The sequence below is a fragment of the Perca fluviatilis genome, chromosome 16, assembly GCF_010015445.1.
Source record: "Perca fluviatilis chromosome 16, GENO_Pfluv_1.0, whole genome shotgun sequence".
NCBI classification, from domain to species: domain Eukaryota; kingdom Metazoa; phylum Chordata; class Actinopteri; order Perciformes; family Percidae; genus Perca; species Perca fluviatilis.
Window position 1 is genome coordinate 8,676,335 of NC_053127.1, and position 116,373 is coordinate 8,792,707.

Genomic DNA, 116,373 nt, shown 5'->3' on the forward strand with positions numbered 1-116,373 from the left:
GTATTTATTAAAAGGTACATCTGCATCGACAGTAACAGTGTTTAAAAACGTAAAACCTAAATCTATCTAGTCAATCCTGTCAGATTTATTTTTCAGTGAAGTAACATGGATTCAGTGCCTGGAGTGAAGAGAGGTAGTTTGGCACAAACAAACGCATCTCAGGATTTATAGAGGAGATCAAGATCACAGATTCTTTTCACAGGCATGAAGTTGAAGAATTGGCTTTGGTTTCGTCAGCAAGTTAAGAGTAGTCATCCTAATCAGATACGGACCTGCTAATTACATCAGCGTTGGCAATCACAATCAAAAAAGGCCGTCCATGGGAGGACTCTGGGAATGCTTGCAATGACAAAGAGTATGAAACAAGAACACAAGGGTCTGCACTAACTACATTAAGACATTTACTAAGTCACCCTTTAAGTGCAGAAACACATTCACTTACAGGGTCTGAGAGCCAATTAAAAAAATAATTTAAAATGCAAACGTCTCATAACTTTACATTTACACTGCAGAGTTGTGTACCTTATCTGAATCAACTGTGCATTTCACCCTATTCAGACTCATTCAGATAACGTACTCAAATATTCTCGAACATACAAACCAGTGAGCGCTCCACGTAAAAAAATAAATGTTTGAGCCAAGGCTCCATGTCTTTGCCGGACTCAACTTTCTCCTTAAGACGAACCAATGGGAGGGTCTACATACTGTAAAAGGAAAAGAGAACTTTGGATATGCTTTTGTTCAGAATCAAACTATTCAATTGTCTTGTCTCTCTCTCTTCAAGTATAGTACATTGTTATGGATTCTGTCTCCTCACTGCTACATTCCCTCACTGGGTCATGTAGTCATCCAGGCAGCATTAACTCAGCAAGCTGGTTTGCTCTTTCTAGCTCCTCTGCAAACACAATGTTTTGGGCCAGCTCAACCCACTGGAGGAGGGGAAGGAATCGGAGGGCTTGGCGGCCAGGTTGGGGGCGGGGGGGGTGTTGGGTTTACAACAGAGCAATGTTAGCCAGATTAACCATAGCAGCAACAGCAGCAACAGCTGAAGTCCTCTGAAAGTGGTGCTGGACACAAGTAGCAGGTTACTTCTTCCTGTTGTGTTGCCGCCGCGCCTGCAGCCTCTGACGAGCTCCAGATGGCTTTGATCCGGCTCCGATAGAGAAGGAGGGAGTCGCTGGAGACCCTGATGATAAAAACAGTGTGATTAATGTCATTTCTGAGGACTGACATAACATTTCTTTCTACTTCTAACATTTTCACATACATATCTATAGTTGACTGCTTTAAAAAGGGCTGCACCCAAAATTTCCAAGTGACTACCTGAAACAAACAGTCAGTCTCTGGGTTAGGGTTAAGGGGGGCATCTTGCTGCTCTGCTCACTTTTCTACAGATCACTCTTCTTCTTATTAACATTGCAGTTTGGTAACTAAGATAATGCTAGGTGTATAAACTAAGGCCGGTTACACACTGGATGCGTTGCGCGAGCGTGTCAGTTGCGTGGCGTGTCCGTTTTTATTTCGGCTCCCATGTTAACAGGTTAGAGCTTACACACTGCCTGCGTGACACGCACATCTCAGGCGCAGCTCGAGCCGTGCCGAAAACGCGTTTATGCTAGAAATAGAACCGACGCCTATTTTTCATACGACACGCAAGCGTGTTGAAAGTGTTTCCAGGCAAAATAAAAAATAAGAAAAGATGTTTATATGTCATTTAGACACAAATACATATTAATAAATGACATGTTGATGTTTGAAAGGCTCTATGTTTTGATATAAATGCAGATATAAATAAAAAAAATAAAAAATAGATTTTCTAATATCACACCCGTCAATACAGAACAAAATATTCTACAGCCTATTTTGCCGTCAATACTGCCGACATCTTTGCTGTAATCAAATCAGTATATATTTATGTTTAAACATACATGTGTCCAGACAAGGCTAGCAGCAGCAGCGCTGCATCAGACACGTTTCTGGTGTGTAAAAGACCAAAAAATCCACGCAACAGAAACTTAGACTGTGCATGCTGCGTTTCTCTGCGTACAATGGTGGAAAAAAGCAATGCTGTAACTCAACATGAGGTTCAAATTGAAGGCCCTTCGACTTGTAATTAGAATCATTGCAGTTTAGGGATCAAGCATGGGGGAGAGACACAAGAATGAGGGTCCAAAACCACAGTAACAAATGTTAGGATAACATGCAGGAGCAACAGCCCCAAAAATGTTTCCTTCTTCAAATGTATGCTCTTTTCCTCAACCAAATCGGTTTAGCCCACTTTAATAGCGCCAAGCTGTGGCTACGTTCGTTTCCACTGCGGCCTCACAGCAATAGATAACCCCACAGAGTTGCCCGCTGTAAACCTGTGACGGTGTCATGCCCGAATACTGCGTCTTGTGTTAATCCCAGATGTGGCTGTGCAGGGGACAAGAGAGAAAGATCTTTTTTTTTTCTAGTTCTTGGTCTTGTCCTTCTATAAACGCTGTGGTTTGGAGTTTACTTTTAATTCTATGTTCCTGTTCAACACCGGCCTTAATTCACCGTTGTGGATTGTTTTCAGCTGTGCAGGGGCTGTGTCAAGTTACAAACATGCATTTCCAGCAGCCGTGGCATCACATTTCCACCGGAGAACCAGCAGGACGTTATGATAGTGAAGAAGTTATAGATTGCAGGGAGAAATAGTACAAGTACAGTGTGCAGCTTTTCATCCAACTGCTACTACTACTCATCAACTTTTACCTTGCTGTCCAATGCTGTGGAAAAGAAAAACACTCAGCATGGCCTGAATAGTTGTGGTCGCTTAGGGATCAGCTGGGCTCAAGTACCTACCCCTATCAAATAAAAAAAAAATCAACATTATGACCTACCAAACGGAACAGCGTTGAAGCCTTGGGCTGGAGTTCCAGGACTTCCAAAGGGAATTGGACCTGCGGCAGCAGCACTCTGGCCGAAGGATGGGGTAGACGTCCCTGCAGAGAAAGCAAAACACAACTTGATCAAACCAAGGAAAAAAAAACAAAAAAAAACAAACCGGGATAAACCAATGAATTCTACAGGGGACAGAAACCCAGACCGGTTCTTGAAGCAAAATATCAGTTTGCCCATACAGCAGTGTGGATAACGATGGGTTTCCAATTTTTTCATTGACCCTTTTTCTATTTGAATGAGATTAAACATTATCATTCATATCATTTTATTATCCTCATTTAGTCAAACGATTGTAACATGTTTCAATTTTATTTTATTTAGTGTTAAATCATAACGGACATTATCTCAGGACACTTTACAGATGGAGTAAGTGAAGACCACACACTATAATTTACTGAGACCCAACAATTCCCTTCAAGAGGATGCATTTCCAAATTATTGCAGTTAACTTTTTCAAATAAAAAAAAAAGTTTTCTCTGCTTTTTTTGTTCCATCAGACAGTGATTTTCATCCAGACCAATTCACTGAACTGCTAGTTATGTTTCATATTGCAATCAAATAGACTATAACTGGTTTGACATACAGCGTACTGGAGTAAGAGCCAGAAAATAGTGCCATCTTTTCTATTTTATTGACTATTTAGAATTGATTCTGAATCAAATTGTGAAACCAAGAATCAAAATTAGATCAATGGGAAAGAGCCCCACCTGCACTTATTATAAATCAATACTAATATTGTGTCTGAAAATCAGAGAGCAATTGATCAGAACACAGGTTTTGTGCAAAGAGACCTTTGATGCCCTAAATGCCATACCCTATTATATTTCTGTTTGTTTACATATAAACAAACTAAAAACTGTTGTTTTTATTCCTTACCAAAAGCTGGTTTGTCAGTAGCAGCAGCCCCAAAGTTGAAGCTTCCCATCTGTGGTGCAGGATTACTGGCAACTGGTGTTCCAAACTGGGGGCATGGCATACCAGCACCAAAGCTAAATCCACTGGGTGCTGGCGGAGCAGGCCCGGAGGGAACCTGTTGAGGAGCAGCACTGCCAAACGCAAAGGTGGCTGAGGAGGAGCTCTGAGTCTGCGTGGCCGCACCAAAGCTTGGTGCAGCTGAGGGTGCAGCTGTGGGACCAGTGGTGCCACCAAAAGCAAAACCAGTGGAGCTCGCTCCAAATGCTGGTTTAGCAGCGGTCCCAAAACCGGTTGTTGTGGTGACAGCAGCTGACCCAAAAGGGAAAGGGGTTGGGGCGGTGTTAGAGGCAGGTGTGGATGATGCTCCTCCGCTGCCTCCAAAGGTGAACGGTTTTGCGGTTGCTGCTGATGAGCCAAAGGTTGACTGCGCTGCCGTTGCCACCGATGAGCCAAAGGTTGACTGCGCTGCCGTTGCCGCTGATGAGCCAAAGGTTGACTGCGCTGCTTTTGAGGAGCCAAAGGTTGCCTGCGCTGCCGTTGAGGAGCCAAAGGTTGCCTGCGCTGCCGTTGAGGAGCCAAAGGTTGCCTGCGTTGCCTGCGCTGCCGTTGAGGAGCCAAAGGTTGCCTGCGTTGCCGTTGAGGAGCCAAAGGTTGCCTGCGCTGCCGTTGAGGAGCCAAAGGTTGCCTGCGCTGCCGCTGAGGAGCCAAAGGTTGCCTGCGTTGCCTGCGCTGCCGTTGAGGAGCCAAAGGTTGCCTGCGCTGCCGTTGAGGAGCCAAAGGTTGCCTGCGTTGCCTGCGCTGCCGTTGAGGAGCCAAAGGTTGCCTGCCCTGCTGTTGCCGCTGAGGAGCCAAAGTTTGTTTGTGCTGCCGGTGTTTGAAACGACGACTTTCCAAAGGTGAAAGTGGATTGGGTGGTGGCGGCAGCAGTAGTGGAGGCTGCGTTGGACATGGCAAAGCCACCAAATGAAGCAGTGGTTGTGTTCTGGCTGGGTTCTGCGTGGCCGAAGGCAAATGCCTTCTGGTTGGCTGCTTGGGGGTCTGGCTGTGTGGCGCCAAATGCGAAGGTGCTGTTGCTGGAGGTGGTGGTAGCAGCAGCGGGCGCACCTGCAGCTGCAGTAGTAGTGGTACCAGTTCCAAACTGAAAGGTGCTCCCTGTATTAGGGGCCTGCGCTGAGGCTGAGCTGGTACTTGATGTGGATGGTGCTGACCAGTTTCCAAAGAGGGATTTCACAGCTGGCTGGGCTGCAGACGGTGTGCTTGTGATGGAGGTGGTGGAGGCTGTGCCAGTAGGGGTGTTGGTCATACCAGGAAAGACAGATGGTGTAACTGTGGTGCTATTTGTTGAGCCAAACATTGAGGATGCACTACTTGAACATACGGTAGAAGCTGGGTTAGAGGTGGTGTAGGGTGGAGGCGGTCCAAAGCCAGCACCGGCAGTGGCAGCTCCAAAGATAGGCTTGAAATTTTGGGCAGGAGGTCTGCTGTCTGGGGCTGATGTAGCTGAGGAGGTGGTGTTGGTGGTGGTGACGGAAAAAATGGGCTTGAACCCTGAAGCCAGCAGAGGGTTGGTGTTACTGACTGACCCCGAGCTGCTGGCTGGGGCAGTTGCAGTAACGGTGACTGGATTAGAGGCTGAAGAAGCAGTGGGGGTGCTGATCTGGCTCAACAGTCCAAACACGCCTGTTCCTGCTATAGGTGGAGTGCTGCTGGATGCCTTGGAGAGCTGACCCAGAACCTGAGTAAAGGCAGAGGGCTGCTCCACACCAGCAGAGGAGGACTGGGACTGAGAGGTAGGAGGGAGCTGTGGGGCAACCACTGAAGTCGAAACCTTCAGGGTTAAGCCGCTGGGTAGTACCGGTGTGGTTGATGCAGACACTACAGACACAAAACAAAAAGATATATAAAATGTAACTATTTAACGGTGTTAAAACTTGAATAGTAACAGAACAAAGAAGTGAAAATTAATTTTCTTTTAATTCTTCAATTGGGGTTTTTATGCTGCTAATTTATAATATTAAAAAAATAAAGAAAAACAATTTCTCTGTAGTTTTGAGCTTTAAAATGGCAACAACAACAACAAAAAGTCACATCTCCGACTAGATGACTTTGTATAGGTTGTTTGTATTGCAAAGATGACTTCAGAACTTTCCTTAAAAACACCTTTGGTTCAGTGATCATACCTGTAGTTGTGTTGGCAGCAGATGTGGAGCTAGCAGGAATGCTGATTTTCATTTTCAGAGCTTCCAGTAGTGGGTTGGAGGCTGCAGGTGCTGTGCCGACACTGCTGCCGGGGCTGGGATCCAGGTTGATGACTGGGATGGCAGAGCTGGAGGCGGTTGGCAGAGGAGCTGCCAGAAGGCTGCTCAGGGTGGTGGTGGTGGCAGAGCTGGTTGAGGAGGCAGGCTGGGTGGAAGTGGTGGCTAAGGGAGAGAAAGACTTCTCCGGCTCTGGAGCTAAACAAGGACAAATCAACAGGAAGGTAAGAGGTCAGGCCACAGTCGGCCGGGTCAAGTCTAAAAAGGTCCTGACACACCAGCCAAAAGAGAAATTACTTTAACATAATTTACAAAACAAGCAGGGAAATATGTGCTTTCCAATATGGTGGTGGGCGGCAGAAAACGATAATTTCAAAGTTAAATTCACAATGACTGGCAGACTGTCACTCTTCCAGCATTTGAGTCCATATGTATGAATGGAGAGTAACAGTGCAGCATGACTCAAACAGTGAAGAAGTTAAAGAAGAAGAGTTAAATGGTTTATTCTTCTGGCAACTTCCACTTACCGGGTGTCTCCAGGACCTTCTGGATCTTGCTGAGGGCAGCCTTTTTCTCTTCATCTAGGTCTTTCACAGTGATCGAGTAGCCCAGCTCTGGAGGGGGAGGCTGCAAATCAGCGAGCACCAGGAGTTAAGTCAAGAAATCTAGGTCACTATGACACATGACTGAGTGTTTGAAAACGTAGCACTCCTTACCAGAGAGATGTGATCGTCCCGGTGGCTCGACACCAGCTGGATCTTCCGTTTTCTCTTCCCACCACTACCAGTAGAGTCTGTTGAGGTAGTGACTGGGACCTTGGGGACTGGAGTCAGTTTGGCTGCAAAACCATCATATAAAAAAAGGACAATGACACATAATCCAACTAATAGACAAATCACAATGTCCACTTATATACAATTAAGTAAGTCTTATATAACTAATTTATTCTGCTGTCAGCTACATTCAGTCACGGTGGACTGACCATCAGTTTAGAATCTTAACTATTATTAAGTCAGATCAGTTCATTCTTAGCTTTTGATGCCATGTTAAACTCACAGCAGACATGTGTGACCAACAGTGTACACATTACTGTACTCACTACCCATTTATGTAACACACTGCAAGACGTGCGTCTTATGTCAACAGCTTAACACAGGGATACTGCCGTTAATCTAGTGTAGGGTAGAGAAGGGTTACACAGGTTAGCTCCATGTTGTAAAATGTGATCCAAAAATGGGTTTAGAAGTGATACAGTACCAGTCAAACGTTTGGACACACTCTCCCATTCAAAGCGTGTCCAAACTTTTGACAGGTACTGTATATATCCCTTCTAGACCCATTTTTGTATCACATTTTCCGACATGGAGCTAACCTGAATGAATACCAATGAAATTGCTTCAGTTCAATAAAAGGTAACCTGTTATTGTCACTGACTGGGGCAAAGTAGCCTCAAGCTTATCTATCAATTCAAATGTTTTGTCAATATTATGCAGCCTTGCATAATCTGTTGCATAGAGCTCACTTCTAAGCCTGAGGAAGTTTTTTGTTTACTACATAAGACAGTCACTGCAGATAAATGAGACTTACAGGTCACAGGTGCCTTGTCGGAGGCTGTCTGGTCTGACCTCACTGAGGATGCTGAGCTGGGAGACTGCCCGTCGTCCTCTCTGGTAATGAAGTTACAAGTTACAAACTGTAATGTTAGAATACATGTGGATGACTAACAGGAAACCAGCAGAGACATACCTGGCTCTTTTGGAGGCTCCCTCTGGAGTCTGAGAGCGAGATGATCCGGGGCTGGACAGAGGGGAGCTGGGTGCTGACCGCTTCTTCCACTGTGATGGTAAACATGGAGATAAAGCTCATCAACTCCACTTTATCTGTGCAGTGCCAAGTTCACTTTAATGGACTGGGTAAGTTACCTGGCTGAGGCCTAGTGAAGAGCTGTAAGAGCTCTGGATAGGGTTTCTCCTGGTGCCTGGGGTTCCTCTCGGGGCATGGACCCCACTGCCAGAGCTGATGGAAGAGGTGCGAGACCTCTTCATGATAGAATCCTCCGCCAGTGAAGTCATACCTCTTTTCAGGTTTCCTGGCCTGGAGGAAGGAAGGGAAAGCATTTACACCTAGATTTAGACAGCCCCACTATACTTCACACAATGCTTTGCAGCGTCAAATACACAGTCAGTAAAGCTCAAAGACCAGATTTGACAGTATGTTGTCACTTCAGGAAAGTTAGACTTACTTAGGGACCAGCTGCGATGGCATCCCATTGGGCAAAAGAGGTTCAAAAGCAGAGTGTGCACTTCCACCGCTGTCGTTACGCCTTGGGAAATGCAAATGAATTCCAAACATTCATAACAGTTCTACAGACAGAATGTATGAACCAAGTCCTGAATAGCAGCAAGTTGGGATGTCTTGATTTATATTATAACAGGAAGGTCCTTTTCAGACATGGAAGATATAACTTTGCTGGCTGACTTTATCATTTATTTGCTACATTGATCGTCAGTCAGATATACAGTATGTTCTTTAACATTAGTGTTCCCTAAAGCTTCACTCAGACATGACAGCAACATTTACAGAAAGAGCCAGCATACTTTATCTAATGCATTTTGCTGAATATTCATCCATCCATCCATCCATCCATCCATCCATCCATCCATCCATCCATCCATCCATGCAGTTGGTAAAAGTGAAAATATAAGGAGTGTGCTGGTCAGATCATTACTGTGGTTGTACATGTTTTTTTAGTTTATTAAACAGATGTTTTTCTTCTTTGTGCATATGTAAGCCTTTAGGTTATTCTGACGGCATCCAATTCAGACTCATGCCGTGGGGAAAGTGATACAGAAATCTCTAAAAAGGGATTCATACAAAAACACCAAGATTTTTTGGATGGATCAGTCTAGATAAACTTCAATCCATTTTTGATGCTTGCTTTGTTTGCTCGATGTGGTGTATCAGTAATACGTGCACTGTAAACAAAAGCTTTGAACATTAGGACTCCATTTGCACCTTGTAAAAACATGCGGCCTGTATCTGGTTACATCATCAAGGGAAGCGATCAATAAAAGACTCAAGGGATGGCAAACACAGACAACCAAAGGCATTTTTCTATTTCCCTTTATATTTTTGTGTATTTTTCTATCCTATTTATATTTAGTTGTCTTGCATTGAGCTGCTGCGACGAGTGAATTTCCCTATTGCGGGATCAAGAAAGTCTATCTTATCCGTAGGATACCTTTAGCCTTGGTAACCAGGCTACATTGCTTATAGTGTGTTGGTAATCACCGTTCCTTCCATAGCCTCCTTAAAGCCTCGTACCTTCTTTTGCTTTTCTGCTCAGATGCAAAGCTTCGGTCCTCATCCTCCACTTCTCTCTTGCGGCTTTCCTTCAACACCTTGAGGACACTTTCTCTGGAGCAGGGGTCCACAGGGGCCCTAGGAAGCCCTGCACAACTCAGATGGTCCAAACTAAAAACACAGGTGGCAATAAAGCTCTGGTCAGTGTTAACATTCAAACAGCAAAGCCACAGCAGAGCGCAACCCACAAATCAGGGTTTTACTAAGCGCTGGACTTATGGCAAAACACCAGAAGATCCTATCAATATTATATAGTCCAATAAAAGACCATCGCTATCTGTGCCATCAATAATCACTAAACTTGTATCAAACTTTAGCTGACAAAATGTAATTGATAGCTTAAAGGCAGGATATGAAAAATAACACGTTCTGAAAGCAAGCTTTGAAAATAGTACACAGTAATGTAAAGTACAATTTATGTGGTTGGTCTCTAGATAATAGACACAATCATAAAAACATGATGGCAGAGTAAGTGTGGGCATGAATGTAGAGACCCAGGGGAGCTGTGGTGGTCTGGCCTGGCGATCTTCACAGTGACGGGGCTGAGGACACCCGGAGAGTTACGAGGGCTACGGAGGTTTTTCTTCATGAAGCCATCCCACTTGACGGGAGGTAGGACTCCCACTGATGATAGACCCGGCTGCTGCAGGGGATAGTGACGCTGGGGGGTGATGGTAAACCTGCCCACTGTGCCCGGCGGTTCCCTGTAGGGAAAAAACAATATAACATCTTCTTTACAAATTCCAGACACTGCCAAGGTCATGTGCACGTTTGTACGACTCCATGTCATTTTTCTCGACCAAAAGTTGCTCAGGGGATCATTATCCCATGAAGCTTTTCTGGGAAACGGAAGAAGTCCATCACTGACTAAAGGCCGTTTTATGCGTGCACCGCTCGAAAAATGTAACTACACGTCGCTCGGCCGTGGCTTGGTAGCGTTGCATCCCCCCCCGACTCATTTCCTGGTTCTCCTTCTCCATAAACAACATGAAATCAAGGAGAGGGTTAACTTTTCCTAACCTGACTCCGCCAGATGGATTGCTTCACATTTGCTCGGCATACCCATCTGGGAACTTTCCGTTGGAGAACTTTTGGGAAGGGGCGAAAATACTTGTTAGCTGATTGGATAAACCATCCGTCTATCACCTATGTTGGTTATAGACGGGCCAAATCAACCAATCAGATCAACGAAGCGTATGAAAATACAACCACAAGCCCCTGCTGCTGCAGGCAAAGCATAGCTCGTTAGCTCAGCAAGCAAGCAAACATGTCGGTAAAGGATATTTGCCGTTTGTGTAACGAGAATTTAGGAATAAAAGGCTCCATTTCAGGTTCCCGGTCCATATTCCAACAGAAGGATCCAAGAGGAAAAAGCATTAGCGAGCAGCTAACAGAATTAGGGCTACCGCTGTCTGAAAATACTGGTTAACTGATTGGATAAACCATCTGTCTATCACCACCTAAACCTGCCTCAAGACCAATGCTGATTGGCCCGTTCGTTTGGCGAACGGCTCCAAATGTTCTCCATCTCCAGATGCCAGACTGATCTGCGAGTGGAAAACTGGAGCTCACCAGATCAGGACGGTCTCACGAGGCTAAACTTTTCCTGCTCCAGATTTCCCACCATGGTCAGAAAGCACAGGGGAGACACTTTGTTTCTCTCACTATGACTCTAGAGTCAGTACTCGCTCCAAAGCTAATCACAGTCACTCTCTCACTTCTCCGTCGCTCACACACACACACACACACACACACACACACACACACACACACACACACACACAAATATAAACATCGGGCCACTTACGTAGGTTACGGCGAAAGCTCTGCAGAACCATAAAACGGCCTTAACGTCAGTGATTTATATTAGTTTCCTTTTACCATGTCTGCTTTTTGAAAAACAAGGAGCATTGTTTTCTGTTCATATAATTACATATTCTAGTTTTGTTTCTGTTTCTATTCTCTAATATTTTCTCATGTTTTTGTTAAAATAGATTCTAAAAAATTGGTATTTAAAAAAGTATTGTTCAGGAACCAGCAACGAATTCACAGTATCGGTAATGTTTAGGGCTGCTCCCTCTTAGTCGATTAGTCGACTAATCGGTCGTTTTGGTCTTAGTCAACTTAGATTTCTTTAATCCATTAGTCATGTTTTATGCTTTTTTTCATGCTGAATGACTTATTTCCAAGAAACGTACGAGCACATCTCTGGTAAACAAGAATTAAAGTGGTGCTTTTGCATGACTCTTTGTGGAGAAACTCAATTTACAGATCTGTCGATTAAATCAACTAATCGATTAGTCGATACAATTGAATGAATGTTAGTCGACTAAGAATTTCTTCAATCGATCACAGCCCTAGTAATGTTATCGAAAACTTGTAACGATACCCCGCCCCATGTATTTCATAAATATAAGAAAATCTTGTCAATGAACCAAACCAAAACAATGAGTGTTGAGGTTTCCCCAATTCTAAAATTTTTCACAATGGCTCACAAATTGTTAGAAATGTCTCTGTCTCTATTGAATATCCATCAAGAGGCGGCTACTAAATAAATGTTATGTTTATTTGAGTAACAGTTATGCCGATAAAGATTCTTCCAACGGCTTAATAGTTAATGATTAACGTTAAAACCCGCCAAGAAATTTAAGTTATATTCTGCATGCCCACGCCTCCTAAGGGACTGAGAGCTTGGCTAGCTACGTTGATAAAGCGTGCTTTGGTTATGAACGTACCCAGCAAACGACAGCCTCCTGTTTGGGGTATAGACAGCATGGTTGGGTCTGGACAGCTTTTCCCGCAGCTGCTCTCGAGGATTTCTCCCTGCTCTCGGCCTCCCGGAGTCGGCGGTTGGACTTTCGGGTTTCCCGATGTAACTCCCCATTAGGAAATCCCGAGGGCTGAAAAGAAACGAGTCAGTTGCCAAGCTTTCCCTACGATAAATCCCGGTTTCAACGAGCCTTCCTCTGAAGTGTCCCTCTGCCTCCGGGAGCTCGTTTTTGTTTCTGCCGCTCTTTCTTCTCCCCCGTGCGGCTACTGACACGCCGGTCACTCCCCAACCCCACAACCAGCGCCGGAGCACGGCTGGGACCTTCAGCCCAGCCCGCGGATTGAGGCCTAGCCTGGCGGGAAGCGGTTCTCCGCTGTGATAGTAACACACAATACAACACACTACAAGAATTAAAGTCGCGCAAAGAAAAGTAGGAATATAATAAAGAGCAAGACTAACTACGCCTAAAGCAGAGAGAACAGCTAAGTGTTTCTCCCTAGGTGACATGGCGGCAACGCGCCGCCGGAGGACTCTCATATCCCATCATGCGCTCTTCTGGCGCTTCTTCTTCTTCAGATTTTAGGGGCTTCGGCGGTTTGGTTTTCGGTGCATCATCGCCATCTACCCGTGGAGGCCACTGGCGGTATTGCTACGAAAAATCCCCATGTGGCAAGTCCATCTGCGGCCTAAAAAGCATTTCCCCCACAGGCCAAGAGGTAAAAAATTAAAAATTAAAGACAGTAAATGGACTTTTGATTCTAGATTATTTTGCCTCACTACTTTTTCAATTGCCCAGAAAGGACCACAGACAACTGGGATCACCAGGATGTTTATTTTTATTTAAACTCAACACAAAACATTACATAATGATTAACATAGGGCCTAGATTAAATTAAAAGCAAACCTTATTAAACATACAATAGAACAACATAAATTAGGGCCGCTCTGAGATTAATATTCCTAAATTAGCACATGATGGTTATAGTTTATCAGGGAATATCACAATCACACATAGCCAACATTTTTCTAAAACACTTCTTTTTCCTTTGCTGTGCTGCTGTCTTTTGCACTGAGTGGGGACATTTGGACTTCAAAGGTTTTGTCAAATGCACTGTAGTCCACACGAAACGCCCCTTTCTCCAAGGAAATGCATGATTCAAATCGGTGGCCCCAAAGGACCTCGTCCTCTGTGTAGGATGTCCTCGCCTGGCAGGTCATACCTGCAACACAACAAAGCATCAGGGTCAGGTAAATGTCACTTTATCCAGGAAAAAAACTTTTTGTCTTCTACATTTTTGGTCTTCCATCCACACTTGGCCAACATCCTTAAACCAATAAGAAGAGAGTTTTTTTTCAAATGTGGTCTAATTTAAACTTTTCAAAATCACTGATAGAAGTTTCATACAGCAAGCAGTAACCACTGGGTCTGCTGTTTGGCACTGTTGGTGTTCTGTATCTTAAATCCACAATCATCAGATCCTACACAAAACTTGTACCATTTGCTACAGGTTGCTGCTATCTAATCTCATTACGTAACCAATAGTAGCTTAAAATAAGTAATATGATATGATTTATACATGGCAAGTTTAGCTAACTAATGTCTGTAATGGCAACAATTACATTTAAGCATGATTCCTTATATTCTTATGTTTTATTTGTGCTTTGGTTTTTCTTACAATACTGAAAAAGAGTTTATCTCATTCCCAAATGTAGATTCTAACTAAGTGAGACGTCCAGTCTGGAACATGATGTGAGCACTGTTTGTCTGAACAGATAGGGGCTACAAGGTCACCCTAAAACTATCAAGTTTTCCCATGCCAGTTTGAGATGTAACTGGGGGGTGAAAGTCGTACAAGGAGGAGGCGAAATGGCTCCGAGATGTCTCTTGTGTTTTTTTGATTGTCTTGAAGTGAGGGTGAGGCCATGGTTTTTCCATCCAACCACACCTACTAGATGCACCATTAAACAGTTTGACAACTCTTTTTACAGGACAGAAAAGGATCTGAAAATGCAACGTAGTGTTGTAGTACTCGAGACTGGTCTCAAAACCCCTTTTTGAAGGTCTTGTCTCGGATTCGACACATTTTTACTTAATCTTGTCTCGGTCTCAGATAAAGAGGACTTGGGATTTTATTTTAAGACCCGTGAAGACCACAACTGCAGGGATATCACTAAATTGTCTGTGAATTGTCTGATCTACTGTATGTGTGAGCATCATTACTGTGATTGAATGTAGTCTAAAACTTCCTGCTTCAAATGCAACCATAACTTCACTCATTTCTAATTTGAAGTTTGTTACTGTTAACCCCCTCTCCCCGGCCCCTTAACACGCACTCCCAAGAAAGTGAATGCTGAGGAAGGAGATGAAGCTCTGGTTGTTTAGGACATGTCAGCCAAATCGTCGGTAATACAATTTGGCTAACTAAACCATAACCATGTGGAGTTCATTTGCAAAACAACATCTAAAAGAAATGCAATGTAACGCTGACTGAGCGCTGGGATCTTTCGGATCAGTTTTAAGGAGTGCCTATGGTTAGCATTTTCTATATTTTATCATGTCATGCAGTGTGAGACTCGCCCTGCCTTGGTCTTGGTCTCAAGCCCTTAAAGTTTTGGTCTTGTCTTGGTCACGATACACTCTGGTCTTGGTGATGACTTGGTCTCGGTTTAGGTGGTTTTGACTACAACATTGATGCTAAGTTTTGAAATGTAGCTGCGTTACTATGGATGTAACCTTATTTGGAGAACAGCACTCGACTTAAAAATACTTCTACAAACCCGATGCTTCCACGATGCCCTCCAGGATGACAATGATCTCGAAGGTCTCCCTCTTCAAACGCTCGGACCCTACCTCCCAGAAAGGGCTGCTTTCATTGATGATGTGGGTGATGGTCTGGGGTTCCACCAGGAGAAGCCTGTCTTGCCCACTGTCGTAGCCCAGATTGATTTCCGACTGCTCCAGTGGGATGAACTCGCCCTCCTTGGTCTGCCTGGATTTGATGAGCTTGGCCCTAATCTTGGCGTCCACCATGTGGCTCGCTCTCAGATCACCAATGCGGAACAGCATGCACAGCTTCTCGTCACGCTCACATATGACGCATCTCTTGCTGAAGATCAGCGTCTGGGCTCTCTGCTGTGGCCGGGAGATTTTAACAAACATGCAGCCAACCATCAGAGCATCAATAATGGAGCCAAGGATGGACTGGACCATCAGGAGCACCGTACCCTCAGGGCAGTTGGCTGTCACCATCCTGGAGCCATACCCAATAGTCCTCTGGCTCTCTAATGACAGCAGCAGGGCGGAGAGGAAACTGTCTACATTTTGGAAGCAGGCCTTCCACAGCGGGTCGTGAACATGTGCAATGTCATCACGCAACCAGGCACCGAAGAGGTAAATCCCACCAAAGACCACCCATGTGAGAATGTAGCACATAGTGAACACCAGAAGGAACCAGCAAAACTTGAGGTCCACTAATGTGGTGAAAATATCTGAGATAAAGCGACTCTTGTCTGCAATAGGTCCCAGATTGACCCTGCACTTGCCATCCTTAGTGACGTAACGCTGGCGCTGATTGCTAGAAGGGACATGCAATGAGTGCTCGTCACCCAGCAGCTTCCAGCGCTTCATGTGACTCTGCAGCTTCTCGGTCGCAGAGACGGGCACGTTGCTGACGCCAGTGGAGCATCTCGATTGCCACCTGGAGCTGAAACGCTTGAGGTGTCTGCTGCGATGCGAACGCTGGGGCTTTGGCGTCTCCTCTACTGGTTCCAGAGTAGCTGATTGAATAGTGTGCGGTTGGGGGGGCTCTTGCTCAGCCGAAGTCAGAGCACAAGAGGACTTGCTGCAGGGACTCGGGGAGGGAGAAGCCTCCTGAGGTGGTTGGAGTGATGAGCACTTCAAGTTGTGGATGAGAGAGGCTCTTTTTGTGGTCATCATGGCAGAAACAGTAGATTTAGCTGTAGCCTGAAAGGAAGGAAAACAATGCATATTATTCACAAAATACAAAAAGTATAAAACTACTAAATAAATGACAAGTAGATTAATAAATTATGTCCTATTAAAGGCTGTCAAATTCTAAAGTGCCTCCAAAATGTGGCAGAGAAATGTGGCTGTGGATATTGGTGATACAGCCATATTGTGCCAGAAACTGGAAGACACGACCACCGTGAATGTGAGGCCGGGGGTCTGATCTGTGCTACTGGTGCTATGATCGTTAGTGTCTGATATGATATTATTATAAAAAAGTTGAATAATGTGAATTATGATTTAGTGAATTAGGGTGTGGCAGTAGCTTAGTTTGTGGGGACTTGTCTTGGGAACCGGAGGGTCACCGGTTCAAGTCCCAGTGCAGACCAAGTACGGAGTGTGGACTAGTAGCTGGAGAGGTGCCAGTTCATCTCCTGGGCACTGCTGAGGTGCTGTTGAGCAAGGCAGTTGCCTGTCCACTGGCAGCCCCCTTGCTTTGACATCTCTCCATTAATGCATGTCCTGTTTGGCATGTGTGTGTATTTTGGGAAAACAGAGTGAAACTACTCTCTCTTTAACTACTCCTCCTCCCTCATTGAAAAATCCTAAATCTATCACACTTTTGTGAGTTGCATACTGGACCGTGATTGGTGGTTTCCAAACTAGTTCAAAATCATCTTGTACATTCACGTGTTAAACTCAGGTTTAAGGTGAGCACAATGACACTTTTCCACTTCAGCGGATGAAAAGAGCCTTCTCAAACTTTGCACATACACCTCTTTGCAGTGAAGCTCAAATAAGTTAAGTAACAGTAAGAAAAACACATTTTTGAGTGGAGGTGGACATCCTATAATATAGAAAGCTGTACCTTGCAGGTGTAAGGAGTGTAACGGGCTGATTCTGACTGTGGTCGGGGCAGGTATGCCAGCAGATGTTTAGCAGTGAGAGTCTGCGTTGGGGGAATGGAGTTCCTGCGAGGCTCGATCCTGACGGAGCTCCTCATGTGACTGTTGCTCTGACCATTTTGTAGTGTCTCTCTGCTGCACATCACAGTGGAGATCATTGCTGAGGTCCTCAAGTTGTTGATTTCTCTTCAGGTTTTGCCTCTGTTTGGGCAATGGAATTAAATAGTCAAATATGTCAGTTTTTAACAGTTACCAAAGCTTTTTTTGTTAGTGCTGCTTCAATACTTGGATAACAACACAATGATAATTTAGACAGTGGTGGCAGCAATCAAGAGGTTTTGATAATAACCTTCATGTACATTTTGTTGTTGCTCAAGGTTTTTTTATTGGTAGGCTATTTAAAGTCATATAAAATGCAATAAAGTACAGATATAGTTGGATATACACAATATATCCCCCCATTTCTGCTCCAACAGAGCCCCATCCCTATTAATAGTACTACTGTACTGTTTAGTAATCAAACTGAATGTATGTAAAATAAAGTCAATGTGACAAATATGGTGAGACACACAAAAACCAAAAAATAAATAATAATAAATGAATAAAAAAAACATACAAAAATAAAATGAAATTTAGTTTAGAAATAAATAAATAAACTATATATAATATGAGGTCAGTAGTACAAAACTACAATACAATATTGGTGGCGTCCATTTTTACTGTATAGGTTAAAAATGGTTGCCAGGTAGCATAAGATTTTTTAGCACAGCTTCTTGTGGAACAGCAAATGTTCTGCAATGTCAAATGATAAAGGGCTTTAATCTAAAAGAGATGCAAAAGCTATCATATTGTTTGCCTGGTTACTAAGATGTATATCTTGTGGAGCTACTCCAAATACTGCAGTAGAAGCAGAAGGGTCTGTGGATACTTCCAAAATATCTTAACAGGTGTTAAATATTAATTGCCACAAACTATTCAGTTTTTGACAAAACCAAAACAACATACATTATGTGAAAAGGTGGCTGGTGGTTGCCTGCATCGGTCACACATAGGATCGACACTGGGCATGGACTTAGCCAAGCATTACTTAACAGTATTTCAAATTGTCTTAACCTCTTATTCCTATCTTTTATATATATATATATATATGTATATATATACACATACATACATACTACCGGTCAGAAGTTTGGGGTCACTTAGAAATTTTCATTCCACTCATTTATAGACAGAATACCATCTGAGATCAGTTGCATTGTTTTTTATGTTTTTTTTAACCAGGGCAGCAGTTTTCAGATTACATAATGTTCTTACATAATTGCAAAAGGGTTCTCCAATGTGTTCTCAGTTAGCCTTTTAAAATGATATCAGATCAGTAAACAGAATGGGCCTTTGGAACGTTGGATGAATGGTTGCTGATAATGGGCAATGTAGATATTGCATTAAAGATCAGCCACTTCTTTCTACAACAGTCGAGAACCCTTTTGCAATTATGTAAGCACATAATGTAATCTGAAAACTGCTGCCCTGATTAAAAAAACAATGCAACTGATCTCAGCTGCTATTATGTCTGTAATGGAGGGGAATGGACATTTCTAAGTGACCTCAAACGTTTGACTGGTAGTGGTATATATACATATACATATATATGTATATGTATATGTATATGTATGTATGTACTGCCCTTCCAAGAACAAATCTCTGAGATCCCTCCAGATGCAACTATAGATCAGCCTGATGATGTATGAAGCAAATATTGCTTTACTTCCTCATTTGGAGTAACATGAGGTCTCATTGTTCTATATCTATGGTCTCATCAGTCTGAAGTGGGCTGATCAGTGTCTCTGTCACTGCTCCAATTTGCTACACACGTAGGGATTATCACTAATCCTCAAAATTAATCGGAGAAAAATCGAGGAGGAACACGGTGGATTTGAAAAGATTACTGCCAGAAGGCTTAGAGAAAGTATTGTCCAGATGTGTCCAAGTGAACTGTGATAACTTGCCTTGTCATTGTGACTATTGTATCACAACAATAACACACATACAAAATGTGAACAAGTTTCTGAATCCACACAAAAGTACATATAATGTACTACAGTGTAACATACAGCTTAACTACACAATATAACCAAGTAAACTTAAGTAACTGAGGTACTTCAGACATAATGGGTACAGCAGTAAGGTTACAGCGTTACACTGATTCAAAAAGTTTAGAAAACTCCTGATCTACATAACATAGTTTAAATTGCAAATAAAATTGAGTATTAAGTGTTAACATATAGTGGAAATAAAAGCATTTTTACATCTCAACTATTCAAATACACATAATATTGAAAATGTTTTTTTTTTATTAACAGATTTCTACCACCGATTTATCTGCTGAATAGAACATCCAAAAAGAGAAGATAATGACATACCTCTGTAGAGCACACCTTTAGATGAAAACAGCCGCTGCCAGAACTTACAGTGACTTCCTTGTTGGAGTCATCTGATCAGATGAAGTAGGAGACACTGTTGGAGAGAGCGAGGAGGCTCTGCTGTGGGACTGTCCAGCTGTTTGTCTCCTCCCCCCGGCCCGGCCGGCATCATTCACAGAGCAAAACACTGCATGTTGGGGCTGCTGCAGCTCCACAGACATTAGGGACAATAGATTCCTAATGTGTAATATTTATTTTAATAGCACTTTTCTTAACAAAGAATCATCCATCTCGCAGATTGATCATGATGTGGTGTGTAAGTTGACGTTTTCTCCTGGGAGACACTAAGGTTTCCCTCCCCCTTGAAGTGTCCAGAATTGACATGGCTCATCCTCTGAGGGGCAGGAATATGCTCTGGTGCCCTTCCCATTACATTTGATATATCTCTTTTGTTTAAGGGAACATTTTGGCCCGTTGAGGTGCAAAGAGGTCAAAGGTGCCTTACATTACATTAAATTACATTACATACAATTTCATTCATTTAGCTGGTACTTTTATTCAAAGCAACTTCCAATAAGTCCATTCAACTGTGAAGGTGTAAACTCGAAACAGCAAGAATCAAATACAATAAATATATTAGCTTCAATAAGCCAAACTACAAAGTCGTACATAAGTGCAATTCTTTTTTTTCTTTTTTTTTATATATATAGCCATCATCTTCTTAGCCAAGGTGTGTTCTCAGCCTGCAAGGGAAGATGTTTAAACTTTCAGCTGTCCTGATGTCAATTGGGAGCTCGTTCCACCATTTAGGAGCCAGGACAGCACAGTTGGGATTTGGTTGAGTGATTAGGTGTCCCTCGCAGTGAGGGAGCAGAAAGCAGATTTGCCAATGCAGAGCGGAGTAGATGGGCTGGGGTGTATAGTTTCAAGGTCCCATGACATGGTGCTCTTTGGATGCTTTTATATAGACTTTAGTGGTCCCCTAATACTGTATCTGATCTCTCTTTTATATAGACCTTAGTGGTCCCCTAATACTGTATCTGATCTCTCTTTTATATAGACCTTAGTGGTCCCCTAATACTGTATCTGAAGTCTCTTTTATATAGACCTTAGTGGTCCCCTAATACTGTATCTGAAGTCTCTTTTATATAGACCTTAGTGGTCCCCTAATACTGTATCTGAAGTCTCTTTTATATAGACCTTAGTGGTCCCCTAATACTGTATCTGAAGTCTCTTTTATATAGACCTTAGTGGTCCCCTAATACTGTATCTGATCTCTCTTTTATATAGACCTTAGTGGTCCCCTAATACTGTATCTGAAGTCTCTTTTATATAGACCTTAGTGGTCCCCTAATACTGTATCTGAAGTCTCTTTTATATAGACCTTAGTGGTCCCCTAATACTGTATCTGAAGTCTCTTTTATATAGACCTTAGTGGTCCCCTAATACTGTATCTGAAGTCTCTTTCCCGAAATTAAGCCTTGGTGCAGAATTACAGCCACTAGAGCCAGTCCCACAATGAGCTTTCCTTAGGATGTGCCATTTCTGTGTCTGTAGCTATTGAGGAGGAGAGAGGGGGGGGCAAGGTGGAGGGTGGGGGTGTGGCCTTGACCAACTGCCACTTTACTCGTTTGAAAGCCATGACGTCTCTCTCTCGTGGGTGGGCCAAATTCTCTGGGTGGGCAAAGCAGAGAAAGGGGAGGTAACCTTGCTCCTTATGACCTCATAAGGAGAAGATTCCAGATCAGCCCATCTGAGCTTTCATTTTCTCAAAGGCAGAGCAGGATACACAGGGCTCGGTTTACACCTATCACCATTTCTAGCCACTGGGGGACCATAGGCAGGCTGGGGGAACGCATATTAATGTTAAAAAACCTCATAAAGTGAAATTTTCATGCCATGGACCTTTCACCACGTCCTAGATGTAAGCTGGGCCTGATTCGTTCGCACAACTGTACACAAGTACTAGTGTCTAGAAGCAGATTCCTTAAAAACAAAGATTTATCATTGAAGTGACCATGAATGAACATTTTTAGAGCTAGTACTTTTGGTTTCATGCAATCAGAATGCTGAATGCATATCCTATTTAGGATTTCACAAGCATCTCACCCTTCTCCCATTTTATTTTAATGTTATGGTATTAGTTTTTCACCTTATTAGGATATACTAGAGATCTGCACATGTGGTGCAGAAGACACAGAACTGACCCTAAACTATGGAAAGTGCTTGCAAAGCCATTACACAGCTGCTGACAAAAGTAAAGGCAGTTGCAATTTCTTCCAACAACACACTCATCATTGTGTACTGGCAAGGTGGCATGCCGTGCCACCAAGATCATCATCATATTCATCAAAAACAGCTGGAAAAGGTTCTGAAAAGTTGAGTCTTTTGGTTTATTTGGACAAGTAATAAATACATGGACAGAAGAGTTCAGTTTAATGGCTTGAGATGCAAGGCCCAGGGGAATCTTTATCAGAACTCAATGGTCGTTTAGGTTTAAACAAACTCTCCTGAAATGACATCAGTACAGAAAAGCTCAAACACGCTACAGATGAAGTTTGATTAACAAGCAAAGTTAACCCTGGATAAGACATCATGTCAACAGATGGCACAACCTCAGTTGGCTTTGTCGTGGTAAACCCACTACAAGCTATATGACTGGATGCTGCAGGATGTAAAGAAGCCTTCGTGTAATCTCTGAAGGACTAATTGCAGTCTGGATGCTGAGAAGTAACATATCCCACAGATTGATTACAACCAGCTTATATAGCGACAGCACCTCGGTCAGACACTGTCTCTGTGACAAACTGTTGGACCTAAACACATGTGAATGCATATATTGAACGCAACAGAAAATGGAAATGAATGAATTTTCCTCAGAGGAAAAAGTGCTGTAGTATCTTTCTTTTTGCTCCAAGGATCTATTTGATTTTGGTCAGAGCTACAGCTCTCCTCTCCGTATTCTGAAACAAAGCTCGGATCAGGTTCTTCACCTCCGAACTGGAGAACTCCAACGCCAGCGGACCTTTCCCGTCAGCCCACCTGTGGAGAGGAATCACAGACAAATCAGCCAATCGCATACCCTGGAAAGTTCTCGCGAGAGCACAATTTGAATTTGCTCCGCGAGTTACTCTGGCATTCAGTAATGATGCTCATTAACTATGCCCCTGTAGCCCCCCTGTGGCGGGCCAGAGGCGAGCTAAACAGATGACGGCAGTTTACCAGCGCCGCTGGTAGCTAAGCGTATGGGGCCCTGGATACGTCACCCTGTGTATTGTTGTGACTGGTCGTAGTGTTATCCAATTGCGTGAGGTGAGATTTTCAAATTCAAAATTTCATTACTCAGTGCCAGACCCTTAATCTTTCGAATTTGGGTCTGGATTTCCAGGCTACCAATCGCACACATTAAAAGGGGGGAAAAGTATGATGGTAGCCAGAAGCTTCTTTTAATACCAAAGAGGCACTCGCATAAGTCACTATACTAACAAGCATAAAAAACACTTGTATAATGTCTTCTGTGGCAGTGTTTTTGGAGTTTGACTCAGCCTAACGACTAAAAGTCAGGATGTCTTCGCCTTAGCTGCTTCAATTTTGACCGCTCTTTTGTAAAACTCTGTCTCTTGCTAACTGCAATCTTTTAAGTTGCACTGCAGTGTAGCTTTAAGGCTAGTGGGAACAAACGTAAATGTAAAATAGAACAACTGGCATACCGGGACATTATTCTTTGAACTCAGTTAATTAAAGTCCAGATTATGTAGGTATATTTTGAGAAAGGAGCAGAACAAGCCTGAGCATAATCACTGGCCAGCAAATAACGCCCAATGGTGTTTTAAGCCCTCAACGTCTCCTTCCAGGCAGCGCTGCGACCGTTGACTTCAGGGCACCTAATCCTAACCATTGCCTAATTGACTTCAAGGCAGCGCCGCAACTGTTGACTTCAGGGCACCTAACTCTAAATTTAACCCTAACCTAATCCCAGTGCCTTCCAGGCAGTGCTGCCTGGAAGGAGAAGTTGGGGGCTTAAAACACAGATAAACGCAAATACCCCAGACCTTGCTTTTATTCACTTTATACTATAATCTATTGATACTTTATTGTTTCCTGACCTGTCGACTATCTCCTGCAGGCTGGCCCGCAGCACGATGACCAGCTCCTTGAAGGTACTCCACTTCCTCACGTAGAGAGGCACTTCCTCCTGATACTTCTTGTTCTTGTTTTCCTCGGCCAGAGGGATGAAAACCAGCGGACCTTCCTCAATGATGGTTTGACACAGAGTGTGAAGGTGCTCCCCGTCCTCAGAGGAAATATCCTGTAGACGGTTAAGTAAGAAATAAAATCCTTATTGCTCATTTCATACAGTTGATCATAATCATATCAAGATAATACTATTTTTCTGTGTTTGAACTCAACAAATTTGGGTATTTAATCAACCTGGGACTACATCCAAAATAAAAAAAATCAGAACCCTTAACTACTGATGGGATTAGTGCTGTAGAAATGTAAATCATCTTAACCATTATACAGTCACAAATAATTAATCTCCCCTCTGTATTTTTTTTACTAGGATTTAATGGTTTGTAGCTTAAAAGAAAAAGAAAAAAAAAGCCAAACCTCTAGCATCATGATTTTGGAAATGACTTCTGCGATGGCTGTGTTGAGGAGGTTGCCCATGGCTTTACAATAGATGCTGACTGGTAGGACATCCTGCCACACTGTGCCCAACTGCTTCAACTGATGGATGACCTGCCATAAAGCAAACAGATGACCACGGTATGATTGAGAAACTGTGCATGAATAAAATAATTTATTGATTTGCCAGATGCAGTCATAGCTATAGCCTGAAAGCGCATAAACACCATTTTTACAACAGTTACATATTCTTTTCAAGGCTTTTCTTCTCACCTGTCTTACTGCTTTGCTGGCTGCAATGTAGTTGTCTTCATCATCCAGGTTGCCGAAATTGTGAGCGGTGGAAAGTCTCTCCAACAGTTCAGCTCTCTGGACGTTCATCTGCGCCAAGAAGCACTGGGCACCTGGCGGGAAATGACAAAAGGCTGCTCAGCATATTTTCAAGGTAATCTGCAGATTAGATGTTTCTATTTCGTATATGTTAAAAGTGGACATTTTGGTCCGATGGTGACTTGTTGTCTGTGGACCATGAATGTCCGAGGAACAGGAGTAATTTTGGAGATGAATTTCTGTACCAAATTTCATGGCAATGTGGCCGACCGTTATAATTATTTGTTTACCCAGTTTCCTGAATCCGGGCACCATGTCAACAAATGTTGCGATGCCCTCGCTGAGGGGCTGTGGCAGGTGAGTTCTGAAATGGTGGCCCAGGGTGAGCAGGTGGTGGGCTAGGTACATGCAGTTGTTGTGCTGGATGGCAGCCAGGTGAGGGAACTTGAGCAGGTTCTCCCTAGATTGAGTAGCAGAGAAAAAGAAGGCAACCATTTACACCTCGAGGAGAAATGTGTTTGTTTTGATCCGCTCCGTTATACGACGGAAACATCCTTACTTGTGGTACGTCGGGACGACATCGTAGAACAGCTGAAAGATGTTTCTCACGGTGAAGAAGAGTTGTAATGCACTAAAAACAACAGAAAGATTGATTACGTTTTACAACACTTATTCATTGATGACGTTCTGACAAGCCTCGACCCTCCCTGCCCGGTGGCCTAATAAAAAACTCCATCGACATGCATTATGGAAATAGCAGGATCCAGTGAAGCTTGACTCTGCCTCGGTCTAGAGGTCAGGTTATCTTGGCCTCTGCTGCTTCATTTCGGACCACTTTTCCACCTCGTTTTGAGTGTGATGTTGATAGGACTTTTTAATGTAAGTATTGTTTACGTTGCTTCTTTTATTGCCATTGCCCTCCTCCTGACAGTCCACTGCAGCTGTACTTACTTATGTAGCTTCACAGTGTTTTGCAATGATGATACATCAACAATGCTGTGAGCCAAAGCCAATTTACAAGAATGAAAAAAAAGTTGAACAAATAATCATAAATAATGCTGAAACTTTACAGCATATGAAATGGGACTCTTCCGTTTAGAAACATTTGACTCTTAAAGAAGATTAGTTACAGCAGGTCTCTGAGCACTGGAACACACCATTGTGTGGAGCTTCCAACAGCTTCACTCAGGGTGTTGAGAGCCAGCTCCATCAGCTGCTGCACCGACTCGCTGATGCGGCAGGCTGGCAGACACATACTCCACGGAGACAGCTGCTTTTTGTTCTCCATCGTTATCTCGTTCTTTGTGGTCTCATGCTTCCCCTTCAGCTCCGAAGCTGGAACTGGCAGCTTGGCAAGACGCAGCTTGTAGTCTGGTGTGATCTAACAGAGTTAAGAGAAAATTGGTGCAAAAAGACAAACAAATAAGCAATGTGGAGATTTTGGGGAATATTTCATGTAAATTTGGACTGCAGCACAATGCAATGTAATACAATAGTGCCCAATAGTGACAATCCATCTTCCAATGTCAAATAAAGAAAGAGAAGAGTCTGAAAAAAATGCTAACTGCTAGAAAGAAAATCACTGTGACCGTTTCCAAGAGCCTGAAAGGGGAGAGTGCAAGTGCATGAACATAAACAGAGCAAAGTAGTAGCTGCACATGCACTGCAAATGTGAGATTTCAATCAATCAATCAATCAATCAATCAATCAGAAGTAGACATATTTCATGGTTCATTGTATGAGAGAAAAGGCTTCAAGGTTGCCTCTGACTAATAGCATCCCTGGGAAACACTTGTTACTGAGACTTACTAAGTAAATAACATCCATTTTTAATGTTTCCTGTTTTCCATTTCAGTCTGTAGCAGCTGAGTCAATCCCCAGTCTCCAGTTTATTCATCCAGACACTCAGCCCTAGCTCACACATACTTTGACGGTGTTGTGCATCTTGGAGGTCATGAGTTTGCGGGCCGCCACGATGACATCCTTGCACTTCTTGCTGGCAAAGTGACAGTTGACATCCCTGGCGTATTTGAGCAGGTCTGTGGAATCGCCCTGCAGAAACTCCATCTCCTTCAGAGACTTCTCAAACTCTTCCGTTTCCTTGATCACCTTGAATGTGTACAACAAAACAGATATTCAGTAAAAATTGAATTCTGTTATGTGTCATTAAAATAGCATTGTACAATGCAAACTGCTGTCAGGTCCATACATACAGTGTTGTATTTCTCCAGCTGGCTGCTGTTGGTGGGGATGGAGTAGAGCAGACACTCATGGATGATGCACTTGGACATTTCCTCCCAAATCAGCTCCCCCAAGATAGCAGAGAGCTTTTTATCACCAATGGACACATCTGAAAAGAATAATAAGTAAAACATAGTGAAATAGAGCAAGCTTTAAGCATGATACATCATTTCGTTATGGTCCCAGCTGACCTATACCTAGCAGGTGTGAGTGCAGTGTCCTGAGCACCAGGAGCAGTTTGCTGTAGACTTGTGAAGGAGTGGACCTCTCCTTGTGGCTCTCCTCCAAACACTGTAAGGCCAAGACGGTTCCCTCACCCTGCTGCTCTGTTACCCTCACCGACAGTGACGGGTACATCACCAACGGCTTCAGCATGGTCTTCATCAGCACCTGACCTGAACGACAACATAAACCAGCAGCACTGAGCACATTCTGGCCTTGGATACATTGTGCTGGAGAGCTAGAGCGATAAATCAGCTAATAATACCTTATTGCAGATACAGAAATATCAATGAACATATCAGCCGATAAGGTGCAAGAAACTGCAGAGCAGAAATGCCAAAAATATGCTTCGAAACGATGTCTCCATTACACACGTCTAACAGAGAGCACTGACCAGTTCCAGTTGTCAAATGTTTTGGTTAAAACATATACAAGACCGTTCTAAAGTTTGTAATCAGCTGTTATCTTGACTTTTTTTTTTTTACTTCTTTCCTTCGGTAATAACTAGTTTAACAGAGATAAAAACAGAATAAATCAGAGACCAAATGTATTATTTACATTTTAAATAGGCCACAAAAGAAGAGGAATTAAATTATTCAAACTTTCATTTAGTGGATGTCCACAGTGTTGCATGATGGGAGAATACTGTTGGATCTTGGATGTTGAATTAGTTTTCCAGTCCAGAAAAGCATAAGTGATAATAATAATAATAATAATAATAATAATAAGATCATTATTTAAGCGGCAAAATGTGGCTCTAAATGTTGAGTTGTGTTTTTCTTTGGGCCCTGTGCAGTCTACTCAGTGGTTAGATTGGAGATGTTTAAACTGTGATGGGTCAGTCTATAGTATGTTCAGCTGATATTCCCACAGTGCTAACCCTATACTAACCTTTTTCTATTGTGAAGTTGGAAGAAAAGGTATGAAAACACAATTATAATAGATTATGAAAGGACTGCATATTTAACAGTGAGCAGTGTTGCTTGCTCTTACTGAAGAGTTTGATCTTGTGCTGAAGGTCTCCCTGGATGGCCAGAGCTTGCAGGACGCAGCAGAGCAGAGCTGTTGGTTTCGCTTCACCGTCCTTAGTGCACCCATGGCTCAGATTCAGCTTCACCTTCAGGAACGACTTCAGACCTGCAGGCTCTGGTGGTACACGTCCATCAGTCACTACTAATGCCTCAGATAGGTTTGCTGTCAGGTTTTGAAATATGCAAAACAAGAAATGCTAACAAGTAAAATAAATAAATAAATAAATAAAAAAACAGTTCATAAAATAGACCAATTGTGTACAAGCTGGGTTGGAGGGATCCCGGATAATGTTGTGTGATTTTTTTGAGACAATGACTGGAATTAATGTCATTAGGTGAAAGGTAGTCTGGATCGACGACAATTCATTTCCACGATAATCGCCAGAACTTCCGCCGATGTGTGTTGCCGCTGTTCTCTTTTCGGGAAACAACAAACTTTGGACCGATTGGTAGTTATTGCTGTGGACAAAGTACACATGGCGATACACTGGTAAGAGCAAATGATGTTTAACCATGTATCCAGCTAATTTAAATAGCTTGTGTTACTGTATTGTGTGAACAGTTAACTTAATATTGTATGTGGCGTTTTCATTTGCAGGGTGCAAATGCTCCAACAAAACAAGTTCCTTCCGAGACTATTTTGCAGAGCCACCGTTGCTACGTTTGGAATTTTGGAGCTTAGACGATTGTGATTGGTTTAAAGAAATGCAAACAACCCAGAGCGTTTTTTTCTCCTATCCCAGATGCAGAATGTATGTGTGGTAGAGCCAGACCTTACTCTACAGCGTTGTAGAGATAGGTCTGGCAATGCGATACTATGTGAAAGGTGAGAGCCAGAGAGTACCCTGCAACATCCTCTGACTGATCAGTATCACATGTATACCTACACGTAGATGCTGTATGAAAGAAAAGGAACTCTAAGTAAAGTCTTTGACCTTTGAGACAACACTGACAACTGTAGCATTTGCATCAAGTTTGGCTTATTTTGTTTTGATGAACCTACTTTTTGTAGCAAAGTACGGTACAAACTATACTTCATATAGTTGTTTTAGTACCACACCTGACACACACACACACACACACACACGCACACGCACACGCACACAGAAAAAAGAAAAGAAAAGAAAAAAGTCTTACCCTTTGAGGACGGTAAACTCCAGATGACAAGGCGCTTCCATTCATCTCCCAGGTGGTAAATTAAGTTCTCTCTCTGCACGGTCAACTCAGAGCTAAGAGCACTGAGCAATGGCAGCTGGGAAGTCTTCCAGCCCTTCAGTGAATCCACACTGGCCCTTGCCTGGAAAACAATCAGTCAAATCCATATCAATCAGTATTTTTATTTTATTCATATAGCCCAATATCACAAAGGGGGGCTTTACAATCTGTACAGCATAAGACACCCTCTGTCCTTAGACCCTCGATTCAGTTAAGGAAAAACCCGCCTCCAAAAAACCTTGGAAAAAAAGCTCAGAAAGAGCACCAGAGGTTTCTTTCTCTCTCCCTAGTGAGACAGACATGCAATTGATGTGTGTAAATTATAGACCAACATAACCTCTCCTATGCTTGACCTTAATTTAAAAAGGTAGGCGCGCCTATTTTAACTGTATAAAAGCTTGTCCACACAGGTGTTTCATGCTGCGTTTTTCAGTCATCATAGTTGATCCAGACACTCTTTTCACATGATTGAATGGAATTGCTGCAAAAACGCACGCATGTTTGTTTTTTTTGTTTGCACACCAACATGGCACGTATCCCTGTTACAGCTATTCTTTTGACATTTAAGTCCTTTTCTTAAACAAGTTCAAGCCAATTTCCAGGTTCACCTGGACTTTAGACTGGGCACTCCTGATCAATTATATCAAAGAAAACTGCACTGCAGGGTAAAAAAGTGCAGTCACAACATCCTCTTTTTTTGGAAGTAAGCTACAGACGGCACACAACAGTGACTGGCAGTGATTTGTTGTGGGTGATATGGGTGATATGTAATTTGATCTATTACAGTGGTAGTTGACAGCCTGCCTGAAGAAATATACCGTACATACAGAAGGAGCTAAATCAGCTCGGTTAGTGTGCCGTCATTTCAGTTTTCGATTAATTGCCCGGCCCTAGTTCAGAGTGGAGGTAAGGATGTGCAGACATGATGTAAGACGCTCTCACCCTTTCCAGATGGTTAGCTGCATCAACATACTTCTTGTCCAGTAAAGCTTTGTTGGACTCCTCCATTGCACTGTGAAACTGAGTCACACAATAGATATGACACAGTAAGATTCAAACATGTCACTTATGGATGCTAATACCACGGTTTCTCTGCTAAAACAAGTCTACACCTTTATTTAATGTATGGCAAACCCAAAGCCCTACCAGTACAATGCATATAATAACTGTTATGAGCTCATTAATGAAAGAAATTAATTGAAAAGTATACATTATCTTTTTTCTTAAAGAAAGTGACATTAGCATCTATGTTCATAGTCTATTTAATTCAATTTGTGACTACATATTATTTTACTTAATAAATTGCCATGTACAATATGTTGTACCTGTTTTAGGTGTCCAAGCATTGTCATTATGATGGTATTTTTCTCCAGCTGCTGCTTTATCTTTGCATACTCCGCCACAGCCACGTGGATATTCTGCTGCACCTGTGTCAACACACACAAACATCCAACGTTAACAAATATTTGATTGATTTAATTTATTTAGCACATGTAAAAAAACTAAATAAGTAGAAAAGATATGCAAAGGAAACCGAGAAAACCCTCAAGGGGCTTGACACGTTGGGATCTCTAAAATAATTCAAGAAAGGTAGCATATAGAGAATAAAAACCTAAAAAAAACAGTCTAAAAAAAAGGGACAGAAGAAATGAACAATTAAATGAGGAGAGAAAATGAAGAATGAAGAAAAAAAAAAGGGAATAGTAATTAAGAAATAAAAGAAAAGAGACACGTTAGGCTACTGATACAGTAAAATAAATATATACTACTGTGAATCCACCTCGAGTAGAACTGAATCCAGTCCCTTCTACTCTTTCAGGGGACCTGGCTTAAACATTGCTTTCATTTATAAACAGTTTCACACATACCTCAGTCTCAATGCAGTTTTTGAGGGCATCCATTTCTTTGGAGACTTCATCAACCTGTACCATAAGCTCCTCAGATCCTTGAAGACTAGGGAGGAAGTCACCATATCGCTTGTTTATCATGTCACATACTTCTTCCTATAAAATAAACATGAAGAAAACAGAGTTAATAGATACATTGTAACAATGTATTGTTTTTTTTTAAAGCCCAGACCATGACTGTTTGCAGTTTGTGTACACTTAAAGCCAATAATGTCTGACTGTAAGTATATCATAACACTCATCCACACAATAACAGAAAATACAGTCTTTATACTGTCTATATCACGAGGTAAAGCATGCTTTAGTGCATCAAATTATGACTGAATCAGTCTATTGAACAACAGTGTTAACCCAGAATAACACAAGGTCATCAACAAAAGCACACAGAGGCAATATATAACTACAATAAAGAGGAATCATAGCTAAATAAAGTGCATTTAATCAAATATATTCCATTTATAATAATATAACAGAAAAGCAATGTGACGTTTCATATGGGAGGGTATTACTAGCTATTACTAGAGATTGATGGTGTACATTTTTTTTGTCAAAGTTGTGTTGATGGTTTCAGCACTACTTCTCCTGTCCATAACTTACCGATGATAAAACTAATTCAGACCCTCAAAAACTTACAATTAGGTTAAGTTTTTTTTAATGGCCATTTTGACAAAGTTCATATACAACATTCTACATTAGGGCTGGGCGATAGGGAGAAAATCAGATATCATGATATTCTTGACCAAATACCTCGATATCGATACTGCGGTGATATTCTAGGGTTGACAATTGGTGCTTTAACAAAATATCTTCACACTTAGATTTTAGATAATCATCAGTAATGTGGACATAATGTCTAAGTGGGGAAAAGGCAAATAATAGAACAGCTAGAACAGTCCGGTAGGTTCAGAAAAGTACATCACTGCATTACAGTAATGCAGCCTTTAAAACCAGGAAAAGACACTTATGTCATATCACGATATTCAAAATCTAAGATGATATCTAGTCTCCTATCGATATCGATATAATATCAATATATTGCCCAGCTCTATTTGACATGCACAAAGCTTAAGTCAGTAAAACTCTGATGCACTCTTGGTAAACTTTATCCAGCAGTGGAGGAAGTACTCGCATCCTATACTGAAGTAATACCACACTGTAAAAATACTCTGTTACAAGTAAAAGTCCTGCATTGAAAATGTTCCTTCAGTAAAAGCATGAAAGTTTAATCAGTAAAAAGAAGTTACAGTATTAAAAGTATAAAAATGTCCCCTGTGGCGGTTATAATATTATACATTTTATCATTGGATTATTATTCCTGAGCATTAATGTAAAAGCATTTCAGATTTTACTGTCGGAGTTAGATGAGCTGGAGCTCATTATAAAACTATTAACTAATGATTAGTTTTATTATGGATTCATCCGCTGGTTATTTTCTCCATTAATCGATCGATTGGTTTTTAAAAACAGTGATAATAGTAAATGGCGCCCCAATTACCTAGAGCCCAAAGTGACACCTTCACAATATTTGTTTTGTCCAACAAATCTGATCATTTGTGAAGCTGGAACCATTAAATGTTTTTACATGATTATATAGTTGTTCAATAAGCTCTTTATATGTTTTGTATTCACACATTTTAACTTGTAAAGTAACTAAAGGTGCCAGATAAATGCTTTGTTTCTTTATTTATACATATAAAAATGTAGTAAATAATTTGAAAGGGAATGTAAAGCAAAATTGCCTAAAAACCCTTGAAGAGTGGCATTCTCCAGGCATCATATTACAGGAATTAATCACGTCATGTAATATACACAATTTGTATGCATCTATTAATAATTTTACACACATACATCATGCACACTGATTCATAATAATTGCTTAGAGTCCTCACAAGACAAGAAAGACAAAAGGATAATATAAACGCACACAGAAAAAAAAGAAGCAAAAATGATAATAGGCCTTAATGCAGTGGAGTAAAAAGTAGAAGTGGCATGAAAAGAAGTAGCTACTAGTAACGTTACCTCAACTGTGTACTTAAGTAAATGAACTTAACGTTAGTTACATTCCACCACTGACTTCATTCAATACAGCGACCTACTGTAAGACAACTCTAGTGCAGCTAATATAAAGTTATTTTCTTAAGGATTAAAATACAGCCACGTAGTCAGATGTCACCACTGAGTTGACAGCAAATATAACGTTAGCAGCTAAGTCTTAACGTTACTAACGCTAATGCCCTAAATTAAACTAGCTCAATAGTCCGCTATGTATTAGCTAATACGTATTTGCAGCTTAGTCTTATTTTAGAAAGAACCGTAAACATTTAGCTAACGTTTGTCAAAGAATAAAAGAGATTTCATGACTTTCAGTGTTAGCGCTAACTGCTAACGCTGGTTCAAACTTTACTTAGCGTTACGTAGCCAATGCTATGCTAGCTAGTGGATTACCTTTGTATCTTCCACCTTGCGCGACATTTTGCTTATTTTGCTGGACAGGTCCTCTTTCTCCAGTTTGCCAGAGCTGGCGAGGACTTCAGTCACAAACGACGCCATGCTGTATCTCTACGGGAACGTTATAATGTTTTACAAAACTGTGACAGATCAGCACAACAGCTCAGGACCCGCCAGGCGGTCTGATTGGTTGGAGATGTCGCCTTCTTCTTCGCTTTACATTTGATGGTAAAGTGCTATCATACCGTGCTATTACCGCCACCGTGTGCTGAATGTAGGGACTTAACGCACTGTTGAAGAAGTATTCAGATCCTTTCCTTCAGTAAAAGTTCTAATGTCACACTGTGAAAATCTGGGCCCTGTAGAAAGTAATTCTCTATGGGCCCCACCCCACATCCACAGCTATTCATTCTAGCATCTTTTTGGGCCCTCATCACATAAGGGCCCTGGGTAAAGTCCCCTTTACGCCCCCAGTCCGACACCCCTGGCTACTACACCACAAGTAAAAGTTATGCATTACAAAAAGTAACAACTATAGTATTACCAGCTAAATGTACTTAAAGTAATAGTAGCCTACTCATTGTGCAGTAAAATGTTCCTGTCAGTGTTTTACTACTACTACTAATAATAATAATAATAATAGTAATAATAATACTGCTGCATTAATGTGTATGTTGCATTTTACTGCTCTAGATGTTTAATGTTGGGCTAATTTTAACTCCTTTACTGTTGGGTAGTTTAATCTACAGCGATGCATCATCATCAACCACGTATCTCTAAAAAGTTTTAAACTTTTCATGGTGTCAGAAAAAAACAGCCCTGTTTTCAGCTTTGTGACGATTCATTTTCCAGCTGATCCGAGAGGCTTTTTTAAAGACTTTAATAAACTTAAGAAGTAGGAGAATTATCTCAACATAAAGGGAACACTTCATCCTTCAGTTTATCACAAACATTCAACATCATCACATCTGGAGATATGTGTTATTTTACTGGACAGGAAGGAGAGGAAAAACTGTCAGACAAATGTAGTGGAGTAAAAAGTACAACACATTCCTCTGAGATGTAGTGGAGTAAGTATAAAGTTGTATAAAATGGAAATGCTCAAGTAAAGTAGGCCTACCTTGAATTTGAACCTTGAAGTACAGTAGGCTACTTGAGTAAATGTAGGCTACTTAGTTGCATTCCACGACTGCAATCAAAACACTTTAGACAAAATGTGTTGACATGTTTGGTGAGCAGAGGAGACTAGCCTCATTACATTAGTAATGTAATGTACTGCTCGTAGACTGTATATTATTACAGTCTATGGTACTGCTCCGTTCTCCAGTCCAGTGGGTGGCGCTAATTCTGATTTGCGAACCGCCCAAAAAATCCAACCAAGAAGAAAACCTACATATCTCTATGGCAACGACAACTATCCATTTGCAGTGCTAATCATGGTGCTAATGTGTCCATGACTGAAAACTTGTTAACTTGTTGTAGTAGCTAGCTGTTTATTACAACATTAACCGTATTCGCCGACATTCTTGCCGCGTACATTTGCAAACTGCAAGCAGTTAGCTAGGTAACAAATTGCATGTCGTTGCGAGTACGAAAAATACGAAAAAGTAGCTGCGTGCTAACGACAAGTGCTAGCTTTGCTAACATCAAAACAATACCGCTTTTTGAATGTTTACTTGCTAAATATGAACTTTATGGCGGACAGTTGGAACACAGATACCGGAGAAGCTGTGTATCGGTCCCGGGATGCTGTCAAAAACTTGAGAATAAGGTAGCTAAATAGCTAATGGTAACGTTAACATTAGCTTAGCTACAAGACTCTAACGTGCTAACATTTTTTTTATTTAGCACGGTATTCATTTGTGTCTCCCACTTTAGGGTGCGTATAGAGAAGGTGACCTCTACAGCAGCCCTCTCTCAGCACCTCCAACAGCAAGTTCTGTCCCAGCAAGACAGAGGGGACATTGAAATGGAAACCCTCACCTCACGAGGCCAGACAGGTGAATTATTTGAACTGCTGGGAGAAGGACTGATGGTGATCACGATAGGACAGACAGACAATTGTCACTTGTCCATACTAACACGTTCTTTTGTCTCTTGTACTTTACTCATGTGTTGTACCACTTACACCAACTTGCCTTCTTTGCTTGATCTTTAGTAAACATTTTGATTCTCTATATATGTTTCTCTGCTTGACTTACAAATTTGTCGGGACTTGTTTAATGGTTTGATTGTCAGCTGAACTATTGCTGGCAACAAAAGCACTTTTTAGTTTAGGATAAGATGTAGGGGTGTAAATCATGTTTTATCAAGATAGGATATTATATAGATTCTTTGGAGAACAATTCAGTATTTATTGATCTCACAAAGTCTGCCACGATACGGTTTTGATTCAATTCAGGGACCTGGGACCGATACGAGACCATACATAAGCCCACAAAACACAATCCGTTACATTTATATATATTTACAAAAAGCAACTAAAAACAAACAAACTCTTTTTAATAAAAATAATAAATATATTTCTTTGTTTGTTCTGCAGTCCACAGAAATGAACTTATACCATGTAATATAACACCAGAATGTGTACAGGAATGTAACAGACATTATGTATAACTTGTATTTACCATGTGTACATGTATTTAGGGTAGATGTTCCTTCAAAGCATATTTTAATAACTTGACATATGTGTTACTCTGTCACTAGGTGATAATGAGGAGGAGCTGGTGGTGGGCTGGCAGGAGAAACTCTTTAGTCAGGTAGAACTTTAAACCTTCAGCAAGTTATAATGACTTCATGTAGCTCAAAGTGATTAAAAATGAAACAACTCAAAGTTTATTATTATTACTTTATCTATTATTACTTTACCCCTCCTCCATACCATCATGTCGTTCTGTCTGGTCCCAGTATGAGATGGAGCTGTTCCAGAGCGATGCAGCATGTCAGACCCCTCTGGACCGTCAGTATCACACAGAAGTCAAGGCCCTGAACAAGTCTAAGCGCCGACGTAATCACAGGATTTTCACATACACAGATCATGACCGCTACACCAGCTGTCTTCCATTGCACCAACTGGTAGGTTGTGCTGCATTCTATAATGTCAACACCATCATCCAATAATTCACGCTACAGAGTTATATATTTGTTTACAAAACAGATAAAAGGTAAAAGTGAAGCCTAAATAAGAGTTATTAGAAACGGAGTGAATGAGTCAGTTTATCGCAGTTTCTTGTATTCATGTCTTTACTTATTTAGCACAGTCTTTGGTGTACAGTGATCATTGTTGCGCAGGTACCTTCAAAGTAATATCTTGTTATGAAATATGTTTTAAAAAAAACACTGTAATGGTAGATTAAGATTACAAAAAGCTACTGTATTCAGGATTCTTCTTGTAACTGTGTTTGTAAGTAGCTTGTTGTTCCTTTGATCCTGAAAGCAGCACTCCACTGACTTATTGACCACAACCAAATCCAGCCCCACATTCCTGGCTGAAAGGATGGCCAGTGTGAGACACAGACGGCAGGACAGACGCACCATGTAGGTGAAGCTCACATATTTAGTTGTCTTCCATTGGGGAAGTCTGTATTCTATTTGTCAATTCTCAAAATGCATGTAATTAGAGTCTCCCCTTGTAACGAACTTTCTGTCTGTGGAGCATACAGTATGTGCATTGAATTGTGTAAATACAATGCAGTTAAGATCAAAATTCAGTAATGTCACAGTCATGTGATCGGATGGTCTGGCATATTTTGCAGGGATTGTAGTATTCCTAAATCAAAGATCGTCAACTGGGAGCCCACAGAGGAGTTTGTGAAGAGCAGTCATGTGGTGAATAATGCCATGCAGACCATGCACATCATGGGAGACCTGGCTCCCCCTGGAAGGTAAGACCCCATTTCCATTCAGTTCACTTTTTATTGTTCCATGTGGACTCATCCATTAGTGTCATTGATCACTTTCCACCTAATATTACCCTGCAGTCAGTATTGTTCTCGACAGCTTGATTCTGCCCCTTGATGTTGTTTGATTCAGTTGTTTTTTTCTCTCCATGTTTGGTTTCTCAGGCTGGGCCAGAAAGATAATGAATATTTGCTGGTAACCATAAAAACAGATGGCAGCGGGACAGTCATTGTAAAACCTGACTTCAACAAAGGCAAAGAGCCCTATAGGCAAGTTCACAACATGACAGGAGACTGTTTGTGGCTCCAGTATATCATCTCAACATGTTTTTAAAACAACTGTATGATCTGAAAGGAAATGTACAAAGTAAAGCTACACTCTGCATATTTAGCCACACTCGTCCTGACTAAAAGTCAACCACTTTGGTCCAGACTAAAATTTCTCGACAAATTTTGGATGGATTGTGACCAAACAAAGAAAACAAAAGTATGTATTTTTATAAGGATAAAGGGATGCATGTTTTTTGGACAAATGAAAAGATAACCAGTCTGGTGTGTGTGTGTTGTTGTGCAGGATTGTAACAGCGGGGGAGAAGAGAGAAGTTTGGCGTCTCACTGTGGAGAATGTATGCACAGCCATGCAACCAGAGGAACAGGAGAGGGAGCAGAACATGTATAGAGACGTGAGTTCATTTCCATCATGTTTCCTCCAGGACCAGGCAATTTTCCGTCATACCTGCGGTATGAGCTGTTTTTTAAAAGTCGTCACCGACAGAATCTGCAGTTTAGAAATGCGTCTCCCTGCCAGGGTGCAGTGTGTTTAAAAATAAAATACATTGTGTTCAATGGAAAAAAAGTTGTTGTTTTTAACCAAGACATTTCAGAATAACACATTTTAAAGCTGTAATTGCAATACAGTGAAATGGTGATATTTTTGCTCAGTTAGAATCGTCAGAATCTCATACCGGCCCATGCCTAATTGACACATCCCCTTTTTCTCTGTCTCTAGCTGTACGTACGGCACAAGGAGTACCTCAATAGCCTTGTTGGACAGGACTTTGAGATGGTAAGTAATTAAATAAACTATCATTAAAGCTGACTTTGATCTGAAAATAGGGCTCGCAGCTCTTTAAATAGCTTCCCAGAGACCAAGGTTACATATTGAAATAGCTTGTTTTGTCTGAGCAGACAAACTGTCATATATTACAATAAGCAGCAAATCCTCACATTTCAGAAGCTGAAACCAACATGTTTGACATTACTGACTGAAAATGACTGAAATAATTGATCATATATTAGTCTCGCTTTGCCATACCTTTCTCTGCAGCACTGCAGACGAGGGTCTGGCTAGTCCACACAGCATTCCTGGATGGGAAAAATAGGTGCTCTGGTTAATTGGCATTTCTTTAAACCAATCACAATCGTCATGGGTGACGCTAAGCTGCAAAATAGCCTCAGAAAGAAACTTGCTTCGGTGGAACACGTGTACGTTCAAAAGTAGTTTTAGTCGTGCAACAGAAAACTCAGATTGGACAGATAGTCTAGCTAGCTGTCTGGATTTACCCTGCAGAGATCTGAGGAGCAGTTAACCATAATCCTCACAAATCCACCGGAGGTTAGAACGCCAACACAAAGAAAGCGGAAGGCAACGGAAATCTGTCCGAAAAGAGGGACATCAGGCGGTATTTCCGGTGGCAACGGAGCAATCCTGGAAGTGGAACGTCGTGGATATAGACTAATCAAATATTAACATTAGACTTGCTACCTAACACTTCTTATGGTGGTCTGTTTGTCTCTCCCTTAGCCTCCCTTGGGTATTTTGCGTTACCTGATGAATGGAGAGATAGGTGAGTAGGAAAGCTGTGGCCATCACTGATGTATATATTTCTAAAATGCCCATGTTTGGCATTTCAATTTCTTTCTTCTCTTTACCCAGTTTCAGCCAAAGGCTTTGAATATGATAACTTATACATCCACTTCTTCATGGAACTGCCCAACAGTAAGTCACATACAGTATATGACACTATTTACATTTTGATACTTAGGTATGTTGATACCTTTTTAAATCAATTAAACTAAATTCAATGTATCACTTCAACTTGTGTTATTCTTGTTTGTTTTAGATTGGTCCAGCTTGCCATTTCAGTCTCTCTCAGGTGTTACCCAGACCTGCCGGGCCAAAACATTAGGGAAGGTTTGTATGATATACTGTACAATAAACTGGTTAACAGCTTCAAAGAATGGCTGCAGAGATTTGTTAAACCCTCAAAATTCTCTCTGCCAACAGGAAAATGTAGCTTTCTTCAGTTACCCCTTTAGCTTTGAGGCTTTCTACATGAGTGAAAAAGAGAGTGAGGGTAAGTATCAGTCATGGAATATTGTGTTTGTTTCATGCATTAGTTAAATATGAGGGATTTAGTTTAAGTTTTCTCCTTATTTTTAGAGTCAATTCTCCAGTGGCCAGTGATCTACTTCAAGGTTCTTTCTCTGGACTCCTGGCAGCGCTATCGAACTGAAGGCTATGGCTATCTGCTTTTTCCTGCCATGCCTGGTATGCTGTGTACACCGCAAAATTGTTGGATTAAAATGAGGACGATAGCGTTATTTCAATTGTAGATTTATCTGCTGATAATTTTCTTGATTTGATTTGTCCTTTTGTTGTTGTTGAAAAGTTCAGGAAATACAGAAAATGACAACAATAATCAGAAGTTCCTGACATTTTAGAAGCTGGAACTAAAAAATGTTTAGCTTGAGTAATCGATTATCAAAATATTTGCTGTTACTTTAATGTTGTTTCAGCTCTCATTAACATTAATAAAAGACACTTTTCATTTTATATTTTAAAGGAACGTGTGAAGTTATCTTTTGGGATTAGAAATGTAGATGCTGAACTAATCACTAATTATCCCACAAGACAAAAGCATGTACACATTGAATCAGTTCCTTTGTCTTATTTTCCCACATTTTGTGTTTTCTGTGTGTGCAGGTAAACATACAATAACATGCCATACGTGGAGACCCCTTCAGATGGGGACAGGGTCTGCACTGAGGCGCTTCTTTATTGGAGGTTCTCCAGAGCTTGAAGACCACAGCTATGTCAGAATACCCGGGACCTTTAAGGTAGGCTCAAACCTCTGGAGCGCTCTAGAGATGCGGAGAAGGAATGTACAATTTAAGGTCATTCTTTTCTTTTTTGCCACTTGTCTCTCAAAGATGCACAGATTCATTTGGATTTATTTTTACATACATTTCTTGTGGCTGCCAGCACAGTTAGAGTAAATAGGGTCATCTGACGATGGGGGACGTCTGAAAATATGCTGCTACTAATAGAAAGTGAAGAGAAAAATGGTAGAACATTTTTTTAAAAGCTGCATATTCTGCTGCTGTTGATTATGCTGCAAGTAGTTAGATGGTGAAAATACAGAATGTTTGTGCATCAAATTGTATTTTCATAGTCTGATCCAATCCAGTTCATTCTTTTTTTAATAAACAAAATAAATACAATTACATAATTGTATTTTTTTTTTCTTCATTTGCATCATTACATTACATTAATGATAAATGGAAACCCAGAGTAGGATCACTACTACGTTACTTAAATTGCACTAAGTTTTCTTGTAAATAAACGCAGCTTACTCACACAGACACCTTGGTTTGTTTTGGTATACACCTCCCTCCTGATGCATTTGCAATGCCACATTTGTGAATATTTTGGAACCTGCATTGTTTATATCCATGTTCATTACTATGTTAATAATGACACTAAAGAATGTCTTTTTTATTTTTATACTTCCATATATGGCTGCAGGGAGAGAGGCTGAGTCGCTTTGGCTTTTGCACTGAAACCACAGGAAGTGTCACCTTTAATCTGCACTGCCTCCAGCAAGCCAGGTAAGTACACCTTGAATGTGTCCGTTTGGGTGTAGAAATGAATTATGTTCAGTCTTTGTAAGTGTACAAACTATTTGCAAAATATTTCATTAACCATCATTATTGATCACACTATTAACTGTTTTAGTTTCCTTTACAGTGTGGTTTAATGTATGCATGTTTTTCAGGGCCTTTGTTGATGCCACCATGCTGAAGAAGAGGAGGCAGAAAGCTTTTGAGCAGCTGGGAGGATTTAGTCAGCAAGGAGCTGTTTGCACCATCCTGGGTAAAGACATTCACTCAAATAGTTATTCAGTATTTGGAGGATTAAATATCAGTTTGACAGCTAAGTTGTATTTTTTTTTATTGTGTAGTTTTACTATTTTTTTAATTACATGTTGTTAATTAGTATTTGTTTCTCTGCCAGAGGCCTTCCAGAGGGCCAGGAGAAAGATGCACGAGGCCAGAGAAAGTCTTCCAAGAGACCTCGTCAACACCAACTCCCAACTCCACATCGAATCCTCAGCATAGGCGTGAAAAACGGTGAAGAACTGTCACTCTGTCAAATACATGAAAACAACCAAATGGCTTACAGCTACCCTGTAGAATAGTAGCAACATTACCAGCGAGTAGGAGTTGCCATTTTTAAATATTGCACATTTAGGGGCGTGTTCAGGCCTATAGTTTGTTTGCTTTGGTCCGAATCAGTTGATGACTTTGTACACTTGGAGCGGTTTCCCCTTGGTTTTGTTTCACTCAGAGAAAAATCCAAGCGTACCAAAATGCATCACTACCTGTGCTTACTGGTCAGATGTGTCCGGGTGCAGGAGCAAGAAAGTAAATACAGGAAGAGGGTCCTGTGTTCTCGAGTAGTGCATATGTCTTGCATCCCCACGGTCAAACCAGACGTTACTGCGTCTATTTCTGTAAGAGAAACACTGCAAGCCGCTACAGTTTTGCAAAACACACCTGACTACAGGAGCCGTTTAGCTCAGACTTGCTGAGACCACATAGCTGGGGCAGTTTGAGATCGGATCACATTCTCACCACAAACGAACCGATCCAGAGTTTGATTAAGAGCATACTGAGACCTCCTTAATGAGGGGATCTAGGCACGCGAGTTTGGTCCACTTTTGGTGCACATCTGAGTGCGATGGATGCATTCACACCTGCCCAAACGAACCGCACCCAGGGGGAACACGAACTCTAGTGCGATTTAACCAAACTAAATGAGGTGTGAAAGCCTCCATATTGTGTTTTGGTGATAGGACTGTGATGTACTGTAACAAGTCAGAAAGAAGAAAACTGTCTTTTTGCAATTTATATTTTGTAAAGGATAAGGTTTGTAAGGTGATTATTGAGTAAATATGGATTTATGTGGTAATTAATATGGAGCAAAGCCAATATGCCTACTACGTATGCTATGTATGTATTGTTCTGTATCTATGGTTATCACCATGTATTGTATTATTTTTTTACAGTCACTGTTTGTCTCAGATTTGGGTAAATAGTCTTATTTTCAGAGTTGTAGACAGTGAGGCTTTTACAAACTGATGCAACACAGAAAATAAAATACTTTTTAGACTTGGATTTATTTATTTTTAATCATATTTGCTGTTATATACTGTATGTTTTATATCAATAGCCACTTTTTTGTGTATTTTTCTCTACCTATAGCCACTACTACTTCAATTTCAATTACAATTATGAGATACTTTTCTATTTTTTTATTTACAAACAATGGAAATGTTTCTTTTTCCATTGTATGATACACATGAATGCATCAATCATTATAAGCCAGCGATGTTATATATATATATATATATATTATATTATATTATATTATATTTGTAACAGAGGGTTAGGGTTATTTTTACACCCTTGTATTGCTACTAATTGTAATATGAGTCATATTACCAGGAAAGGTTCAGCTGAGTCATGTGTCAGGGGGTGGGGGGACTGATAAAGAGAAAATATTGGATTTTGTGAGGAGCATTATTCAGTTGTTGAGTGCAGGTTGTCTACTTCATTTGGAATTAAATTCTACCTGAGCAATAGCCTCGTTTAGCAGACCAATCTATTGATGCTTACTAAAGTTACAACTCAAACGGAAAAGCATGACCGACTGACACTCGAGTAGGCCTACTTTTAAAGGGTTTTATTAATAGTTTTATCGAAGTAAACAGTCTGAGAACTCCTTCCACCCCTGCAGAAAATAGCCAAATGTAATTATTCAGTCATTGTCTGTTTGACCAAGAGGGTCACACAGACAGTTCACTGTGGCTATAACCCTCTTCTAGTTTCCTCTCTGTCAGTCAGGACGTCACTGTGTGATCCCAACCAAGACTTTCCTCTTGTGCTAGATTCAATGCTGTGGGAAATTGTGGGTCAGTTACCAGTCACGCCTAAAAATGTAAATATAAAACTCAAATCTCAATTTAGAGATAGCTCTTACTGTACGCTGATTTATGTACTTGTGTGAACTTAAAAGACAACTGAACTGATTGATCTGATTGATCTGTCCACATCATCCAAATTCAGTCGATAATGGGTGGTGTCATATTGCCCCCTGGTGACCTTGCTGCGTGTGATGTGACCAACGACCGCGTAGATATCGCAGGTCTAACCATATAGAGTATAGCCGTCTATTAAGCATCGGGCCGGTAGAATTTGTCTGTGGCACAACCACATACTGTTAATATTAATATACAGTCTATGGGCACAACAAATCCAGTTATGGTTCAGGGAACCTATAAAAGAAGGAAAACGTGATTAGAATTGTGCATTGGTGCCAGACTTTGGTGCCAGTTCTATTTAAGTTCATAGGGCAGTCATGGCAAGTCCCACTATATAACACGTCATATCTATGTTGTTTCACCCTGAAGTGAATTTCACAAAATAAAGCCTATTAAGTGATGTTGACTGATGCTTTTTTTTTTTTTTATCTAAATGTGCGTGCTTGTTTTCCTTGTTTTTGGTCTCCATTAAAAAAAGAAAGTACCGGTAAATCCAGATTTTATTTCCCTCAATGAATATATATATCACTATCTATCACTATCTATAACTTATATATATATATATATATATATATATATATATATATATATATATATATATATATATATATATATATATATATAAGTGATAGAGGTCGCAGATTCATAGAGGCAAATAAAATCTGCCGATTAGCCCCACCACATGATAATAGGAAACATTATGTTAGTCCTCCTGAATATTATTAAATAGCATTAACTGTTTGATTTTCGGGTAGTTATTGAAAACAAAGATGCTCCATTACAATTAAATACATGTACACAGGCTTGGCACCAATAACGTATGTTTTGAAAATGCCTGTTTCTTCATTCTATTTTCCTCGGTGTGCTATCAACTCGACAGGGAAGTTGTCGAGTTTCCGATGACAACGAATGTACCATCACAATCCCGATTCTCCATCTTCCTGCAACCAGGCAAGGGACCAACCTGCGTCTTGCACCCTCCGTAACATTCCCCCGCTGACATACACTTAACCAGGTATCTGAAATATTCCACAGTTTACCATTTGTATAACGGTGTTGCTATTTGTGTGTGGTTTCGTGGCGAACAGTTAGGTAGCTGGGCAGCTCTTCACATTACGTTAACATAGCTCCCTGTCAGCAGCAATGGAAACTGGGCCGCTGTTCACTCTTCTGTTTTGATGTCAGATTTAATGTTGTAGCACTACAAGACTGGCTGAAAACGCTGGTTACAACACAGCTGATGGGGTTTGTAACGTTAGTTTCTCGTTGTTAACTAGTTAGCATCGCCAGTCCAGAGGTAACGTTAGCGTTAGCACTGATCAGTTAGCTAAACTGGTGCATTTACGTTAACGTTAGCATGCAGCAAGCTAACGTTAGGCTGTGGTTCGAGTTAATTTGAACGTTTGAGGGGGGTGAACCATATTCTGTGTCTCGAACCCGGTAATATAATACATCCACGGACAAACCCATGGATGTATTAAGGGTCAAACCATATTCTATTGGTCAAACCATATTATCTTATGGGTCAAACCATATGTCTATAGGTCAAACGTTATGACGCCCAGCGCATTATCGAAAATGCCCAAGCTAATGGCTAATTGGTTAACTATAATTATTTAACAAATTAAATGGATTTGATTAACACATAAGTAAAAGTACTCACTATGCAGAATGGCCCATTTCAGCAGAATGCATATGTCACTGGATTGTAATTAGTGATGATTTAATGTGTAAGCATCACTAATGTTGCAGCTGGTGTCACTATGTATTAATCGATTTGTCTTTCCATTAATAATCTGAATCTGCGAAGTAACTAGTAACTATTGTGGTAAAATACAAGTAGTGGAGTAGAAGTATAAAGTAGCTTAAAGTAGAAATACTCAAGTGAAGTACAACTACCTCAGAATTGTACTTAATAGTGCTTGAGTAAATGTACTTAGTTACATTCCACCACTGATGGACACCTGCCCATTTCTCTCAGCCATATGTGATTGTTGAATATGTCATTCTAAACTCATGTTTGTTTTAGCAACATACACTTTTGAACCTAATCTTGCTTTATGTTAACTTACATTTGTATGTCTTGTACTTTAGCTGTGTTACTTTATACACTTGTTTACTAGTTTTTTCTTACTCTATTTTTTTTTTTTAATCCTAAATCTGACTGTGAGTAACTGCAACTTAACAAGGAGATCAATAATGTATTCTGATTCTGATTTATATGCTGCTATGATACTAATGATAATCCAATTTCCTTGCGGGAGTCATCCCAAAAGGATCAATAAAGAGAAGTCTAAGTCTAACAGCCTCCACTCCTCTGGGAAGGATTTTCACAGTATTGTGGAACCTGCTGGCAATAAATTGCTCCCACTCAGTTTCAACAGCGTTAGTGAGGTCAGGAACTGATAATGGGTGGAAAGGCCTTGGATGGGGCTGAGGTCAGGGCTCTGTGCAGGCTAGTTAGGCTCTTCCACAAATCCAGCCTCAATCCAATTTGAATCTGTATACAAATTACAGATCATATAAAAATGTCAGCCAAATCAGGTAACGTTGTAGGCAGCACGGATAAATTAAATTACTGAACTTGTGTCACACATAGTCACAAACCAGATCTGGGTGGAAGAGACAGTAAAAACAAATGGACATTTAATTATTAAACGTATTGTATGTGGAAAGGGAAACTGTGGGTGCTTAAAGGGAATCATTGATGCAGTTTTTGCTGATGACATGATGCAGTGTGTTTCTTCTGTACAGACCTAAAGGACAACAATCATGACGGACTCCAAATATTTCACAACAAACAAAAAAGGTGAGTAAGGAAGGAGGTGGTGCTGAACTGTGTCTGGCAGTAAATTCAAACTGTGCTGCTGCCAACACTCAAGGTGATTCATCTAACAGGGGAGATCTTCGAACTGAAGGCAGAGCTGAACAATGAGAAGAAGGAGAAGAGAAGAGAGGCAGTAAAGAAGGTCATCGCTGCCATGACAGTTGGCAAGGATGTCAGGTACTTATTGAAATCTAAACTCTTGTAGAACTGTCTGAATTTATGTCAACTATCAACAGAGTGTGGTTTGTCCAGCAAATAAAGGGAGGCCAGACTACGATTTGGTTCATCACATACTTCTATAGAGCTGCAAATATTTATTGATTAGTTATCAACTATTTAATTTATCGCCAAATATTTAGTTTTTATTTATTAACTATTTTGATAATCGATTAACCAGTTTGAGTAAAAAAAGTTCTCTAATTCCAGCTTCTTAAAACTCTTAAAAGTGTCTTCACTCCTCTGTGACAGTAAACTGAATAACTTTTGAGTTGTAGACAAAACAAGACATTTGAGGACGTCATCTTGGGCTTTTGGAAACACCGATCCACATTTTTCACAATTTTCTGACATTTTATGGACCAAACAACTAATCGATTAATTGTGAAAATAATCGACAGATTAATTGACATTAAAAATAATCGTTAGTTGCAGCCCTATACTCAAGTGGTATTATTGTGGTCACTGACCATGCTTATAATTTTTCACCGTCTTGTATCACTGTGTGAGTATCTGTCGATTCAGTTCCACAGGTGGAAGGCCGACCGATTTAACCCTCAATTAGCCCTTTTGCACTGCAGGAACTGTAAGTGGTAGGAAGTGATACTAAATACAAGGTCCAATAACTCTCATGGCTTGCCGACAGTGCATTCAGTTGTAATTGGTCAAGCAAATTAGTCAACAGGGTGGAAACGCATGGAAGAACCTTGTGGCAATGCATTACACGGTTCCTAAAAGTGAGAAGGGATGAAAACACAGACGGTGGTGGATGTAGGAATGTAAGGAATGTGGAGAAAACAGTTCACATTTCCCCACCTTTACCCATCTGGGCAACAAATCTGAACACTGTTTTGTAAAGTAACACAAATGAAGAAGGTTGAGCTTTCAGATCGTCCGAACGTATCTCTGAGAGAGATTATAATGGCCTTTAGGGTGACTTGTTTATCACATTGCTCACGATTTAAACATAAGATGAAAGAGACAGCCTTGAAGCCTCATACTGTAAACTGATGGAGTCCTCTTGCTTTGCTATCAGTTCTTTGTTCCCAGATGTGGTGAACTGCATGCAGACCGACAACCTGGAGCTGAAGAAGTTGGTCTACCTCTACTTAATGAACTATGCCAAGAGCCAGCCTGACATGGCCATCATGGCCGTCAACAGCTTCGTCAAGGCAAGGCCCTGAATGAACTTGATTTGTTTTTTCAACATTTTCCAACTTGGTATTATACTGCCAAGGTATCTGAAACTATGACTACATATACTGTACTGTGCGCTTAGGCAGATAAATCTAAATAAAAAATGGTGTTTATATTTTTCCCTGTCCACACTCAGATGAGAAAGCAGCTTTTTCAGATCTATCCATTCTGGACAGCGTTTTTGAAAAGCTCGGTTTTTGGGGAACGAAAAGATGGATTTTCATATTTAGCTGCTGTAGTGTGGACATGACTGTGACTCCCACAGTTTCCCATCACACGGTTCCCACAGAAAAGAGTCATCAGAGCTGCAACGATAAGATAATATGTGGATTAGCAGAAAGTTGATAATAAATTGTTTCAGTTATTTCTTTAAGTAAAAGTGACAATAAAATCAGTGGTTCCAGCTTCTCTAATTTAGTTTGTCATATCAGGCAGTAAACAAAACATTTTATGTGTTTCTGTCTGTTGGTCGGACAAGACAGGAATTTAGGTAAATTCACCTCGGGCTGTGGAAAGTTATAACAAACATTTCAGCTATTTTATCACATTTTATAAACCAAACGATTAATGGAGAAGATAAATGACAGATTAATCAATAATAAAAATAATCCTTAGTTTTATTTAATTGTCATGCTGTTGAAGATGTGTTTTCCACACAAGACAAGTCATGAATTTGAAGTTGCATGCTCTGGAGATGTCGGGTAAAAAATGTATAAAATTGTGATTGATATAGCATGAACATGTTTAGGAAAGGAGTATGATAGTATGCACATTTGTGTTGACATCGTTATTACATTATAATATTCTTTAAAGCTGTTTTTCTTCCACAAAGCCAAGCTGTATTGAAAACTTTTTTTGTTGTTGTTGTGATTGACAATATTTAACAACATACATAACTTTTCGTCATCACCACCCACCAGACAAAACTCCAGAGAAGATGACACAGTAACAATATTCCAGGCTATTATTAAACTAGTCTTCTTATCAAACCCAGCTTCTTATGTGATTATCCATCCCCCTTAGGATTGAGACATCTCCCAGAACAAATAATCTTGGGCTGAATGGAACCTGGGTCCCTGCAATCCGACATAGGTTATCATGTATCCCTGGACCTTATCACAGGACCATAGGACATGAAGTAATTGGCCGTCCTCTGTGAAAACTATGTTGGGTACTACGATCAGACGTTAATCAGCTGGAAGTTTGTAATAAATATACAAAAGGATACATTTAAGGTCTTAGATTTGCTCTGACTTATGTTATGGAAGTTATGGAATTTCCCATCACGACTGCCTTTCTTGTCTCCCTCCAGGACTGTGAGGACCCCAACCCTCTGATCCGGGCTCTGGCCGTCCGTACCATGGGCTGCATCCGGGTGGACAAGATCACAGAGTACCTGTGTGAGCCGCTGAGGAAGTGCCTGAAGGATGAGGACCCATACGTCAGGAAGACGGCGGCTGTTTGTGTGGCTAAACTTCATGACATCAATGCCCAGATGGTGGAGGACCAGGGCTTCCTGGACTCCCTGAGAGATCTCATTGCTGACTCAAATCCCATGGTAGGTCTTGGTTCTTTTCAACCTGAGCCTTGTTTTCGTATGTTTTGACTTCATGCCCAAACAGCCATGGAAACAGAGTATATATGTCATGTATATCTGTTGTTCAATGTTCAACACAACAACTGTAGCGCCGTCTACCTGCCACAAGTCATTCTGTGACTCCGGGGGAAAAATGAAACCCGGGAGGAGGCCTTACTAAAAACTATATACTGTATAAATGGCGTTCTTTTCACTGTTAGTCTCGTTTGTTGTTACAGGTCATTTAAGACTATTGTATGAAAAATGACAGAGCTTCAGAACAATTCAAAAGTTACATATAGTCACTTTTAAAGAAATGTTGTATTTACAGTGAAGTTGTTGATGAGTCCAAATAGCATAATAGCTACAGAGGTATCACTAAACGCCTCCGTCCTTTAGGTTGTGGCCAATGCCGTCGCTGCCCTGTCTGAGATCAGCGAGTCTCACCCCAACAGCAACCTGCTGGACCTCAACCCGCAGAACATCAACAAGCTGCTGACGGCCCTCAACGAGTGCACGGAGTGGGGACAGATCTTCATCCTGGACTGCTTGTCCAACTACAACCCCAAGGACGAGCGCGAGGCCCAAAGGTAACAATCGCTCCTACTTAAGTATGGAATGTAGGCTTGTGCCGATTGGCCGCCACATCGACTTCTTCTTTTTTTTTTTTTTTTTACTCCTTTTTTATTTAAACATCACAAAACCAGACATACACCATACACATGTTATGCCTTCATTGGATAGTGCCAGTAGAGAGATGAAAGGAAATGAGGGAGAGAAAGAGAGATGCGACTGAAGTCTCCAGCCAGACTCCAAACAGGGACTTTGTGGTTCGTGGTCAACCCCTAAACCCCGGGACTCCCCCCAAAAATGTACATAGGCTATTAAGTATTTAAAAGGGAAAATATTTTACATGTTGTAGTTTACTAGTTCATTTCTGATACTAAAGAATAGGGATGTAACGATGCATCGTGAATCGGTTAAAATTGATTTAAATGTGTAAAGCTCACAACCGGTTGAGATAAAAAATGAACCGCGATGCAATTTTTAAACAGCCCAGGGCATGACGCTAGCTAACATTACACAGCAGGTAAGTAATGTTAGCCTGCCGTTAGCTAGTAACGTTAGCTGGCTTAAACACGGTTAAAATGCTGAAAGCTAGATGGTGTAAAGTGTGACTGCATTTCACTGGAAAGGACTCCAAAACCGGGACGTAACGTCACAACAGTCTGCAGCTAAAGACACAGAGGAGACTCGCTTGTGACTAGCTTTGAGACAGCGATGACACTGCCGCTGTAACCAACAGAGACAGGACTTGTGTTGCGTTCAATGTTGTTGTAACATACCCTTCTGCCATCTAGTGTTTCTTCTTTTTGTCGTTTTAACAGCAAATTACTGGTAATAAAAGTTGTTCTTATAAGTTATTGTTTTTACATTTTAAATAAATAATTTAAATGTAACCATATGGCCTTAGCAATAAACAAGCCTTTCTTTAATCTCACATTTTTCATTTATTTTTTGTTATTTAACATAAAATATTATTTCATTTGCTTTTGATAAAAGGACACATCTGCTGTTTTGCACAGTTTATTTAAATAAAAGTCATTTCATTCTGTTGAAAAAAATCGTATAGTGAACTTAAGATCCTGACTCACATTGAATCGTGAGATGGGTGTATCGTTACATCCCTACTAATGAAGAATGATGAAAGTTAAAACTGTTTAGAGCAGACATAAGACCAATACACACCCTACACCACTTTCTCTTTTTAAATGTTGACACTCGTACTTTAATAATAATAATAATAATTTATACTTTATTAATCCTGCAAGGGGAAATTCCAATATTTTCACTCTGTTATTACACACAGGTCTGAATTACACACACATGCTCAGAACCTGTACATGCACTAATGGAGAGATGTCAGAGTGAGGGATTCAGATTGTTACCCTCCATGTCCCTTACTGACTCTCACCTTCTCTTCCCTCCGTCCCTTTTAAAAGCATCTGTGAGCGCGTCACTCCCCGGCTGTCTCACGCCAACTCAGCAGTGGTGCTGTCAGCTGTCAAGGTGCTGATGAAGTTCTTGGAGCTGTTGCCCAAGGACTCCGACTACTACAACACCTTGCTGAAGAAGCTATCCCCGCCGCTGGTCACCTTACTCTCCGGAGAGCCTGAGGTCCAGTACGTGGCTCTGAGGAACATCAACCTCATCGTCCAGAAAAGGTGCGTGATCACAAACCGCAGATGCTGGCTTGTTTTCTCTGCTGCAGTCGACTCCATGTTGCTGCTGCCCATGATATACTGTGTTGTAGAGCTGGGCGATATGGAGAAAATCAAAAATCACGATATTGTTGACCAAATACCTCGATATCGATACCGTAACGATATTGTAGTGTTGACTATTGATGCTTTCACAAAATATTTACACAGTGAGATTTTAGATAAATAATCATCAGTAATGTGGAGATAATGACTAAGTGGGTAAAGGCAAATAATAGAACAGTTACAACAGTCTGGTAAGTTCAGAAAATGACATCACTTTACTGTAATGCAGCCTTTAAAACCAGGAATCAAATCCAAAGTCCAAATCTAAACCAAAATCTAAGACGATATCAAGTCTCATATTACAATATCAATATAATAGCGATATATAGCCCAGCTCTACTGTGTTGCTATCTTTAAAAAAAGCATCATTAACCAGTGGATTTAGCTGTGTGGGGATATCCTGGTCCTACAGCTGAATAAAAGCTCTGCTAATCGGCTTTTCTTTATATATTTTTCTGTCAATTACTCAAACACTCCTGTCAATCTTCTAGAAGCTGTTGGTCTTCGGAACGATTTTCTCTGACTGTTAGCATGTTCAGGCTGTTGTTTTGGGCTCACTGCTTTCTAACATAATATTATTTTTGGGTAACTGGGCTATCTAGACTCTCAGCAGTTGAAGCGTTGCTAGCCTAGCAGCATGAGGGCTACAAACAACCCATAATACAACACTCTCCAACAGTAAGAGCCGGTAGTGCTCCACTCAAAGGGAACATCTGCTGTTGTAAATGTGTGTAAATGTCTCGTCTTTGAATAGAAAATGTTTTTTTTTTCAGATGTAATTTTGATAAAGACAAAACATTGTCATATATTCAGGCTTCCTCTGTGACTCTTTTGGATCAGGTCTTCCCACTGTCTGATGTGTAATGTGTTGCATTGTGTGCAGGCCTGAGATCCTGAAGCAGGAGATCAAGGTGTTCTTTGTCAAGTACAACGACCCTATCTACGTGAAACTGGAGAAACTGGACATCATGATCCGCTTGGCCTCTCAGGCAAACATTGCCCAGGTACCAGTATAGGACACAACTACATAGGGTCTTTGTTGGGAGGATACTTTTGCTACATAGGGGTTTGCTCCCTTTAACAATTATGTTTTATAGTAGCAAATGTAATTGTATGTGTACATGATTGGAGGGAGTGAAATATAATGAATTTCAGGATGGTATTTGGTCTTTTAGTACTCAAAAAAAACAATATGGGTTTTTCATCATTGTGCCTTTTGTATACATTCCACTACGTGTACGGAATTGAAGTAAACTACATAAATATATTAAAGCTTTTGTGCGTCACTTTTTGATATTAATGAACGTCCGTTACATTCCAGCCATCGCCATATGAGTTGCTACAAAGCTAATTAAGACTATCAGCTCCACACAACTCTCTCTGTAGTTCTCAGTATGACTATGTTCAGGAGATTGTGTTGGGGGGGTCACTGAAGCCGATCACTGAAGGCTTGTATCATGTGGACGCGCCAACATCAATAAAAACATCAAACTGGAACTAAATCAATAAAATGTAATCACAACTGAAAAAAAAGCTGTTAAATATGTGTGTGTGGCGTTGTATTGTGTACACATGCGGTACATTTCACTGCCGTTGTCTGTCACTCTCAGGTGCTGGCTGAACTGAAGGAATACGCCACCGAGGTGGATGTTGACTTTGTGCGCAAGGCTGTACGAGCCATCGGACGCTGCGCCATCAAAGTGGAGGTAAGAAATGCATAGTACTTCATTGTGATAGTAATATCAGAATACTGGTGAAGTAGCCTCTGATCAGCTCCACTGGAGCGGCTGGGGTTAAGGGCCTTGCTCAAGGGCACCTCAGTGGTGGTGGTGATGAGGGAGGGACAAGCGCTGCTCTTTTTGTCTCCTCTGTCCTGATTGATGGTGCCGGTGCCCTCCGTTCATTATTCAAATTACATTTATCAGGTTGTGACATTTTTATTGCAGATTTAGAGCATCTAGACTTGAAAGTTTTTTTTTTTTTTTTAAACATATCATTTTAGCTTAAGTTTAGAGCTGCAAAGATTAATCGATTAGTTGTCAACTATTAAATTAATCAGCAACTATTTTGATAATTGATTAATTGGTTTGGGTCATTTTTTTGATTCCAGCTCCTTTTAAAAGTGAATATTTTCTAGACTACGATTTGGTTCATCACATACTTCTATAGAGCTGCAAATATTTATTGATTAGTTATCAACTATTTAATTTATCGCGAAATATTTAGTTTTTATTTATTAACTATTCTGATAATCGATTAACCAGTTTGAGTAAAAAAAGTTCTCTAATTCCAGCTTCTTAAAACTCTTAAAAGTGTCTTCACTCCTCTGTGACAGTAAACTGAATAACTTTTGAGTTGTGGACAAAACAAGACATGTGAGCACGTCCTCTTGAGCTTTGGGATACGCTGTTCGACATTTTTCACCATTTTCTCACATTTTAAAGACCAAACAACTAATCGATTAATCCAGAAATGAATCGACCGATGAATCGACAAGGAAATGAATCGTTAGTTGCGGCCCTAGTGTAAGTTTGATGTTATGGATTGTAGCTTCAGCTTTCATAACCCACTTCAGTTGACTGATTCATTCTCCAATCTCTTCTGCATGTAACAATACTTCGAGCCACAGCAAACAAATTGCAATGACAAGTCATGTTATGAGTCGTTACTAACTTTTACTTTCCTGTTCCCCCTTCAGCAATCAGCTGAGCGCTGTGTCAGCACCCTGCTGGACCTGATCCAGACCAAGGTCAACTACGTGGTTCAGGAGGCTATTGTGGTCATCAGGGACATCTTCCGCAAGTACCCCAACAAGTATGTCTCCCACTGAACCCTGTACACATCAAATCATTTTATCCCCAAAGATGTTTCTGTCCTTTTAAGTTGTCCTGAGCACTCGGATGTTTGTTCTAGTGTTCATTTTAGTTTTATTAAGTTATTTGATGCAATAAAAATGGTGTAAAGCGGCATAACTGCCAGCTGGGATTGACTCGTGATTGGTCGGGCGGGTGTATGGACGGGAAATTTACAAGATGGCGGTGCCCGTATCCGGGATATTTTGGCTTCACTTTTGAACAGTGGGAGGAAGTGGGGACGCATCATCCATCTTTATATACAGTCTATGGTTTTTGACCAGCAATCACATTTACAGCACTCCTAAAGATGCTGACCTCTGTATGCCTGCAGTAAAGTTTCATTCTGACCATTGAGATACTGTTCTTCAGGTATGAAAGCATCATTGCCACACTGTGTGAGAATCTGGACTCTCTGGATGAGCCCGATGCCCGTGCTGCCATGATCTGGATTGTTGGCGAGTACGCCGAGAGGATCGACAACGCTGACGAGCTGCTGGAGAGCTTCCTCGAGGGCTTCCACGATGAGAGCACCCAGGTGGGTCCATTCATTTTACTAGCAATTAACTGAGATACAGTATCTATTTTTATTTTTTTTTTTTTTTGTGATTAACAATTTTTTAACAAAATACAAAACATACAACGTGAGATACAGAATCTTAAACCGTTACTGACATCAAGTTCAGCAAATACACAGGTTGTAAGATGCAAAGAGTTTGTCAAATTCTGCAGCTGTCCAGAAAGGTGTATTTTGTTGGTAGGGTTGAATGTTGTAGAATTTGAGATTAATTCATCTCTGTTGAGTTCCATCCATCTTCCAGGACCATCTTAGAATTGTATTGATAGGATAATAATAATTCCTGTTTATTTAACTATTTTTGTATTTTCATGAATGATGTGCACATGGTTTCAATCACTTATGATAACCTTGTGCTCGTCAAGCTAATTTCTTAGGTCGCGGACGTGAAGGAAAAACTCATTTCACATATGTGAAGAAAGTTTGGGAGACTTTGATTGATGACTTACACAGAAGTATTTAATGAACACTTAATTGAGGAGAATTTAGGATCACACAGTATAGCGTCCATCCCAACTCTCTAAAGTTCCTGTCCTCCTGAAGGTGTATTTAAACTCATGCTGGAGACGTTAAGTTTAGCTGAACCTTTAATGTAAACAAAGATATTGCAGGCGGCTAAAACACATATGCTGGAGCCTAGTTCAGCCTATCTCTCTCTCTGGGAAGTGTGGCAGGCTCACCGATCTCCAAAAGGAGACGGTCCTGAAACAAAACATTCCCTTATCATGCAGCTGCCTAGATTCCCTGAATCTATGGAGGTACAACGTTTAAGTACTCCTCTGCCTGGAAAGGTTATGAGGATATGTTGGACACTGACCTGAATAAGACCACTGTTTCAACTTGCATAGCATGGATTCGTAAGCTGAATATTCCACCACAGCGTACTTTCAGACAGATTGTAAACAAGCCAACAGTTTAGCTGCCAGATTCTCTAAACCACTTTATTGGAGGTAAGAGTGAGCACACTTTATTTAGTCATAGCATAATAATTATAATATAGTAATAATACCTCATTATACATAGGAAAACAAGCATAAAACTACTGAAAGTATGTTAGGTCAAAGTTGAACAAGAGGTTGTTCTGTAAACTTCTTTTTTTTTCCCAATCATGCCCTGTTAAGCACTAAGAATTCAAACTAAACTACCAGTGACTGAAACCATTCATGTCATTGTGTTGTGCACACAGTTAAGCATTCAGTTTTCCTGAATGCTTTCGAGATGCTTTCGTTTCCGTAATTGTTGCTATCAGCTGCATGTGGAAATGCCTTCATGGCAACCATAACAGCGTGGACATCCCCCCCCCCACACACACACACACACACACACACACATTGCTCTGTTTGGTTGTTTCCAACTCCCACTGCGAGGATGAGAAATGGACTTTTGGAGGCATTGGAACACTGAAAATACAGTAATATAACTATATATTAGTTATAATATAACTATAATATTATAATAGAAATGTGCCAGAATAGAAAATAAAAAATATACATATAATTAATTTACAGGTCCAGCTCACTCTTCTGACTGCCATTGTCAAGCTGTTCCTTAAGAAGCCGTCGGAGACTCAGGAGTTGGTACAGCAGGTCCTGAGCCTGGCCACTCAGGTGAGTGTCGTCTTTTATTCTGTGGAAGTGTAGTTTTACACCGGTTTGATGATTTATTTATTTACTGCTGGATAATGTAGCATGTTTTCTTTTCTGCTCTGGGTTGTTTGCATTTCTTTAAACCAATCACAAACGTCATAGACGGCCCTAATCCGGACGCAGCGACGCTGGCTCTGCAAAACAGAGTCGGGAAGGAACTTGTTTTGGTGGACCGTTTGCACCCCGCAAAAGAAAACGCCAAATAGAATATTACATTAAGTTAATTTCACACAATACAGTAACGTGAGCTATGTAAATTAGCTGGATACATGGTTAAACGTTATTTGCTCTTACCTTGTATCACTATGTGTACTTTGTCGACAATGATCCCACCAATCAGTCCTAGAATGTTTTCATTCTGTTGTTAGAATACACATTACACACCTGAAATACACACACATGCTCAGTACCTATACATGCACTAATGGAGCGATGTCCATGCCCCGAGCACTTGGGGGTTGGGTGCCTTGCTCAAGAGCCCAGGAGGTGAATTGGCACCTCTCCAGTAACCGGTCCACCACCACCATACTTTGGTCCCTATGGGGACTTGAACCAGTGACCCTCCGGTTCCCGACCCATCTCCCTACAGACTGAGCTACTGCCACCCCAAATTCAATCATTTACTGAAAGAACCAAGCAGGCCTGCCTTGTTGCACGATCCAAATTTTATTTAAAACTTTCCCTTTTCAGCTGGCTAGCTCGTGAAGTTTGTTGTTGTTTTCCGTAGCGAACAGAGTTTGCGAACGGCAACGCGCAGAGAGCGGAAGGTGAGGGACAGAGCCTGACATGTGCCGGATGTCAGGCTCTGTTACTACTATAGTAACAGCTAGTCCACCTGTAAGATCTAATTACTAAAATAAATAAATGAGTGAAGTAAATGTAGTTTACAGCACGTGTGTTTCTCTCTCTGCTCCTCTGCAGGACTCTGACAACCCTGACCTGCGTGACAGGGGCTACATTTACTGGCGCCTGTTGTCCACCGACCCTGTGACTGCCAAGGAGGTGGTGTTGTCAGAAAAGCCCCTGATCTCAGAGGAGACAGACCTGATTGAGCCCACCCTACTGGACGAGCTCATCTGCCACATTGGCTCCCTGGCCTCTGTCTATCACAAGCCCCCCAGCGCCTTCGTCGAGGGCAGCCACGGAATCCACCGGAAACACCTTCCTGTGCAGCACAGCAGGTCAATATAAAGGCATTTTTGCTCATCAGCCTTCTCATTATTCGTAAACATTGTCATGCAGATATATTACTAAACTAATATGTCATGCATGTGACAATTGAGAAGGCAACACAAAGACAAACAGACTGTACTGTATATGTGCCCAAACACCAGTTTTATGCTCATGAGCAATGTTGCATGGCCTAAACTCATCAAGTTGGGAATGCAGTCCACCATACGATATATGTAGACTCAGAACAATCCAGTCCATATTTCACAGTACATGTTATGTTTTACAAAATGTTCTAGAGAACAGGGAATTGCCCAACACCCTGAACATATTGCCCCATACAGTATCTCACTGATATTTAAAAAGATCCAGTGCTGTATATTGACAGGAAATTGTGGATAATAGGTTTCACTTAGTCAGTGAATGTCCACAGGCTTGTCTTGTTAAATAATAATTCAAAAGAAAAAGGCCGATTAAAAAGAACACATATGTTTGAATATATTAAAATTTCTGTTTTTGCACATTATGGGGGCATAAGAGGGCAAACCAATCCAACGGGAGCACAACGATGTAGCACAAGGGGACAAAATGTACCAAGCAAAGATGAGAACAACCTACAGTGCTTTGCAGAATGGTGTTGCTGGCCTTGGTTTGAAAGTGTCTTTAAAGTCTCTAAAATAGACACTTTTTAAAGTTGTATCCCTTAAGCTCTTCATAATATTAAACCCAATTTTTTGAAAGTATTTGTGGCTATTTTTAGCCATACCAGTTAATCTCAAACCCTTACCAGTACTACTGTTTTCTCCTGTGATAGCATTGATACAGGTGAGAGCCCAGTGAGCAGCGGGCCAGCAGCTGCCATGGACCAGCCACATGTGATCCCCAGCCAGGGGGACCTGCTGGGTGACCTGCTGAACCTGGACCTGGGCCCTCCAGTCAATGTGCCCCAGGTCTCCTCCATGCAGATGGGGGCGGTGGACCTTCTGGGAGGAGGCCTGGACAGTTTGGTGAGCTTGAACACACACACACACATATACACACACACACACACACACTGATTGGTTGAAAATCCGCTGATTGATCCGTGATTCCATGATTGATCCGCCACACCACAGAATCTCTGCAGCCGTTATTAAATGCATTGTTTTATATTTATATATTAATATATTTTATATATTTTTAGAAAGCGGTAAATGCCAATATTTTGTCTTGCATGTACTCATGGCTCAAGACTTTTAATCTTATAACAGTCAATATCTTATTTTCAAATGAAATTTTGCTGAAATTACACCTACTCAGGGTTATAATGTTGCTTGTAATTAAAATTGCTCAATGATTTTAGCTCTGTAAACTAAAAATATACTTCAAATAATTTTGAAATGTTTAAAAATCCTGAATAAATTAGGTACGTTAACATGTAGTGAACATGATTATTTTCCCAGCAAAGCTACATTAAACCTTGTTGTAGTTTTCCTCTGTTGATGGTCACTTTTCCACTTCTTTAAGCTGCTGGAATAACTGGACTCCTTCATAACCTTCTGGCACATTTTGAAGTCTCGTTTTAATGTCTAACCTACCATGCCCAGTTGCTATTTTCCCAGAAAGTAAGGGGTTCCTCTTGATGGGCTGCGGTTGCTAAGAAAGTCTCTGTCTCTGTCTTTGTTTGTGTGTTTGGTTTGTGTGTGTGTGATGTTTGGATGCTCTCTTTGGGGGCCTCTCTTCTCTCCTGTAGCTGGGGGGAGACCTGGGCGGCGGTGTTGGGGGAAGTCCAGCAGTAAGTCAAGCCCTTCTGTTTGGCAGTCTGCCTGTCTGCATGCTCGCTGAATTTAACCCACCACACTCTCACACCAACTTCTTCAACTTTTCACCAAGATTTTTTTTAAACTTGGCTCCTCTGTCTCATACACTTATATATTTTCGGTTAGAAGACCATGCTGATGTTTTGCATGTTTTAGCCCATTTTCTGTCCTGAAAAAACCACCCCACAATTTTAATTTGCACTCATCTTGGTCTGGATAAGCCATCAATAAACCTGCTACAATCGATGATTGACAGTTCTCACTCAGATATCAATACAAAGCTTTTTGTTTTGTTTTCGGGTTATGAACGCGATATCTCGGGAACCCCTGGAGGGAATTTCTTCAAATTTTGCTCAAACGTCCACTTGGACTCAAGGATGATGATTTAGATTTAGTAGGTCAAAATGTAAAGCTCACTGTGACCTCACATAGCACGTTTTTGGCCATAACTAAAGAATTCATACGCTAATTATGACAAAGTTTCACACAGATGTCTAATAGGATAAGATGATGAAGTGATATTTATACCCAAAAGGCCAAAGGTCAACCTCATTGTGACATCATGATGATCTGCAAAAAACCAGCCATTATTTGCCATTTACTTGGGTTATTGGAGTGGAGATTGTGAGCATATTTCACATTTGGTCGGGTACTGAATTAGTGCCACTAATCTTGGGTGTCCACCTTGAAACTGTGGCGATCGTATAGATCTCCTGTGCTGCTGGGTTGAAGATGTGTGTGTGAAGTAGGGATGCTAATTTAGATTTTTTCTTCTGAGCGATGGCCGACTCTCGTTAACGGATTATTAACCGTTAACCAGCAGTCCCAGTTCACCCTTCCACAAGGCTCGTTTGTTGTATTAATCAGTCAAAATGAATGGTTAATTATTAACATCCCTGGTGTGAATCATCCATGTTTTGCCAGAAATACGCTTAATACCTTTTTATTAAAATCCTTCGAAGTCTTCACTACATATATTATTATGAGTCTGGACAGACATGGACGTAAACTGCAACTTGACTGGTTGGTGGAGGCGTACAACTGCCAGGTGTTAATTTTAGTTACATCTGGATGAATGAACAAACCTGTCACTCAGCTGTAACAGAGTTGCTTGCATGATGTTTCTCCCATCCGTGCAATTTACTTCTTTCTATGTATACTTACATGTTGACGACTTTCTAAACCATAGTAGTTCAGTAGTTTTTCTTTCTGCAAGTGCTAACTGATCTGAAAAGTTTGCAGTTATAACTTTCAAAAATGTAAAACACAATCGTATGATTGGGACAGTGGTCATTATTTTCATTGTAGCTTTGTAATTAATGGGCTAAAACACACAAACCAAATGTAGGCTCCTTTTAAATTCATCTCACATTTCACACTTTCACACTCTGTCATAAGAGCTTTGGCTTAATGCTTGCTGTATTTTTTTTATTGTTTCTTTCTTTTGGCATGACTTAAGATTGTCTGTGTGCTTCTCTTTGTAGGTTTATAGCAAATTGTCGAGTTGCCAGTGATGCGTACTACAATTTTGGTAACTTAGAGTGTGTGTGTGTGTGTGTGTTTTGTTGTTGTTATTGCTTTAGGTGGGCCAGAACTTCATCCCCTCATCTGTCCCCAGTACGTTTGCTCCGTCCCCTACACCAGCTCCTCAAGCTGTCAGCAGTGGCCTTAGCGACTTGTTTGAGCTTTCCACAGGCATGGCCAACACCACTGGAGGCTATATTGCCCCAAAAGCCGTGAGTTCACACATCTTCAGAATTCACTTGAATAATCAATAGCACGCATTCAGTTCATTCACACAATAAATTACAAAGCTACAAAGTAATGTGAGACCTTTCACGGTCGGGCAGTGTTACACGTGGTTTAAAAGTGTAATAAATACACTACCGTTCAAGAGTTATGAATCATATGTTAAATTGATGGTTTTATTCTTTCCTTCAATAATAACTATTTTAACAGAGATAAAAAAAAAAACATAATTCAGACACCAAATGTATTATTTAAACTTGAAATAGTTACGGCCCCAAAAGAATAATAATAAAATAATTAAAACTTTCATTTCCACAGTGTTGCATGATGGGAGAACACTGTTGGAATTTGGATGTTGAATTAGTTTTCCTGTCCAGAAAAGCATAAGTGATCCTCGATCGTTATTGAAGCCCACCGGTGCTAACCTTTTGTTTCTATTGTGAAGTTTGAAGAAGAGCTTTGCCTAAGCAACATGTTGCCACCTGACTGGACCCAAGCAAGCTTTTGTGGCAGGAGATTACAAACCTTTGAACTGCAGTTTATATGCTATCTGTAGAATTGATTACACTGGTACGGTTATCCCAGGTGTGGCTGCCTGCAGTGAAAGCCAAGGGACTGGAGATCTCTGGAACCTTCTCTCGCCGCCAGGGCCACATGTACATGGACATGACCTTCACCAACAAGGCCCTGCAACACATGACCGACTTCGCTGTCCAGTTCAACAAGAACAGGTCAGTGAGATGACGCACGGAAAAACTCGGGTTGGACTACGTTATAACTAACCTAACGTGCCAAATGGTTTGTTACACAGAACCATCTGAGAAGACATCATTGGAAATTGTTTGGAAAAGGGCAGGCACTTTCAAAAAAATACCTGGCAGGTGATTGGATGAACCGTCTGTCTTTCACGTCTGCCATTGTTGTTTTGAACCAACAGTAGGGTTGGGTACCGTTCACATTTTTTACCAGTAGAGCTGCTGTATTAGTCTTTTACCAAGGTGTACCTCATGAATTGGAAACGGAGTGTATATACTGTATTATTGCTTAATACACGTACTGAATGCCACCCATGTTCGATTTTCGTTTGTTTCCTACATGTAGTTTTGGGATGATCCCTACCAGTCCTCTGCCTGTTCACACTCCGCTGATGCCCAGCCAGACTATCGAGGTGTCTCTGCCTATCAACACCATTGGGCCAGTCATGAAGATGGACCCACTCAATAATCTGCAGGTACAGAACAACTCACTCACCAGACATTTGATCAGCAGTGCAACACATATAAAAATGTACAGACTAGGGCTGCAACTAACGAAGCCATTAAGTGATTATCAAAACAGTTGGTCGATTAATTTAATAGTTGACAACTTAACGTTGAATCGACTAATCTTTGCAGCTCTAGTACAGACCAACATTTGTTTCAAGTCCGCCTTTAATCAGCGTCTGCGGCTGACCATTACTTGTACTTTTTGTGGTGTGTCCTCTTGTGTCTTTCTGCAGTGTTTTTCGGAGCATGTTATGTAGGTTCTGTTGTCACGTGAAGTAATATGACGATAATTTTAAACGCCCGCTCATCTCAGCCGTAGAGAACAAACATGACGAGTAGAAAGAGTGTTGGAACATTTCTTGTTAAAGCTAAGTTATCTAACCCAAAGACCCACGCCCGCTTTTGTTTTCTCGTGCTCAGGTGGCTGTGAAGAACAGCATCGATGTCTTCTACTTCAGCGTACTCATCCCTCTCAACATATTCTTTGTCGAGGATGGAAAAATGGGTATGATTGTGACGCACAACTTTATAAAACATCATCACATCTGTCTTCACACCACAAACAATATCTTCCACGATCTTTAAAGCAGGGATAAAACATTACTCGGGAGGTGTTTATTTATAGTTATACTTCCATTGGATGTGAAATGGTTTATGAAATAGACGTGCAGAGTTTAAGACACTCTGACATTTCATGATGGCTTTAGGAGCTATATTTATGAAAGCAAAGATTTCAATGTTATAAGCAACTTAAAATCTAATTATGTAGGTGAATGTCTGCTGAATCATTAATGTACACCGCTGAATTTACAGTCCTGAAATATTGAAAAACCATCTGAGTTGATGTTGTGTAAATTAAAACCCTCAATTTTAAGTTGTGCAATTTCAAAAATCTATATATTTGGGATTCTCATATTTAAACATTCATATCAGGTTAAAAAAATGTTTTAATTGAAACTTGAACATCTGGTTAAACCAAGATTAAACAATCCATCCTAAATAAAATTTAGAATACATATATCAGACCTCTGGCCTATTTTAAAACAAGGACACTGTAAACCGAGTCTTTAATATGCACTTGATGGCTACATACATGCAGTGGTGGAATGTAACGAAGTACATTTACTCAAGTACTGTACTGAAGTACAAATTTGAACTGCTTGGACTTTACTTGAGTCTTTTTTTTTTTCATGCCACGTTCTACTTCTACTCCGCTACATTTCAGAGGGAAATATTGTACTTTATACTATTGTACTCCACTACATTCATCTGACAGCTTTAGTTAATAATTACTTTACACATTAAGATTTTTGCACACAAAACACGTTGTTAATAAAATATGATGCTTTATTATAAATTAAACTACCAAAGAATATAACGGCCAAGTCCAGCTGAAAACACTACTGTTTGGATCGTTTCCAGTTTCTAAAATGGGAGGATTTTTCTGCACAGAGTACTTTTATTTTTAATACTTTAAGTACATTTTCCTGATGATCCTTACATAGTTTTACTTAAGTAACATTTTCAATGCAGGAATTTTACTTATAACGGAGTATTTTTACAGTGTGGTATTAGTACTTTTACTTAAGTAAAGGATCTGAATACTTCTTCTCTTTTTTTTTTCTTCTCCCCTCTTCAGAGCGACAGGTGTTCCTGGCTACCTGGAAAGACATCCCCAATGAAAATGAGCTACAGTACCAGATAAAGGAATGCCACCTAAATGCAGGTAGGCCACGCTTGTGAATAAAGTTGTCCTCAGTCGCACAGCAATGTTACTAACTTGTTGTTCTTTCAAAACAGATGAGAAAATATCTCTGGTGGATAAGTACAGTTGATCAGTTGTTGAAAGTTGATCTCCTCCATATTATGAGGACCTGTACTTTTATTCAATGCATTGGTGACTCATCGGTTGTTTTTCTTCTCTGTTATAACTAATACAAATTGGTAGAAAAAAATACTAATTAGAATGTTGTTGTTTTTTTCCATAGGAAATGTAGTGCCTTCACTGCTCCCATAGGAGTGGTTGTTACTTTCTCTTTAAATACATTTTTAACATTTCTATCTTTTTCATTGCTGCAGTGAAGCTTCATACAAGCATAATCATAACTCTTAGTTCTGGCCTAAATTATCCCCCACCACCACCACAACCACCATCTACAATAAAGCCTAGATCTTAGATCTTTTGCAGTTCTACCGCAGTGTCACTTTAAGTTCTAGGGACGGGCATTGGACGCCAGCAATAGCTATCAATGCTGTGATGCTGTACACATTGGAGATTTGTTGCACAAATGTCTATGTCGCAGCATCTGTCCCTGTTGTTCAAATAAACATGAAAATGGGAAGAAAAAAAAAAATGTCATCAGATGTCACGTCTCCCAGCTGTGTTGCCAGCTACAACTCATCCAAAGACCTCACTCTTCTCTCTGTGTTTTCTTTCTCCTCCCACATGCCTATCTTGGGACATTTCCTCTGTAGGACACTTACAACTCGCCCATAATTGAGCCACTATTATCCTGGCAGCAGGACGGCCAACAACCCATGGTGGTTGTTCTTAGCGGGCCCGGTGTTGTAGAATACCTGGCCAGGTTCACGGACATCTGAAGGGTTTCCAGTCATAGTTAATTGCAATCCTCTTAGAGCTAATTAACCGTCAATTCCCTGATAACCCTTTTTGCCAATAGTAGAGTGTGCATTAGCTCGTGTGTGTACACTAGTGTTAGTGCCTTTAGTGAGTGTGTGTGTGTGTGTGTGTGTGTGTGTGTGTGTGTGTGTGTGTGTGTGTGTTTCATGTGGTTTCTATTTGTTCGGTAATTCAGGTGTTAATTACTTGACCTCGGTTCTGGTCTTGCAGACACAGTATCAGGGAAGCTGCAGAATAACAACATCTTCACCATTGCCAAGAGAAACGTAGAAGGCCAGGATATGCTCTACCAGTCCCTCAAGCTAACCAACGGCATCTGGATCTTGGCTGAGCTCCGCATTCAGCCCGGCAACCCCAACTACACGGTAGAGCATTCAACCATTTGCACTCAGCTTTTACTTTTGGGCCTTCAGCTGTGCTTAATGTTTGTCTGACGTCCAACTGTTGGCACGTTATCGGTGGAAAAAGTCCAGGCAACACCTTCAAGGTTTACTTTTGGAATTCCGATGCAGGTCAGTCGGTCAGAAAGGCATAGAAAATAAAATGAAAAGAAGAACTTCAAGGTCTTGAAAACTTTAGGGATTGATTTTAATTTAATTTTACCAAAAGTATAGACAATAGTATGGGCTTTTCTTTGGTCATTTCTTTGTATTTAACGCATTTATTTCCCTGGAGTAAAAGACACATCCTTTTGCACACTGAATTTGGACAGATCATTTTTGGATCAAATATTGACTTTTGAATGGTAGTTCAAATTGTGTTGGACAGCCCTAATGACCCATGGGTTCTCTTGAGAAAGGCACCGACTACAAACTAATTAAAATGTGTGAAAGGAGCAGTCGATCATTGCCGTTTACCCCTGTTCTACTGGTTTGATTAGGCTCTTAACCCTTGTGTTGTCTTCCTGTCGACCAGCAACCTTTTGTTTTTTCTGTGTCAAAATTTTAAATGAAATTTATATTTTTCCAACCTTTTGTTGTTCTTTTTCGACACTTGTCACTATTTGATGTTTTTGTAGATTTTTTCCCCCCAGGTTTTTTGTCACTATTTCCGACGTTTTTGTCTTTTTATTATTTAAAAACAAAAATTTAAATGTTTTTTTTTTTTAAAGCTTTTTCCAACATTTTTGTCACTTTTTTTCCCAAATGCTTTAAAATTAATTTAAAACACCCAAATTCAATAAAGGTAGGGAACTGATCATTTATTTAACCTGTGAAGAGTAATGGTTGTATGGAACCATCCGCGTTAGTTTCTTTGACAATTTTTGTTGAAAGAAACCCAAATTTCTGACGTGGGTACTTTTTAAAAACGGGTCAAATTTGACCCGAAGACAACAGGAGGGTTAAAACAGCATCTTGGCCGTATGTATGAGTAAAAGGTGTCTCTCCGTGGTAACTGTGTGTTCCCTCTCCGTTTCCACACAGCTGTCCCTCAAGTGTCGGGCCCCCGAGGTTTCTCAGTACGTGTACCAGACGTACGACGCTGTGCTGAAGAACTGACCTGCTCTCACACTTTGCAACTCTGCTTAATCCTGACAACAAACTGCAGTGTTTTATCCTTTTCTGCCATTTGCAGCTAACTGCCAAAACAAAGGAACCCAAACAGTAAATGATACTCAATAATTTGGAACATTGGGAGTGTTTTTCCTCTGAAGAGACCAACCAGGCAAAATGTTATACTGGATAAGTTGAACAGTACGAACACGGTTGACGTTTCCTTCGTTTTGGCAGTGGAAAGCGTTATTGAATCCACTTATTCAACTCCCCATTTTGATTTTCACCTCCCAGTGAAAACTTGTCTGCCATTCCATCCCTAACTCAGTGTCTCTAAATGTTGTAAAGATGTGACTGATGGTGAACCTGTGATGAGTGAAAACAAATCTCCCCAGTTTCCATGAAGCCATTGATTTTTATTTTGAACGCTGTATGGCTCACACTCCTTTTTTGGTTTTGATTTATTTTTGATATTGACTTTGCTTCAGTTGCACCTACAGAATAATACCAGGGTTGATTTGTTCCTTTTTGCCTTTTAATGTTTGTGAAGAGTCGAAACCAACAATGTGATCGTCAGAAGCTACTTACGTCTGTCCTGCAGCAGGTTATAGCTTATTTCTAGCGACATGCTAAATTAACCAACATTATAAATCACATTGAGCAGCATATGTACTCCTGTTTTTCCTGTCATGACTTTAACACAGCGTCTTGTATTTAATGGCATTACTTAAAATGTGTGCAGTGTGTAGATAGAAAATACTTTTTCCTCCCTAAGTATGAAACTGTGCAGTAATTGGAAAAAAAACTAACTTCAAATGACATTCCAAAACGTTGGAAAAAGAAAAGAGCACCAGGAACTCTAATGTAACTACTAAATCCTGGCATTTTATTGCTGCTTCCCTCCTGTGAATTATGTTACTCACACTTTCCTGCCTGTCTCTTGCCTTTTGTGGTCCATCTGGAGACAGCTACGTCACAGGTGGTAAAACACAGAAGCAGGTCGCGCAAAGGTCTTAATCCGCTTTCAGCACACGCTGTCTTTAACACTCCACCTTTTTTTTTACCTCAGTTGACGTGAATGTCTTAGGAATATTTAGCTTTTTTTCTTTTCAATGTTTTTAATGCTCAAATTTTAAAACAAATCGTAAAAACAGGTGACTAGGATGCACAAGAGCATTCTAAATGCAAAAAGCAATCAATTGTGAAATGCCATGCGAAGAAGCTTCAATGGAACGGTTTTGGCATAAAAGAGCAAATATTTACGTGATTATAAAGTCATGTTAGAACAACAATAAAAAAAAAATGCATCCAGTGTGGTGAGGTTTCTGCAGGCTTGTTTAAGTGGAGGAACACAGAATGTCAGTAAAACAGACGGTCAAGACGCTTCTGACTGCAAGTAACGCACAGTACATTTCTTTAATTCCTGTTTAAATTGCAAGGTTGCCATTGTTTTCAAATTTGAAAAGTGTTCACTTATGAGTTTGGAACCACTACACAAACCACAGCAGCCACTGATTACGTGCTCACACAGCAGTGCCACTCTGTTTTAAGAACATTTGCTAGTTCATTTCACATGTATTTCTTTTTGTAATAGCCCCGTTTACTGCAACCACATCGTTTCACATGGCTTTACGCACCTATATTGTCATTCCTATTTATTGTGCATCTACCTCTGCTGTTTCCTTTTTTAACCGGCTTTATTGTGGCTGTAGCTTCCATTCTGTAATGTGCTTTAAATGGTGTCGCCTTTTCTTTTCATACCAGTGTTGTTTCTGTAATTTTCATGCCATTGTTGTCAAGCCAGTCTAAACCTGTGGCAAGTCAGGTGGACCAATCACACAGGACCAAGCAGTCACGCAAATTAAATGCCAAGCTTGTGTTTTAACACCCTAGTGTCAATATAATCTCCTAATGTTGGCTTTGTGTGTGCTATAGATCATAGGGTGCATACGCCCTAAGGCCCAGAGTTGGGCGAGTAAAGTGTAGTCCAGTGATGGTGTAGTTTATGTAGCTAATAAATTAAAATGTTTTGGTATTACCCTGAAAAGGAAATGAAGCCTTACTTCTATCTATTCAACAGAAAAGGCCCTTTCAGCGTAACAGTTGTGTTGGTGACACTATTTTCCTACATGGTAATGTAAAAATACATTTATGTGCCTGCATGAACCCACTGTCCATTTTATCCTTTTTTTTTCATTTAGGCTGTGGCTTTGCTCCATTTAAAAATGATTCTCCCAACTTCATGTCTCTGTTGTAGATCTCATGTTTCATTTTTTTTTTTTTGAGCGGCGTTGTCTCCAGCACTCCCACACATAGAGGTATATCCACAACTTTTGCCAGCAATACAGAAAGTATGGTGAGAGCTATCTTATTCCTAGCATCATTACTGTAGCCCTGTTGTAAATGATTTGTTATTGTCACAGTACCACATCTTATGTCATTAAAATGTCAAAAACATGATGCATCACTGTGTGTTCATATCCTACCGCTATGATGGTAGAGGCGGGTGTTTTGCTTGGGGGACCCAAGTGCGTGCAGTGTTGAATTTGGTGCAATTTGGACACGTTGACTATTAAATGATCGAACAGCTCTTTTATTTTTAATATTGTAAATACTCGGATCAGTGGTTCCCTGGGGGTCGTTAAGGGGGGTTCCAGGGGCTCCCCAGCAAAAAGGAATAATTTCTTTTCACTGTAATTCCATCCGTAAATAACACTATAACAATGTATGACTATTTTGGGCACTGGTTTCAAACCCTTTCTGTAATAAAACATCTAAAAGCAAAAAGCCTATCCGATGATTGTGACGAGACCTTATCAAATGGGGGGCCATGGTCTAATTTGCGTCACTTTTAGGGGTCCTTGATGTGGAAAAGTTTGCGAACCACTGTACAAGATATTCTGGTTCACCCTCCACACCAGGTAGTGGCTGCAGTGGTGGTCTATGTGATACGCAGGTATACGCAGTAATATACCCACTAAGACAGCTCCAGGATTTCCATATACCCACTTAAAAAAGCTCAATGACCCACAACAACATACTTTCCATTATAGTTTTGATATAATTTGAATTGTCATGTTTTTTCTTCTTCACGCTAAATAAAGGGATTTCCACCGTAAATTGGTGTATCCGAACACAGGATAAGAAGTCGTTGATTTACCCCCACACACACACACACACACACACACACACACACACTATGATATGTCCCCCTCCCCCAAAGGCAGATTCTGGCCAATATACAGTACAGTATACCCACTACAATACATTAGACTACACCACTGGGTGGCGGTGTTGCACCAAATAGTGCGATACCACCACTTAAAATCAAAGAAGATTGAACGTGCGGCAGCAGCGGGGCGGGCTTCATGCTCTGCGGAGTCGAGCATGTCGTCAGCAGCGGGCTACCGGTACTTTCTAACCCTAACCACGGTGGTTATGTCAAAGTAAACGACTAAAAGCCTTTTTGGAAATGTAGTGTATTTCACCGGTGTTTCCGACCGCGGACACTGGATATACTAACGTTACAACCGGTTATAACCGAACTTAACTTCCCCTGGAGTCAGAGCACCAGCCAATATCCTACACCTACAGGACTGTGTAAGTTTGCCATACTAATGTTAGTTGTATTATAGTTTGTAGTTAAGTTTATCTTCGGTTTTACATTATAATGAACAAAGCACAACAATGTGTGTGCAATTGAGAAAAACATGATCATGCACCTGTTTACACCAGTCCAGTTCACATAATATGACACACAACCGAAAAAATAAAGTAAGTAAAGGCTTGTTTATCCTTATCCTATGCTAGCTTAGTTATAACACTAATCATTTTACCCTTTGGCAAAATACATCTGCAACTTAAATCCATCTACTTTATAACCGCGGTAGTCAAAGCATTAGGAAATGAATACCTTCATATATCAAAGGTGTTTATAACCGTGAGCCTGTGAGTTTTTCAGGGGCGGATCTTGTGATCTGGGGGCCCCAGGTAAGCGCTGTCTTGCTTGAAACACAGATAGGGGTCACACTTCACTTAGTCTGTATCCATGACTTTCCACTTCCGGGTGCTAGGGTAATAGCTAGACTATCTGTCCAATCTGAGTTCTCTGTTGCACGACTAAAACAACCTTTGAACGTACACATGTTCCACAAAAACAAGTTCCTTCCCGAGGCTATTTTGCAGAGGCACCATGGCTCCGTCCGGCGTTTAGCGCTGCCCATGAAGTTTGTGATTGGTTTAAAGAAATGCCAATAAACCAGAGCACTTTTTCTCCCATCCCGGAAATACTGTGTGGACTCGCCATACCCTCCTCCGCAGCGCTGTGGAGGAAGGTCTGGCAATGCGAGACTACACTCAACTTAACAGCATGCTGTGCACACTGCACATAATAACGCATTAAAGGAGAAAGGGTATACACAATGCACAGGGGGTGGGAGGAAGGGTGGACCAATAAGGGTCACAGGTAAATCCAACATTGTGTGCAGCTAGTGGAATCATCATTCCTTGACAACATGTTTGCAAATATTTTCTTTTTTTAAGTGAACATATAGAAATAGGGGGCAATGCTAAAAATGTGGATAAATACAGACAAAACTGGGAAAACCTTTTTTCCTATTTGTAATTGAAGGCACAATAACAGATCACTGCATTTACTTTTGACTTGTCATAGTAGGAAAAGCACAGCTGAAATTGATAACCTTAACGATGGCTCAGTTCCATCAAGTGTCCCAGTAAGATATTTCAGTGAGTCAGCATGAACAATACCAGGACCTCTCCTAAGTGGAATACAGCCATCATTAATGGTTTAATACCAGGGTCTCTCCTAAGTGGAATACAGCCATCATTAATGGTTTAATACCAGGGTCTCTCCTAAGTGGAATACAGCCATCATTAATGGTTTAATACCAGGGCCTCTCCTAAGTGGAATACAGCCAGGGTCTCTCCTAAGTGGAATACAGCCATCAGTAATGGTTTAATACCAGGGTCTCCTTAAGTGGAATACAGCCATCAGTAATGGTTTAATACCAGGGCCTCTCCTAAGTGGAATACAGCCATCATTAATGGTTTAATACCAGGGTCTCTCCTAAGTGGAATACAGCCATCATTAATGGTTTAATACCAGGGTCTCTCCTAAGTGGAATACAGCCATCAGTAATGGTTTAATACCAGGGTCTCTCCTAAGTGGAATACAGCCATCAGTAATGGTTTAATACCAGGGCCTCTCCTAAGTGGAATACAGCCATCAGTAATGGTTTAATACCAGGGTCTCTCCTAAGTGGAATACAGCCATCAGTAATGGTTTAATACCAGGGTCTCTCCTAAGTGGAATACAGCCATCAGTAATGGTTTAATACCAGGGCCTCTCCTAAGTGGAATACAGCCATCAGTAATGGTTTAATACCAGGGTCTCTCCTAAGTGGAATACAGCCATCAGTAATGGTTTAATACCAGGACCTCTCCTAAGTGGAATACAGCCATCATTAATGGTTTAATACCAGGACCTCTCCTAAGTGGAATACAGCCATCAGTAATGGTTTAATACCAGGACCTCTCCTAAGTGGAATACAGCCATCAGTAATGGTTTAATACCAGGACCTCTCCTAAGTGGAATACAGCCATCAGTAATGGTTTAATACCAGGACCTCTCCTAAGTGGAATACAGCCATCAGTAATGGTTTAATACCAGGTCTCTCTTAAGTGGAATGCAGCCATCAGTAATGGTTTAATACCAGGGCCTGTCCTAAGTGGAATGCAGCCATCATTAATGGTTTAATACCAGGACCTCTCCTAAGTGGAATACAGCCATCATTAATGGTTTAATACCAGGACCTCTCCTAAGTGGAATACAGCCATCATTAATGGTTTAATACCAGGACCTCTCCTAAGTGGAATGCAGCCATCAGTAATGGTTTAATACCAGGGCCTCTCCTAAGTGGAATGCAGCCATCAGTAATGGTTTAATACCAGGGTCTCTCCTAAGTGGAATGCAGCCATCAGTAATGGTTTAATACCAGGACCTCTCCTAAGTGGAATGCAGCCATCAGTAATGGTTTAACACCAGGGCCTCTCCTAAGTGGAATGCAGCCATCATTAATGGTTTAATACCCGGACCTCTCCTAAGTGGAATGCAGCCATCATTAATGGTTTAATACCAGGGTCTCTCCTATGTGGAATGCAGCCATCAGTAATGGTTTAATACCAGGGCCTCTCCTAAGTGGAATGCAGCCATCATTAATGGTTTAATACAGGGTCTCTCGTAAGTGGAATGCAGCCATCAGTAATGGTTTAATACAGGGCCTCATCCTAAGTGAAATGCGGCCATCATTAATGGTTTAATACCACAGGTGCTCTACAAATCAGTAATAATGAACATCAAATGGGTTATCAAGCTGAAATGCAAATCATTGTAATGATGGTAAATACAGTAATGAATAATTCTTATACGCAAAACAACAGACTCCCCAGTGCCTTAATCAATCTCTCTAACAAATTCCTGACATCGTTAATGTTGTCAAACACTTTTAGTAACAATCTGAGTAGTCAGCAAAAGTAAAACTTGTAAATCATATAGGGACAAAAATCAAGGATGCACAATTGCCCCATTAAATCACCTTGCAGCTGCATTCGCGCTGGCCCGTCATTGCGATCTCGCTCAATACTGGACCAAATTCAAAGAGTTTTGGTCACATCAGTCTGTTAGACACAAATGCATGGGGAAATGGGTTGGAAAAAAAACGGCAGTTACCCTTTAAAGTGCCCATATTATGAAAAAATCACTTTTTCTGGGATTTGGGGTGTTCTTTTGTGTCTCTGGTGCTTCCACACACATACAAACTTTAAGAAAAAATCCATCCATGCTGTTCTGAGTGAGATACGGTTTCTGAATGTGTCCTGCCTTCAGTCTCCTGGTGAGCTGTTCAAAATCGGCTCGGACTGTGACGTCACAGTCCGAAATGAGCTGGCTAACCACAACCGTTAGCTCGTTAGCATGCTAACCGTTAGCATTAGCATGCTAACGCTAATGCTAACGCTAGCATGCTACCTCGTTCTCAATAGCAAAGCACTGCTACAACACACACAAGTTCACCACAATCTACAAAAGAACTACTTACATGTGCGCCCTCATTTAGAAGTCTCCCAGCTAATCCTGCCTTGTAACTGACCAAAATTGGAGAAACAGGCTCTCTTTTACTGTCTCTAGAGTTAGCTAGCTGACATGATCTACATCTGAGCTACTGAGCATGTGCGAGTGCAATCAAAGATAGTACAGAAGAAGAAGATGAAAAGAGGTCTCACTCTGTAGCTAAAACAGAAACCAGGTGAAAAGAGGAGCTGCAGCAGTGAGAGAGAGCTGTGCAGTACAACACAAATATGGTGTTTTTAGAAAATTAAACCATGTAAACCTATTCTGGTAAAACCTTAAAATACAGTTATGAACCTGAAAATGAGCATAATATGGGTGCTTTAAGCATCAGTTTCAGCATCCATGCATTGGCTGAATGAACACTTCAGAGTCTTTCACTCCCTTCGATAGCTCAGTTGGTAGAGCGGAGGACTGTAGGTAAATACCAGTTATCCTTAGGTCGCTGGTTCAATTCCGGCTTGAAGGAGGTTTTTTAGTTGCTGCCCAATGGAACGATGTCAAGGAACATCATTTAAAAACCAAGCAAATCAAATGTCTAAGTCGACAATTTGACAACCAACTACGCTGCGTAGTCAATCTTTCTTTTCCAAGGGGTTGTTGACTGGCCGCTTCAGATCACCAACGCAGCAATATGATTACTGTGCTTTACACTCGGTTTCACAGACGGCTTCAATAACAGCAGAGCAGAGCGGTTCTATTCATTCCCTGTGAGAACAGCAGCATGAGCGAAGACGCTGACATCATGTCAGTATCCATGCATGGGGCTGAACAAGCAAAGGCTGCTGACTCGTGCTGACATGTTTGCAAATATTTTCTTTTTTTAAGTGAACATATAGAAATAGGGGGCAATGCTAAAAATGTGGATAAATACAGACAAAACTGGGAAAACCTTTTTTCCTATTTGTAATTGAAGGTGCAATAACAGATCACTGCAGATTTACGCTAATGTCTTAGCTTTCCATAATAATTATATACAGGGAAATTAGGTGTTTGTGGCATGACCGTTTGACTGCTCATTAAAATGGTTGTGCTACAGCTACTTGATGCACTTGTGAACGTGGACGAGCATTCATTTGTCCGACAGAATCAAATGCAATGAAACCCACGGCTCTAAAATAAAAATAAAAAATACTTTAACATCTTTCCATTCTGAATGGAAAACTAACAAAAATGACATCCTTCGAGCCGGAGTTGAACCAGCGACCTAAGGATAACTGCTATGATCAACCTACAGTCCTCCGCTCTACCAACTGAGCTATCGAAGGGAGTCAGCAGCCTTTGCTTGTTCAGCCCATGAATGGATGCTGACATGATGCTTAACCAAAGTTTAACATTCTATAAAGTTACTACTACCACTGTCAGCGTCTTCGCTCATGCTGCTGTTCTCACAGGGAATGAATAGAACCGCTCTGCTCTGCTGTTATTGAAGCCGTCTGTGAAACCGAGTGTAAAGCACAGTAATCATATTGCTGCGTTGGTGATCTGAAGCGGCCAGTCAACAACCCCTTGGAAAAGAAAGATTGACTACGCAGCGTAGTTGGTTGTCAAATTGTCGACTTAGACATTTGATTTGCTTGGTTTTTAAATGATGTTCCTTGACATCGTTCCATTGGGCAGCGACTAAAAAACCTCCTTCGAGCCGGAATTGAACCAGCGACCTAAGGATAACTGGTATTTACCTACAGTCCTCCGCTCTACCAACTGAGCTATCGAAGGCAGTGAAGGTCCCTGAAGTGTTCATTCAGGTAATGCATGGATGCTGAAACTGATGCTTAAAGGGTAACTGCCGTTTTTTTTCCAACCCATTTCCCCATGCATTTGTGTCTAACAGACTGATGTGACCAAAACTCTTTGAATTTGGTCCAGTATTGAGCGAGATCGCAATGACGGGCCAGCGCGAACGCAGCTGCAAGGTGATTTAATGGGGCAATTGTGCATCCTTGATTTTTGTCCACTAAATGATTTAGTTTTTGCTACTGACAGGCTCAGATTGTTACTAGAAGTGTCTGACAACATTAACGATGTCAGGACGTGACTTTTTGTCCAAAGCGGTGTAGAGAGAGGAACGCGAGTCGAGAAAAAGGCGTTCTGGGAGTCTGTTGTTTCGGAGTAAGGTACAGAAATCATAGGCTCCTGTTATCTAAAAGATTTACAATGCCTTGGCTCAATATTTAAATGATTTCGGCAATGTGGATGAGGTCATTATAATTGGATGGCCGCCCGTTTTCATTTGTGTTGTCAGACACTTTTACTATCAATCTGAGCCTGTCAGTAGCAAAACAAATCAAGGATGCACAATTGCCCCATAGGCCTTTTTCACAGCAGACATGTTGACATGTCATAGTAGGAAAAGCACAGGTGTGTTCCAAACCATTAATGATGGCTGTATTCCACTTAGGAGAGACCCTGGTATTAAACCATTACTGATGGCTGCATTCCACTTAGGAGAGGTCCTGGTATTAAACCATTAATGATGGCTGTATTCCACCTAGGAGAGACCCTGGTATTAAACCATTACTGATGGCTGTATTCCACTTAGGAGAGACCCTGGTATTAAACCATTAATGATGGCTGCATTCCACTTAGGAGAGGTCCTGGTATTAAACCATTAATGATGGCTGTATTCCACTTAGATCAATTACAGCTGATTCCCTTCTAGGATACACACTCAGGTGTTGAGGTTCTTTCAATCGCATGATCATAAGGTAGTACATACAGTAAAAGAGGACCTATTGGAACAATATACTGTAGATGAACACAGAAAATAAGAAAAATGCCTTCACGAGGGAGAGGAAGAGGAGTACCAGGACAATTCTGTCTGTCTCCTATTTTTCATAAACCCCACATTCTATAAATCTACTCTGAGATGGGTCAATCATTTTTTGTATTGAATCTCTGCAGCAAAAGAAACAAAATGGTGGCCGGGTTGGCTCAGTGGGTAGAGCAGGCACACATATACTTGGAGGTTTATTCCTCAATGCAGAGATCCAGGGTTCAAATCCGACTTGTGACGATTTACTGAATGTCTTTCCCCTTTCTCAACTAGCAGTCCTGTCAAACAAAGGCAGAAAAGCCCAAAAAATATTATTTGAAAAAAATTTACTAAACCCAACAAAACAAAAATGTAGAGAGGCTTCAAGAGAAACTGCAGTCCAAAACACAATCTATGATCAATACAATCACTATTGTCTATTCTATAAGGGCAGACCTGACTGACACATATAAAATAATGCAGTTTCTGTAATTCCATAGGATGTTAGTGTTTTGTATGACATTGTGCTATGATTGACTAAATGTTCCTGTTGGGAGAGAACATGTGTTAGTGTTTTGCAAGAATTATTTGATTTTGAGACATGATTGCATTGTTTTGGTAACATAGTGTATTGTGTTAGTGAATTATTGTATTTTGAAAATTAGTGTTGGAGTTTAGTTTACAATGTGTGATTTTGAACATGAAATTAACTGTTTTGCCAATTGTGTGTTGTAGGTGTGTTGGTGCGTTAACAGTTTAGGAAAGTTGTTAAAAGTATTGAAAAAAGTGTCATAGCGATCGTAAAAAACTGTAAGCATCAGTTTCAGTATCCATGGATTAGCTGAACAATTAAGAGATTTTTGCTCCTTTCAATAGTTCAGTTGGTAGAGTGGAGGACTGTAGGTTAATACCAGTTATCCTTAGGTCACTGGTTCAATTCTGGCTTGAAGGATGTTTTTTCGTTGCTGCCAGGTTGAAAAAAAAACGTAGTTACCCTTTAACACTGTGTCCTTTTGTGCTGATGGGCCATTAACACGTCATCACTTTCCATCTCTAGAGCGCTGCATTTCCACCTCTATAGCAGCAAGGACACACACATAAGCAGCTCCCACACACTCTGTGTGTCCCAAACATGCGTGTGCCCATCTGTTCCCATTGGTACCTGCTTTGACTTTTTTTCAATGAGATCTTAATCAGGAAAGATGAGAGGCAGCCCCAAAAATATTATTTACAGTAGTAAATCTATTCATTTTATTTACTTATCTTATACTGTACAACATAGACTGTGTTTTCAGTGGGAACAATAACAAAGACAAGTTTTCAGGATGATGTTCTTGATATGGTCCTGCAGGTGGAGATGCATGTGCAAGTACTGTATTTCGGTTTACACTAATAAACAGCATGCTTATTTGTAATTAACTTACATATTGATTTAGAGTTGTAGGGTTAAATGAATGGTTGTTAAAAAAATACAAAAGCATCAAATATTTGAATGAATATGATCCAAGAGGCACATCTTAAATGACATAAAAACTCAAGGAGTACAGCGGAAATACTACAAGAAACTTGAGAAATATTTCACATTTTATTACAGTTTGTATAAAATTGAAATACCCTCTACCAACATGTCTATCTTCTCACTGAAAAGTCTATTAAATCATCTAGTATAACTAAAATAGTAATTTACATTATTTCACAAAATATTACAAAGTACTGCTGTATTTCATTTCATCAACACTACAGAAAATCACACGTAACACTGCAAAACGAGTAGCATTTCTGAGGGGGATTTCTTTTTGTAACATTTAATGTTTACTAACAACAAACCACATCATGTTTGGGGATGATTTTGAATTGACAATAAAGTGTAAAAAGAAGTATCTTCATCACACTACAGTTTGACAGCTGCATCTTACCAACCCCACTTCAGCCTTTACTGTTCATTTCTCTACATGCTGTGCTTCTATCTTTAAAAGCAACTTATATTTAATTTACAGTTTACTTTAATAAAAATATATAACAGGCAAAGTCCGAAATCAACACTTGCCAAGTGCCAAATGCGGGTAAGTTTTCCGTTTGGTGAGTAAATCTCAGAGGGCTGTCCACCAGGGGTCAGTCCAATGGTCCCACAGCCAAATGGTCCCACAGCCCAATGGTCCCACAGCCAAATGGTCCCACAGCCCAATGGTCCCACAGCCCAATGGTCCCACAGCCCAATGGTGCCACAGCCCAATGGTCCCACAGCCCAATGGTGCCACAGCCCAATGGTCCCACAGCCCAATGTTCCCACAGCCCTACGTTCCCACAGCCCAATGGTCCCACAGCCCAATGGTCCGACAGCCCAATGGTCTGACAGCCCAATGGTCCCACAGCCCTATGTTCCCACAGCCCAATGGTCCCACAGCCCAATGTTCCCACAGCCCAATGGTCCCACAGCCCAATGTTCCCACAGCCCAATGGTCCCACAGCCCAATGGTCCCACAGCCCTATCGTTCCCACAGCCCAATGGTCCGACAGCCCAGTGGTCCCACAGCCCTATACTCCCACAGCCCAATGGTCCCACAGCCCTATGTTCCCACAGCCCTATGTTCCCACAGCCCAATGGTCCCACAGCCCTATGTTCCCACAGCCCAATGGTCCCACAGCCCAATGTTCCCACAGCCCAATGGTCCCACAGCCCAATGTTCCCACAGCCCTACGTTCCCACAGCCCAATGGTCCGACAGCCCAGTGGTCCCACAGCCCTATACTCCCACAGCCCAATGGTCCCACAGCCCTATGTTCCCACAGCCCTATGTTCCCACAGCCCAATGGTCCCACAGCCCAATGGTCCCACAGCCCAATGGTCCCACAGCCCAATGGTCCCACAGCCCAATGTTCCCACAGCCCTACGTTCCCACAGCCCAATGGTCCCACAGCCCAATGGTCCCACAGCCCAATGGTCCCACAGCCCAATGGTCCGACAGCCCAGTGGTCCCACAGCCCTATACTCCCACAGCCCAATTGTCCCACAGCCCTATGTTCCCACAACCCTATGTTCCCACAGCCCAATGTTCCCACAGCCCAATGGTCCCACAGCCCTATGTTCCCACAGCCTTATGTTCCCACAGCCCAATGGTGCCACAGCCCAATGGTCCCACAGCCCAATGGTCCCACAGCCCAGTGGTCCCACAGCCCTATACTCCCACAGCCCAATTGTCCCACAGCCCTATGTTCCCACAACCCTATGTTCCCACAGCCCAATGTTCCCACAGCCCAATGGTCCCACAGCCCAATGGTCCCACAGCCCTATACTCCCACAGCCCAATTGTCCCACAGCCCTATGTTCCCACAACCCTATGTTCCCACAGCCCAATGTTCCCACAGCCCAATGTTCCCACAGCCCAATGGTCCCACAGCCCAATGGTCCCACAGCCCAATGGTCCGACAGCCCAATGGTCCGACAGCCCAGTGGTCCCACAGCCCTATACTCCCACAGCCCAATTGTCCCACAGCCCTATGTTCCCACAACCCTATGTTCCCACAGCCCAATGTTCCCACAGCCCAATGGTCCCACAGCCCAGTGGTCCCACAGCCCAGTGGTCCCACAGCCCAATGGTCCCACAGCCCTATGCTCCCACATTTGTAAGATTTTTCTTAAAATTAGGCCCTATGTTAGGGTTAGGGTTAGGGTTACATTCCATCTGTAGTCCATTGCTACTGGATAACAGGTTGGGTGTAATTGGCTACCAAACTGGGAGAAAGGGGGATAAAATCTATGAAACAAATTTATGAAAAAGGAAATGTGGGAACATGTCTGCATGTCGGAGCTTCGCGGGGGCGGGCCAACACACACACACACACACACACACACACACACACACAAAACATACACTAATGCAAAGACCCGCACACACCGGAACGAGAGCCAACAGGTCACTTCTGTTTACTGATAGCTAGAATTTACCGCGGGCTAATTAATTAGCCAGAATGTGGCGATTTTTGGCAAGAATCAGACATCCTTCCAAAAGAAAGTACGATGAAAACGAAAAAGATAAACCAGCAGGACTTGCAACCCCAACCAGAAAATGTTGTGATGTACGTTACAAAAAGAAATGCAATTTAATATTTTGGCTGGTAAAAATATGCTTGGCCGGTAGATTTTTTTCATCTACCCGCCAACTTGGCCGGTGAGTCAAAAAGTTAATTTTGGACACTGATCACAGGCAGTAGTGACATTATTTTAAAAACCCAGAAAATGGTTTTGAGATATTTCCCAAACTCCGGGCAGATGTGCAGCAAGTTGCCACCCAGAGTCAGGATACAGTAAGACGGTCTGACCTTCCACTTGCGATGTGGAGAGTTTAAACTGACGGGCGTTCAGGTATGGCTGTGGGAGGAGCGGGCAGGGGACCCATTAGATTGGGTAAGAGAGCCAGTGTAGTTGGGGCAACTGGTGTAGCAGGGCGGGTTGTCAAGCTCAGAAGATGGAGATCCAATACTGTTGCTGGAGGAGTCATCCATGGAGGGATCCTGCAAAACAGGACGACTTCAGCCCAAATCCCTTCTCTGCTACCAATTATCCAGTAAAACAAAGTTCATGTAGTAAAATACTATTTATATTGTGGAAAAGGCTCCTAGATTAGTCCTGAGTTTCTGCAGTTGAGGAGATGGATCATACAGAGGCTGCTTGTTGCTGCTTGTGTGTGTGGGCATGCAGCTATTTGTAAGTGCCTAACTTTTCTATTTGTAATGTTGTGTTTTATTGTCTGTGTGGGACGCTAACAATGACAAGTATGCATGTTCTTTACCGTTTAGCATAGTAGTTTTACGTAAGAGTCAGAGTCTGCATAGTTTATTTACGGCCGCACCTAGCGATTAATTTTATTGTCGATTAATCTGTCCATTATTTTCTCGATCCAGTTGTTTGGTCTATACAAAATATCAGAAGTGGTGAAAATTGTCAGTCAGTGTTTCCCAAAGCCCAAGATGACGTCCTCAAATGTCTTGTTTTGTCCACAACTCAAAGATATTCAGTTCACTGTCCCAGAGGAGAAAAGAAACCAGAAAATATTCCCATTTAAGAAGCTTATATTTGACAACTAATCAATAATCTATGCAGCTTAAATATTGCTGCATTTATTCCTTTTAACGCTTCATATTTTCCATTGCTGCTTATAAAAAATACAGTAAGTGAGAGAAGATGATGTATATTGTAAAGTAATACCATAAGTTTAAAGTTTTTTTTAATTTACAACTGATAATGTTAATTTAGCAAATGTGTAGTTGTGAAGTTTCCCTTAGTATTAACTTTAACTATTTAACTAGTGTATATCGGTGTGCCTGTAACACACAAAATACCAAATTATTATTAGAACCCCATGATATTAATTGAGCACATTCATGTTCCCAGATGGATAACTGCCTCTGGTTCCAATGATCACATCGGTCTTTCCTGTATCACCACTCTCAGGACAATCTTACATTTTCAGTTGCTCTATTGATAACACTGTATAAATAGCATCTTCAAGGGGACGCTGGAGTCACTTCAGATTTTTAGTCTTGTTATCTTTTGTGAGTCACAGAATGTAACATGACAGTGGTGATGAGAGAGTTACCTTTTGCTGCAGGATGTAAAGTGAAGTTACAGCATTTATTCCATTATGCGCTGTCATTTTTGGAAGCACATCATCTGTGGCAAAGAACAAAACATTTCCCTTCTGGCCTCATCATAGATTAGCTGATCACTATTTGTATTAACTGTCATCACAGTGGACTATTAATTCAGTAGGACAATACTGTACCTGTGTGATTGATTGGTGAGAGATCAGCGTGGTCATAAAAGCGGGTGAGAGGCTTTCTAGCTGGATGTCTTTTCCTAGCAAAGACAAAATGATGGCAATGCATCAATGTTTTGTTATTTGCACCCCAGAGCTGCCTTTCTAAAGTCAGTCTTGTGCTTTTTAGGGTTGATTTAAAAACTTGTTTTAGCAATTCTTACTTTTTGGAAGGCGTCCAGCAGGCACATACTGTTACCAAGGTGATGAGGAGGAAGATGCCCCCCGTGGAAAGGATAATATAGAGAGAGCTTCTTCCTGGTAGGATATGCAAAATTACAGGTGAAAAGCGTAAACAGTGAACAGAACAACACAAAGACTTACATGAAAGGATTTTACAGAATATGATTGTTGAATATATATTTCAAAAAAATCTGCTCGGGGGATTTATGCCATGGTTTTGGTTGTGTCCCACTTGCAATAATAGAGGACCAGGTGAAAAACCCTGCAGTCAAGGGGGGTAGCTACAGCTTACGCCGGGCATGATAAAGACACGGACGGAGAAATGTGCCAGTTCTCCATCGTATACAGATCACTAGAAATATCCGTTGGCAACGATAGATGGAAAGCCATCCTGCCGACATTTCGGGACCGATTGGTGGGGATTGCTATAGACCAGGGGGGTCAAACTCAGTTTCCCAGAGGCCCGCACTGGAAAAAGAGAATCACACCAAGGGCCAGGCATGTAGAGTTTATTGACGTGCTTTTGTTACTGCATGCCACTTTTTTAAAACATTTTGGTAGTTTTTTTTTTTTAAAGCAACACTATGGAACTTTTCCCGCTTCGGTCCCCCTACAGGTTGTCTCATTGGAACTACAGCTCACGCTAAAAGTTACATAGTAACTATATAGTTACATATAATATGAAAACTCTCTGCTTCTGGGGGAATTTCTGAGTCTCAAGAGTCGGCAAATCTGCCATATTCTGCTTTGAATGTCAGGTCATTGCCTTTAAAAAACGTTCCTGTGTTTTTGGTTTGGCGCACAACTAGGTGGGCCAAAATGTATTGTAAACCCAAATGATACGGGAAATGCAAAGGGGTTGGGGGTACGTTTAACATACATAAAAACATAAGTACAGCAAAAGTCTACTGTATTGTGTCACAAATTGTTGAGGCGTTTTTGGTGCAATGTCCACAAAACAAGTTCCTTCCTATTTGCAGAGCCACTGTGCTTGTTGGCCGTAAGTTTGTTTAAAAATCAAACACCCGAGTATTTGTTTATCTCCTCTCCCAGAATGTATCTGTGGTGTAGCCAGACCTTACTCCACAGCACTGTGGACAATGCGAGACTGCTACCTGGGTAGCTCTTCTGAGTTCTCCGGTCTGATTAATATGTGTAGATAACATCTCTTATGCTGCTTCCCATGTCACTGTGTCTAGCATGATGTGTTTAACTATTGTTGGCACTGCCAAGTGATAACTTAGACAGTATCACTTACTGTAGACAGTCAGTCTGACAGGCAGGCTTGTCATATTGCCCACAGGATTCTCCACTGCGCAGCTGTAGATGTCATCATCTCCCATCAACACTCGTGTGATGGTCAAGAACTTCTGGTCAGGGGACAACACGAACCTCGTCATATTGGTCAGCGGCTTTCCACCTTTGAACCACCTGTATGTAGTCCTGGTTCCATTGTCGTGGGAGCAGTTGAGGACGACGTTTTCGCTGAGCTCCAGGACTGACAAAGCCTCCATGTGGATATAGGGCCTGGATATAGACTCTGAATATAGGTGACAGATAGATAGATAAAACAGTTTCCAAACATTTAAATAGACAAAAAAGAACATGCTGACCGCCATGTTTGATGCAGTATGTATGGTCACTCTGAGGTCTAAAACACAACATTTCCGAAAATAGAACAATTTCCGTTTCAGTTATTGGTCAGATGTAGGCTATCTGGGGCGGGAGCAAGAACGTAAATACAGGAAGAAGGTCCTGGACGTCTCCATGGTCAAAACAGCTCATTTCAATTAAATCATTTTTCAGACATTGTTTTGCGAGTGAAGTTAATACCATTTTTTTTAAATAGGGTTATTCACCGTCTCCCCTAGACTTAGATAGGTGGGCAAACACATTTTTTGTCTCAGTGCGTGCATTGTCTTAGTCCGGCAGCGCCACCGCTAGTTTAGCGTAGCATAGTGAATGGAATCCTTTGTTGCCGGTTAGCATGTCGTGAGTAAAAGTGAGCCAAAAAAAAAAAAGAAAATACCTAATTAATTCTTGTGGCCTGCATATTCACAACGAGTACAAATAGCAATGCAGATTAAGACTAGGCGATTTCCTAGGCAGATATTGATTTAGGACTATATTGGGGCGAAGCACTGCTACTTGGGCGCAGAGATATCACGCAACAAAGGTTCCTTTAAACTTTAGCGACGGCTGGTTTGACCACAGAAATGTGAGTGACGGCGAGCTTGACCGCAGTCTGTTTCTGTAAGAGAAACACTGCATGCTGCTACAGTTTGCATGCTCTGCTCTGCCGCATCGCAGATTGCAAAGCCCACCTGACTACAGGAGCTGTTTGGCTCAGACTGGAGGAGTACACGTAGTTGGGGCGGTTCGAGGTCAGATCACATTTTAACCACAAACAACAAAAATATGTATTCATTTAATGATTAAATAAGGTAGTTTCTTCAAACTTACCTCAATTATAACTTGTCTCCTGCTAGTTGTACTACAGCACTTACTTCTAAAAAATAAGCATATGCCTATTTTAGAAAATATGTTTGCATCTCTTTTCGGTGTTGTACTTTGTAGACGGTCCCGAAGCACTCGTCTTGCCGTCTCAACACTCTAAACAGAGCTGAATTAGCAAACATTTTATGCATTTCTTTCACATCTACTGCAGTCAGATTCACTGTGTTCACTCGGAAGGAATCACTTCACATGGGTAGGCCCTTGTAATGACATTTCGAACATGTTAAGAGGCTGAAAGCACGTTTAAAACTTTTTGCCCTGTTTCAGCCTCCTGGGTGCTAACGCTAGCAGGAGGATAACACGGTGTAGGCAACGCCGATTGTTTTCCGTTTTTTTCGCTACTGACAGCGCTCAACACTACACGCTACAAACAACAGAGCTACGTGTTGAAATCGACCGGAATTCTCCTTTAAGAGGAAAAAGTGATTTAACTTTTACATTACAACTCGTACAATATCACTTCTCTTCCTACCATCCACAGTGAGCGTGATGCTGCCCTCTCCTGTAAAGGTATCATCTGTGATTGAGATCTCCACGTCATAAGTTCCGTCATCAGAGATTCTGAGGTTGTGGAGAAGCAGTGTCCCATTCTCAAATACCAGGATGCGGTCACGATACTCGGGCCTCAGGGTCCCAATGATGTCAGTTCCAATCGACTGGACAACAGTGACAGACTTTTCCCTCTTGAGCTGCCACTTGATGACCGGCAGGTCGAGGCTGAAGCTATTGTAACGGACAGACAGCAGGGCCTCCCCCCCTAGTGTTCCTCTAATGAGAGTGTTGGGGATAGTCATATTCACTGCCAGCACCCCACCTGCAGAGAAACACAGGAGAGAAACTACGTTAGATTTCAGGGTTTCCCCCCAAAAAGTTGTTAAGCCCGGTGGCAAGTGTCTTTTTGTGACGAGGGCCCGGCTGGAGCCAGTCCCAGACTGATGGCAGCATTAATGTAGAGTCCAATAGTTTCTGTAACAGAATCATTGACGGAATTGCGAAATTGAGAATTTAAAAAAGCTATAAGACAGATTCCATAGGGCCCAACATTAAGTCAGTGCTAAAAGCTAACTGGAGATTTGAAAATATGACTGTCTTAAGTTTTCAACCGAGCCATCTTACTGTACCTGTAGTTTAAAAGAAATTCTAAAAAGAAATTAAAAAATAATTCCCAGTGGCTTATGCCTGGTGGAGGGCAATTTAGGCCCGGTAGGCCACCAGGCTTGCAGAACACTGGGGGAATTTTCTTTTTCATGTCCACACCATTCCAACATAGGCCTAGCACTTGTACAAGTTAAATGATAACCTCCATGATCACCCGTGAATCGCACAAAAAAACATCTTGTCAGGCTCCAACCCAGTGCGTTTGTGTCTGAACTACCAGCTTTAAAAACAACAACGGCGGTTCTGATAGACAGATGGTTCATCCAATCACCTGCCAGATATTTTTTGAAAGTGCCTGCCCTTTTCCAAACAGTTTTCCTGGCTGTCAGGTTAGCTCTACTGAACTCAGCCCGACAAAGGCAGAGCAGAAACTACAGGAGCAGTGAAGTTGAGAAAAATAGTTTTTAGGCTAGAAAACTGTGACATGCATTTAGCTGTTTTACCGGTTTATTAGGTACAACTAGCTAAAACGAATGCAGTCTAATACAACAGTCCTGCAATACATCCTAAATTATAACCTTCATGACGGTGGGATTTATTACAGGATTGTTGTATTAGACTGCATTCGTTTGAGCTGTACCTTATCTGGCAACTGAGTGTAGAAATGTTGTAATGCCTTAATATTACGCTATTCTTTTTTGGGTTCATTTTTTTTCACCTCCAAAAATAATTGCCACACATAATACCTAAAAATGCAAATCCTTCACTTCAATCTTCACAAAATGCTGAAAATGTATCCACAAACAAAATGTGTTCTTTTAGCCCTTTGTTTTTGTTTAAGAAAAACAATTTTATCTTGATTATTTACAGTCCATAGCTTAAAAGAAGATAAATGCATACAGGTGTTTGTCTGTCCAAGTGCTATTAATTATGTATGTATTCATATACAGTATATTTTAATGTTATTTTACAAGCTTGGAAGTAAGTGTTAATAAACAAACACCAAGAGGAATCTACCCGTCAGCCAGAGATGTTTCTAGCTGTTATACCTACAGCTATTTATAGTTTCACAAAGTCTACTCTTTCACTATCATATTGCTGAGAATTAAAAAAAACAACAAGATTATTTATTTATATAACATCTGCACGTGGCAAAAACAGACATTAATTGTCGGTCCTCAGTGGGACGCAAACTCGGTCTACTGCATTAAAGTTCGGATGAGCTACACACCCATCCAGCGCCCTGACTCCACACTCTATTCACACTATTCTGCCTTGCTACATAAAGGACACGCCAATTCCTGCATTGGTACTAACTGTTGGCATTGGACAATGGTCCCCTATGTACATTTGAATCATCCAATTTTTATTTCATCATTTTTAGGGATACCGCTGTCTATTGAAATAGCTTAATTAACGACCAACAGCTCTTGCACACAGGCGAGATGTAAATAGTCGTGATTATATATTGTACACGTAAGTTTTATTGTTTTTTCAACTCCAGTAAGCGATACAGTAGTTAGCTGAAGGTTTAGTGGGCACCACGCCCCATCTCTGCTGTATACTGGATCCAGTTTGCATGGCAGATCCACATTACCATGGGAACAGCTGTCAGCCCTTGGGATGGGCCAGCATTAGCCAACAAAAGTGGGGATTGTTTGGCAAAAATGTCCTTCTTGGCAGTTCATGAAAAGAACACTGGGAAAAATCCAGATGCCATCTCAGTTTTGCAGAAACAGAGCAACTCAGTGACTCTGCTGCTAGCCACAACAATAGCAGGACAGTGATGAGCCACAGCTGAAAATCACTGACCATCTGAAAACGCTGCCTCTGAGTCAGCCTGTATTAATTACAAAGGGTGGGCACAAGGCTGTAAAAGCAGCCCCACAGTCTAATGCAATCCAACACCCCAACAACAAATACTATCTTTGTGATGTCTATAATGTTCACTTTTCAGAGCGTCATCAATTCAACTGATATTGACAAACATGTTGCAATACTATGCATAATACGGCAAAAATGACCATGAGTAAAACTTGTACATGTTCTATTTGAATTAATTTTAAATTATACAAAAAATGTGTTTATTTCCATAATAGATCGTTTCATCCAGCAAGTTAGTGTTGATTAACACTGCATTAGTAAAATCATATCTGCAGTTTGCATTTTTTATGCCCTCATACTGACACCAACCAACAAACAAAAAACTAAATAAAAAGCAGACTTCATTAATCAGCTTTGGCTTATTTGCTGCAATGTAAATTATGACAAACTTAATCTTTGCAAAATGCATAAACATGCAAGTGACCATTGTTAGGGAAATTTTAAAACAAATTCTAAAGTAGGAAATTTGACATACCTGAATTGAAGGAACCGAGACACATGAACAGAACTATTTGGGAAATAATTTTAGCTTTTGAAGGAGCCTCCTTCTCTGCCTTCATCTTGGGTCTCAAGCTTTGTTTTCCTCCCAGACAACCAGCATGATTCGTGACTCTGGGACGGAGAACACAAGTCGTCCATTCAGACTCTGCTGGGACTGAGTACATGTTGTTCTCAAAAGCCAATAGAGGCAGGACAAAAGTGTGTGTGTGTGTGTGTGTGTGTGTGTGTGTGTCTGGATGTCTGTTTTGTACATTTAGTTAGCTTTATGTTTTTATTGCAACAACAACTGATGTGTTCATAAACAGAACAAAAGCTTTAACATCGTCAGTGTTCATCACCCCACAATATGAGTATAGTATTGTCTTTCAACCTCACCAGTGGTGGGGCTAAACTTGTAAATTATAAAATGATAAAAAGAAGAAGTCTATCCTCTGGGAAGCAATAATGTACTCAGTAAATATAATGGCATTGGCTCATTAGACTTGTATGTGTATTCCTGGTGTACAAACTGACATTTGGGTCCAATGTTGGTGCTAAAGGAAAAGGCAGGAGGTGTCACCAAAACGTGGATTAATAATCTGGGGACCATGAATATCTATGGTTGTATTAGTTTTCAAGACAAAGTTTCACAGACTCAAGGGTTGCTCAAAGGAAAATATGGTCCCGTTGTTAATGGAAAGGTCGGGGGGGGATCACCGAGATTATTAGCAATCATCCTACGGGGACCATGAATGTCCATATTGGGAATTTTGCCTATACTTGTCAGAATATAGGTATTTTACTTTGAACCAAACTGTTGGACATGAAGATGGATCGATTAACCAGCCAACCAAATGACCAACCAACCAGCTAACATGGCCATCCTCAGACCCTACTAGTCGGGATATAAATGTTTGTTTTACCTTATGTTAGAAGAATATCATGCCTAAATCCAGTTAATGAAAACTTTCCATTTGCTGTTCCCAGCTAGTTGGCATAAGCTACAGACAAGGGCTCACTCCGGACAAACGTATACCTTACATGCAGTCACCAAAACACATTGTGTGTATCACACAAGGGATATTTCAGGGATATTTGAAACATGTATAGTTTATGTACTGTATATCTATTTTCACTTGCTAGCAGTGTTTTTCCTGCCTTTAGCTGCTTTTTTTGGCACGTCATTGTTACCTTAAGATCAGTGGAACAGTGTGAAACCATTGGCAGGAATGTGTATTGCGTTACCCACATGCACAAACCACAAATGCCTTACCGCACATATTATATACATTATGATGACTACAGGTGTGTGTCGTACGACGGGCAGTGTGCAATTTGTTGGCTGGTGGCAGTCTGTGCATGTACTGTGTGTATTTTTTATGTATTTGTTTTTTTAGACATTTTAATGCAGAAATAGTACATAATATATCTTTAACAGCAGATACTGAATGTCTCCAAGACAAATTTTCTTTGGGCCAATAAAGTCAATCTTATCTTAAAAGTTAGGAGATCACCTAAGTCAGCATAGATCCTCTGGGGACGATGCATGACTGTACAAATGCGCCTGGCAGTCCATCTAACAGTTTGCCATCCCTAAAACCAAAAATCCGTCTGACTTTTAGATCAATATGAACCGTTCATAAAAATAACCTTAGGACATTATGATAGGTAGGAAAGTCAGCCAGATGACTGAGAAGGAGTCGATATCAAGCATTTAATGAGCTGGTCGCTTTTAAGAAGATGCTAAATCACGCTAAAAGGAGGCAGACTGGCTGTAGATGTATTTATGATTGTGGTTGACTTGGGAAATATTTGCAGCTGTTTTTATTTATTTTTAATTTTTTTGTGTACTTTGTGTATATGTGTTACTGTACTGCTGCCTGTCTTGGCCAGGACAATCTTGAAAAATAGATTTTTAATCTCAAGGTTTTTTACTGGTTAAATACAATTTAAATAAACTCAACTCAATATGCTTGTATTGTAAAAATCATTTGAAAAACCTCTACCTATTAAAATACACACACACACACACACACACACACATACACACAATCTATTCTGAACCCTAATTTGCATATTCCAGAACACTTCTTTGTGATGTTACTGACGTGACCTCATGATAGAACTTGTCCCCATGTTCCGTGTTCCGGTCACCTTACCTTCAGAACACACACACACAGTGGGAAGTTCACTCTTAAGATACTTGTGTTGGATCTTCATTCAATCGTTACTCTGAAGTTATCGTGTTAGAAACTTCTTTAACATTATCATGAAAAAAGACTATGCAAAGACTCTCGTTGCTCTGGCCCTAAGGAGAGTCCAAGGTAAGTGTGAAATCAAGGCAACAAACCTGCAGTCACTCATGTTAATGATCCATATAACTTATTAGGTAGAGTACGCAGAATAAATACCTTAAAATATACACCTCTAATTTCTGCTATTGAGTTCTTTATCGCACTGTGATCTGAGTCTGTACTCTGGGATAATAAGAAATGACAATTTAAAACACTTAGCGACTATAATTCACAACAAATTGATGTTTTTCTCATTTGTAGACCGCAGGTGTTCAGCGTCTGCAAATGATGGCCCGACTAGGACGATTAAAAGAAAGGCCACTCGTGGCAGGAAGACCCTTAGAAAAAAGACAAGGGTCCCGGAAACTGAACACCCAAACACCTCTAAGGGTGATGTCGGCGTGGGAGGAGTGAAGAGGACAAGATTTGACCTTAACAAGCATGACATGGAGACGGCGTCCTGCTCAGCGGATACTGGTAGGCTGTGGCCTGATCATGTGATATTACTGCTGGGAGTGTACAGTATACCTCTATCGTTTTACTGAACACGAGGATCAGGACAGTGGTGGAAGAAGTACTCAGATCTTTAACTTAACTTAAAGTAGCAATACGTAAGTGATACATAACTAAAAGTCCTGCATTCAAAATCTTGTAAAGTACAAGTACCTTTAGAATTGTACCTAAGTACAGTATTTGAGTAAATGATCTTAGTTTCTTCACATCACTGGGTTCAAATTTAGTGGATTCATTATTACAGAAATGTCCAACTAGGGAATTGGCAAATTGATCTAATCTTTAATTCACCTGAATTACAAAGGAAAACACATTTTCTTCCCTCTAGTGGTATCTATTTATGCAGATAGTTTTGGATTTTTTCACCTAGGTTTTGAGATATTTGTCTTTTTTGAGATTTTTGCATCGGAATAGTGCCCTGGGTAGAAAAGATAATCCACTGAACACACTGGTGGCAGATTCTTTGGGACTATTTCTTTGGTAGAAGGTAGTTCCAATATGAACTGTTCACGCCGAGGCTTGTGGATTATCCAGAGTAACAAGGAGTTTTTGGAGATAGATGTTGCTAAAATGTTCTTAAATGTTTCATTGCTGTGAGCACCACAAACTCCACTCCATCCACCTCCATTGTATTGGGGGAGACAGATATCTCTAAACCTGGACAAATAAAACCCAAACTATCCGCATGGATAAATACCACTAGAGGACAGTGAGAAATATTGTTTTTAATAATAAAACTTTAGACAGAACCAGGCTAACCGTTTCCCCCAGCCTCAAGAGTCTTTATGCTAAGTTAGGCTAACCACAGCTCAACTCCAGCTTTGGCGGCCATTTTGGAAGGCACCGAATGACGGCCTGTTTTGTCATTTAGTTTGGAGGACTTATTGTCCGTGTTAGTGCCTGTGACTGTCAACAAACTGATGTTCCTCTGGGGGGTTTCTCATGTAGAAAGCTGCAATCCATCTGTGAATGATGTGGGCAAGAGAGGTGTTAAGAGGAAGGCCGTCGCCGATGGAGAAGGACCAAGCAGGAAAATAAAAAGGAAATCAGACCTGAAGGAGACCAAACTGGATTTGTCCGTCGCTGCCCTAACAGGTCAGTAGATAGTGATACATTTAGGGTTTGGCTTTATGTTAGCATGATATACATTAGGTGTAATATTACATAATTGGTGTTCCTCACAACTGTATTAAAGCAAAATATGCGTGTTTGTCTGTTTAGCAAAATTTAAGGCCAAATACCTCGAGCAGGATCAGCTGGGCGTGGGAGGATGTGGATCTGTGTTTGCCGGATATCGCAGAGCAGATCATTTACCTGTAAGTGTTACGCACGCATTCTTGAACACAGACAGAGTATGGTCCGGAAGTGCTAACCAAAGTCCTGTTTGTCCTCGTAGGTTGCCATCAAACGCATACCAAAGGACAGAATCCTCTGCAAAGAAGTGGTGAGCAACACCTACTGCTGTTGAAATGAGCTGTATTCAGCACTGCACTCTCTTACTGAATGCCTTATGGATGAATGATTCTATATTATTCTCTATAACGTTCCTCTCCCTCATCCTCCATTTTGTTGTGATGTTTCAGGACCAGAATGGGAAGCAGCTGTCCGCGGAGGTCGCCGTCATGTTAAAACTTGCGGCTGGAACAAATGGATCAGTGGGGACGTCAGCATCAGTGTCCCTACTGGACTGGTATGATTTGGACCAGGAGCTGATCCTGGTGCTGGAGAGACCAGTTCCCTCCAAGGACCTACTCAATTACATCGAGGACAACGGAGGTTTCCTACAGGAGGAACAGACCAAGGTAAGCTACTAGAGGATCCTGTGTGTGTGTGTGTGTGTGTGTGTGTGTGTGTGTGTGTGTGTGTGTGGGTGGGATTATGATAACATTGTACTCACCATAAGTCATTGCTCTGATGGAGCAAGAAACAGGCTGTGGAGGCAGTCAAGCCCCAGCCAAACAAAGAGAGAAACAAACGGAAATTATAACCAGCTCCACTGAAAATCTTTTGAGTATTTTGGAAACTTCCGGAAAATTTGGTCGCTGCTACGTCACCCTGATCGTTGGTCTGATTGGTTGAAGGACTATCCAATTGCGCCCAGAGGCATTTGAGCGGCGTCCGTTGGTGACGCCCCCTTTGGAAATGAGCTGCGAATGAACGTTCCCCAGACCCACTCTCAGTTACAACTGAGAAGGGTCTGGTGTCAACCAGGCTAGGCTACATTTAATGACAGCGATCACAGCCATGAGAAAATGTCATACAACCCTCCTCTCCTGATCCCTCATCTCTCTCCTTTTGTCTCTCAGATCATACTGACACAGCTTGTTGATGCAGCAATTGAACTTGAGAACCACTGCATCTTTCACCGAGACATCAAGGTTGAAAATATACTAATCGAGACCGGTTCAGATGTCCCTCGCGTTCGCCTTATCGACTTCGGACTGAGTTGCTTCACTAAGAAAGGATCCCTTTACCGCAATTTCTACGGTAAGGAGTCTAGCTTCTACTCTGCTCTTCACGAACTTTCTTGTCTATGACTCTTACATTTAGACAAAGCTTCTTCTCCGCCTCATCCTCACCGTCGTATTATTATGTCCGTGTATTGTAGGTACCCCTTCTCACATCCCTCCCGAGTGGTACAGTCATTGTTCCTACAGGCCCGGCCCCACCACAGTGTGGCAGCTGGGAGTGGTCATGTTTGAAACGCTCCAAGAAGTTCCATTTGAGACCACCAAGTTCCTTGAAAACAAGTTGAGAATCAGCAAACAGCTGTCCAAAAGTAAGAACAAACATACAGCAGGCACAAATCTGTTCATTTTAAGTTCACGTGATGGATCACTGTATCCGTCACCGTCATCTTTCTTCTTCTTCTTCTTCTTTCTCCAGACTGCCAGGATTTCTTGACAATGTGTTTGACCGAAGAACCCCAACAGCGTCTTACCCTGGAGCAGCTCCAACTTCACCCATGGCTCAGATAAACCAGCATTACACCCACACACACGCTTAAAGTCCATAAATCTATCCAATGCCATACATAAGTGTCATCCAAGTACTAATGCTGCTCTTTCTTTGACAGAAAGACAGATTTGAGAAACTGCTGCTTGACATATTTAATCGGACTTATCTAATTGAACTTGGATATTGGACTTTTTACAGTAATTGGCCTTTGTTCAGATCCTGTAGCACCCCCAGCCATCCCAGGAGAGGTGATCTCTCCTCGAATTGCCTTTCCCGAGGTTTCTTCCCATTTCTGCTAGCCTCAGGATTTTGGGGAGTTTTTCCTTGTTTTCTTGGAGAGCTTGGGCTGGGTCAGGAGCTGCTGCTAATACAGGCTGTGAGAGCCTAATTAGCTATTATGTGATATAATAGTCTAAATCTGAGCCATAAAAATAAACTGCAATTAAAATCAAAACCAAATGAATTCACCTTTTCATCATGAATTAAAAAAGAGTGACATAAACAAAACAGAAATGGTTAAGACACTTGAACAGGAAAACATAATACATAGGGATAACCTAAATAAAATCTTTTTAAGAGATTATGAGAAGCTCCAGAGCTGAGGGGCCCGGTCACCTGCGGGTCTGGATTCAGGAGCGGCCCGAGGAGACCTGCCTCTGGGACAACGCGCTGTTAGTATGTAGGGGAGCAGCAATTCCCATCAACTCTCAAAATCAATCAACTCTAAAACTGAAAATAGAGGTAATGTGATCTTGTTTTTTGGAATTCGTGAAAAGCCCGGCAGCTGCATTTTGTACCAGGAAGAGTGAAATGGTTTTGAGACTTAAAACCAGCGGTGGAGGAAGTATTCAGAGCCTTTACTTAAGTAAAAGAAGGCTACTTCTAGGCTACTAATACCACACAGTAAAAATACTCTGTTACAGTAAAAGTCCTGCATTAAAAACGTTCCCTCAGTTAAAGTCTGTAAGTATAATCAGGAAAATGTAGTTAAAGTATTAAAAGTATATCACATCCCTGTGACTGTTATAATATTATATATTATACATAGAAATACAATGGATTTTATTTATATGATATTATATCGTTAGATTATTATCACTCATGCATTAATTTAAAAGCAAGATTTTACTGTTGGAGTTGGTTGAGCTGGAGCTCATTTTGAACTATTAACTAATGATTTTGTTTTTTATTATGGATTCATCTGCTGATTATTTTTCAGTACAAAATACAACACCGTTTAGAAATTAGAGGAAGCAGGTATAAGTAGGTGAAATAACTTGTTTACTGGTCTGTAGCCAGTCATCAACTGCTACTCAGCATGACTGCTGAAATGAAACTATTAATTATAAATCAAAATCAAATAAAACAAAAATGTTTTTATCTACATCAAGACTAAATGTGCGAATAAAGTCATTTACATGGTCGAGCAATGCATAGCTGTGACTTTAAGGCTCTACATCAGGGGTCTTCAATGTTTTTTAAACCAAGGACCCCTTTACTGAATAAAAAGACGGAGCAGGGACCTCCTACTAAATGTTGTATGAAATAAAGTCGCATATTAGACTAGGCCTACAATACTGTGTAGGGCGGTCTAAAGCCTTTGTACATACATACCTTTTTTGGATAGAATACTAAGCTATTAAAATCATAATTTTTGGCATGATTTTATAAATCATCTTTTAATGTTACACATACATGTGGCACAGTGAATCCTCAGGATGAACTGGATCTGTGGATTGCTAAGCCTATCATCAGTGGGGATTTATATTTGCTGATAATATGTTTGTCATGTTAAGACATTTTTGGAAAAAACTTTCAAAAATTAACAATAATTTGGAGGCCCCCCCTGCAATGACTCTGAGCAGGGGCGTCGGACTGGGGGTAAAAACCAATACTGATTAGGGCCCAAGGGGAGAGAGGGCCCTTGACAAGTCTGGAATATATTTTATTTGACCTGGATATTTTCATTTCCTAATTAAATTTCATAATACATGTCAGATGAAATGTTAAATGTGTATTGGCTGGATAACTTGGTTGATTGACTAACTACTACTACATTTTGTATACAAAAAAGACTATCTACCCGTACTCTATAAGTTTATATGCTAACAGATCCCTATTGATCATATCAAAGCTTTGTGAAAATCGATAAAGCACAAATATGTTGGCTTATTTTCACTTATTCTTTTAGTTATAATTGTAGACAATACAAAAATGTGATCTAAGCATGATCGTGATTTACGGAACCCATTTTGTTCTTCCACAAGGAGCTCTTCTTTCTCTAAATACAACATGAGCCTCTCATTAAGTATTGTAGAATACAGCTTATAAACTGTGCTCATTAGACTAATTCCTCTATTTCAAGGCACCCTTGGATTCTCATTTTGGGATTTTGGTATCAGATTAATAATTGATTTAAGCCACATAGATGGTATTTTGCCGGATTCAAAACATCCTTTAAATAAATCACACCAAATATCAAATAGTTTGGGTTTCTAATAGTTTCTTCCTTTCTATATTATTATTTAAGCACTTCAGAAACATATTTTCTGTTTTACGCATAGATTGACACAATTCTTTTAACTCTTTGTTCCAATAAGGTTTGTATTGAATGGCTTTTTTGTAACATTGTAGTTGTCTCCATCTTTAATATCCGACTCTATATCTTCTTTAATCAATTTATAAAGGCTGACATACCAGTTATCTAGATTTTCTTGTTCTCTAAAACATAATTGTATATCATTCTTCATTTTCAGAAGGGTTGATTGCTGTAAACTGGAGGATAAGAAGTTAACAGGTAAAATCCTGCTGACTTTCCTTTTTGTGGATGAATTTTGTAAACTCTCCTGATAAGCTACACGACAATGAGCCTCAGTCTTTATAAGACATTTTAAAAATGTCTGGGACTCTGCTTCTTTCTCCAATCAAATCCATACAATTTGCCATTTTAATTAATTGAATTAAAACTTGAAACTAAAACTTACAGCTAGCTAAGTTAGCTTTAATTGATACCATTAACTTTTCCCAAACGATCAAAAGAATCAACTAGGAAGTACAAACAGGGAGTGTAATGAAGAATGAATTATTTCAGGCTCAGTAAAAATATAAGCAGTGAGTGTTATAAAGACTTATTTCATTCAGACGTACCAGAAATACTGTAGGCTACGATCACCGGAGACCTCCGTTGACCGCAGCGGTAGGTTCAGCTTTGAATGTCGGCGTGTGATTGGTAGGCGGTCGGCGAATCCTACGTTTCCAATTGGTAGTCTGAAGTCAAACGGAGCGATTTAATTGGGGGAGACTACGGTCAGTCGACGAATCAGAACGCATAACTGAACGTACACTTTGCACAACGGTAGACTCAGCCTGTGCTTTTATTTAAAATCCAAAACAAAACAAAGCAACAGAACTACAGTGGCACACAGAGTTCCTTTCAAAACAATCCTTTGGAGAGGTAAGTCGCACTTTACAGCTGAGCTGAAACTACTTTTTTACTCAACTCTTTCTCTTAAGTAGAGCCGTACTTTGTTGGGGGAAGGAGTACATTTACTTTCCTCACATGTTTCTGTCAAATAAATATATTTTTTTTTATCAGTTAGCTATATTCCAGCTATCCGATGGGCTGTCTGTGATCAGGAGATGCAAATGCATTTTCTCTCTTGCACAAAACAATTTTAATTATTAAATGTTGCATTACGTGTTGCCTAAATTGCATGGCAAAAGATTGACTGCATGTGTAGTGTTTCCTTGCACTCGAGGACACTTTAAATTGACCAAGAAGTAATTTTGTACTCTTTGAATTGACTAAGAGGTTTGCAGTCCCTGCACTTGTGACATTCTGCAGCATCTATCATAGATCACATGTGAATTAAAGATGATTTCTCAAACGTATGACTAAATACGTCCTGTTTTAAAATGATCTGTGGGTTGTTGATCTAAAACTAAAATGTCTTGTTGTGTTACAGTGAAGGTGTCTTTTGAGATAGCTAGCTAGTCGTAGAAAACACTGCTTTCATTGTAGTGTTTTTATTATTTGTAATATTCTTACTTAATAGTAGAAATATTGTCAGTAATTTTTCCTGTTATTTTTCAAAAAGTTATTTTTCAAAGTTATTTTTCAAAAAGTTATTTTTCAAAGTTATTTTTCAAAAAGTTATTTTTCAAAGTTATTTTTCAAAAAGTTATTTTTATTCGCGATCTTATGTTGAAAAACAACACTACCCACAATCCTAAGCGTTGCAACGACGTCATTGTTTGGTTCAAGAAGCTGTTGCCATGGAAATGTTTACAGTTCCATGTACCGTGAACGGCGAGAGCGAGCAACTACAATAGAAGTCTATGATAGTTTCAAAATGTTTTTTTTAGCGCCAAATCCATTATCACTGACCACCACCAAGATAAAAGAAAACGAATCGCGGCACGAAACGACCAAAGGGGGGAGCCGAGAAAAAGAGAGAGAAAACAAAGCTTCTGGTGAAAAATATGCTAAATTAATTGATTTATTTTCCAAACAAAAAGACTGTGTTGCTTCAGCTAATATTAACTTTAGCAGCTGCATATTTTGGTGAACTGTAGCCGTGCATTGCTCTTTCCGTGTTTTTGTGGAGCTGTTGTATTATGTAGCTAGCTAGCTAGCTAGCCACTGTGCTTTAACGTCGAGCCGTTGTATTTGTGCTGGCTGTGCCTTTAGTGGAGCGTATCATGTCGTAGCACCCCCACCTAGTGGTCTGCAGATGCTTTAAGATGTTAAACTGTTGTCGGCACATTTTTTCTTTCTATGTTGTTTTTTTTTTTGGTATGTTTTATGACATTTGTTGGTGCATAGAAATAAAATGGCATGATGGCAGTTTATACCTTAACATGAATGGAAATGGCCTTTCTATCCATTTTTATTTCTATGGGTTGGTGTGGTTTGAAAATAGGGCCTGTGTGTTGCAAATGCCTGTAGCCTACTAGTTGCAGCTATAGTATGTCAATGGATATATGTACTGTTTATGTGTCTGACATACATTCATACTTGATTGATTTATTTGAAAGTACATTATACTGTAGTCTGAAGTCTATATAATATAAGTATTATTATTACTATTATTCTAAGTGATATTTGTGGCAGACCTTTTTAATTTTTTTTATCAAGCACAGTGCAATAATGATGTGTGACCAGATACATTTTTCTCAGTTTATTTAAGTTCAGTTAGAAGGTTTAGTTAAGTGAAATAACTTGCTTAGTGTGCTGCTTGAAACAATAATGTGATTATCAGTGAAGTAATTGCTGTGTGTGTTTGTGTGTTTGTACTTGCAGTTTCACAAACGCCAGTATACAACGAAAAATCATTGAGAAAATGTTTAGCTCCATTTTTGGACAAAACTTCTTTACAAGACATCGGTCTTCAGGAGATATGGACTCTTCTTCGAAGAAGTCCAAACGAAGGCGTGAGAGACCTTCGTCTCCTGAAGACCTCAACCCTCCCACCATCTTGAGGGAGCACGGACGAAGGGGTGAGAGACCTTCGTCTAGTGGAGGCACCAACCCTTCTACCATCATGAAGGGGCACAGGGAAAGGGGTGAGGGCCCTTTGTCTTGTGCAGAAAACCAGCCCTCTATCACCAGGCAGCAAGAACGAAGGGATGTGTACTCTTTGTTCATCGTGGGCACCAAACCTTCTGCCATCATGAAGGAGAGCAGGCAAAGGGGCGAGAGCTCTTTGTCTTCCTCTTCTGAAGATGATGAGCCTTCTCCCACCAGGCAGCGAGTACGAAGGTTTGAGAGCCCTTCTTCTTCATCCTCCAAAGACAAGCAGCCTTCTACTCCAAGGCGGAAGCAAGCATGGAGGGGTGAGAGCCCTTCATCGTCATCTTCTGAAGATGACCAGCATTGTACCACCAGGCTGCGAGTACGAAGGTTTGAGAGCCCTTCCTTTTTATCCTCTGAAGGCAAGCAGCCTACTACTCGGAAGCGGCAGCAAGCATGGAGGGGTGAGAGCCCTTCATCGTCATCTTCTGAGGATGACCAGCGTTCTACCTTAAGGCTGCAAGTACGAAGGGATGTGAGCTCTCTGTTCATCGTGGGCACCAAACCTTCTGCCATCATGAAGGAGAGCAGGCAAAGGGAAGAGAGCTCTTTGTCTTCCTCTTCTGAAGAGGATGAGCCTTCTACCACCAGGCAGCGAGTACGAAGGTTTGAGAGCCCGTCCTCTTCATCCTCCGAAGACAAGCACCCTACTACTCCAAGGCGGCAGCAAGCATGGAGAGGTGAGAGCTCTTCGTCGTCATCTTCTGAAGATGACCAGCGTTGTACCACCAGGCTGCGAGTACGAAGGGATGTGAGCTCTTTGTTCTTCGTAGGCACAAACATGAAGGAGCGCAGGCGAAAGGGTGAGAGCCCTTTGTCTTGTGCAGAAAACACGCCCTCTACCACCAGTGCAAGAAAGGAGACGGAGATCATTGAAAGAGAAAAGCAGCATTTGGAGGAGGAGGGTTTAAAAAGAGAAAGAGAGAGGTGTGAAAAGATGAAGAGAAAGAACCAGGAGAAGGAGAGGAAAATGTTTAGTCCGCGTTCAAGAATGTACATTTGGTGGCTCAGTTGCAAGATAGACAACATTGCCAGGGACATCCAATCGACCTTTGTGGATGAGCGCTACCTCCTGCGTCATGGTAAGAAAGTAAACTTACATTTTGTCACATAAAATGTCATACAGGTATATGTATAGCCTCCTTTTAGATCACAGTAGATCAGTGGTGGAACAAGTATTCAATTTCTTCACTGGTAAAAGTTCCAACACCACTATGTAAAAAAAACAACAACAACTCCATTACAAGTAAAAGTCCTTGATTTAAAGTCCTAAAAAGTGAAATTATCATTCACTAAATTCATTGAAAGTAAGTAAAAGTAGTCGGAAAACCAGCCCATGTGACTAATACATGCTAATTACATTACATTGAACCATTACAATGAAACACACAAGGTGTGTTAATTAGAGGTGTTAGCTAAGATAGCTCTTATCTCACTTATGGCGCCAGGCCAACATGTATTCTTAACAACTTACAACAAAACAAATCTGTTGACTATTTCCTTTTGGGACGGGTGCGAGTGTACAGCTGGACTCTAGACTTAACCTTTCATATGCTTTTGGTTACAGATCCCCTCAGAAATCCAGAGAAAATGGCAGAAAAAGAACGGCTGCTTGACCGAAGGAGGGAGCTGGTCGTGTACAAACGCAGACAAGAATTTAAGGTGGAGAGGGAAGTGAGGAAGCAAAGACTGAAGGTAGAGAGGAAGGAAATAAATGCGAAGAAGATGGAGAATATCTCTGAGTTATGGAGCAACTCAGAATACCCAGCTCTGTTAAATTTTCTCTACGGACCAATGCCAATCAGGTCACATATATATATAAATTAAGATAAAAGTAGAGCAATCAGAAAAATGGCACCAAATAGAGAGAGGTAATTGAGGGAGACGGCAAACATTTCAGATTTGACAAAATAGAAGTAAAGAAAAGTAAAATATTTTTTTAAACATTAGCAACCACCATCAAATATCCTTGTAACCACATGATAACACCCTAGATGTTGGCTTTAATTTAGTTATACAGTCAAAGAGCATTGTGCCAATAACAGTGTCCTAACTTAGCGCCACCTGACCCAATTTAATTCATCCTAACCTAGGCTAATTTAACCAAGGTTAGCCCAACACCTATCCTAATTTAGCTTTGGTTAGGCTCTGGCAGAGACCTTAGGGTTAGGGTTAGACCCTAAAGACAGTAGAAAGAAGAAAGTAAGGCAAGAATAGGTTGAAAATAGTAATAAAAACTTATAAAAAAAAACAGTAGAAAGAAGGAAGGCAACACTAGGGCGACAAAAGTGAAAAATTCAAATAGCCTAAGTGACAAACTTTGTAAATTAGCAGAATAAAACTTTGAAAAAAAGAGACAAAAACTTTGAAGAAGGGCTCCCGGTTAGCTCAGTTGGTAGAGCGGGCGCACATATATAGAGGTTTACTCCTCGACGCAGCAGGTCTGGGTTTGACTCCGACCTGTGGCCCTTTGCTGCATGTCATTCTCCCCTTTCATGTCTTCAGCTGTCCTGTAGAAATAAAGGCTGAAAATGGCCAAAAAAATCATCTTTAAAAAAATAACTTTGAAGATAAAAAGACAGTAGAAAAAAGTAAGGAAGAAAGGCAAGAATAGGTCAGAACGAGCGACAAAACCTTCCAAAAAAAAAAAAAAGGTGACAAACCAGAAACAGCAACAAAATCTTTTAAAAAAGCGACAAACTTGGAAAAAAAAAGACAGTAGAAGTAAGTACAGTCTTAAAACTGAAAAACATTTCAAAAAATGTCACGTACCCCCTGCAATTCTCCAAAATACCCCTAGGGGTACACGTACCCCCATTTGAGAAACACTGGATTAGATCAATGGCTCACAGGTGGAGTGGGTCCTGAGTCCCGAGGAGACTTAATAATAGATTTAATAATAGATTTTATTTGTAATGCACTTTACATTTGGAGTAAAACTCAAAGTGCTACAGTTAAAATCGTAAAAGCACGGTAAAAACATCAATATAAAATACAAATAGACTTGCAGGGTTAATTAAAACTCATAAGTTCTGCTAAATAGAAATGTTTTTAGTCGTTTTTTTAAAAGTCTCAATAGTTTGAGGTGCCCTCCGATGGTCGAGTAAGGCATTCCAGATCGGAGGAGCAGCAGAACAGAAAGCCCGATCGCCCACGGTGCTGAGCTTAGTCCTGGGGAGGAGGAGGCGGTTTGAGTTTGTTGAACTGAGGGAATCGAGTTGTAGTTAGAGAGGTGAGTAGTTCTTTCAGATGGGGGGCATTTCCATAGATGCACTGGTGGGTAAGGATTATATTTAATCGTGGCAGAACCAGTTTTTCAGCCTCTAATAAGGTGAGTGCCCTCCAGGAGGCGCTACAGGAGCCTCTGTTCCAGTCCCCCCCCCTGCTGCTCAGTGCTCCTTTGTTTGGTTTGTGCTTCATGATGAAGATGAGAACAGGTAAGCAGCCCAACCCATTTTAACATTTCATTGCATTGATTCAGATGTAGATTGTATTCATCTTTTGTTTAGAAGTTTTTTTTTATCATAAGGAGCTTTCTATACTTACATTTTAAGTTAAAGTAGCAATACCACAGTGTAAAAATTCTCCATTAGAAGTAAAATTATTCATTATAAACAAAATTGACAATATATGATACCTTATGAAAGTGAATTATTATTGCAGATGGTGAGTAAGCAGCATTGTATTGTTGTAGCTAGTCGACAGGTAGCTCATGTCACACCCCGGGCCTGCCATGACTTCTGCACGGTGACAGTCTGGTGTGTGTGTGTGTGGGTGTGTGTTTGTGTGTGTGTGTGTGTGTGTGTGTGTGTGTGTGTGTGTGTGTGTGTGTGTGTGTGTGTGTGAATGTGTTTTGGTTTATTTCTTCATTTTGTTATGCCTGCTGTGTGTTTGGTGTGTGTTTTTTCTCTGTCTGTCTGTGTTTCTGTTCCCCCCTACATTTTCCACAGAGTGAAGACACCCCCCCCCTGTTGATTCTCCCCACACCAGGTACCGATTCCAATCAGCGCCCCTGCTACTCATCCCGCTCCATCATCTGCCTTCAGATGCCAGTCTGACGTTCCTCTCCCTGCTGGATTGTTGCTGACCACTGAGTATGCTTTTTCACCAGCCTTCGAGATGTGGATCTGGTCTAGTTTCTTGTTGTTGTACTTCCCTGTCTGCTCCGCTCCCTGACGGGACTAACTGGAAGGTCTCTGTTCTCAGAATCACCCCCCTTCAGAGTCCTCTGCTGCAATAGCCACGCCACGCATTGGAACATAAAAACAAACGCCCCGATCCACTGCCAGGTACATCTTCGCCCCAGCACCCCCTCTGCCAGTCCAGCCATCTTCAGACCCAGCACCCCCCACTGCCAGTCCAGCCATCTTCAGACCCAGCACCCCCATCCGCCAGTCCAGCCATCTTCAGACCCAGCACCCCCAACTGCCAGTCCAGCCATCTTCAGACCCAACACCCCCACTGCCAGTCCAGCCATCTTCAGACCCAGCACCCCCACTGCCAGTCCAGCCATCTTCAGACCCAGCACCCCCACTGCCAGTCCAGACATCTTCGGACCCAACACCCCCACTGCCAGTCCAGACATCTTCAGACCCAGCACCCCCACTGCCAGTCCAGACATCTTCGGACCCAGCACCCCCACTGCCAGTCCAGCCATCTTCAGACCCAGCACCCCCCGCTGCCAGTCCAGCCATCTTCGGACCCAGCACCCCCCTCTGCCAGTCCAGCCATCTTCGGACCCACCACCCCCTCTGCCAGTCCACACTCACAGCTTCAATAAAATCAGATTCTTTACCACCTACTCCTAAAAAGTAATGTTTTTCCTCAAATTTGGAGAGAAGCTGCATCTGCTTTATCATGGATAGCAAATGATGTATGAAGAAGAAGGCTGGAGAAGAAGATAAAGAGGTAATTAGTCCTGACATCATCCTTAAAGACATCCAGGTTCTGTATCATCCACCCAGTTTGGCCCTGACTGATCTATAGAGACAGACCAGTGTTTTACTCAAAGAAACGTGACAAAAATTCAGTTTCTAAGTTAACTGTAACTTTTTTGAAGTAACTATACCAACAACTGGGAATTGTATTCTGTTTTTGGGACACTAAATATAAATAAGGTCCCTTTGGGAGCTCAGTAGTGAATATGGGACAAAATAAACATCTGGAAAATCTTCAAGAAGATATCTGAAGCAGATGATGGTGGAACAAAAGCAAGAAACAAAAATCAACATTAAACAAATATTAAAGTGATAATCCAAATATGTTTTGTTGTGCATTTTGCGTCACCATGTGGTCACATCATTATTTGGTTCACGCTCAGTGTTTTTACAGATAAATATGATTCTTCTTCTGTGTTTGTACTGAGTTGCATCCAGTTTACTCATATAAATAACAGTAGCAATGAAGCTGAATCACCTCAGAATTAAATATTAAAGTATAAGCAGCATTGTAATGTTGTAGCTAGATGGAACAAATGCTAATGAGTTATTTTTGGTAGTTTAATCAATATTAATGCATCATATTTCATAAAAATGTAATGTCATTTGTATGTGAAACATTAAAGGCCACACTGGTGTTTTCACTATAATTGACATCTCCCTCATCGTTCTGTTGGAAACTTAGCCAGTTATTTTTAGTGCGTAAAGTCTGGTGATGTCAATGAATTTTAAAGCATAGCTCCATTCAACTTTGCACACAAAATGTGAGATTAGCTTCTAAAATATGATGTATTACAGAATATAACAATTAGTCAATTAATCAATGCAACTGATTCACAGAAAATGAATTGGCAACTATTTTGATAGTTGTTGAAGTCATTTATTAGGCATAAATGCCATGTCAACATGTCATGGTTCTCAGTGGTTAAACTGGCTTTTGTAGGGAGGGGGAGCCCTTATTTACGGGAAATGACGTTATTCAAAATCGCGCCTTTTGAATAACGTCATGTGTTTTTACACCAAAGGGGCTCTTTTTCCAGTAATAATGTGTAAGGTTGGGCTGATTAGTTATTCAAACAAAGAGAAATACTTTACAATTCACTTACTTTATTATTTTTTTTTAGCATTTTAAAACGCAATTTTAACAGGCGCAACGGATTTCACCCTCAGAAAATGTATGAAATCGAACATGTTTGAAAATATTGGTTGGCAAATATGTGAACATCTTTTAAACCAGAAAATTATTTTGATTTAAGAGAATCAGAAACCACTATTATAGCCTTTTTAACAGTGATTGGCTGCCCAGCTTGTTAATAGCCAGTGTATGTTCATTTTAGCTTCCAGTTTGTTAGATGGCACCAAAATTTGGTCTAATCATAACTGGCCTGGGCAACCCAAAGGCCAAGGTTTTGCTTCCAGATTTGTGTGCTGACTTATGATGGGTGGGGGTAGCATTTAACATTTTTATGCACCTATTTCTGAATAAATATGCCAGAAATATCTTTACGTAAAGGGAAACATTACAATCCAAATATAAAAACATAATGGAAAATATTGCAGGGATTACAGGCATTCTGTATTGCTTTCATCTATTTATTCTCCTTTAGATCGACTTTTCTAATTATATCTGAGTCAGCACACATGTAGCCTAGCACACATGTAGCCTAGCATCATTTATTCCTCCCTCCTCTTTTGCATCTTTTGTTAGGGAAGTAACCTCCGTAAATGTGCATATATGCACATTTACTCAAGTCATAGATGACAATTATTCACCTCAGTGATACATTATTTATTTCATTTATTAATAAACCCCTGGACTGTAATATTTCAGATGTTTGAGCAAGATTTCTGTTCATGTCCAAAACTTGTCCAAAACTTGCACATTCAAAATATAACTCCTCCCATCTGTGTTCTCTGAGATTTGGAGGAGTCGTGATATTTTGTGAAAAATAAAGTTATAATAGGCTATTAGCCTACAAGAATAAAGTCACTATATTTCAGAAAATAATCTACCTGCACCGTAGTCTGCTGTGCATTACGTGATTGCTCTGCGGATACGGTAGATCTCAGACCGTCTGACCGACACAGAGTCCCGTTTGACACGTTTAGGGAAGTGGCTGTACGCTGCTCTACATCGGAGGTGGAAACCCGAAACTTCTGGCAGAAATGCACGGAGCACAAACGCGACACATCTGCCGCAGCATGTCGCCAGCAGAGCGCGTCCATAAACCTGAAGCTGCACATCTTTTTACTAAGCGACGTCCAGTTTCATATTTGTCAGTCAACTTTTCAAAATACATTGGGGCTACACTCAAAAGATTCGGGGCTGAAGCCCCGGCAAAATGTTTGATGCTAAAGCAGACGGAGCTGAGCTCCGGCAGGGTGTTTTGTGGACCTGAGGAGGCGGAGCTGCGCTCCGGTGCGCTCCGGCCCAATTTAACCTCTGATGGTTCTACCTTTACAGCTTTTAATTAGACTATTTTAATAATCTTCATTTATTTGGAATGATTTTGAGGATTAAACTGGCAGTTTGACAAAATAAGTAATGAAGAATGAATTATTTCAGGCTCAGTAAAAATATAAGCAGTGAGTGTTATAAAGACTTATTTCATTCAGACGTACCAGAAATACTGTAGGCTACGATCACCGGAGACCTCCGTTGACCGCAGCGGTAGGTTCAGCTTTGAATGTCGGCGTGTGATTGGTAGGCGGTCGGCGAATCCTACGTTTCCAATTGGTAGTCTGAAGTCAAACGGAGCGATTTAATTGGGGGAGTCTGCGGTCAGTCGACGAATCAGAACGCATAACTGAACGTACACTTTGCACAACGGTAGACTCAGCCTGTGCTTTTATTTAAAATCCAAAACAAAACAAAGCAACAGAACTACAGTGGCACACAGAGTTCCTTTCAAAACAATCCTTTGGAGAGGTAGTGTCGCCTTACAGCTGAGCTGAAACTACTTTTTACTCAACTCTTTCTCTTAAGTAGAGCCGTATTTTGTTGGGGAAGGAGTACATTTACTTTCCCTCACATGTTTCTGTCAAATAAATATATTTTTTTATCAGTTAGCTATATTCCAGCTATCAGATGTGCTGTCTGTGATCAGGAGATGCAAATGCATTTTGTCTCTTGCACAAAACAATTTTAATTACTAAATGTTGCATTACGTGTTGCCTAAATTGCATGGCAAAAGATTGACTGCATGTGTAGTGTTTCCTTGCACTCGAGGACACTTTAAATTGACCAAGAAGTAATTTCTGTACTCTTTGAATTGACTAAGAGGTTTGCAGTCCCTGCACTTGTGACATTCTGCAGCATCTATCATAGATCACATGTGAATTAAAGATGATTTCTCAAACGTATGACTAAATACGTCCTGTTTTAAAAATGATCTGTGGGTTGTTGATCTAAAACTAAAATGTCTTGTTGTGTTACAGTGAAGGTGGTCCTTTTGAGATAGCTATGGGGAGTGGAAAACACTGCTTTCATTGTAGTGTTTTTATTATTTGTAATATTCTTACTTAATAGTAGAAATATTGTCAGTAATTTTTCCTGTTATTTTTCAAAAAGTTATTTTTCAAAGTTATTTTTCAAAAAGTTATTTTTCAAAGTTATTTTTCAAAAAGTTATTTTTCAAAGTTATTTTTCAAAAAGTTATTTTTCAAAGTAATTTTTCAAAAAGTTATTTTTCAAAGTTATTTTTCAAAAAGTTATTTTTCAAAGTAATTTTTCAAAAAGTTATTTTTATTCGCGATCTTACGTTGAAAAACAACACTACCCACAATGCTAAGCGTTGCAACGACGTCATTGTTTGGTTCAAGAAGCTGTTGCCATGGAAATGTTTACAGTTCCATGTACCGTGAACGGCGAGAGCGAGCAACTACAATAGAAGTCTATGATAGTTTCAAAATGTTTTTTTTAGCGCCGAATCCATTATCACTGACCACCACCAAGATAAAAGAAAACGAATCGCGGCACGAAACGACCAAAGGGGGGAGCCGAGAAAAAGAGAGAGAAAACAAAGCTTCTGGTGAAAAATATGCTAAATTAATTGATTTATTTTCCAAACAAAAAGACTGTGTTGCTTCAGCTAATATTAACTTTAGCAGCTGCATATTTTGGTGAACTGTAGCCGTGCATTGCTCTTTCCGTGTTTTTGTGGAGCTGTTGTATTATGTAGCTAGCTAGCTAGCTAGCCACTGTGCTTTAACGTCGAGCCGTTGTATTTGTGCTGGCTGTGCCTTTAGTGGAGCGTATCATGTCGTAGCACCCCCACCTAGTGGTCTGCAGATGCTTTAAGATGTTAAACTGTTGTCGGCACATTTTTTCTTTCTATGTTGGTTTTTTTTTTGGTATGTTTTATGACATTTGTGTGACGTTGGTGCATAGAAATAAAATGGCATGATGGCAGTTTATACCTTAACATGAATGGAAATGGCCTTTCTATCCATTTTTATTTCTATGGGTTGGTGTGGTTTGAAAATAGGGCCTGTGTGTTGCAAATGCCTGTAGCCTACTAGTTGCAGCTATAGTATGTCAATGGATATATGTACTGTTTATGTGTCTGACATACATTCATACTTGATTGATTTATTTGAAAGTACATTATACTGTAGTCTGAAGTCTATATAATATAAGTATTATTATTACTATTATTCTAAGTGATATTTGTGGCAGACCTTTTTAATTTTTTTTATCAAGCACAGTGCAATAATGATGTGTGACCAGATACATTTTTCTCAGTTTATTTAAGTTCAGTTAGAAGGTTTAGTTAAGTGAAATAACTTGCTTAGTGTGCTGCTTGAAACAATAATGTGATTATCAGTGAAGTAATTGCTGTGTGTGTTTGTGTGTTTGTACTTGCAGTTTCACAAACGCCAGTATACAACGAAAAATCATTGAGAAAATGTTTAGCTCCATTTTTGGACAAAACTTCTTTACAAGACATCGGTCTTCAGGAGATATGGACTCTTCTTCGAAGAAGTCCAAACGGGCGTGAGAGACCTTCGTCTCCTGAAGACCTCAACCCTCCCACCATCTTGAGGGAGCACGGACGGGGGTGAGAGACCTTCGTCTAGTGGAGGCACCAACCCTTCTACCATCATGAAGGGCACAGGGAGAGGTGAGGGCCCTTTGTCTTGTGCAGAAAACCAGCCCTCTATCACCAGGCAGCAAGAACGAAGGGATGTGTACTCTTTGTTCATCGTGGGCACCAAACCTTCTGCCATCATGAAGGAGAGCAGGCAAAGGGGCGAGAGCTCTTTGTCTTCCTCTTCTGAAGATGATGAGCCTTCTCCCACCAGGCAGCGAGTACGAAGGTTTGAGAGCCCTTCTTCTTCATCCTCCAAAGACAAGCAGCCTTCTACTCCAAGGCGGAAGCAAGCATGGAGGGGTGAGAGCCCTTCATCGTCATCTTCTGAAGATGACCAGCGTTGTACCACCAGGCTGCGAGTACGAAGGTTTGAGAGCCCTTCCTTTTTATCCTCTGAAGGCAAGCAGCCTACTACTCGGAAGCGGCAGCAAGCATGGAGGGGTGAGAGCCCTTCGTCGTCATCTTCTGAGGATGACCAGCGTTCTACCTTAAGGCTGCAAGTACGAAGGGATGTGAGCTCTCTGTTCATCGTGGGCACCAAACCTTCTGCCATCATGAAGGAGAGCAGGCAAAGGGAAGAGAGCTCTTTGTCTTCCTCTTCTGAAGAGGATGAGCCTTCTACCACCAGGCAGCGAGTACGAAGGTTTGAGAGCCCGTCCTCTTCATCCTCCGAAGACAAGCACCCTACTACTCCAAGGCGGCAGCAAGCATGGAGAGGTGAGAGCTCTTCGTCGTCATCTTCTGAAGATGACCAGCGTTGTACCACCAGGCTGCGAGTACGAAGGGATGTGAGCTCTTTGTTCTTCGTAGGCACAAACATGAAGGAGCGCAGGCGAAAGGGTGAGAGCCCTTTGTCTTGTGCAGAAAACACGCCCTCTACCACCAGTGCAAGAAAGGAGACGGAGATCATTGAAAGAGAAAAGCAGCATTTGGAGGAGGAGGGTTTAAAAAGAGAAAGAGAGAGGTGTGAAAAGATGAAGAGAAAGAACCAGGAGAAGGAGAGGAAAATGTTTAGTCCGCGTTCAAGAATGTACATTTGGTGGCTCAGTTGCAAGATAGACAACATTGCCAGGGACATCCAATCGACCTTTGTGGATGAGCGCTACCTCCTGCGTCATGGTAAGAAAGTAAACTTACATTTTGTCACATAAAATGTCATACAGGTATATGTATAGCCTCCTTTTAGATCACAGTAGATCAGTGGTGGAACAAGTATTCAATTTCTTCACTGGTAAAAGTTCCAACACCACTATGTAAAAAAAAACAACAACTCCATTACAAGTAAAAGTCCTTGATTTAAAGTCCTAAAAGTGAAATTATCATTCACTAAATTCATTGAAAGTAAGTAAAAGTAGTCGGAAAACCAGCCCATGTGACTAATACATGCTAATTACATTACATTGAACCATTACAATGAAACACACAAGGTGTGTTAATTAGAGGTGTTAGCTAAGATAGCTCTTATCTCACTTATGGCGCCAGGCCAACATGTATTCTTAACAACTTACAACAAAACAAATCTGTTGACTATTTCCTTTTGGGACGGGTGCGAGTGTACAGCTGGACTCTAGACTTAACCTTTCATATGCTTTTGGTTACAGATCCCCTCAGAAATCCAGAGAAAATGGCAGAAAAAGAACGGCTGCTTGACCGAGGAGGGAGCTGGTCGGTGTACAAACGCCGAACAAGAATTTAAGGTGGAGAGGGAAGTGAGGAAGCAAAGACTGAAGGTAGAGAGGAAGGAAATAAATGCGAAGAAGATGGAGAATATCTCTGAGTTATGGAGCAACTCAGAATACCCAGCTCTGTTAAATTTTCTACTGGACCAATGCCAATCAGGTCACATATATATATAAATTAAGATAAAAGTAGAGCAATCAGAAAAATGGCACCAAATAGAGAGAGGTAATTGAGGGAGACGGCAAACATTTCAGATTTGACAAAATAGAAGTAAAGAAAAGTAAAATATTTTTTTAAACATTAGCAACCACCATCAAATATCCTTGTAACCACATGATAACACCCTAGATGTTGGCTTTAATTTAGTTATACAGTCAAAGAGCATTGTGCCAATAACAGTGTCCTAACTTAGCGCCACCTGACCCAATCTAATTCATCCTAACCTAGGCTAATTTAACCAAGGTTAGCCCAACACCTATCCTAATTTAGCTTTGGTTAGGCTCTGGCAGAGACCTTAGGGTTAGGGTTAGACCCTAAAGACAGTAGAAAGAAGAAAGTAAGGCAAGAATAGGTTGAAAATAGTAAAAAACTTATAAAAAAACCAGTAGAAAGAAGGAAGGCAACACTAGGGGCGACAAAAGTGAAAAATTCAAATAGCCTAAGTGACAAACTTTGTAAATTAGCAGAATAAAACTTTGAAAAAAGAGACAAAAACTTTGAAGAAGGGCTCCCGGTTAGCTCAGTTGGTAGAGCGGCGCATATATAGAGGTTTACTCCTCGAGCGCAGCAGGTCTGGGTTTGACTCCGACCTGTGGCCCTTTGCTGCATGTCATTCTCCCCTTTCATGTCTTCAGCTGTCCTGTAGAAATAAAGGCTGAAAATGGCCAAAAAAAATCATCTTTAAAAAAATAACTTTGAAGATAAAAAGACAGTAGAAAAAAGTAAGGAAGAAAGGCAAGAATAGGTCAGAACGAGCGACAAAACCTTCCAAAAAAAAAAAAAAAGGTGACAAACTTCAGAAACAGCAACAAAATCTTTTAAAAAGCGACAAACTTGGAAAAAAAGACAGTAGAAGTAAGTACAGTCTTAAAACCGAAAAACATTTCAAAAAATGTCACGTACCCCTGCAATTCTCCAAAATCCCCTAGGGGTACAGCAGTACCCCATTTGAGAAACACTGGATTAGATCAATGGCTCACAGGTGGAGTGGGTCCTGAGTCCCGAGGAGACTTAATAATAGATTTAATAATAGATTTTATTTGTAATGCACTTTACATTTGGAGTAAAACTCAAAGTGCTACAGTTAAAATCGTAAAAGCACGGTAAAAACATCAATATAAAATACAAATAGACTTGCAGGGTTAATTAAAACTCATAAGTTCTGCTAAATAGAAATGTTTTTAGTCGTTTTTTTAAAAGTCTCAATAGTTTGAGGTGCCCTCCGATGGTCGAGTAAGGCATTCCAGATCGGAGGAGCAGCAGAACAGAAAGCCCGATGCTACGGTGCTGAGCTTAGTCCTGGGGAGGAGGAGGCGGTCTGAGTTTGTTGAACTGAGGGAATCGAGTTGTAGTTAGAGAGGTGAGTAGTTCTTTCAGATGGGGGGGGGGGAGGCATTTCCATAGATGCACTGGTGGGTAAGGATTATATTTAATCGTGGCAGAACCAGTTTTTCAGCCTCTAATAAGGTGAGTACCCCCAGGGGCGCTACAGGAGCCTCTGTTCCAGTCCCCCTGCTGCTCAGTGCTCCTTTGTTTGGTTTGTGCTTCATGATGAAGATGAGAACAAAGCAGCCGAACCCATTTTAACATTTCATTGCATTGATTCAGATGTAGATTGTATTCATCTTTTGTTTAGAAGTTTTTTTTATCATAAGGAGCTTTCTATACTTACATTTTAACTTAAAGTAGCAATACCACAGTGTAAAAAATTTTCCCATTAGAAGTAAAATGATTCATTATAAACAAAATTGACAATATATGATACCTTATGAAAGTGAATTATTATTGCAGATGGTGAGTAAGCAGCATTGTATTGTTGTAGCTAGTCGACAGGTAGCTCATGTCACACCCCGGCCCGGCATGACTTCTGCACGGTGACAGTCTGGTGTGTGTGTGTGTGTGTGTGGGTGTGGTTGTGGTTTGTGTGTGTGTGTGTGTGTGTGTGTGTGTGTGTGTGTGTGTGTGTGTGTGTGTGTGTGTGTGTGTGGTTGTGTGTGTGTGTGTGTGTGTGTGTGTGTGTGTGTGGGGGTTGTGTGTGTGTGTGTGTGGTTGTGTGTGTGTTGGTTGTGTTGTTTTGTGTTGTGTGTGTGTTGTTTGTTTTTTGTGTGTTGTTTTGTTTTGTGTGTGTGTGTTGTGTGTGTGTGTGTGTGTGTGTGTGTGTGAATGTGTTTTGGTTTATTTCTTCATTTTGTTATGCCTGCTGTGTGTTTGGTGTGTTTTTTCTCTGTCTGTCTGTGTTTCTGTTCCCCCTACATGTTCCACAGAGTGAAGACACCCCCCTGTTGATTCTCCCCACACCAGGTACCGATTCCAATCAGCGCCCTGCTACTCATCCCGGCTCCATCATCTGCCTTCAGATGCCAGTCTGACGTTCCTCTCCCTGCTGGATTGTTGCTGACCACTGAGTATGCTTTTTCACCAGCCTTCGAGATGTGGATCTGGTCTAGTTTCTTGTTGTTGTACTTCCCTGTCTGCTCCGCTCCCTGACGGGACTAACTGGAAGGTCTCTGTTCTCAGAATCACCCCCCTTCAGAGTCCTCTGCTGCAATCGCCACGCCACGCACTGGAACAGCAAGTCTGCAGACCCAATGAGGAACACAGCCCAGCACCCCCCTCTGCCAGTCCAGCCATCTTCAGACCCAGCACCCCCTCTGCCAGCCAGCTCGACCCAGCACCCCCATCTGCCAGTCCAGCCATCTTCAGACCCAGCACCCCCCACTGCCAGTCCAGCCATCTTCAGACCCAGCACCCCCACTGCCAGTCCAGCCATCTTCAGACCCAGCACCCCCACTGCCAGTCCAGCCATCTTCAGACCCAGCACCCCCCACTGCCAGTCCAGACATCTTCGGACCCAGCACCCCTCTGCCAGTCCAGCCATCTTCAGACCCAGCACCCCCACTGGTCCAGCCATCTTCAGACCCAGCACCCCCACTGCCAGTCCAGCCATCTTCAGACCCAGCACCCCCACTGCCAGTCCAGCCATCTTCAGACCCAGCACCCCCACTGCCAGTCCAGCCATCTTCAGACCCAGCACCCCCACTGCCAGTCCAGCCATCTTCAGACCCAGCACCCCCACTGCCAGTCCAGCCATCTTCAGACCCAGCACCCCCACTGCCAGTCCAGACATCTTCGGACCCAGCACCCCCATCTGCCAGTCCAGCCATCTTCAGACCCAGCACCCCCCACTGCCAGTCCAGCCATCTTCAGACCCAGCACCCCCATCTGCCAGTCCAGCCATCTTCAGACCCAGCACCCCCATCTGCCAGTCCAGCCATCTTCAGACCCAGCACCCCCACTGCCAGTCCAGCCATCTTCAGACCCAGCACCCCCACTGCCAGTCCAGCCATCTTCAGACCCAGCACCCCCACTGCCAGTCCAGCCATCTTCAGACCCAGCACCCCCACTGCCAGTCCAGACATCTTCGGACCCAGCACCCCCACTGCCAGTCCAGACATCTTCAGACCCAGCACCCCCACTGCCAGTCCAGACATCTTCGGACCCAGCACCCCCACTGCCAGTCCAGCCATCTTCAGACCCAGCACCCCCCGCCAGTCCAGCCATCTTCGGACCCAGCACCCCACCAGTCCAGCCATCTTCGACCCACCACCCCCTCTGCCAGCCCACACCCACAGCTTCAATAAAATCAGATTTCTTTACCACCTACTCCTAAAAAGTATGTTTTTCCTCAAATTTGGAGAGAAGCTGCATCTGCTTTATCATGGATAGAAAATGATGTATGAAGGAGAAGAAGATAAAGAGGTAATTAGTCCTGACATCATCCTTAAAGCCGTCCAGGTTCTTTATCATCCACCCAGTTTGGCCATGACTCATCTATAGAGACAGACCAGTGTTTTATTCAAAGAAACGTGACAAAAATTCAGTTTCTAAGTTAACTGCAACTTTTTTGAAGTAACTATACCAACAACTGGGAATTGTATTCTGTTTTTGGGACACTAAATATAAATAAGGTCCCTTTGGGAGCTCAGTAGTGAATATGGGACAAAATAAACATCTGGAAAATCTTCAAGAAGATATCTGAAGCAGATGATGGTGGAACAAAAGCAA

General features: G+C 41.1%; 9 protein-coding genes and 3 non-coding genes across 22 annotated transcripts; 6 read left to right on the forward strand and 6 right to left on the reverse strand.

Annotated features, from left to right (window-relative positions):
* Positions 1-948: 948 nt before the first annotated feature.
* On the reverse strand, positions 949-12,794 carry pom121 (POM121 transmembrane nucleoporin). The gene is made up of 13 exons (XM_039778101.1): positions 12,197-12,794; positions 9,956-10,165; positions 9,423-9,572; positions 8,341-8,421; positions 8,021-8,192; positions 7,845-7,933; positions 7,686-7,765; positions 6,815-6,936; positions 6,626-6,725; positions 6,024-6,296; positions 3,805-5,718; positions 2,868-2,969; positions 949-1,186 (listed from the first exon to the last, which is right to left on the reverse strand). The coding sequence occupies exons 1-13, from the start codon at positions 12,766-12,768 to the stop codon at positions 1,086-1,088; spliced, it is 3,966 nt and encodes a 1,321-aa protein (XP_039634035.1). The 5' UTR covers positions 12,769-12,794; the 3' UTR covers positions 949-1,085.
* A 250-nt stretch (positions 12,795-13,044) lies between these two features.
* LOC120543560 (G protein-activated inward rectifier potassium channel 3-like) lies at positions 13,045-19,617 on the reverse strand. The gene is made up of 4 exons (XM_039776680.1): positions 19,524-19,617; positions 17,067-17,304; positions 15,010-16,195; positions 13,045-13,451 (listed from the first exon to the last, which is right to left on the reverse strand). The coding sequence occupies exons 2-4, from the start codon at positions 17,259-17,261 to the stop codon at positions 13,258-13,260; spliced, it is 1,575 nt and encodes a 524-aa protein (XP_039632614.1). The 5' UTR covers positions 17,262-17,304; positions 19,524-19,617; the 3' UTR covers positions 13,045-13,257.
* Positions 19,618-21,895: 2,278 nt separating this feature from the next.
* On the reverse strand, positions 21,896-33,744 carry zw10 (zw10 kinetochore protein). Of its 2 annotated transcripts, none has more exons than XM_039778339.1 (16): positions 33,544-33,744; positions 31,060-31,194; positions 30,517-30,618; positions 30,134-30,211; positions 29,114-29,273; positions 27,939-28,091; positions 26,921-27,118; positions 26,696-26,832; positions 26,409-26,591; positions 25,640-25,863; positions 25,042-25,113; positions 24,773-24,942; positions 24,426-24,556; positions 24,135-24,266; positions 23,630-23,832; positions 21,896-22,565 (listed from the first exon to the last, which is right to left on the reverse strand). In XM_039778339.1, the coding sequence occupies exons 1-16, from the start codon at positions 33,646-33,648 to the stop codon at positions 22,445-22,447; spliced, it is 2,304 nt and encodes a 767-aa protein (XP_039634273.1). In that variant the 5' UTR covers positions 33,649-33,744; the 3' UTR covers positions 21,896-22,444. The 2 variants fall into 2 exon arrangements, with proteins under 2 accessions (XP_039634273.1, XP_039634272.1); XM_039778338.1 differs by having other exon boundaries at positions 27,939-28,139.
* A 1,182-nt stretch (positions 33,745-34,926) lies between these two features.
* mks1 (MKS transition zone complex subunit 1) lies at positions 34,927-42,905 on the forward strand. 2 transcript variants are annotated; one of them, XM_039778670.1, is made up of 18 exons: positions 34,927-35,317; positions 35,425-35,546; positions 36,253-36,305; positions 36,454-36,621; positions 36,986-37,083; positions 37,302-37,430; positions 37,611-37,715; positions 38,020-38,128; positions 38,455-38,511; positions 39,250-39,292; positions 39,382-39,444; positions 39,569-39,639; positions 39,733-39,802; positions 39,889-39,996; positions 40,432-40,565; positions 41,254-41,336; positions 41,504-41,601; positions 41,743-42,905. In XM_039778670.1, exons 1-18 carry the CDS (start codon positions 35,232-35,234, stop codon positions 41,844-41,846), a joined length of 1,701 nt encoding a protein of 566 aa, XP_039634604.1. In that variant the 5' UTR covers positions 34,927-35,231; the 3' UTR covers positions 41,847-42,905. The 2 variants fall into 2 exon arrangements, with proteins under 2 accessions (XP_039634604.1, XP_039634603.1); XM_039778669.1 differs by having other exon boundaries at positions 34,929-35,317; positions 36,983-37,083.
* A 1,799-nt stretch (positions 42,906-44,704) lies between these two features.
* ap2b1 (adaptor related protein complex 2 subunit beta 1) lies at positions 44,705-69,623 on the forward strand. Of its 4 annotated transcripts, none has more exons than XM_039777142.1 (22): positions 44,705-44,846; positions 46,586-46,640; positions 46,730-46,835; positions 47,911-48,046; positions 49,384-49,629; positions 50,047-50,237; positions 51,651-51,872; positions 52,858-52,978; positions 53,585-53,680; positions 54,673-54,788; positions 55,199-55,364; positions 56,912-57,010; positions 57,971-58,230; positions 59,034-59,226; positions 59,952-59,993; positions 61,602-61,754; positions 62,353-62,498; positions 62,869-62,998; positions 63,453-63,537; positions 64,672-64,758; positions 65,884-66,038; positions 67,098-69,623. In XM_039777142.1, exons 2-22 carry the CDS (start codon positions 46,604-46,606, stop codon positions 67,170-67,172), a joined length of 2,862 nt encoding a protein of 953 aa, XP_039633076.1. In that variant the 5' UTR covers positions 44,705-44,846; positions 46,586-46,603; the 3' UTR covers positions 67,173-69,623. The 4 variants fall into 4 exon arrangements, with proteins under 4 accessions (XP_039633076.1, XP_039633078.1, XP_039633079.1 ...); XM_039777143.1 differs by having other exon boundaries at positions 44,725-44,846; positions 46,568-46,640; XM_039777144.1 differs by lacking the exon at positions 59,952-59,993.
* A 906-nt stretch (positions 69,624-70,529) lies between these two features.
* On the forward strand, positions 70,530-95,777 carry LOC120543844 (serine/threonine-protein kinase pim-1-like). 3 transcript variants are annotated; one of them, XM_039777147.1, is made up of 9 exons: positions 70,530-70,766; positions 91,598-91,813; positions 92,798-92,944; positions 93,071-93,165; positions 93,246-93,293; positions 93,433-93,651; positions 94,156-94,336; positions 94,458-94,628; positions 94,736-95,777. In XM_039777147.1, exons 2-9 carry the CDS (start codon positions 91,783-91,785, stop codon positions 94,825-94,827), a joined length of 984 nt encoding a protein of 327 aa, XP_039633081.1. In that variant the 5' UTR covers positions 70,530-70,766; positions 91,598-91,782; the 3' UTR covers positions 94,828-95,777. The 3 variants fall into 3 exon arrangements, with proteins under 3 accessions (XP_039633081.1, XP_039633082.1, XP_039633080.1); XM_039777148.1 differs by lacking the exon at positions 70,530-70,766 and adding an exon at positions 84,543-84,613; XM_039777146.1 differs by lacking the exon at positions 70,530-70,766 and adding an exon at positions 91,232-91,366.
* On the forward strand, positions 74,694-74,779 carry trnay-gua. The gene is given in 2 exon segments: positions 74,694-74,730; positions 74,744-74,779. It is a non-coding gene; the product is annotated as a tRNA-Tyr (tRNA).
* On the reverse strand, positions 75,490-75,578 carry trnay-gua. Its single transcript is given in 2 exon segments — positions 75,490-75,525; positions 75,542-75,578. It is a non-coding gene; the product is annotated as a tRNA-Tyr (tRNA).
* Positions 75,944-76,029, reverse strand: trnay-gua. The gene is given in 2 exon segments: positions 75,944-75,979; positions 75,993-76,029. It is a non-coding gene; the product is annotated as a tRNA-Tyr (tRNA).
* On the reverse strand, positions 80,743-89,232 carry LOC120543846 (hepatocyte cell adhesion molecule-like). Of its 2 annotated transcripts, none has more exons than XM_039777149.1 (7): positions 89,038-89,231; positions 86,053-86,394; positions 84,322-84,603; positions 83,045-83,138; positions 82,848-82,921; positions 82,662-82,735; positions 80,743-81,576 (listed from the first exon to the last, which is right to left on the reverse strand). In XM_039777149.1, exons 1-7 carry the CDS (start codon positions 89,225-89,227, stop codon positions 81,424-81,426), a joined length of 1,209 nt encoding a protein of 402 aa, XP_039633083.1. In that variant the 5' UTR covers positions 89,228-89,231; the 3' UTR covers positions 80,743-81,423. The 2 variants fall into 2 exon arrangements, with proteins under 2 accessions (XP_039633083.1, XP_039633084.1); XM_039777150.1 differs by having other exon boundaries at positions 81,437-82,084; positions 89,038-89,232.
* A 1,712-nt stretch (positions 95,778-97,489) lies between the features above and the next one.
* Positions 97,490-102,788, forward strand: LOC120543578 (NKAP family protein CG6066-like). 3 transcript variants are annotated; one of them, XM_039776703.1, is made up of 3 exons: positions 97,490-97,604; positions 100,110-101,461; positions 101,947-102,788. In XM_039776703.1, the coding sequence occupies exons 2-3, from the start codon at positions 100,150-100,152 to the stop codon at positions 102,204-102,206; spliced, it is 1,572 nt and encodes a 523-aa protein (XP_039632637.1). In that variant the 5' UTR covers positions 97,490-97,604; positions 100,110-100,149; the 3' UTR covers positions 102,207-102,788. The 3 variants fall into 3 exon arrangements, with proteins under 3 accessions (XP_039632637.1, XP_039632636.1, XP_039632635.1); XM_039776702.1 differs by lacking the exon at positions 97,490-97,604 and adding an exon at positions 97,647-98,261; XM_039776701.1 differs by lacking the exon at positions 97,490-97,604 and adding an exon at positions 98,995-99,280.
* Positions 102,789-110,420: 7,632 nt separating this feature from the next.
* Positions 110,421-112,105, forward strand: LOC120544310 (uncharacterized protein DDB_G0287625-like). The gene is made up of 2 exons (XM_039777955.1): positions 110,421-111,528; positions 112,011-112,105. The coding sequence occupies exons 1-2, from the start codon at positions 110,421-110,423 to the stop codon at positions 112,103-112,105; spliced, it is 1,203 nt and encodes a 400-aa protein (XP_039633889.1).
* Positions 112,106-116,373: the final 4,268 nt, after the last annotated feature.

What these genes read in the sequence shown, in the direction of transcription:
- pom121 (XM_039778101.1), bottom strand. Translation starts at nt 12,768, where the DNA reads ATGAGAGTCCTCCGGCGGCGCGTTGCCGCCATGTCACCTAGGGAGAAA. An exon ending in TGCTGCCAACACAACTACAG is followed by an intron (nt 5,719 to 6,023) that starts GTATGATCACTG and finishes TTGTGTCTGTAG; the next exon opens with TGTCTGCATCAACCACACCG. An exon ending in CTTCAACGCTGTTCCGTTTG is followed by an intron (nt 1,187 to 2,867) that starts GTAGGTCATAAT and finishes TTTTATCATCAG; the next exon opens with GGTCTCCAGCGACTCCCTCC.
- LOC120544310 (XM_039777955.1), top strand. Translation starts at nt 110,421, where the DNA reads ATGAAGGGCACAGGGAGAGGTGAGGGCCCTTTGTCTTGTGCAGAAAAC. An exon ending in GCGCTACCTCCTGCGTCATG is followed by an intron (nt 111,529 to 112,010) that starts GTAAGAAAGTAA and finishes TTTTGGTTACAG; the next exon opens with ATCCCCTCAGAAATCCAGAG.
- LOC120543578 (XM_039776703.1), top strand. Translation starts at nt 100,150, where the DNA reads ATGTTTAGCTCCATTTTTGGACAAAACTTCTTTACAAGACATCGGTCT. An exon ending in GCGCTACCTCCTGCGTCATG is followed by an intron (nt 101,462 to 101,946) that starts GTAAGAAAGTAA and finishes TTTTGGTTACAG; the next exon opens with ATCCCCTCAGAAATCCAGAG.
- LOC120543844 (XM_039777146.1), top strand. Translation starts at nt 91,312, where the DNA reads ATGAAAAAAGACTATGCAAAGACTCTCGTTGCTCTGGCCCTAAGGAGA. An exon ending in GTCCGTCGCTGCCCTAACAG is followed by an intron (nt 92,945 to 93,070) that starts GTCAGTAGATAG and finishes TTGTCTGTTTAG; the next exon opens with CAAAATTTAAGGCCAAATAC. An exon ending in CAGCAAACAGCTGTCCAAAA is followed by an intron (nt 94,629 to 94,735) that starts GTAAGAACAAAC and finishes TTCTTTCTCCAG; the next exon opens with ACTGCCAGGATTTCTTGACA.
- mks1 (XM_039778669.1), top strand. Translation starts at nt 35,232, where the DNA reads ATGAACTTTATGGCGGACAGTTGGAACACAGATACCGGAGAAGCTGTG. An exon ending in AGCAGAACATGTATAGAGAC is followed by an intron (nt 38,129 to 38,454) that starts GTGAGTTCATTT and finishes CTCTGTCTCTAG; the next exon opens with CTGTACGTACGGCACAAGGA. An exon ending in CACTGCCTCCAGCAAGCCAG is followed by an intron (nt 41,337 to 41,503) that starts GTAAGTACACCT and finishes CATGTTTTTCAG; the next exon opens with GGCCTTTGTTGATGCCACCA.
- ap2b1 (XM_039777142.1), top strand. Translation starts at nt 46,604, where the DNA reads ATGACGGACTCCAAATATTTCACAACAAACAAAAAAG. An exon ending in GACGAGCGCGAGGCCCAAAG is followed by an intron (nt 50,238 to 51,650) that starts GTAACAATCGCT and finishes CCCTTTTAAAAG; the next exon opens with CATCTGTGAGCGCGTCACTC. An exon ending in TCCTGAGCCTGGCCACTCAG is followed by an intron (nt 57,011 to 57,970) that starts GTGAGTGTCGTC and finishes GCTCCTCTGCAG; the next exon opens with GACTCTGACAACCCTGACCT.
- LOC120543846 (XM_039777149.1), bottom strand. Translation starts at nt 89,227, where the DNA reads ATGTACTCAGTCCCAGCAGAGTCTGAATGGACGACTTGTGTTCTCCGT. An exon ending in TGTCAGACTGACTGTCTACA is followed by an intron (nt 83,139 to 84,321) that starts GTAAGTGATACT and finishes ATATCCTACCAG; the next exon opens with GAAGAAGCTCTCTCTATATT. An exon ending in TGCTGGACGCCTTCCAAAAA is followed by an intron (nt 82,922 to 83,044) that starts GTAAGAATTGCT and finishes TGTCTTTGCTAG; the next exon opens with GAAAAGACATCCAGCTAGAA.
- LOC120543560 (XM_039776680.1), bottom strand. Translation starts at nt 17,261, where the DNA reads ATGATCTCCACTGTGATGTGCAGCAGAGAGACACTACAAAATGGTCAG. An exon ending in ACACTCCTTACACCTGCAAG is followed by an intron (nt 16,196 to 17,066) that starts GTACAGCTTTCT and finishes CCTTCCTTTCAG; the next exon opens with GCTACAGCTAAATCTACTGT. An exon ending in GGGCATCGTGGAAGCATCGG is followed by an intron (nt 13,452 to 15,009) that starts GTTTGTAGAAGT and finishes GTTGTGTTGCAG; the next exon opens with GTATGACCTGCCAGGCGAGG.
- zw10 (XM_039778338.1), bottom strand. Translation starts at nt 33,648, where the DNA reads ATGGCGTCGTTTGTGACTGAAGTCCTCGCCAGCTCTGGCAAACTGGAG. An exon ending in ACTGCACTCACACCTGCTAG is followed by an intron (nt 26,833 to 26,920) that starts GTATAGGTCAGC and finishes TATTCTTTTCAG; the next exon opens with ATGTGTCCATTGGTGATAAA. An exon ending in CCAGCAAAGCAGTAAGACAG is followed by an intron (nt 24,267 to 24,425) that starts GTGAGAAGAAAA and finishes GCTTTATGGCAG; the next exon opens with GTCATCCATCAGTTGAAGCA.